This window comes from Podarcis tiliguerta, assembly GCF_965153285.1.
Source record: "Podarcis tiliguerta genome assembly, chromosome: 13".
In the NCBI taxonomy this organism is placed as follows: Eukaryota; Metazoa; Chordata; class Lepidosauria; order Squamata; family Lacertidae; genus Podarcis; species Podarcis tiliguerta.
Window position 1 is genome coordinate 40,409,561 of NC_139546.1, and position 141,594 is coordinate 40,551,154.

The following is a 141,594-nucleotide window of genomic DNA, read 5'->3' on the forward strand; positions in this document are numbered from 1 at the left end:
TTGCTGCAGTAGTTTGCCTGGATTTCCACAGAATTCTTTGTCTTACATAAATCAAACAGTCCCATTGAAGAACAGTTCCCAGGCCACTCTGCTTAATTCACAAGTTTGGTTTTCTTAGGGCTCTCCTGGGGTTAGGGTGAGGGCCTCCAAACTCATACCCAGGGCCGTAGCTAGGGGGTGGTGAGGTGGGCCCTGCCAGGGGCACGAAATTGACTAAAAATATATCCATAAATATCAATTATTGCCTCATAAGAAATGGTTTTAAATAAAGGGTGAATTGAATGGGTGGAGGGGCGGGGGTTGGAGGAGAGGCGGAAAGAAGAGCAAAATTGTCGGCGGCTAAGGGGCGCAATCTGGATGGTTCTGCCAGGGGTGCATTATCACCTGGCTACCGCTCTGCTCATACCCCTAGTCCCTAAAGCATTTCTGTGGCTACTTCAAAACCTCCTTTTAAGAACTGAAGACACGGCAGATGCTGCCACAGCTTTATGAAACATGATTTATTCACGTATTTACAGAGGAATTTAGTTGGAGGGAGTCCATCTAACAAGCCCCTAACAAGCTCCAATAGGGGCTTGTTTTCTGCAGTAGTTCAGCACTGGAATCCAAGGCAACTCTCACAAAATAACTTCAGCCAGCCAGCACAAATTGTTCTGCCTCCTCCCCTGCTGCTACTCGAGGTCTTGTGCCAAAGCCCCCCCCCCAACTCTTCCTGCAGCATCACACCTAGTGACCCCAGCAACCTTCCAAATCCCCTGCCTCTGTCACAGCTCAGGGCAGCAGGGGAAGTACAGTTCTCTTGCCTTCCCAAGGGCCCTGAATAGCCCTGTATTGTTTCTTAATGGTTCAGGCTTGGCCAGGTCATTTTCCATAGGCTAATTCCTCTGCTGCTTGTATTTATCCTGTCCTATCCCAATAAGTCAAAATCCTACCATTTTTAATATCTAGAGCTTAGGGGAGTCCAGTGTGTGTGCTTAAGTGTGCGTAAGTAATTCAGAATGTAATTATATAATTCAAACTCATTTGCTGAAATACATGGTCTGCTTTAGTGGGCACTTTGTTGGTTTAATAAAAGGAACCATAGAATCCTAGAATTGTAGAGTTGGAACTTCATTTATCTTGTATTGTTATTGAAATAAAAACCTTAGAGTGAGGAATAGTTCCTGTGTTCTTGGGTCTCTCCCCCCCCCCCAGTTCCCTCTCACAAATGATGACTGGTGGAACCTTCTCCCACAAGAAGTTAGGCAGACCCTCACCCTACTGACTTTCAGAGGTGTGGTCAAAGCTGTTTTATTTCAGAGAGTCATTGCTTCCTGAATGCTTCTCAGAAGGTTAAAATGGTCACAGCTGGTGATTGTTTTTCCTTTTCTGAGAGAGAGATTTAAAATTGTTGAGGTTTTAAATTTTGGAAGTTTAAGTAATGTTTTAAATTGTGTATATGGTAGATTTTATTGTTACAGACCACTTGAGACTGGTGATATGGAAAGTGCGATATAATTTCTTAAAATAAAAAAATGAAAGCCATAGATAGAAATTGCATCGATTCAAAGAATCAGAAGCAGGGAGAAAAATGTATGTGCCTGGCATTCAAAAGCAAATGACATCACTGGCGGGCAAGCCTAATGAGGGAGAGCTCTACACAACCAGGGGCTACCACTGGCAAGGCCTCTTCTCTTGCTGCCCCCCCCCTTGGCACCTCTGTTGGAGGGGGGGGCACAGAGAAGGGCTTCAAGTGATCACTGCAGAGTTCAGGTAAGTTGATATGGGAAGGGGAGGTCCTTGAGGTACTGAGATTCTGAACCACGTAAGTCAAAACCAGCATTTGAATAGGGGCTAGTAATCAATTGGCAACCAGAGTAATGAGAATGTTCCTTCCTAGCAACCTCTACGACAGGGAGGGGGCGGGGCTAAAAGAGCTATTGCTTTTTAGCTATAAGGGCACATTCACCCTTAGGCAGCCTCCCAGGACCAGCATGCCATTGGTGAGTGACCCAAAGTGGCTGTGGTCACCTCACACTCTCACGCCTGTGAACACAGGACACATGCATAAACCTCTCTGACCAACTGAACACTGTGTCTGATCTTTAGATTGGTTTTGCTGCCGCCGAATTAGTGGGATTGTGGATTTGGTTGGGAAGTGGAAATAAAAATGTGCTTGTGGTGCTGGATCAGGCCCCTGGACCCTTCTCTGAACTAAGCCAACCCTCAAAATTGGTGCCAGCTAAAAACTATGATGTAAATAAGTGAGGGTTTCTGATGGCACACCAGCATGAAATTGTACTCAGAGCTCCCCACTTCCTCAATATACTCTGGAAAAGGAAGAAGGTATTTGTGCCCTCTGGGAAATATATGTTGAAAATCATTTTGTACACAAGTGTGAAAAGCACACGGAACACATTTTTAAACCATTACTCATTTTATTTTATTTGTATAACAACAGTGAGACATTGTTGCACAGTTGAGCAGGTACAAAGCAAAGGAAGGAACAAATTTAGCAAACGGATTCATAGGCACCAGGAAATAGTAACTTATCTAGAAGGCATTCAGTTTGGGTCCACTGCATTGTGCACAAACTAGGATACGCTTTTCTAACTGTGGCCTAGCAGGATGTATATGTCCATATGAGAGTATATAATATGTCTAGTAATCATTAATCTCACTTCGTATTTAGCTAATACATGTTTATATCCTACTCAGCTAACTCCCCCTTATGAGAGCTCTACATTGTCTAAATATTAGCCCATAGTAATCAATTAAATGTTATAATAGAGAGGAAGCCTTTGAAGGTGCCTTTTGGCCTAACAATTTTCTTTTCACTTCTTGGAAGGTGGCAAAGGAATATCTGTAGGTGGAGTAGGATCACTCGTAAATTTCATATCACGGCAGAACAAGACCGTTTCCTTGCCCAAACCCAGCTGGTATTGCCATATGTAAATTTTCTCATTGGGCTGCAGAGGCACATTAAGAGATTCTTCAATCTCGGTGGCTTCATTCCAGTCTTGCTCTTCTGTGTTGACACTGCTCCCACCATACTGAGCAGTGAGAGAGAACTGGTACTTCGCAATAGCCTCAGAGAGTGCGCCTGCCTGATATGTGGCAGTCATGGATATGTTCCAGTTGTGCTCCACGCTGGTCATCTCCTTCTTGTTGTATCCCACTTTCTTAGTGATCTTCTTATTCCATACAAAGGGAGTGTTGGAGTCATTGGAGATGATCTTGATAGCTTCCCACTTACCGTAAGCTGGGCCTCGGCTAATAGCCATTCCTCCAGGGAGCATGTTTACAACATCCCTGTGGAAGGAATATGTAACAGCATCCAAATTTTCGTGGAAGCTGGTGCATCTATAGTACTGGACCCCCCATTCATCATGGGGTTTTACAAAGTAATAGTAATCCTTGATGCCCCAGTAGTAGAGACCATCCTTGCAAGCTGGGTGAAGTGTGTATTCAACTGCATCTGTATCTTCAGTCATATTAGTGATCCGACGGTAAATACCTCTTTTCTGGAAAATGATATAGAAGTATCCAAAGGCTGAGAGGTAATGGTCCCCTCCGCGGCAGTTGGGATGGAGGCTGTATACTACGGAATCCAAGTCTTTATTCATGTTGCTGACACGGCGATAGTTGTCTCCTTTGATGATATAAAATAGGTCATCCTCATGGGCTAAGTAGTGATCTCCTCCCGTGCAGGAACTGTGCAGGCTAAACACTTCGAGGTCTTTGCCCTCATGGAAATTGGTGGACCTCATGTAGCAGCCCAGGTCTGAGCGGACAATGTAGTAATATTCATCTACCCCACAGAAATCAACCCCTGGGGCTTTGTTCTTAGGGACTATCCCTGGCATGGTGCTTGATTCTAGAAAAAGAAAGCACTGTATTCAGTAAGATTTCACAAATTGATCATTCATTTACTCTTTGTAATTACTTTATTATTATATTATTTTTAATAATGAAAGAATTAACAGAATTTGCAGACCTCTTGGAAAACAGTCTCATTGCTTTAACACAATATACCTGCCAGTGCCAAATATGATGCCAAAGGTAAATGATTACTAATTAATTGTGATGTGCTTTGAAAGACGAACCAAACATCTTCTGCTTGTCAAGACATATTTCTCTATTTCTCTCTCCATTTGATAGGAGACCAACCCACCCCTTCCAAGGAATATAAATTGCGTTTAACAGGCTGATCACTTTTAAAAGCAGTTTGCCTTGTGATTTTAGGGAATGGTTGTTTGGGAAACGAAAGATCCAGATTTTGCAGAAAATCAATGCTTGTTTGAAGGCTCAGTGTGGCTAAAACACCTTTATCCATCACTGCTGTGCTTGCTCACAAAGAGAAGCTCTTTGCACCTCTTCCTTGTTCAGAACATATGAGAGAGTGGGCCTTCAATACTGAAGCCCCATTAAATGGAGAGGCTGAGCCAGTTGATTTTGAGGGGATATTTACCGAGACCTTTTGTGGGCACCATACGAGGGCACCCAGGCACTCATGAGTGCCATGCTGGTAACTGCTGTTCTAATTAATTCCTATCTCAGCTGTGATGGGAAGAGACTGCCTAACAGCTCAGAATATCTTGGAAAGAGGAGCAAAATCTCATTGTGTGCATAAACTGACACCATCCTTTCACCCATACAGCACTGGAAGGGGCAGATAAACTTACTTGCCTACCCTCAACCGCAGTACAGGAACTGCAGCAATAGTATTATAGTACCAGACTGTTGAGGTTCAGAGCTAGGAGAGGATGGAAGGACACATCTATGGGGGCTGTGGGGGAAGAGAAGAGATTCCCCAATTCTTTATTCCTCCTCGTATTTTCTTGTGGCATCTGATTTGTTCCTTCTAACACCAACGTGTCCAGGAGGTGCAGATTGTTAAGACTAGATGAGCCTCCCTGCTTGGGATTGCCATGCTGTAAGATCTGCACCCGCTCCATGCAGACTGAAGGTTTAAATACGTGTATAAATCCTATTTCTTAAAGCTACGACAGTCTCTACCATGTCTTCCATTTCCCAGGAGCACTGGGTGAGTCCCTGGAACACCTTGGGATCTTGCTACAGCTCGGCAGAGGAAAGTGTTCTTGAATATGCATGAATGTCATTTTTAAATAGATTGTATTCTGAAAGAGATCTGGAGGTCGGGATAGATGTTCCTAATATAAGATAAACTTGATAAGCTATTTACAAAAGAAATGTTCCAGGGAGCTCTAGCTTCTCTGTTGCTGAATCCTTCCCCTACCCAGAGGCCCCTTCCAGTCCCATCTGCGTTCTCAAAGATACCCATGGGCCCCTTCCAAACCCAAGATGTTGCATATGAGTTCAGAATCTGGTAGGAATGGGGATTCTGCCTCTGGATCACATCATGATCTCATCCTGCAAGGTGTTTCATGACGTTTAGAGGAGACTGAGTAAATGAAGGGAGTTCTGGTTGCTGGAGGGACCAGAGATACCAATCCCTAAAGCCTTAGGGAAGCCAGTGGTGAAGGAAGGAGAACAGGCACCCAGGGCTGGGGACGGGGAAAACAGCCTGCTGGCGCATGTGCGTGTGCTGCTACGTAACATGTGTGCACTGCTACATACCACGCATGCGTTCACATCGTATGTATGGCGGTGGGATCCTCTGCTTGCAGCTGCAGAGTCATCAGAGGGATCCTTTGCTCGCGGCTGCAGTGGTGGTGGAGGAGGGTTAGGGTGTGCCGTATGGCGCTTGAGCGGTGCTGCGCATGCGCCGCTGGTCAGTTTGCCAGTGGCACCGCTCGAGTGCTGAACGGACGGCGGAGAAGGGTGCAGCCACGAGCAGAGGATCGTCCGCACGTGTCAGTGGCAGCACGATGGTGGTGCGCGCCTGGGAGTGGCAGGGTGAGCCCCCCGTAGGGTGCCTTCTTGTCACGCCTCCTCAGAGATGGCACCCGGGGAGGGGGCTCGCCCCCTTCCTCCATCACTGCAGAAGGCTCCATGTCACTTCAATATCACACAGGGAATATCATTGGCTCCCAATAATTATAAAGAAGTAGTTAGACTAGAGGTCTACAAAGAAGCACCTCCTGAAACCCCCTGGGATTTTGCCTAAGTTGTGCAGAGAGAGATTCTGTTTGAATATGCATTAATGTCATTTTTAGATTCAAGGTCTGTTGCTGGAATACATGGTCTGTTTTAGTAGTCTGATTGTTGGATTATTGAAAGAAACTTCATTTAACTTGTACTGTTATTGCTGAAATAAACACCTTAGAGTTTATGATTATATCCTTTATAATTATAAAGAGGTAGTTAGACTACAGGTCCACAAAAGCACTCCCTCCCTTATGCCCCAAATTCTAAAGTAGTTTCTCTCCTCTCCTGCCCAGTAAATCTCCAAGACTTACCAGTATTGGTGGTATTCAGACAGAAAGTTTTGTAGTAGGTGGCAGCTGCTTCTCTTGGTGGAGAATGAAGGAAATGTGTGAACACTTGATGTTTAAATAGGATAGAAGAGGCTACGGATTAAGGAGAAACTACACACTGCTCCACCTACATTGGAACCAAATACATGATTTATTGATTTTTTCAGACAATGTACAGAAATAACAACCACAAGAAAACCCTCCCACTCCCCTGAGTGTAGAGTTTGCCAGGAACAAAAATATTGCATCAGCAGAACTTGGAATATATACAATTTTATAGTGTTGTTGAAAATGAATCATTCCATAATATCCCCCCTTCTCCAGCTCTCATCTCTGGTACATGTGCCAGACTGTTATGTATCTCAAACAACTTTTGGACACACAGAAAGATTGTATGAGCAATTCTTATATAAGCCTCTATGTAAATCACTCCACAGTCCCTAGAGTCCGAATAAGCGCTCGCTGGGTGCTATTTGAGGCCCCCGGCGTGCAGCAAACCCCGATTCTCACTGGGATTTGCAGGATGTGGCCCACCTTCCCGGTGCCGTGGAGCGTTGGGGGTTCCGCCAAACCCCCTGATCAAACACACCTATCCGCAGCGCTGTTGGGGGCGGGGCCAGGTGAGCAGACGGCAGGTGAGCAGGCTTCACTCTGCTCCACTCCAGGGGTTGGAATATGGGGCGGAGCCTGCTCTGAGTGCGCAGTTGGCTCTGGAGCTCCACCCACCTGACCCTCTCTTTGATCACCAGCTTTATTAAAGGTTCGCAGGCGTTGCTACGGTCCTATGATGGTTGCTGTTAAAGGACCGGGAAGGAATTCCCCCCGCATGGCAGGTTTCATCTTCCCCATAGCAATGGCCACAACTTTAGTGGTTTTAGACCTTAGGCGGAATCCTTTAGTCTATCTTTCTTATAGGGGAGCGCGAAATGGTGACTCCTCCCCCCTTGCAACAGCGTTTTCAGGGTTAAAGGAGGTTTGTGAAGGGAGTGACTGGCACAGTGAACGCCCCAAAGGTGCGCGCGCGGGGGGGGGGGGGGGCTTGCTATGTAAACATGCATTTTGCAGTGCCCCCTGTGATCTGATGAACCCCGCTGTGCCTCAGTTCCCCCGGCTGCAGGGCTGAGAGGGATAGACCCCCAATGCCGAAGCCAAGGTTTCCTACATCTGAAATTGATAATAAAAGTTGTGGCCATTTTAAATCCCAGTAGATGTTGTGATGTGTGAGTCCTTGGTCTAATTTTGTCACCAAGAGGGTGAAGCCTTAATTACCAAGGGGATCCAGGGCCTGAGCCCATTAGCACGCACTCCCTACCTCGGAGGAGACAAAGGCACCAGGGACCAGCTTCTTCAGAGAGAAAGGTTTTTATTTTCGTCTGCGCAGAATGGCACCAGTGGAATTGCTTCACAAAGACTGGCGCATTGAAACAAAGGTGCATTCAGCTTTTATCACCCTCAGTTCTCCTCCTGCCCCCCCTTTACACCCAATCATATGCATCCACCTATACTGTTCCCCCCCTTACACCAATCATATGCATCCACCTATACACCCCACCTTCTTGGAGCATGGGGGGAGGAAGGCACCCTTACATTCCTACGCATGCTCAGTTAGTGAATTACTACGTGTCCATTGTATCCATATACGTGTTCATTCTATTCATATACGCTACGTGGTCATTCTTACTAGGGGCCATTCTAACCTAACAAGTTTAACTTGCCTAAGATACTAGGACTTGCCTAAGATACTATCAGAAGATAATAGCATGGCTGGAGCTCTCCAGCCAAACTTGTTTAACCAGATTAAGAGATACACGTACTCTCTCCCTTCAATAAGATACACGTCCCACTCCCTTCAAGGGGAGGAGGTCTTTGCCTGGGCCTACAAAGATTCCCTTTGCTGCAGAAGTTTGCCTGGAGTTTCCACAGAAATCTTCCTCTTAAGTAAATCAAACATCCCTTCCACACTTCCCAGTCCACTCTGGTTAATTCACACATTCAGTCTTCCTAGGGCTCTCCTAGGATTATGGTCGGAGCCTCAAAACTCATACCCCTGTCCCAAAAGAGTTTCTGTGGCCACTTCAAAACAGAAGTTCAGAATTCCTGCTGCTTCCTCTTGGTGGTTCAGCCTACTCCATCTCTTGCCGCATATTCCAAATCCAAATCTTGCCACCGGGCTTTAGCTGGGGGCACTTTATGAACAATTCCTTGACCCACACCCACCCCACCTAGGCGGCCAGAACCCTCCCCCCCCCTTTGCCTTTTGATGGGGCTAAATAAAGGCAAGCAACTTCCCTATCGCCTAAACCCATGGACTCTGGGTGACCTTGGCTGATGGGATCTGCTTGGCCCTCAACCTCATTTTAAGATTTGAAGACAGGGCGGATGCTGCCAAAGCTTTACGAAACATGATTTATTTACGTATTTACATAGGAATTTAGTTGGAGGGAATCCATCTAACAAACCCCTAACAAGCTTCAATAGGGGCTTGTTTTCTACATTAGTTCAGCACTGGAATCCAAGGCAACTCTCACAAAATAACTTCAGCCAGCCAGCACAAATTGTTCTGCCTCCTCCCCTGCTGCTACTCGAGGTCCTGTGCCAAAGCCCCCCCCCCAACTCTTCCTGCAGCATCACACCTAGTGACCCCAGAAACCTTCCAAATCCCCTGCCTCTGTCACAGCTCAGGGCAGCAGGGGAAGTACAGTTCTCTTGCCTTCCCAAGGGTCCTTAATAGCCCTGTATTGCTTCTTAATGGTTCAAGCTTGGCCAGGTCATTTTCCATAGGCTACCGTAATTCCTCTGCTGCTTGTATTTATCCTGTCCTATCCCAATAAGTCAAAATCCTACCATTTTTAATATCTAGAGGTTAGGGGGTCCATGGCCAGCCCAGTGTGTGTGCTTAAGTGTGCATGAGTAATTAAGAATGTAATTATATAATTCAAACTCATTTGGTGAAACACATGGTCTGTTTTAGTAGGCACGTTGTTGGATTAATAAAAGGAACCATAGAATCCTAGAATTGTAGAGTTGGAACTTCATTTATCTTGCATTGTTTTTGTTGAAAGAGAGGGCCTCTGCTTCCTGAATGCTTCTCGGAAGTTTAAAATGGTCACTGCTGGTGGTTGTTTTTCTTTTCTGAGAGAGAGATTTAAAATTCTTGAGGTTTTAAATTTGGGAGTTTAAGTGATGTTTTAAATTCTGTATATGGTACATTTTATTGTTAAAGACAACCTGAGACCTATGATGTGGAAAGTAGGATATAATTTCTTAAAATAAATAAAATAAAAGGAATAGATAGGAATTGCATCGATTCAAAGAATCAGAAGCCAAGAGAAAAATGTATGTGCCTGGCATTCAAAAGTTAATAACATCCGTGGTGGTCAAGCCTAATGAGGGAGAGCTCTACACAACCAGGGGCTACCACTAGCAAGGCCACTTCTCTTGCTGCCCCCCCTCGGCACCTCCGTTGGAGGGGGGGGCACAGAGAAGGGCTTCCAGTGATCACTGCAGAGTTCAGGTAGGTTGATATGTGAAGGGGAGGTCCTTGAGGTACTGAGATTCTGAACCACGTAAGTCGAAACCAGCATTTGAATTGGGGCTAGTAATCAATTGGCAACCAGAGTAAAGAGAATGTTCCTTCCTAGCACCTCTAGGACAGGGAGGGGGCGGGGCTAAAAGGGCTATTGCTTTTTAGCTATAAGGGCACATTCACCCTTAGGCAGCCTCCCAGGACCAGCATGCCATTGGTGAGTGACCCAAAGTGGCTGTGGTCACCTCACACTCTCACGCCTGTGAACACAGGACACATGCATAAACCTCTCTGACCAACTGAACACTGTGTCTGATCTTTAGATTGGTTTTGCTGCCGCCGAATTAGTGGGATTGTGGATTTGGTTGGGAAGTGGAAATAAAAATGTGCTTGTGGTGCTGGATCAGGCCCCTGGACCCATCTCTGAACTAAGCCAACCCTCAAAATTGGTGCCAGCTAAAAACTATGATGTAAATAAGTGAGGGTTTCTGACGGCACACCAGCATGAAATTGTAAACAGAGCTCCCCACTTCCTCAATACACTCTGGAAAAAGGAAGAAGGTATTTGTGTCTTCTGGGAAATATATGTTGAAAATCATTTTGTACACAAGTGTGAAAAGCACACAGAACACATTTTTAAACCATTGATTATTCATTTTATTTGATTTGTAGAACATTGGGACAGATTCCAGAGTTCAGCAGGTACAAATTAAGATGAAGGTACAAATTTGACAAAGTGATTCATAGGCACCAGGGAAATAGTAGCTTATCTAAAAGGCATTCAGCTTGGATCACCTGCATCATGCACAAACTAGGATATGCTTTTCTAACTGTAGCCCAACAGGATGTGTATGTCCATATGAGAGTATATAATAGTAATCATTAATCTCGCTTCGTGTTTAGCTTATGCATGTCTATATACTACTCAGCTAACTCCCCATTACAAGAGCTCTAGATTGTCTAAATATTAGCTCATAGTAATCAATTAAATGTTATAAACGAAAGGAAGCCTTTGAAGATGCCTTTTGGCCTACCACTTTTCTTTTCAATTCTTGGAAGGTGGCAAAGGAATATCTGTAGGTGGAGTAGAATTATTCGTAAATTTCATATCACGGCAGAACAAAACCGTTTCCTTGCCCAAACCCAGCTGGTATTGCCATATGTACATCTTCTCATTGGGCTGCAGGGTCAAATTAATAGCTTCTTCGATCTCAGTGGCTTCATTCCAGTCTTCCTGCTCTGTGTTGACACTCTTTCCACCATACTCAGCAGTGAGAGAGAACTGGTACCTAGCAATCGCTGCAGTGAGTGCGCCTGGCTGATATGAGGCAGTCATGGAAACATTCCAGTTGTGCTCCACGCTGCTCATCTTCTGCTTGGTGTATCCCACTTTCTTGGTGATCTTCTTATTCCATACAATGGGAGTGTTGGAGTCATTGGAGATGGTCTTGATAGCTTCCCACTTACCATAAGCTGGGCCTCGGCTAATAGCCATTCCTCCAGGGAGCATGTTCACAACATCCCTATGGAAGGAGTATGTAACAGCATCCAAATTTTCGTGGAAGTTGGTGCATCTATAGTACTGGACCCCCCATTCATCATGGGGTTTTACAAAGTAATAGTAATCCTTGATGCCCCAGTAATAGAGACCATCCTTGCAAGTTGGGTGAAGTGTGTATTCAACTGCATCTGTATCTTCATGCATATTAGTGACCTTACGGTAAACACCTCTTTTCTGGAAAATGATATAGAAGGATCCAAAGGCTGAGAGGTAATGGTCCCCTCCGCGGCAGTTGGGATGGAGGCTGTATACTACAGAATCCAAGTCTTTATTCATGTTGCTGACACGGCGATAGTTGTCTCCTTTGATGATGTAGAATAGGTCATCCTTATGGGCTAAGTAGTGATCTCCTCCCATGCAGGAACTGTGCAGGCTAAACACTTCAAGGTCTCTGCCCTCATGGAAATTGGTGGACTTCATGTAGCAGCCCAGGTCTGAGCGGACAATGTAGTAATATTTATCTACCCCACAGAAATCAACCCCTGGGGCTTTGTTCTTAGGGATTATCCCTGGCATTGTGCTTGATTCTAGGAAAAGAAAGCAATGTATTCAGTTAGATCAGAAGATTTCACAAATTGATCATTTATTTACTCTTTGTAATTACTTTATTATTAATGTATATTATTTTTGATAATGAAAGAATTAACAGAATTTGCTGACCTCTTGGAAAACAATCTCAGTGCTTTAACAGAATATACCCACCAGTGCCAAATATGATGCCAAAGGTAAATGATTACTAATTAATTGTGAGGTGCTTTGAAAGACAAATCAAACATCTTCTGCTTGTCAAGACATATTTCTCTATCTACCGTATTTTTCGTCCCATAGGACGCTCCGTCCCATAGGATGCACCTTGTTTTTTGGGGGGGAAATAAAGGGGAAAAAAATTCCTTTATTCCCCCCCCCCAAACCAGGTCGGCAGGCTGCTATCCGCAGCGTGGGAAGCCCTGCGGGGAACTCCTGCAGGGCTCGCCACACTGCGGATGTCTGCCCGGCGCGAGGGGCACTCTGATTCAGGGCGCCCCTCGCGCCGGGAAGCAGGCTGCTATCCGCAGCCTAGACAGCCCTGCGGGACCTCCTGCAGGGTTGCCTAGGCTAAGGATGCGTTCCCGAAGCGCTGGGCGCTCTGCTTCCAGCGCGCTCGGCGCTCCGGGAAGCAGGCAGCTATCCGCAGCCTAGACAGCCCTGCGGGACCTCCCGCAGGGCTGCCTAGGCTGTGGATGTATTCCCGAAGCGCCGGGCGCTCTGCTTTCAGCACGCCCAGCGCTCTGGGAAGCAGGCTGCTAGCAGGCCTAGACAGCCCTGCGGGAACTCCCGCAGGGCTGCCTAGGCTGCGGACGTCTTCCTGAAGCCTGGAGAGCGAGAGGGGCACCGACCCCTCTCACTCTCCAAGCTTCAGGGAAAGCCTGCATTCGCCCCATAGGACGCACCCAGATTTCCCCTTCATTTTTGGAGGGGAAGAAGTGCATCCTATAGGGCGAAAAATACGGTATTTCTCTCTCCATTTGATAGGAGACCCACCCATCCCTTCCAAGGAATATAAATTGTATTTGACAGGCTGATAAGTTTTAAAAACAGTTTGCCTTGTGATTTTAGGGAATAGCTGTTTGGGAAATGAAAGATCCAGATTTTGCAGAAAATCTTGTTTGAAGGCTCAATGTGGCTAAAACACCTATATCCATCACTGCTGTGCTTGCTCACAAAGAGAAGCTCCTTGCACCTCTCCCTTGCTCAGAACATATTAAAGAGTGGGCATTCAATGCTGAAGCCCCATTAAATGGAGAGGCTGAGCCAGTGGATTTTGAGGGGATATTTACCGAGACCTTTTGTGGGCACCATACAAGGGCACCCAGGCACTCATGAGTGCCATGCTGGTAACTGCTGTTCGAATTAATTTCCTATCTCAGTTGTGATGGGAAGAGACTGCCTAACAGCTCAGAATATCTTGGAAAGAGGAGCAAAATTCAGGTCTGAAGCTGCTTCTCTCATTGTGTGCATGAACCGACACCATCCTTTCACCCATACAGCACTGGAAGGGGCAGATAAACTTACTTTGCCTACCCTCAACCTCGGTAGTTAATGCTCTACAGGAATAGTACTATAGTGCCAGACTGTTGAGGTTCAGAGCTAGGAGAGGATGGAAGGACACATCTATGGGGGCTGTGGGGGAAGAGAAGAGATTCCCCAATTCTTTATTCCCCCTCGTATTTTCTTGTAGCGTCTGATTTGTTCCTTCTAACACCAACGTGTCCAGGAGGTGCAGATTGTTAAAACTAGATGAGCCTCCCTGCTTGGGATTGCCATGCTGTAAGATCTGCACCCCCTCCATGCAGACTGAAGGTTTAAATATGTCTATAAATCATATTTCTTAAAGCTACGACAGTCTCTGCCATGTATTCTTCTCTCCCATTCTGTTGCCATAACTCTAGAGCTGAAGAGGTCCTATTAAAATAGCCTGACAGCAGAGTCAGCGGATAGGCAAAAGAAGATACTTTTCCACACAATGCAAAACCACTTTATGAATAAATTATCACAAAGCATTGAGATAGACATTGTCTCCTGGTGACTATATGCAGCCGTACACCTTGCTTTTCAAGAAACATTCAGTTTATCTAGGACTGCATTGTGAAAGAGATCCGGAGGTTGGGAGGGATATTCCTAATATAAGTTATACTTTATGAACTATTTACAAAAGAAATGTTCCAGGGAGCTCCAGCTTCTCTGTTGCTGAATCCTTCCCCTACCCAGAGGTCCCTTCCAGTCCCATCTGCGTTCTCAAGGACACCCATGGGCCCCTTCCAAACCCAAGATGTTGCATATGAGTTCAGAGTCTGGTAGGAATGGGGATTCTGCCTCTGGATCACATCATGATCTCATCCTGCAAGGTGTTTCATGACATTTAGAGGAGACTGAGTTCTGGTTGCTGGAGGGACCAGAGATACCAATCCCTAAAGCCTTTGGGAAGCCAGTGGCGAAGGAAGGAGAACAGGCACCCAGGGCTGGGGACGGGGGAAACAGCCTGCTGGCGCATGTGCGTGTGCTGCTACGTACCAAGTGTGGACTGCTACATACCACGCATGCGTTCGCATCGTAAGTATGGCGGTGGGATCCTCTGCTCGCAGCTGCAGAGTCATCAGAGGGAACCTTCGCTCGCGGCTGCAGTGGTGGTGGAGGGTTAGGGTGTGCCGTATGGCGCTTGAGCGGTGCTGCGCATGCGCCACTGGTCGGTTTGCCAGTGGCACCGCTCGAGTGCTGTACGGACGGCGGAGAAGGGTGCAGCCACGAGCAGAGGATCGTCCGCACGTGTCAGTGGCAGCACGATGGCGGTGCGCGCCTGGGAGTGGCAGGGTGAGCCCCCCGTAGGGTGCCTTCTTGTCATGCCTCCTCAGAGATGGCACCCGGGGAGGGGGCTCGCCCCCTTCCTCCATCACTGCAGAAGGCTCCATGTCACTTCAATATCACACAGGGAATATCATTGGCTCCCAATAATTATAAAGAAGTAGTTAGACTACAGGTCCACAAAGAAGCACCTCCTGAAACCCCCTGGGATTTTGCCTAAGTTGTGCAGAGAGAGATTCTGTTTGAATATGCATTAATGTCATTTTTAGATTCAAGGTCTGTTGCTGGAATACATGGTCTGTTTTAGTAGTCTGATTGTTGGATTATTGAAAGAAACTTCATTTAACTTGTACTGTTATTGCTGAAATAAACACCTTAGAGTTTATGATTATATCCTTTATAATTATAAAGAGGTAGTTAGACTACAGGTCCACAAAAGCACCCCCTCCCTTATGCCCCAAATTCTAAAGTAGTTTCTCTCCTCTCCTGCCCAGTAAATCTCCAAGACTTACCGGTATTCGTGGTATTCAGACAGAAAGTTTTGTAGTAGGTGGCAGCTGCTTCTCTTGGTGGAGAATGAAGGAAATATGTGAACACTTGCTGTTTAAATAGGATAGAAGAGGCTACGGATTAAGGAGAAACTACACACTGCTCCACCTACATTGGAACCAAATACATGATTTATTGATTTTTTCAGACAATGTACAGAAATAACAACCACAAGAAAACCCTCCCACTCCCCTGAGTGTAGAGGAACAAAAATATTACATCAGCAGAACTTGGAATATATACAATTTTATAGTGTTGTTGAAAATGAATCATTCCATAATATCCCCCCTTCTCCAGCTCTCATCTCTGGTACATGTGCCAGACTGTTATGTATCTCAAACAACTTTTGGACACACAGAAAGATTGTATAAGCAATTCTTATATAAGCCTCTATGTAAATCACTCCACAGTCCCTAGAGTCCGAATAAGCGCTTGCTGGGTGCTATTTGAGGCCCCTGGCGTGCAGCAAACCCCGATCCTCACTGCGATTTGCAGGATGTGGCTCACCTTCCCGGTGCCGTGGAGCGTTGGGGGTTCCGCCAACCCCCCTGATCAAACACACCTATCCGCAGCGCTGTTGGGGGCGGGGCCAGGTGAGCAGACCGCAGGTGAGCAGGCTTCACTCTGCTCCACTCCAGGGGTTGGAATATGGGGCGGAGCCTGCTCTGAGTGCGCAGTTGGCTCTGGAGCTCCACCCACCTGACCCTCTCTTTGATCACCAGCTTTATTAAAGGTTAACCTTTTCAGGTTCGCAGGGGTTGCTACGATCCTATGATGGTTGCTGTTAAAGGACCGGGAAGGAATTCCCCCTGCATGGCAGGTTTCATCTTCCCCATAGCAATTGTCACAACTTTAGTGGTTTTAGACCTTAGGCGGAATCCTTTAGTCTATCTTTCTTATAGGGGAGCGCGAAATGGTGATTCCTCCCCCCTTGCAACAGCGTTTTCAGGGTTAAAGGAGGTTTGTGAAGGGAGTGACTGGCACAGTGAACGCCCCAAAGGTGCGGGGGGGGGGGGCTTGCTGTGTAAACATGCATTTTGCAGTGCCCCCTCTGATGTGATGAACCCCGCTGTGCCTCAGTTCCCCCGGCTGCAGGGCTGAGAGGGATAGATGCCCAATGCCTAAGCCAAGGTTTCCTACATCTGAAATTGATAATAAAAGTTGTGGCCATTTTAAATCCCAGTAGACGTCGTGATGTGTGAGTCCTTGGTCTCGTTTTGTCACCAAGAGGGGAGGAGGTCTTTGCCTGGGCCTACAAAGATTCCCTTTGCTGCAGAAGTTTGCCTGAAGTTTCCACAGAAATCTTCCCCTTAAGTAAATCAAACATCCCTTCCACAGTTCCCAGTCCACTCTGGTTAATTCACACATTCAGTCTTCCTAGGGCTCTCCTAGGATTATGGTCGGAGCCTCAAAACTCATACCCCTAAGTCCCAAAAGAGTTTCTGTGGCCACTTCAAAACAGAAGTTCAGAATTCCTGCTGCTTCCTCTTGGTGGTCCAGCCTACTCCATTTCTTGCCGCATATTCCAAATCCAAATCTTGCCACCGGGCTTTACCTGGGGGCACTTTATGAACAATTCCTTGACCCACACCCACCCCACCTAGGCGGCCAGAACCCTCCCCCCCCTTTGCCTTCTGATGGGCCTAAATAAAGGCAAGCAACTTCCCTATCGCCTAAACCCATGGACTCTGGGTGACCTTGGCTGATGGGATCTGCTTGGCCCTCAACCTCATTTTAAGATTTGAAGACAGGGCGGATGCTGCCAAAGCTTTACGAAACATGATTTATTCACGTATTTACAGAGGAATTTAGTTGGAGGGAATCCATCTAACAAGCCCCTAACAAGCTCCAATAGGGGCTTGTTTTCTACATTAGTTCAGCACTTGAATCCAAGGCAACTCTCACAAAATAACTTCAGCCAGCCAGCACAAATTGTTGAGCCTCCTTCCCTGCTGCTACTGGAGGTCTTGTGCCAAAGCCCCCCCCCCCCCAACTCTTCCTGCAGCATCACACCTAGTGACCCCAGCAACCTTCCAAATCCCCTGTCTCTGTCACAGCTCAGGGCAGCAGGGGAAGTACAGTTCTCTTGCCTTCCCAAGGGCCCTGAATAGCCCTGTATTGTTTCTTAATGGTTCAAGCTTGGCCAGGTCATTTTCCATAGGCTAATTCCTCTGCTGCTTGTATTTATCCTGTCCTATCCCAATAAGTCAAAATCCTACCATTTTTAATATCTAGAGGTTAGGGGCCAGCCCAGTGTGTGTGCTTAAGTGTGCATGAGTAACTAAGAATGTAATTATATAATTCAAACTCATTTGCTGAAATACATGGTCTGTTTTAGTAGGCACGTTGTTGGAACCATAGAATCCTAGAAACGTAGAGTTGGAATTTCATTTATCTTGTATTGCTATTCTAATAAAAACCTTAGAGTGAGGAATAGTTCCTGTGTTCTTGGGTCTCTTCCCACCCCAATCTAGCTGCTTTATTTCAGAGGGCCTCTGCTTCCTGAATGCTTCTCGGAAGGTTAAAATGGTCACAGCTGGTGATTGTTTTTCTTTTCTGAGAGAGAGATTTAAAATTCTTGAGGTTTTAAATTTTGGAAGTTTAAGTGATGTTTTAAATTGTGTATATGGTACATTTTATTGTTAAGGACAACCTGACACCTATGATGTGGAAAGTAGGATATAATTTCTTAAAATAAATAAAATAAAAGGAATAGATAGGAATTGCATCGATTCAAAGAATCAGAAGCCAAGAGAAAAATTTATGTGCCTGGCATTCAAAGGTTAATAACATCCGTGGTGGTCAAGCCTAATGAGGGAAAGCTCTACACAACCAGGGGCTACCACTAGCAAGGTCTCTTCTCTTGCTGCTCCCCTTGGCACCTCTGTTGGAGGGGGTGCAAAGAGAAGGGCTTCAAGTGATCACTGCAGAGTTCAGGTAGGTTGATATGGGAAGGGGAGGTCCTTGAGGTACTGAGATTCTGAACCCCATGAACTTCCTGACAGTAAGAGCTGTTCGACAGTGGAATTTGCTGCCAAGGAGTGTGGTGGAGTCTCCTTCTTTGGAGGTCTTTAAGCAGAGGCTTGACAACATATGTCAGGAGTGCTCTGATGTTTCCTGCTTGGCAGGGGGTTGGACTCGATGGCCCTTGTGGTCTCTTCCAACTCTATGATTCTATGAGTCAAAACCAGCATTTGAATTGGGGCTAGTAATCAATCGGCAGCCAGAGAAAAGAGAATGTTCCTTCCTAGCACCTCTAGGACAGGGAGGGGGCGGGGTTAAAAGAGCTATTGCTTTTTAGCTATAAGGGCACATTCAACCTTAGGCAGCCTCCCAGGACCAGCATGCCATTGGTGAGTGATCCAAAGTGGCTGTGGTCACCTCACACTCTCACACCTGTGAACACAGGACACATGCATAAATCTCTCTGACCACCTGAACACTGTGTCTGATCTTTAGATTGGTTTTGCTGCTGCCGAATTAGGGGGATTCTGGGATTGGTTGGGAAGGGGACATAAAAATGTGCTTGTGGTGCTGGATCAGGCCCCTTGACCCATCTCTGAACGAAGCCAACCCTCAAAATTGGAGCCAGCTAACAACTATGATGTAAAAAAGTGAGGGTCTCTGATGGGACACCAGCATGAAATTGAAAACAGAGCTCCCCACTTCCGCAATACCCTCTGGAAAAAGCTTCTGCAAAAGGAAGAAGGTATTTGTGTCTTCTGGGAAATATATGTTGAAAATCATTTTGTACACAAGTGTGAAAAGCACACAGAACACATTTTTAAACCACTGATTATTCATTTTATTTGATTTGTAGAACAGTGGGACAGATTCCAGAGTTCAGCAGGTACAAATTAATTTGAAGGCACAAATTTGGCAAAGGGATTCATAGGCACCAGGGAAATAGTAGCTTATCTAAAAGGCATTAAGCTTGGATCACCTGCATCATGCACAAACTAGGATATGCTTTTCTAACTGTAGCCTAGCAGGGTGTGTATGTCCATATGAGAGTATATAATAGTAATCATTAATCTCACTTCGTGTTTAGCTTATGCATGTCTATATCCTACTCAGCTAACGCCCCCTTATGAGAGCTCTAGATTGTCTAAATATTAGCCCATATTAATCAATTAAATGTTATAATAGAGAGGAAGCCTTTGAAGGTGCCTTTTGGCCTAACACTTTTCTTTTCACTTCTTGGAAGGTGGCAAAGGAATATCTGTAGGTGGAATAGAATCACTCGTAAATTTCATATCACGGCAGAACAAAACCGTTTCCTTGCCCAAACCCAGCTGGTATTGCCATATGTACATCTTCTCATTGGGCTGCAGGGTCAAATTAATAGCTTCTTCGATCTCAGTGGCTTCATTCCAGTCTTCCTGCTCTGTGTTGACACTATTTCCACCATACTCAGCAGTGAGAGAGAACTGGTACTTGGCAATGGCCTCAGTGAGTGCACCCGACTGATATGAGGCAGTCATGGAAACCTTCCAGTTGTGCTCCACACTGCTCATCTTCTGCTTGTTGTATCCCACTTTCTTAGTGATCTTCTTATTCCATACAATGGGAGTGTTGGAGTCATTGGAGATGGTCTTGATAGCTTCCCACTTACCATAAGCTGGGCCTTGGGTAATAGCCATTCCTCCAGGGAGCATGTTCACAACATCACTATGGAAGGAGTATGTAACAGCATCCACATTTTCATGGAAGTTGGTGCATTTATAGTACTGGACCCCCCATTCATCATGGGGTTTTACAAAGTAATAGTAATCCTTGGTGCCCCAGTAATAGAGACCATCCTTGCAAGTTGGGTGAAGTGTGTATTCAACTGCATCTGTATCTTCATGCATATTAGTGATCCGACGGTAAACACCTCTTTTCTGGAAAATGATATAGAAGGATCCAAAGGCTGAGAGGTAATGGTCCCCTCCGCGGCAGTTGGGATGGAGGCTGTATACTACAGCATCCAAGTCTCCATTCATGTTGCTGACACGGCGATAGTTGTCTCCTTTGATGATGTAGAATAGGTCATCCTCATGGGCTAAGTAGTGTTCTCCTCCCATGCAGGAACTGTGCAGGCTAAACACTTCAAGGTCTCTGCCCTCATGGAAATTGGTGGACTTCATGTAGCAGCCCAGGTCTGAGCGGACAATGTAGTAATATTCATCTACCCCACAGAAATCAACCCCTGGGGCTTTGTTCTTAGGGACTATCTCTGGCATGGTGCTTGATTCTAGGAAAAGAAAGCAATGTTTTCAGTAAGATTTCACAAATTGATCATTCATTTACTCTTTGTAATTACTTTATTATCATATTATTTTTAATAATGAAAGAATTAACAGAATTTGCTGAACTCTTGGAAAACAGTCTCATTGCTTTAACACAATATACCTGCCAGTGCCAAATATAATGCCAAAGGTAAATGATTACTAATTAACTGTGATGTGCTTTGAAAGGCGAACCAAACATCTTCTGCTTGTCAAGACATATTTCTCTATCTATTTCTCTCTCCATTTGATAGGAGACCCACCCATCCCCTCCAAGGAATATAAGTTGCGTTTAACAGGCTGATCACTTTTAAAAGCAGTTTGCCTTGTGATTTTAGGGAATGGCTGTTTGGGAAACGAAAGATCCAGATTTTGCAGAAAATCATTGCTTGTTTGAAGGCTCAGTGTGGCTAAAACACCTTTATCCATCACTGCTGTGCTTGCTCACAAAGAGAAGCTCTTTGCACCTCTTCCTTGTTCAGAACATATGAGAGAGTGGGCCTTCAATACTGAAGCCCCATTAAATGGAGAGGCTGAGCCAGTTGATTTTGAGGGGATATTTACCGAGACCTTTTGTGGGCACCATACGAGCACTCATGAGTGCCATGCAGGTAACTGCTGTTCTAATTAATTCCTATCTCAGCTGTGATGGGAAGAGACTGCCTAACAGCTCAGAATATCTTGGAAAGAGGAGCAAAATCTCATTGTGTGCATAAACTGACACCATCCTTTCACCCATACAGCACTGGAAGGGGCAGATAAACTTACTTGCCTACCCTCAACCTCAGTACAGGAACTGCAGCAATAGCATTATAGTACCAGACTGTTGAGGTTCAGAGCTAGGAGAGGATGGAAGGACACATCTATGGGCGCTGTGGGGGAAGAGAAGAGATTCCCCATTTCTTTATTGATTCAGGAATCTCTTCCTCACCCTACACAAGAAGGGTTGGTAGTCTGATCAGCCACTAAACACCACCATTTGGGTGTTTTTGATTCAGGAATATAAAAATAGGGGCATAACAGAAGTTTATAAGATTATGCATGACACTAAAGAAGTGGCTATTCCTCTCTCCCTCTTCTGGTGCCATAACTCTAGAGCTCAAGAGGTCCTATTAAAATAACCTGACAGCAGAGTCAGTGATAGGCAAAAGAACATACATTTCCACACAATGCAAAACTCCCTTATGAAATAAATTTTCACAAAGCATTGAGATAGCCATTGTCTCCTGGTGACTCATGAAGCCCTACTCATTGCTATTCAGAAACACTCAGTGGCGAACACTCTTGTCACACTTCCTCAGAGATGGCACCCGGGGGGGGGGGCCGCCCCCCTTCCTCCGCCACTGGGGAAGGCTCCATGTCACTTCAATATCACACAGGGAATATCATTGGCACTCAATAATTATAAAAAAGTAGTTAAACTACAGGTCCACAAAGAAGCACCACCAGGAACACCCTGGGATTTTGCTTCAGCTGTGCAGAGAGAGATTCTGCTTGAATATGCATTAATGTCATTTTTAGATTCAAGGTTTTTTGCTAGAATACATGGTCTGTTTTAGTAGACTGGTTGTTGGATTATTAAAAGGAACTTCATTTAACTTGTACTATTATTGCTGAAATAAAATCCTTAGAGTTTATGATTATATCCTTTATAATTATAAAGAGGTAGTTAGAGTGCAGGTCCACAAAAGCACTCCCTCCCTTATGCCCCAAATTCTAAAGTAGTTTCTTTCCGCTCCTGCCCAGTATCCCTCCAAGACTTACCGGTATTCGTGGTATTCACACAGAAAGTTTTGTAGTAGGTGGCAACTGCTTCTCTTGGTGGAGAATGAGGGACATGTATGAACCAGTTGCTGTTTATATAGGATAGAAGAGGCTATGGGTTAATGAGAAACTACACACCGCTCCACCTACATTGGAACTAAAAGACACATTTATTGATTCTTTTCAGATGATAAACGAAGATAACAGTCACAAGAAAACCCTCCCACTCCCCTTCTCAGAATGCAGAGTCTTCCAGGAACAAAAATATAGCATTATTTGAACTTAGAATATATACCATTTTCTAGGGTTGTGGTCAAACAAATGAATCGTTCCATGATATTCCATGTGATGCTGGTGGACAGAAAGCATGCTCAGTGGATTGTGCATATTCAATAAAATCAAACCATTTCGTAAGAAAAGAAGATTCCTCCCCCCTCAGTACGATACTCTTGTTGTACTGCAGTTAGTTTTTCCATAAGGGTTGAATCCCAGGTCTGTAAAATCCATGCATAATAGAGATCTGAATTAAGAACTTTGCTTCAGGATGATAACAGAAATCGCGCAGTAGTGGCGTGACGGCAGAGGGAAGCCCCATTAGCAGGAAGTGGTGCTTCAGGTTAAGAACAGTTTCAGGTTAAGAACAGACCTACAGAACTAACTAATTTCTTAACCCGAGGTACCACTGTACTTAGTTCTCAACCCCTCATCTCACATAGAGGATATTGGGGGACATAATGAAGTAATCTTGCCATTAATTGTATTAAGTTTGAATGGATGCATGTACCAGTGCTGTAGAACTTTCAGCGAATTTTATTAGATTCAAACTGATGTTGAACAAAAAGGAGGACTTTTTGCAAGGGACAACTGAAATGCTATTTGAATCTGATGATTTGGAAGAGACCTAGGAGGCCATGGAGAAATGGATATGAAATAATATAATACGGGTATGGATAAACAAATTGACTTATTTTGCATCTTCTGTTGCTTGTCCCTGAGAGATTTACTGGATGAGCAATTCAATTGTTTTACGGTGGTCATCATGTAAACCTCATAGCCTTATATTGCCACCTTATTGTTTGGGGGCTTCCAGGCAGCATCTAGCTGACCATTGTGGACACAACTATAAATTGACCTTTGGTCTGGATCCAGCAAGGCTCTTTTTATGTCAACACCCAGAAGGTCAAATTAGAAAATGCTTGCTTAAAGTTGGTTTGTCATAAAACCAGTAAGGAGTTGCTGTAAGAACAATACAAACATTTGGGGTTTGCGAAAGTATTGCTATTTAGATATTGACCAACATGACTTACCTAATCTAATCTTGAGAGGGATTTCCATGGCCAGACCAGTGTGTTTGCTTCAGTGTGCATGAGTAATTAAGAATGTAATTTTAAAATTCAAACTTATTAAAAAGAACCATAGAATCATAGAATCGTAGAGTTGGAACTTTATTTATCTTGTATTGTTACTGTTGAAATAAAAACCTTAGACTAAGGCACAGATCCTTGGGTCTCTCTGTCTCTCTCTCTCCACAATCCCTTCTCACAAATGATGAATGGTGGGCTGATCCGCCACTAAACGACACAGTTATTTGATAATTTTGTATTAATTTTGTATTAATTTGGTTAATATTCTTTTCCTAGAGAGAGAGATTTTAAATTCTTTAGACTTTACATTTTGGAAGTTTAAGCGATGTTTTAAATTGTGTATATTGTACATTTAATTGTTACAGGCCACTTGAGACCTATGATGTAGAAAGTGGGATATAATTTCTTTTTTTAAAAAAGCAATAGATAGAAATTGCACTGATTCAAAGAATCAGAAGCCAGGAGAAAAATGTATGCGCCTGGCATTCAAAAGCTAATAACATCAGTGGCAGGCAAGCCTCATGAGGAAGAGCATGACACAACCAGGGGCTGCTACTAGAAAGGGCTCTACTCTTGTTGCCACTCTCGGCACCTCCTTTGGAGGGGGCGCACAGAGAAGGGCTTCAAGGTGTGGGAGACCCCAAGGGCCCCCAAAATATGCTTTATATTTAACCAATAACCTCTCCCACACCACCTCTAAAAGGTTATCGGATGTCAACCTGCCAAAGGCCTGGTTTAAGAGGAACACTATTGCCTGACTCCTAAGGCTGTATAATGAAGGCTCCAGCTGAACATCCCTGGGGAGAGCATTCCACAAACGGGGAGCCACTACAGAAAAGGCCCATTCCCATCTGCCACCCTCCAGAGCATTCGTGGACATGTTGAGCTTTTTTTTTTTAAAGAGATGGAACGAATTGTTGAGCTTCAATTTGTTGGCTCTCCTTTAGTTCATTAGTTAGGAAAGGCAAGGCTCAGCACATCCATTGCCTCACCTGCAGATATAGAACTGTGATAATGATGACGTATTTCGCATCTTCTATTACTTGACCCTGGCTTAAATTGGTCATCCAGTTAACCTTGTAGCCTTATCATATCAGTTATTGCCACTATGTTGTTTTGGAGCTTCCAGGCAGCATCTAGCTGACCATTGTGGACACAACTATAAATTCGCCTTTGTCTGTCTGGATCCAGCAGGGCTGGATCTTTTTATGTCAACACCCAGAAGGTCAAATTAGAAAATGCTTGCTTAAAGTTGGTTTGTCATAAAATCATTAAGGAGTTGCTGTAAGAACAATACAAACATTTGGGGTTTGTGAAAGTATTGCTATTTAGTATTGCTATTTATTGACCATCATGACTTATCTAATATAATCTCACGAGATTGTTGAATTGTGTGGTCTGAAAAGCTTCTACATGTGGTAACTAGTCCTTGAATGCATCAGAATGCTTTATTTTGAAATGTGCACAAACACTAGAACTGGAACAACATTTTTGTCTTAGACACTAAAAAGAAGCAATGAAGCAACACCACATATAAGACTGACACATAGAACTCATAGTTTGCGTTAGTCCATGCCTAGGCCCTTGCTTCATAAGAAAACAATAATTAAATGAATTCATTTGAAACAACATTTATAAGTAAGTCAATTTTCCAGAGCAGTATGGAGTTGCTGTAAGAACATTACAACCATTTGGGGTATTGCTATTTAGATATTTGAGAACATGACTTATCTAATCTAATCTTGAGACATTATGAACTGTGTGGTTTGAAAATTTTCTAGATGTGGCAACCAGTCCTTGACTGCATCAGGATGCTATATTTTGAAATGTGCACAAACACCAGAACTAGAACAACATTTTGTCTCTGCCCCTTCTTTCCTTGTCCTAAAAAAACCACCCCAACCCAGACTGAAACTCTGAATAAAATAATTTCAAATACTATCTAGCAGGCTCTTATATTATGATCTATGCTGTGTTAAGCTGTTTAGAATTAATGCAGGGTCGAAATTTAACAATAAATACAAATAAAACTGCTTTCTATTATGCACTAAGAATATCATGAAAAGTGCTGTTAAGATTTTTTTTTTTGTCTTTCTGGGAAACTACCGCAGGCACCCACATAGCTATGATTGCAGCTGTGTACAAAAAAAGAAGCAGCAGATTCCAGCCACTAGTTTAACGGTTAACCCTTAGAGTGCTGGTGGAAAGTAATCATTCTTTACAATCTGTATCCTTCTTCTTGGGTTGAATGATGCAGCAAAGCCAAGGAAAGGCCTTATTAGCGCCACCTACTTGCAACAGTAAGATCACGACTCGTTCACAGTCTTTCACTCAAATTGTATTCTTGCGTTAATGTTACAAAAGCGCCCAGTCTCTCGAGAGATGATTGGCTTGCCTTCTCAGCCAATGCCAAGGCGGTCTGCCAGTATTTCCTGGCCCGCCTACCTTCTTCCTCTGCCTTGCGGTTCTTTGGCGCTGGGTAAGCATTTGTCGTTTGTGCTATCGAATCCATTCTTAATCGCAGGTTAGTTCTTGCCATCCGTTCTTGTAATGCCTTTGGAAAGAGTCACGGTGCGGGTGGGGGTTGGGCTGCTAGATTTTTGTTTTCAGATCGTTTGCACCCCACTCTAGCATTAGTGCTCGTGAGTATGCTCTTCACTGATTTCAGTGGGGCTTGCTTCCAAAGCAGCATGGTACTGTCCGATTACTGCACCATTGAAAGCGCTGTCGGTGCCTAGTGTTTCCCCGTGAAAAAGATCCTAGTAGAAATCAAGGCTTTGCTCTTCTGTTCCCTCCCGCAGAGAGCACGTGTTCGTTTCCTTAATTGCGTCGGTGTGATATGAAATGCGGGCTACATGTTGAAGACGAAGCTTTTAGGCTTTGGTCCGGGGGTGGAAACTGGGCACGCTCGCTCCGAGGTAGTTTTCTTCTGGCCCATTGAGTTGGTAATGAGGAGGGGGGAAAACTTCACGGTGGGTCTTTTCAGGGGGGCAAGATAACTAGCAAAGTTTACTACACTAGGAAGCTTAATGCCATGTTTGGGTCCTATTGATGGGTGGTGTGAAAATGGTTTTAGTACAAAAGTAGGATAAAAATAAGTGTGGGTTTGCTTAGGCCTGTTGTGTAGATGCTGCATTATAAACAATTCCCCAGAAATAGCAAAAAGAAGCCCAAAGGTTCTTAAGGCCTGGTAGGAGAAAAGGCAGTTAAATCTCTGGCCTTAGAAGGCAGTATTTCTTAAGCCTTTCTGTAGTCTTGTGTTCTTCCTCCACTTTACATTACTGACTTAATTGGAGCCAAACCTCTCCAAATGAGAGTTGAGGCTTGCTTGTGTGCTCCCTTAATGCTCTCCCCGTCTCTCTTGCTTTCTACAGCCTGCGGAAAAATGGAGGGCTCCTACGTGAAGCATCTGCATCATCAAAGCAGTGCTTCTGGAATGCACTCATCTGGAGTTAATCTTATGGTTATCCTTGCATTTGGGTAAGCCTTTTGTGAAGGGGAGTTCTTGTGCCTCTGGTTTTGCACTGTGAAAGTATGTGTTTAATGCATTTATATATCACTGCATTTTCCAAGGAGCTCAAGGTGACATATGCTGTTCCCCCTGCCCCACTTTATCCTCGCAGCAACCCTATGAGGTTAGGCTGAGAGAGAGTGAGTGACCTTCATGGCAGAGTGGAGATTTGAACGCTTGCAACTCCTTGGTTTGGTAGGACATATGTAGTCCTAGGGATCTTTTATGCAAGTGTATTCTGTAAATATTACTTACTAAATTTGCATATCACCCTTCATTCGTAGATCTCAGGGTGGTTCGCAACATAAAAATACAAGCTAAAAACACAAAAGGCATACATAATAAGGTCAAAGAAAAATCAGCAACTATCTTCAGAGGCAGCCCTGCATATAAATAAGAATGGCGAATTGAACTTGCTTGTAGTACACATTTGTTTCCAGCATTTGCTGTGTACAAATGCCTGCACATATAGCAATGTGGTGAAAGGCTGAGTGGCACATAAAGATGATGTGGATTACTTTCATTTCAAAGTACAGAATGGTAAAATGGAGAGGTTGGTTCAAGGGTGTGTTTTTTTTTTTTTGTATTTTGAATAGAAGTTCTATGATAAAAAAATTGAATGTGTTAGTCTCATACCTAAGGGGGGGGGGGGGAGGAATAAACCCATTAGTTGATGCTAAAAACCTCTAGCCTCATTAGACTTGGCCTGATTGTTAATAGCACATGTTTCTGCTGGAGAAGGGTATTTATTAATTTGCCCATGCTCTGCCTAACAGCTTCCAGTTTTCTGCTTCTCAGTATAGTCATTGAATTGTGTGCACATATTGCTAAGAAAAGGACGACATAATGATACATTGCCCATAACTGCAACTTTTAGGCTGACAAAAGTTATGTTCAGTTCATAATTGTTTTCTTTCATAGAGCATGGGTTTCAAGAAACATCAAATATTTCTTCTGAAGAGTTCTTTGAAGGGAACCATTGCAGTCAGAGATGGGCTGAACAAATTCAGGAAATTCCTAGGATTTCTGGAAGTCATGGAGTTTGGTCCATTTGGTGATAATAAGAAAAAGGTATGATCTTGGTTTCTCTTGAAGTAAGAATTTGAGGTATCTTGGTTGCTAAGTAGGAGATGGCAAGAGACTTGGGGAGCCTGTTATGATGAACTGCATGTTCTGTCCGTGTTTCACCTGATTAACCCTGATTATGCACATGCTCTGAGCGGATCTCTCCTTGGCACAAGTGATATTTCTATTAAAATGCTGATGAGTGTATATCTGCTTAAGGATATTGTTGCCAGACACATGCAAACAGTAATAACAACTAGTGGTTGTATTTCAGAGAGCATGTGTTTGGAGGAAAATGAACACCAAATACGTCTCCTGAAGAGTTGCATAGTGTGAACAGCTGTAATACAAAATGGACTGAACAAACACTGAAAATACTAGGATTTCTGGAAGTCAGAATTGATATTGAGAAAAAGGTATGACCTTGGTTTCTCTTGAAGTAATAAATTGAGGTATCTTGGTTGCTAAGTAGGAGATGGCAAGAGACTTGGGGAGCCTGTTATGATGAACCGCATGTTCTGTCCGTGTTTCACCTGATTAACCCTGATTATGCACATGCTCTGAGCAGATCTCTCCTTGGCACAAGCGATATTTCCATAAAAATGTTGATGAGTGTATGTTTTCTTTTTGTTAAGGCTTGATGTTGTTTAGATAACAGAAACAGCATAGTAACCTATTGCAACAATACTTGAATGACTTGTTTATCTTATAAAATATATGCCATTCTTGTTTTTATAGGGTCAGCTAAATATATTTATCTAGGCATATTTGTGATGAACTCAAGAGTTACTTCCCCCAAAGTTTAGGCATACTTCTCTAAAAATGGTTAAGATGGTCATTTATTTGGACCAATTAGATTAAATCTGATTGCAAGTTTTTAGTTGCTGATTTCTTCCTCAAACTGGAAGTTGTACCAGGTCATGGCCCTTAGCTCTTCTCACTTCCCCAAAACTTCCTAAATTTCTGCTGAACAGAAGCAAGAAGACCAAGGGGTGTAAGGAAAAAAGCATTTACGTTTTGGCTGGTGTTTGGTTTGTAGTGACTTATTTTCCTGCAGGGAGGAGGGGATCCTCATATGGGTTGTCCCTCCCACTCCACCAGACAGGAATGTGCAAAACTGAGTTCTTCCTATCTTGTGATGGGAGGGCGAACCCTCCAGTTTCCTGTGTAGGTCAGGTGACAGTGGTCTTCTCTCACCCTCTTATGAAGAGAGGTTGGGGGGTTTGCTTGACTTTACACTGCTATAGACTTGGGGGGGGACGACGACGACACCCAGTCAATAGAAATTAGACAGTGGAATAAAATTTAAATTGCTTTGTATGGAGACATGACCCATTTCGTGGTAACCAAATTTTCTACAGTAGAGAGGGGAGCAAGAACCAGTCAGATCTAAAGAAGGATGCTTGCTAACTAAATAGCTGCCACTCTTTTCTTTTATAGGGCAGATGATTCTAAAGAGATGAAACAGCAACGGTGCACATTCCCCATCCTGAGCCTCTACAAAATGTAAGGACTGAAGCTTTTTCTCTCGCCACTTAGCAGAAGACATTTGCATCCAAACCACTGATTACTGTCTTGTAAGAAGTTGCTGTTTATATAGTAGAATTTATCTTTCATAGTATGAAATCTAATGGGCAGGATCCAAACAAACTAGATAGTGTCAGTGCCTCTAAAGCACCTTTGGCCCTCCAGATGTTTTCAGACTCCAGCCTGCATGACCAGCTGCTAGGGACTATGGGAGTTACAGTCCAACATCCTCAGGAGGGCAACAGATTCTTTAAAAGGAGTGGATCCTCAAAATAATAGTGGAAATTTGAAGTATAAATAGGGGTGGGTGGAGCAGGGGTTGGTAAGTGTGCTCAAAAGTGTAAATGCATGATGACCGTTCCTCTTGCTGTCGCAAGCCGTAGACAGTGAGATTTTGTGTCATCAAATATTAAAGCTGGCCTTTCTTCACTCAATGTGCCTTTGGATGGGTTGGCTGTCTGTTGGCACTATTGAATTTTGCGGGGCCAGACATTCTGAAAAATGCAAACGTGAAGCTTTAAATCATGAGCCAGCAAGCCAAAAGGAGTGTTTTTTTAATGGAATAACTGAGCTGTGATTGCCTAGCTTTTAACAGGAAGCTTGAATTTACATTTCTAAATGTTTAAATCATTTTCCACAGGTTTGTTGGACACAGGCATGAAAGTGAGAACAGTATTTCTGTTTCAGCATGGAAAAACGTGGTACAGAAGATGAATGAATTTGCTGTAACATGTGAAAACAAGATACTGGCTCCTTACTCTCTTGAGTGTTATATCAACAATAAAAAAATTGTCCTAATAATTAAGTTGTAGCTCATTATCGTCCACATTTACTAAGTGGAGTATATGTTGAACACCTTTTGAAATTGTGTACAATTCATAATTAAGAAATGGTCGAGTTTCAGATTTTCACAAATTCTTTACTAGAGTATAATTACATCAATATGGTTATGGAAAACAGTGTCACATATCTGAAGATGGGTAAACAAGTGTACATGGAAAATAGCTCCCTCTAGCACATGTTGTATCTTACTCTGAGAAAAAGCTGTTTTCCAAAACCAACATTTGGAGATAAAAACGCCATCTTGATGCCATAAACCTGCTTTGTACACCCTCACCCAAAATACATAGTTGTGAACAGGGTGCTTTCTTTTTTACAAATTCACAAGTCATTGCAACTTTGAAAACAAAAGGACTGTTCCAGTGTTAGTTGTACTCAACCAGATCCATTGAAATTATTAGACCTTAATCAGTTACGTTCCTTAATCTCAGTGGGTTTTCTCTTGAATATAACTTAGTGTAGCCAATGACAAAGTTTTCATCTAAGTTGACACTTTAATTTTAGAGCCTTGTCAAAGCATATGACATCTTTTATAGTTGTGACATCTTTTCAATATTCAAATTAACAAAGTCTTTTAGAGATACAACATATCAAGTGGCTAGTTAAAATAGTCTACCCTTTAGTTGAGACACAAACCTTAAAAGCCATGAGAGGGGAGAGGACGGCTATACAGGTTTGTAATAGGATAGGATTCGTCTAAATGGAGTCAGGTTAAATTTTAAGTGTGCTGCTGGAATAATGTTGGAATTGCAGCACACAGCGTATTTACCTAGTGTTGTTGGGTTGGTGAAAATACGAACATGGCTTGTGCTCGGTGAGCTGAAATGCAGTGTAATTTTTCAGTTTTATTTGGATGGGAGCAATGTCACCTGCATATCTAAAATAAGCCTTTTAAAAACTGAAAGGGTCCATGATTTGTTAAAAGTCCAAACCACAGATATTCCACCGCGAAGAGTTGTCAATTTTTATAAGTTTTCAGCCATTTGGTACTGCAATTAGGAGGCTTCACGCATACTGAAACTGACACAAGAATCCAGTCTTCTGAATATTACCAGCCTTGGGCTAAAGCTATAGCAAAAGGGTACATAGCTTTGCCTGGAATAAAAGCATCAAAATTAGGCTGTGTATATACACAATACCTTTACAGCCCATAACACTTTTTTTGTGACTTGCAAATGGTGATTTTCAGTACAGTACTAGAACTGGGAAGTGCAAAGAGATGTTATGGATACAGAGTTCACTTTGAAAAGGGCTGATGTGGGGACAGGAAACTTCAAACTTATTTGTTGGCTGTGGCTTCTATTGTGTTACATAAAAATACATACTAGGCTCGGGAACAATTCTGATGGACATTGAAAACTTGCACTGGTGATTTGTTTTTGTCTGACTCTAATAAAGTTATTTTACTGTCCATTCAATACAATGGTTTTTGCACTTGAAGTTGCCTTAAATGGATTAAGTACTGCATGGGCGCGAGAGAGGCAATGACTTAAAATACTCTCCACTGCCTAATTATTCTTAGTACTGTATGTAAAGCAGAAATGGAGCAACCACACTAAGCTGGGATTCATAGGGCTGGGGAGTGTGTGTGAGGGCTGTGTGTGCGCGGAATCCAACCATTTTTTGGTTGTTTGCAGAACTCCGGCTTGCAACTTTTATAATTCACTGAATGGCACGTGAGGGGCACTTTAACGCATTTTAATTTTTGTGACGGGGACGTGGAGAGGTCCAGCTTAAAAACAAAAAACAACAGTTCCGTGCTTATCTCGCTTTTCTTTCTGCCAGCGATATGCCCCTGGCGCTTCGCATTCCTATCCACTTTTCCCGCCCTTCGCCTTCTTTAGCGCCTCAGGGGAAACGTTGGAGAAAAGAGCGGGAATTAAAAGTAGGTTTGAAGAGCAGCGCGAGCTCCGGCCGTTGGAGACGCGGGCTGGGGGGGACCAATCAAGTGAGGCGGCGCGTGAGCATCTTTCTGTTCTTTTCCCACCTCGGCGTTCTACATATTTTCCCGCCTTTTCTTCGCTGCCTATCCCCGCCCCCCTCATCGCCCATCTTTTAAACTGCCGTTTGTAAATAAATAAATGCCTCACAAGCCTACGTACTCATGTCAGTAAAATACCTCGTTCGAAAGAGTTCAATATATTACGTCACAAAAGCATCAACTTCCTGGCTTAGTTTCTTTTAAAACAACAGGGTTTTGTTTGTTTTTGCACCCCGCCCCCACCCCGCCAAAAATAGCTACTCACTGAACTTCTATTGTTTACTCAAGAGTGCCACTTTTTGTTCACACCGTGACAGCTGTGTGGGAGGCGGAAGTACATCTGGTTAATCTTATCTAGTCGATGGGCTTTCCAAAGGCATTTTCTGGTCGGCTGCTGTGAGAAAAAGGATGCCGGACTAGACGGGGCTGCTTGGTCTGATCCAGCAGGATTTTATGTTCCTTGAAGGGAAATTTAAAGTCCGTTAAATTTCTGGGACTTGCCTCCCACTATAAGAAAAAAGAACAATGGGTAGTGTTTTAGTATTGAACTGATGTGTTGCGAATAAAAAGTGGGCTTAATGTGTGTGGGTTTTTTTTAAAGTATATAAGTATTATAAAAATATCCTCTGTGGATGGGCATGGGGTGTGGAGGGTGAAGAGCATCCTTTCCTTCAAAGAATTCTGGGCACTGTTATTTGTTGGAAAGTGCAACTGTAGGGAAAAGCCCAGTGCCTAGAATTTTTCAAGGAGAAGAACAATAGAATTGCAGAATTGGAAGGGACAGTGTGTTTCAAATATTCTTTAAAAGGTGAACTGGATGATTGATCTCTTGACTGTTTTGGACTCCTTGGGCTGTATCTACTCAGAGTAGGCCCACTGAAATTAATGGAACTTAGTATAGGTTGTATCCAGTGCTTTTCTCCCTAGAAAAATAGGTGCCTGTACTCACCATGAAGTTGTTACATTAAGTACTATGGATTGTTTTTTCGTACAGTATGTGAAAGCTGCAACACAGGACAAAATAAATGTCATGTTACAGATGGGGATCTTACTGAGGCAGAGAAAATGACTTGCCTAGCATCCTCCCTAAAGTCCATGACCGAACTAGTACTATAAAAATGATCTCCTACAACCAAGTCTGGAAGACATACTTCAATACCCAGCACCTAATTTATGGAATTCATTGTCACATGATTTTTATTTATTGATTCAGATGGTCACATGTTTAGATGAGCTTAGAGATTGGACAAATTTATTGACTGCCAAAGGCCATGATAGCTGTGGGCAATATACCACTGAATTCAGGTGGCTGGGGGTGAGCTACTGCATGGATTCAAAATGAAATAATAAAGCCTGAGTCAATAAAAAATGTCTTAATGTGGTGCTGAAAAAGGCACCAGACATCTTTTGAGGAGGCTATTCTGTAGCTGAGGTGTCACCACTGAATAGATCCTGTCCTTGGAATCCATCCAACTCACTACAATTAGGGGATCCAGGAGCAGGGCCTGAGAAGACTATCTTAAGGTTCAGGTAGACATATATTGTAATAGGAGGAGGCAATATTTCAGGTAATCTGAATTGCAGATCTGCTAAATGAACATATAATGATCTTAAGTCCAGTTCTCCGCCAGGCAGCCATAGCCTATAAGCAATTTGAAAATCCTAGCATTAATACTTATTTCATTTTATAGGTGTGGTATGGTGAACGCTACCTTTCCATCGCATAAAAAGTACTTGTAAAACTTTTGCACTGGCTCCATCAAACATGTCAGTCTGTGAGGATATGCTTCTTTGCAATTACCGCAAATGCCGAGTCAAACTTTCAGGCTACGCATGGGTCACAGCCTGCTCACATATTTTCTGTGACCAACATGGCAGTGGGGAATTTAGCCGCTCGCCTGCAGTCTGCCCTGCTTGCACCAGTGCTCTTTCTGGTAAACTGGATATTGTTCGAACAGAACTCAGTCCATCTGAGGAATATAAAGCCATGGTCCTATCTGGACTGCGACCAGAGATTATTCTGGACATCAGTTCCAGGGCTCTGGCTTTCTGGACATACCAGGTAAACACTCCTTGAACAGGTTTCCACCAATGGCATTTTAAGGTTTTGAAAATTTAGCTGTACTCTATCTTTTCACTGTTAAGAGGAGATGCAGATTGGGGTGGATTTGTAACAGAAAAACCAGACATAAAATAGTTAGGAAACTACATTTGACTAATTAAACAATCTATGGCCTTTTAAACCGTGTGTGTTGGGGGTTATTTGTTTTGTTTTGTTTTGTTACTATGTTATGCATGTTTGTGTTTTTATATTGTAAACCACCCTGTGATCCTTAGATGAAGGGAGGTATAGACATTAATTTACTACTGCTACAGTCAAACCTTGGTTCCCGAATGCCTCCGTTTTGGAATGTTTTGGCTCCGGAATGGCAAAAACCCAGAAGTAACTGCTCCAGTTTTCAGAAGCTGAATGTTCTACATGACTTCCATTTTGAGTTTCCTTATTTTATTGAGGCTTCCGCTTCAGTTTTCGGTTGTCAAACGTTTTGGAAGTCGAACCGTCTTCCAAAATGGATTATGTTTGACAACCGAGGTTTGACTGTACTACTACTCCAGCCTCCAATCTGCTCAACTTCTGCTAGAGATTTCAGCTGAAAGAGAAAGGAAGAAAAATAATGAAGAAGAATAAAAGAATTAAGGGAGGGGGGAATACATCAAGCACATATTGCTCGGCTCTGACATCACAGTGGCTCTTATGCTCCTGCTTACTCTATCTTCTATCCTTGCAGGTTCATCAGGAGCGCTTATACCAAGAATATACCTACAGCAAGGCAGAGGGCCACCTGAAGCAGATGGAGAAAGTCTACACCCAGCAACTCCAGAGCAAAGATGTGGAGCTGACTTCCATGAAGAGTGAGGTCTCCTCCCTAAAGAAAGTACTGGAAGAATACAAAAAGAAATTCACTGAGCTCTCAGAGAAACTCATGGAGCGCAATCGGCAGTACCAGAAACTGCAGGGCCTCTATGACAGCCTACGCTTGCGCAACATTGCTGTGGCCAACCAGGAGGCAGGCCAAGAGCCTTCTATGATGCCCCAGCCTGTATTTGGTTTCTCTTTGGGTAAGGACAGGGGCCTTTCAGTTGGGTAGTTAAACTTGTACTATCATACTCAGTGCAATTAACTTTTTTCCCACAAAGAGCAATATGAGAGAAACATAGGCATGATGGGGAAATCCTATGTATATTAGAAAAGTATAGTTTTGCCCCCAGACACATGGAGCCGCTTAGAGTGGCTGGGGCAACCCAGTCAGATGGGCAGCATATAAATAATAAATTATGATGACAATGGTGATGATGTTACCAACTCATTTCTTCTGTCTCTCCTAGCAAAGCAAATGGAACTTTGCCCAAATTTTGTGGTTAATTCTCTTGAGTGCCACACCTCACTGAATATGCCCTAATCATTTCCTTATCTACACTATACATTTAAAGCAGGATCTTGCCACTTTAAACTGCCATAGCCTCCTGCCTCAATTTCTGGGAATGGTAGTTTGTAAAGAGTCAAAAGGAGATTCCTAAATTTCCCTCACAAAGCTACAATTCCCAGAGAGGCTTAACAGTCAATCCATCAGTCTAGTCTACTCTACTCTACTCTACTCTAGTAAAACTGTAGGCATATATTGAGTATTCTCTGTGTTAACATACTACTGTGGCTAATATTGGCTTACTTATAGATTAAATCCCCCCTAATACAATATCTCTTGTTCACATGTTCTAGGTAATGCTGCCAGGTTCTCTGAGAATGCAACACCTATCCAGGGCTGGCGTGGTGATGGGGACTTCCATTTCAAACCCTTCTTTGCTTCCTCTCCACCACTGGGCCAGTCTGGCAACAGCTTCTTTACGTCTCCTGGCAATGGTTTGGAACAGCAAGCAGGAGGCAACAAGGCATATAAAATTAAGAGAATATAAATTGTAACTTATGCTGACAAGTTTACGCCTTTTTGAATATCCAGGTTAGGCATGAAATGCTTGTTGGACTGAAATCCTCGTTGCAGACTTGAAGCTTTTAAAAGAACCCACAGGCCAGATCTCAGTGAAGTCTAATGTGTGTTAAATTTCCTGAAATCTCAGAAGTAGCAAATTTTAAAGGAAGAGAGCCTGCAGTGAGGACTAAAGGAGTAAATGCTCCAGTTAAAACCAATTCTGTCTCTAAGCTCTAAGCTTCTTTCTTTCTCTCAGCAGAGTGTTCCAGTTGTTGCTAATGGTTACTATAGCCACCTGCACCTCTAGATATTGTTGCATATATGCTGTCATTGTTCCATTACTCAGCAACATTAATTCCCACCCTGCAACATACAATTATGACTCGGGCTCTCACACAAATTATGATTCCTTAAAGTGAAATGTGAAAGCTTGCTTCACTATGTCATTTTTTTTCTGGCACCAAGGCTGCAATCTTACATATACTTACCTGGTAATAAGGTCTATTGAACTCTGTGGTGTCTAGGTACAGATGTACAGGATTGCAGCCTAATTGTTTAATTACTATATTGTTCCAACTGTGTTATGTGATCTTTCCTCCTGATGATTGCTTTGAACTGCCACATTTGTGTTGTAATGTAATAGTACTTTTTTCTCCAATTACGTGCATAAACATGTTTGCAAGACTGTGTTTGATTTGTTCACTGCTTATTGAAACAGGTGGGGTTGAGGTTTTTTGTGGGGTGTGGGGCGGGGAGGAAAAATCTAATATGCTTGGTGTGCTTGCCTCTGATTAGTGTGCACAGTTTTTGTTGGTACACACCACTATGAGCAGTTTTTGCTGTTAGAACTTAGGGTTGTAGCCAATGCTAGTCCTACTTAGAGTAGAATAGACATGACTAACAGGTTCATTAATTCAAATGGATGTAATGAGTAGGACTAGCATTGGATACAACCTAAGCTCTAATAGCTTTTTAAAGTTAGTCATTTTAAAACATGCTTCCTCAACCTCAGCCCTCCAGATGTTTTGAGACTACAATTTCCATCATCCCTGACCACTGGTCCTGCCTAGCTAGGGATCATGGGAGTTGTAGGCCAAAAACATCTGGAGGGCTGAGGTTAAGGAAGCCTTTTTAAAAATTGTAGGCATTTACTAGACTTCAGATGAGTTTGTATCACTCTGCAAATCAGATAATTGGATCCTTCCAGCCCCTTTGATTCCATGCATTTTGCTGCATTAATCACCATTTGATTTTGTGTTCACACTTCTGATGTCACCCTCACCATATATTGAATGGAGTGATTAAGATGCATAAAGGGTAACTAGTCTGTATTAGTTACAAACACCCATTTCTTGGGAAAGAAAGCAGAGGAGGAATACAAAATACAGTAAAAATAAAATTTCACTGAGCACTCAGACACAACCTGTTTCATGTTTTTTGCACAAAACCATTGAAGTTAATGGGTTTAAGCATGCCTACCTCTGCAAAGGATTGGATTCTGTCTTGCTAGTGAAAACATTTTAATATGAAATGTAAATACAGTATGTAATTTCATGGCATTTGTATCGCAGAAACCTGCAAGCAATTCACATAAGATACACCTGAAAATACACAAGGAAAAATATGACAAGCTTCCTTTTGAATAGCTGCAGCTTCGTCTTTCAGAAACAGTGTCTCAGAGCACGTACAGAATATTTTCTATTGGGCAGGGAACAAGCTGTTTTTTTTTATTTTAACGAATATAAGGAACGGCTGTTATCTTTCAAAACACCATCGCTATGAAACAGCATAAGAAAAGAAGGTACATCTCTGTCACGCAGGTGTAATGCAAAACATTTATTTAAACACGGCCAGGATGATTCCTACTGCTTCCAGGATGAATGGTCGATTCCTCTCTTTGTGGCTTGCAGTTTGGCCTCCAGTCCTTTAGATGTCTCTGCAGGAGCCTCCGTGGTTGCAAGCAAAGAGAATAACAGGAAACGGAGGAGAGTCTCGAGCGATCATGGCTGAGGAAGAAGAAGAAAACCCCCAAGCTCGGCAAGGTTTGCAGGTAGGGCGAGCAAAACATCTCGCCGTGTCATAAGCCTACCGTTTTTCTTCTTCCTCTGACCTCTGCTAAAGTCAATATATTATCCGAACAGTTTCCTCGCCCCCCCACCCGAGTTGGCAAAACATGGAAGCAGCAGCTAGGAGTTCCATCCTGCTCCGTGCAGGTGTTTTAACTGTGTCAGGATCCACCCGGATCTCATTTTACTGGGAATATGCTGCCGAATATGCTTCTCCAGCAGGAATCCCTCCCCCCCATTACAATACTTCAAGCGATGAGGGAGGAGATGTAGCGAGAGGGGGAGTGGAGGAATGTGGATGTGGAAACCATGCAGAGAAGGGGGTGCAACATGTCCCTTCTTTTGACTGCATAGGATTCTGCCCGTTCTTCTTTGTACTTCGGTTTTGCTCGCCCCTCAAGCCACTGAGGCCCAGGACTCGTAGCACGTTGGCGGGGGGGGCATCTAGTCCAATTCCCTGAGGGTCATTTATTTCAACCCCTTATCACTTTCAGAGCTTAGTTATTGAAATCAAGGGTGTGGAGTGCCCAGCCATGTCTTTAAAAGTTGGGGGTTTTTTTGGCTCGTGCCTGAGCAACTCTAGACTGCTGGAACCTGGAAACGAACGGTATTGAATGGAAAACTAGAGACACCTCATTTTGCACAAATTTCCCATACATGCTTCCTTTGGCATCCGTTAACCACCATCAAATGTCAAGGTAGTGATAGACAAGTGTGTGTTTAGCTTCTGTTTTCGGTGCATTCTGTGTATTGGCAAGACGTTGTTGCTCTGGTTTGATGGTAACGTTCCCTGTTTGGCGATTTCCTGATAGGAACTGGTTGACCAGCTATATCATTTCCGTGACCATTATTTTGAGAGCCACAAGGTGGAAGATGCTGGGAAAAAGCAGCAGGATGTACAGGAAGAGATGGAGAAGACTCTTCAGAAAATGGAAGCATTAGAAGGTAAATCTCAACAGAACCAGCATTCTCCTTTCTCCAACTTGTATACCATTCCTCCTCCTCCTTCCTCATATGCTGTGAGGCTCTGCAGGTGTCCTTTTTATTGTGCATTCCTGATTATTTGTGCTCCTGGTGGCATTAGGGTGGTTATGTATGATCCTGTTTAGGGAAGTTTGTAATGTTTGATATCTTGCTGTGTTTTTAATATTCTACTATGAGCCGTGGGACGCGGGTGGCACTGTGGGTAAAACCTCAGCGCCTAGGACTTGCCGATCGTCAGGTCGGCGGTTCGAATCCCTGCGGCGGGGTGCGCTCCCGCTGCTCGGTCCCAGCGCCTGCCAACCTAGCAGTTCGAAAGCACCCCCAGTTGCAAGTAGATAAATAGGGACCGCTTACTAGCGGGAAGGTAAACGGCGTTTCCGTGGGCTGCGCTGGCTCGCCAGATGCAGCTTGTCACGCTGGCCACGTGACCCGGAAGTGTCTTCGGACAGCGCTGGCCCCTGGCCTCTTAAGTGAGATGGGCGCACAACCCTAGAGTCGGACACGACTGGCCCGTACGGGCAGGGGTACCTTTACCTTTACCTTATGAGCCATCCAGAATGGCTGGGGAAACCCAGCCAGATGGGCGGGGTACAAATAATAAAATTATTATTATTATTATTATTTTGGATGAGCTCGGTGACTGAATTTCTAGCACAGTGTGGATTTCATGGACTTGCAGTTCACTTACGGCATCTCTCTTTCTCCCATCCTCTGCTAGGCCTGTCTAAGGGTCGAGCTCACACACTGATGCTGAAGGGGAAAGCCTTGAATGTGTCCCAAGATTATAATGCCCAGGCTGAAGAGCTGCTCTCCAAAGCTGTCAAGTTGGACCCAGAACTGGTAGAAGCCTGGAATCAGTTAGGGGAAGTTTACTGGAAAAAGGGTGATGTCTCTGCTGCCCACACCTGCTTCTCTGGAGCGCTTAGCCATGTAAGTCCCCCCTCAGTCCTCCCTTGGGCAGGCGGTGATTCTAGTTTGGAGAGCTGCTTGGCACTTCAAGCCAGGACTATTAAGCCAAAGGACATACCTCAAGGAATACTTTGGGGGAGTGAGAGTCATATTTTGCATTTCACTAGGTAGGATTTGAATTCTTGCTAATTGCAGAAGCCTTGTCTTTCTCCTGCCCCTTTTCTCTTCAGTGCAAGAACAAGGCCTCCCTGCAGAATCTCTCTATGGTGCTGAGGCAGCTGCGCACAAACTCTGCTGATGAGCATGCACACAATGTGATGGACAGCGTGCGGCAGGCCAAGCTGGCGGTGCAGATGGATGTGCGCGATGGCCGCTCCTGGTGTGAGTCAGTCATGCGCCCCTTTTCAGGTGGTCCTGAGGTGGGATGGGATAGAGCAAGGAAGGGAACCGGCTGCGCAACTTGCTAATTATGCTCTCTGTATTCCACAGATGTTCTGGGCAATGCCTACCTCTCCTTGTTCTTCAATTCAGGGCAGAACCCCAAGATCTCCCAGCAGGCGCTGAGTGCCTATGCCCAAGCAGTAGGTGCTGGAGGGGACTCTAGAGGAAGCCTGTGGTATGGTGGGGAGGAGGGGGTTGGGGGCCCAGGTTAAGCCTCTTCTACATTGCCAGGAGCTGAGGTGGAAATGGCTAGTTCTAGGCGGCAGATTAGAGGGCTGGTAATGGAAGCAGGGAGACTCAGTTTCAAATCCTTCTTTGCCTGCAAAGCTTACTGGGTTACCTGAGCCAGTTGCACTCTGAAGGGGTGGAACAGGCTAAGTCACTTCTGACTGTATGCAGGGAGATGCATTTTCTAATGTTCTTCTAAGTAAAACCACACAAATAAAATAAATAGCAAACCCTCTCTCCAAGTGAGAAACTTGCACAGCTGGAGCTATAATCTTGGCTATAATCTTTTCATGGAATGCTAGTTATGTAACTGTTGTAATTTATTTTTTAGATTGATACCCACTTTTCTTCCTAGAAGCTCAAGGCAGTATACATGGTTCTCTTTCCCACACCCACCCAACTTCCCATTTTATCCTCACAACAGTCATGCGAAGTAGGTTAGATAGTTTCTGGCCCAAAGTCACCCAGAGAACTTCATGGCTGAGTGGAGATATGAACCTTGGTCTCCTCCGTCCTAGTGCAACACTCTAACCACTACAGCATACTGTCTGTCTACACAGGCAAGGATACTGAAAGGGCACCTCCTGTCTGCAGGTTGAGGTGGCATTTCGGCATTCTGCCACTTCCTTTTGCTGCATATACACGCCTAACCTCAATCTAGTCTACCTAACCAACTTTCTGTAAGGCAAAAATGAGATACACATGTTGTTTTTAAAGGTCCCTCCTGTTTCATAAATTGCTTTGATATTTTTAATGTAAAGCAATTAATGCATTTTGCAAAATAAAATAAAGATGTTGCAGTCTTCACTAGCATACGTTTGCCATGCTCTTGGGAAGTTCTCATACCGAGGATGATGAGGATATTCACCTCCTGTTATTTTTCAGCATCTGACAAAAGACGTTATTTGGAGATAAGAGCCCAAAGGCTGGGTCATACCAAAGGCCTATTGGGTTCAGCATTTTGTTCTCATTGTGGCCAGTTATGCCCACGGAAAGCTCATAAGCAGGGCATGAGCGCAATTGTGCTCGTGAACCCTAGCAACTGGTATTCTGACACCAGCCTCTGAATCTTAATATATAACCATCATGACTAGTACCCCCTGAGATCTGTAATCTCTGTGAATTCTTATAATCCTGTTTTAAAGCTAAATTGGTGCCCGCCACTACATATTATAATAGTGAGTATCAAAGTTTAACTATGCAGTCTGTGAAGAAGTTATTTTGTCTGTCCTGAATCTGCCAATATTCCTCATCACTGGGTGACCCTGGGTTCTAGTACTGTGTGTGTGAGAGAGAAAAACCCCTATCCACATTCAGATCACGGTGCATAATTTTGTGCTCCCCTGCTTAGAATAGAATAGAGGCAGACAGTAGTTGGTGTAGAAGAATGCCTGGTTTTCTAAATTGTGACTTTGTGGCATATCTGTAAAGTGGTTCTTGCTCAGCTCAGCTGCTGTCCCCAGCTGGACCCACCAACATAGTGGAAAAGTGCAAGAGATCAAAATGAAGGCTAAAATTGCCCAATAGGGATAGTTAGGGGCAGCCTAGAAACAAAATTTGGTACTCATGCAATAACTTTCCAGAGTAATCCTGTGAGCATATAAATACCTGGAACAACACATGTCAGGATTGGTTACTGATGTAACTGTTCTGTGGATTTTGTGAGCTGGACCAATGAAGGGGAAAGAAAATGAGGTAGCTAAAGGTGTGATTTGTGATGATTTGCCACTGGGCCATTTATAAATATGCACCTTTAGATGGTGGGTGGATGGGGATTTTGGTCTGCAGCTGGTAAAAGCAAAAATGACTGTGGAGGAAAGTGCTTGGGGAGCAGGGGGAGAGTGTCCTCACAGAAGAAGTGATGGTGGATGCTCATGCCTTTCTCTTGGTCTTCTTTCTGTAGGAGAAGGTAGATCCCACGGCATCTTGTAATCCAGATCTACATCTTAATCGAGCCACGGTGAGCAGAAAGGATGGGAAAAGTCATGGGGCAAGATAGGTTTGGCTGGCTTGTGTTTGACCTATCGCGGAGAACTCTGAAAAGTGTGGGTCTGGTTAGAGGATGGGGGGCTGGCAATTCCAAGTGAAATACATCTTAAGGCTACCATCTAAGCAGTCATCAAGGGGCCGCTTTTCAATCTCTGCCCTTGTTCTGACTTAGTTGACCTGTGCCTGCAGTTTCCTATTTCTATAGTAGTGTAAGTTCCACGTGACCCTAGCTTATCACCTTCTGCTTTGTTGTTTTTGGGGGCAGCTATATAAGTATGAAGAAAACTACATGGAAGCTCTGGAGGGCTTTGCACAGGCAGCAGCCCTTGATCCAGCTTGCCCAGAACCATGCAAACGGGAGCAGCAACTTGTAGATTTCCTGGAGCGGCTAACCAGCCTCCTTGAAAACAAGGTATTATTAACGGCAACAAGACTTGGTGTCCTCTCACTGCCTGACCCATGCAAACGTAGCATCGTCCAACAATGCAAAGGTGACTCACCATGCTGTTTTTCTCCCTTGCAGGGAAAAGTGAAAGGCAAGAAGCTGCAGAGCATGCTGGGAAGCCTGCGTACCTCCCAGCTGGGCCCGTGTGGGGATGGGCGCTACCAAGGGCCCTCGGGTCAGAAGGTGCAACTGGAACAGCGCCCCCTGGGCACCTTGAGGTCTGGCGTTAACTCTGGTGTTGTGGTGCTGGGGAAGGTGCTGTTCAGTCTGACCACAGAGGAAAAGGTGCCCTTGTGAGTTTCTGCCACATCCTGCCTTGGAATCTTTTCCTATGTCCCCCCCCCCCCCCCCGGACTATATCCATCTTTTCCTTCCTGCTTAGCTTTATCCCGCTCTCTTCATAGTTTGTTAGGACTTATATTCTTCCCTAGGAAGATAGGTTTGGGATAGGTTTCAATAATTATTTAAAAGTAGCAAAAAGCTGTGGAAGCTTATCCCACAAACACAGACGCCACCAGACGCTTGCTTAAACAGAAGTAAATACCTTAATCTTGATTCTGAAATGTGTTCAGCTTGATGTGTTGTTGGTTCTTTAGAGCAGGGGTGGAAAACCTTTTGGCTCTATGAGCCAGATCCTTATCAGGATTGGCCTTGCTGGCCAAATTCACTCACCCACCTGCCAACTCAGCTGACATCACAACTGATGTTGGCTTATGAGTGGTAGCCATGTTTTGGGGAAAACGACCACACAAGCTGTGATTGGCTCACTGGCTGGAGGTTGTCCATCCTTGCTGTAGAGGAAGGCAGTTCTAATAAGGAGAAACTACCTTTGATGGGATAACAGGGAACTGTCTGTTGAGCTTGGAGACTATGACACCTACAAGATGCTTAGTCTGTCCTTGAGCTTTATGAACCATGACCAGCTCCTTGGGCTCTGCTGTGTGGGCAAGTATCCATCTTGCTCATCTCTTGATCTTTCCACTTGCCTGTCTATGCATCCAGCAATGACTGACTGATACTTCTTTTTAAACATATTTTGTTCTTTCCTCTCTTTACTCAAACAGCACTTTTGGTCTGACTGACTCCACCGAGGGCCCCTGTTTTGCTGTCACTGTGTACAACATGGCGCAAAGCTGGGGGGTTTTGATTGGGGACTCGGTGGCCATCCCTGAGCCTCACCTTCGGCATCATCACATCCAGCACCAAGGCAAGGTGAGTTCCGCCTGTGCTCTTTCTTTGGCCCTTTCAAATTCTATTATGTACCTGTTTCCATGTTGCTTGTGATGCAACCAGAGCCTCCAAAGAGGTAGTTGGAAGAGACAATACAGAATTACTTGAATGCACAAGTGATGGAAACAGTTTAAAGCAGAGGCAACAATTCGAGGCTTACTGGCATCATCTTGTCTGTCTTGGCACCCCCTTGTTCTTATGTATTTCCCCCCACCCATTCCCAGATCAGTCATTCTGGGAGAAAGATTCCAAGTGGAGAGGAAGCCTCCATGTCTTTTTAAAAATGGCACTTTTAAAACTTTGTTTCAGTTGGAAGTTGTGTAAATCTGTGTGTGTGTGTGTGTGTTTTCAGATAACCTGCTTATTTGAGCATTTGTCCTGATTTGCCTGTAGAGGAGATTAGACAGTGCCAGCTACTTAATGTGTAGTTCATTTTGATTTGTTTGCAGGAAAGCTAGACATTACACCTAAGCAAGTGTTAACACTGTCCCAGTGCATTTTCCTGTCACTTTCCTTATCACAAAATGTCAGGTCTTTTGGAGACATTGGTTTTGTTGTGCAAGGTTCTCTCCATCAGCTGTGATTACGCTGCCTGAATTTGCCAATATGTGAGCAAATCTTGCCTGAAAATAGTCCCTGTAGTCCCTGTTACAGTCAGCAAGGTTTGAAGGGAGGGAGGCCTTACTTAGATTGAATTCTTCCTCCGCACCCTAACCTTTTCTCCATTCCTCTTTTTCAGAGTTTTACTTTTTCTAGCATCCGGGTGGAGACGCCTCTCCTGCTAGTGGTGAATGGCAAAGTGCAAGGATCCCAGAGCCAGGCTGCAGCCACCATTGCGTATCAGGCACAAAGTGAATGAAGTGAGGAGGGGGCAGGAGGAGGAGACGGCAAGTGGGGGGACTGCTCTCCTGCCTGGTGGTGCTTGGCCTTCAGGCAGAACCTGCTACCTCTCAGAGGATCTAGAAAATCAAAGGCCTGGGGCAGGGTTAGCCAAGGCGGTGTCATCCAGCTGTTGCTGAACGACAGCTCCCAGCATTTCTCCTCCTTGGCTATGATAGCCGGGGCTGATGGGAGTTGTTGTCCAACAACATCCTTGGCTATCTAGGGCCCAGCAAGGTTGGATTTGTTTTTATCATACATTCAAAGACACTAGGTTGAAGGAGGGAGAGACAAGAGAGGGAATTGCAGGACTCCAGGGTTAAGCACTAGTTTTGCTCCCTCTAGTTCTACTTCCCTATGCATCAGCCTAGCCTCGATCCTCTGCAGTAATAAGAATTAGCCTTCATGAGTCAGTCTGAAAAATCAGCAGGGCTGCTCAGCTCACTCCCATGTCTTTCCCTAGACTCTTCCCACTGTTCCAACACCAGGCCTGCCCCATCTCTACCCTGTTGCCCGTTTCTCACCTTAACTTCCATTTCACTTGAGTTTGGGCATTTGAGCTTGTTTGGCTCTTCTGTCTTTCATAGATCCCAGTTGGCTGAGCACTAGCCCCCATTGTCTTTTATTGTGTGTGTGTGTATATATATACAGGAGATAATAACATCCGTATTTATTTGGCAATGTTTTGAGTTCGACTTTGTAATTTTTATACATATTCTGCTCTTTCTGTTCCCTACTTTAACCAATAAAAACCTGCATTCTTTGCTTTTTGGGCAATGCCTTGTGTTTGGTTCCCATAACAAAGATTAAAAAAGATTTCGATTAGCAAGGCTCAAAGCAGGGTAAAGCACATGATCCAGTTTTATCCTCATAGCAGCCCTGCATGGTGGTTGTTACTTTACTTTTTGAGTTCCACCCACCTGACTAGGTTGACTCAGCCCACTCTGAGTGGCTTCCAGCAGAATATACAAAAACACAACAGAATATCACACATTAAAAGTGTTTCAATATAGGGCTGCCTTCAGATTTAATTTAACAGAAGGTTGTATACTTGTCTAGAGAAGGTTGTATGCTTGTTTATCTTCTTGACATCTGATGGGAGGGCATTCCACAGGGTGGGCACCACTACCGAGAAGGCCCTTCCTGTTTCCATGTAGCTTCACTTCTCACAATGAGGGAACCGCAAGAAGGACCCCAGAGCTAGACCTCAGTCTCTGGGCTGGATGATGGGGGTGGAGAAGCTCCTTCAGGTTCACAGTCTAGGGTAGACTGAGAGACACCACGGCTGAGCAGTGACGACCTGCCTCATGGGAGTATGGCCAGCTTTCCTTGCTATAGAAGAAGGATGGGTAAAAGTTGCCTTGCTGATCCACCTTTCCTGGAAGGAGTGACATTTAGTCCCTGATGGACCTACCAAATTTTGATTAAGGAATGGTTCAAAGGTTTGCCCAGGTGTCCATTCTGAAGGGAAAGAAGGGTTGTAAGAATTGGGGAGATTGCCACAAGAGATCAGGGCCCTGCTGGATTTGACATCCTTCCGCAGGGCCTGCAAGACGGCGTTCCACCAGGCCTTTGGTCAGGGCTCAGCCTGACTCCCCTTCTCTTTTTGTATAAGAACTAGTATGAAAGAGACCTCCCATCATTCTCACAGGCTCATATAAGAACAGCGTAAACAGTTGGGCCTGGTGAGCATTTACTGTTCCCAACCCTAATCCTGTGGAAAGCCATCTAATTAGATTTTAATTTGATCCTGACTTGTTTTTAGGAGGTAATTTAATTAATGTTCAATTTTATACCAATGTTATATATTGGATGTTAGCTGCCCTGAGCCTGGTTTTGGCTGGGGAGGACAGGATACAAATAAAAGATGATGATGAAATGTTAACATCTTTCTCTTTGACTCATGTAACATAGAAAATCAAGCAGTGTTAACATGTGCCCTGTGCACAGGTACGTATTTACAATGGGCTCCTTATGTAGGAAGCCCTAACATGGCGACAGCTTTATTGTGGTGGGTGATCTCAATGGAGGTAAAATACACTTCAGCCCTTGAACAGCTGTGTGGAGAATTGAGTAGTCCTAGAGTACAGATGTTGACCTTCCTTGTTATAAAAAACAAACGGGTTGGAGAGCATTGCTGAAGGAACACTCTTATAGTCTATCACCTGCACTAATCCCATAATTACCACAGTCCAGCATGTAGACTTCTGAGTTTCACTACAGGCTTACATGATTGGGTGTTGCTTGCAAAATTGAGTACGTCTATGAGACTTAAAAAATACCTGCAGATATTTTGCATGTTACTAATGCTCAAGTTTTCTCCCGTATGCCCCATCCTTGATGTTCTATCGCCCCCTAGTGTCTGCACAAAGTTTTATTTTAAAAATGTGCCTCAATTTAACAGAAATTATATAGGGAGAGCATTTTTAACCCATTACACTAAGGTCCAAACCACACTTTTTAAAGCCTTTAAAAACAGTTGGGGAGAGAAGAAGATTTGAATTGGGCATATGATGGCTGGTGGAGGAGAGGTTTAACTCCCCCCCCCCCGTGCCATTTCACTAGTGAAAATCATCCCACTAAGTACTAGCTTGCCTCCCCATGCAGAACAAAACTGATGCATAGAGGATAAATTTAGCTTCTATCGCCTGTTCTCTGCTGGGAAAAGTGACTGATATTTTCCTCAATTTCAAAGAGTTCCTTTGAGCAGAACTCACCCCACCAATCCCCTCTCTTCAACTGACGATAGAGCAAGGTGACTTTTCTGTGACCTATTGAGTGGGTGAACTGCATCTCGACTCCTCCATTAAAATCATTCTACTTTGGCACCGCTAAATGTTGCAGTTACAGATCATCTTTTAAATTGGCTCCCGCAGGGTAGCCCAACAAAGCTTGCCAGAAAAGTTCATACCCAGGCACCAGTTAATTAGGCCAATATGGTTTTTCTTCCTTGATCTAACTGACAGAAGCTTCTGGAGCTGAATCCTCCTGAGGAAATGGCTGTCTAAACTGGGAATTTGAGTGATGTGTGCAGTTGCTGCTTAGAAGAATGTGAGGAAAAGGGTAGATTCAAGCCAATACGTTTGGTCCTTATCCTTGTTACTTCTGGGATGAGTACAGAGTGTGATGGCCTGAGGGAAAAGATACCTCAGAAAGGAACCACAGAAAGAAGGGGAAGGAAGTCAAGTTTTGAAATGTTAAAACAATTGTAAAATTCTTGAAATGTGTAAAACTGAAAATCAGAAATACAATTTAAAAAAGAATGCATATGTAAACAAAGCCTCTGCATAAGCCATCAGAACGGTATTTTGCAAGTGAGACTGCAAATGGGGCGCCTCCATGATTACATGCCATGCAATTCTATTTAGACCTCCTAATCTACCTTACAATTTACTGAAATTTTATCCAATTCATTCTTCCTGATTTATCCAATTCATTCTTCTTGCCACCAGCATAAAGAGGGCCACATTATGAGTCACAGAGACATTAGTTGCTCAGCAGCTATAGGACCCTCTCTGCTGAGGAGAGACCGCTTTCTTGAACAAATGCAATTTAGAAAGCATCTCCTAGGTTCTGTGTATAGGACAAGCTCCCCTCTCCTCTGGTCTCACAGAACCTGAAGAGGCATGAAGAGGGCGGAGCAGAGGCAGACAATGTGAAGAAGTCTCAGGTTGCCTGGGAAATGTGGGAATGTTAAGAATAGTAGGAAAGGATATATTGAATAAGTGTTATCCTTCGTTCACTCACTCTAGTAAATGATGTAGCGGAGCAGATTCCCCTCAATATAGCTGGAAGCTAGTTTGCAGATTCATTTGAATCTCTTAGTTAAGTTTATTTCCTGGTGTCCCCTTTAATCCCTCTTAAAAGAACTCTTGAGAGTCCTATGGACTGCAAGAAGATCAAACCTATCCATTCTGAAGGAAATCAGCCCTGAGTGCTCACTGGAAGGGCAAATCCTGAAGCTGAGGCTCCAGTACTTTGGCCACCTCATGAGAAGAGAAGACTCCCTGGAAAAGACCCTGATGTTGGGAAAGATGGAGGCCACAAGGAGAAGGGGACGACAGAGGACGAGATGGCTGGACAGTTTTCTCAAAGCTACCAGCATGAGTTTGACCAAACTGTGGGAGGCAGTGGAAGACAGGAGGGCCTGGCGTGCTCTGGTCCATGGGGTCACGAAGAGTCAGACACGACTAAACAACAAACAAACAACAAAAAACAAAGACACAAGAGTGTTTCTGAGTAAAGTAACAAAAAGTTTACTCACATTTCAGTTCACGATATGATCCCTGAAAGGCAGGCTTTGCTTAGCGGTTACATAATAAACGGTGAGTTCATCTCATAGGGAGACTGAACTCATGTGCTGCTGGCTGAGAGCCTGCAGGCAGCAAAATTACATTAAGACAACAAAATGGCTGCAGGAGAGCAGCATGGCAGCAAAAGAACAGCAAGACAAAAGAAAGACAAAAACTAGACTGTGACTGAGAAAATGGCTGCATGACTTGGCTCTTTTATGGAGTCAACCAGAGAACATGCCCATCTCCCAGGTCACATGCAGGGGGAGGATGCTCTAAATCAGTGGAACAGGATGTCCCCCTGTCTGTGACCACTCTAGGAAAATAAGGAATGTTGCATTTGACTGCACCAATGGATTACATCCCACAGGAAGGAACCAGAGAAGGTGGAGACTTAGAGAGCGTGGGAAGGCGGGGACCTTCAGTCCTCACAACTGCCTCATTTGGGCAAGACCTACTGGGAAGAGCTGCTGTGCTCACTGTTTTTGTTTCTTTGAATGAAGACTTAGCTTCACAGACACGTTGTGAGTTATTGCTGACCTGCTCGCCAACTCCCACCTTGACATATGTTCATATATGTTTATATATGCCACCTTGACATATGTTTATATATTACATATTGTTGGAAGCCTCTCTCACCCCTATATTGCAAGCAAATCATGAATCAGCTTATGAAGAAATGATAACTAATACAGTACTGAACATTATTATGTATAGGATACGGCACTGTACAGTGGTGCCCCGCAAGACGAATGCCTCGCAAGACGGAAAACCTGCTAGACGAAAGGGTTTTCCGTTTTGGAGGTGCTTCGCAAAATGAATTTGCTATGGGCTTGCTTCGCAAGACGAAAATGTCTTGCGATTCCTGGGTTTCCCCCCCCTCCCCCCTTTTTCCCAAGCCCCTAAGCCGCTTAACAGCTGATCGCTAAGCCGCTTAACAGCTGATCTAAGCCGCTTATCAGCTGATCTAAGCCGCTAATAGCCTTTTAGCAGCTAATCTGCTAATCCCTTAAGCCTTTAATAGCCGCTAATAGCCTTTTAGCAGCTAATCCGCTAATCCCTTAAGCCTTTAATAGCCGCTAATAGCCGCTAAGCCGCTAATGGGCTTGCTTCGCAAGACGAAAAAACCCGCAAGACGAAGAGACTCGCGGAACGGATTCTTTTCGTCTTGCGAGGCACCACTGTACAGATATCACCACAATATGTAGCAGTTGAGTACACACCACACATTTAAATCGCAATTGACACATGGGAGTTCCAGCAAAGAAACTGTTGTTTGGGAACTGGGAGCTGCTAAGGGTCCTGGCAACTGTAGTTCTTTGAGGAGTAAACTACAGTCGGGGGAAGCAATGTGCTTCAAAGGTGTTTGTATGTAGCCAGTATCTCAAATTCATCACCTGCACCTAGGGATGGATGGTTTCTTCAGCGTCTCATTTATCCAATATTAGGTTCTGATTGTCATGTTTCTTTGTCAGTTTGCAATTGTATTCTATTTTTTTAAGAAAAAATGTCATCATGAAAAATCATTAGCATTTTAGTGTGCATTGCTAGTAATGTACACCTTTGGCCATCTATTTCCCATTTTAAATATTTTATAATAACATTTTGTTAGTTATTTTTACTTAGCATATGCATTCCATCAACACTTTCCCCTAATATATGCACATTTATGGACATGTTTCTGGATGGACAGCTGAACTGCAAAATTCATGTGGATTTCAAAAGCTAGTTGTGTTTGGTTTCACATGATGTTATTTCAGGGAACAGGAATGAGGTATGTTTGCCTTTAAATGCCGACTGGACTGGATTTTGCCCCTCTCTCCTGTTTCCAGCCAGCCAGCCAGCCATGGTAGCTCCTACAGAGGGAAAGGCCCCGATCTCTTGGCCAAGGTCCAAACCAACCACCCGCGAATCAAAGCCCCTAATTTCCCCGGAACAGTGTTCTCCTTAAGGCGTCTTTCATCTCCTTGTTCCTCAGGCTGTAGATAACTGGGTTGAGCAAAGGGGTCAGCACAGAATAGAAGAGGGTCACCACCTTGTTGCTGCCCCCTGAAGCTTCGGGAGCCACGTAGGTGACCATGATGGAGCCGTAGAAAAGGCCCACCACTGCCAAGTGGGAGGTGCAAGTAGAGAAGGCCTTCTGCCTCGAGGTGGCTGAAGGCAGCCGCATGACCGCCTTGAGGACCGCCGCATAGGAGCACACAATGAAGAGGAAGGGTCCAAAGATGGCAATCGAGCTGAGGCTGTAGAAAGCCATCTCTGTGGTGGGGGCTGGCATGCAGGAGGAAGCCAGCAGTGGGCCTGGGTCGCAGATGAAATGATCGAGGGTGTTTGGGCCACAGAAATGGAGCTTGGAAATCAGCACGATGGGCACCAGGAACCACAGGAAACCGGATGCCCAGCAGAAAGCTGATAGGGAGCAGCAAAACCGGGGGGACATGAGCATCGGGTAACGCAGCGGGTGGCAGATGGCCAGGTAGCGATCCAGTGCCATGGCTGCGAGGAGGAAGCTCTCGGTGGTTCCCATAGAGAAGAAAAAGTAGAACTGGAGGAAGCATCCGTTGAAGGAGATGATGCCTGGCAGTGGCGAGGACAGATCCCACAGCATCCGAGGCGCCGTGGTGGTTACGTAGCACATCTCCAAGCTGGAGAAGTTCCCCAGGAGGATGTACATGGGCAAGCGGGTGAGGCGAGAGTCCCGGAGGACGGCCCACACAATGCACAGGTTCCCCACCAAGGTGAAGGCATAGCAAATGGACAGCGAAGAGCAAAGGAGCAGGCGGGAGGCAGGCGAGAGGGACGGGAAGCCCAAGAGGACAAACCCTGCCGTCAAGCTGGTGTCGTTGGCTTGGTCCAAAGGGTGCTGCCCCTGTTGGCACAGAGGGGTGTGTGGAAATGGTTAACTTTTGCTAGGGAAGGTCTTTAGCCTGGCCAAATGATACACACACTGACCTCACAATCCTCTTCTGCTTCCCCCCTCCCTGCCAATTTCGGGATGTGTGCAGGCAAGATTATATGGTTAGGGTTAAAAAAAAAAGCTGGCAACTGTTCAAAGAGAACAAAAACGAAACAGGATTTGTCTAGACGTTGTGAGGATAGGACTGAAAATTGGCGGGATTAGCAATTTGAGGGGCAGGGGGAAGAAAGAGGTGGAGAATATGCATTATATATATTCATTTTCTTATTGTTCACTTCTTTTCTCTCTAATACAGTGGTACCTCACAAGACGAATGCCTCGGAAGACGAAAAACTCGCAAGGCGAAAGAGTTTTTCATTTTCTGAGTTGCTTCGCAAGACGGATTTCCCTATGGGCTTGCTTCGCAAGACGAAATGTCTTGCGCCTTTTTTTTCTTGCGCCAATGCATTCCTATGGGAAACTGTCAATACGCAGTGGTGCTTCGCAAGACGAAAAAACTCGTAGAACGAAAAAACTCGCAGAACGAATTAATTTCGTCTTGCGAGGCACCACTGTATTGTACATTGTCTATTATATATTTGTAGCAATGATATTATTAATATTATTATTATCTGTGTTTTTTTCTGGAAAAAGGTAGGGGAACTCATCACAAAGTTTGTTTGTTTATTGCAGTGGTTAAATGTAAGATGTGATTAATAAACTCAAGCCGTCAATGATCTGGATTAGAAATGGCCACAACTTTATTGATTACAGATATAGGTGGATTTTTGGCTCAGGCATTGGGTGTATATCTGTTCCAGCGCCCCCAGACAAAAAAAAATATTTAATTTAAAAAAGGCAAGGGAACTCAGTTCTCTTGAGTTCCTGCTCACCCCCCCCCCCAATTATTATCATCTTCATCACCATCTTACCATTATAGTTAGTGGATTGCCTCTGATTTTAACATTTATATGTGCTAATTATATATAGACATTATAGTAAAGTGCTTTGATTTTTAAAAAATGATATGGCATATAATACAAAAAATAATTATTTCAAATACGTCGGTACATTAAACTAAATAATAGTAAAAAGCAGATAATGTTCAAACTTCTATGGAAGGTGGGAACTGCCTTAAACATTCTTTTTAAAGTTTTCATTCATAACAACATTTTCTTGCCACATTTTAGCTCTAAAAGGGGCCCTGAAAGTGACTTAAAATGAACCAATTCTGAGAAGAATTAAAGTCTCAGTTGCTATTACACAATTCTGAGATTGCTTCTGTTGCTGTTGCAGTTTAAAACTTGCATGGTGATATTCAGACAGGTCAGTTTGTTTAATTAGTTTACTGAATCACTTCCTACAACAGAATGTCCCAAAGTGATTTTCCAGAATAGATTGCAACAATAAAATACAGCAATATAGTAAAGAACTACATAAACATATTAAAAGGATAATCAGAATAAAAAAAAGTTACTTATGAAATCTGAGGCAAAAGAAACATAGGCAAAGCTGGCATTAGATGTCAGGTGAATGCTGATTTTTTAAAAAATACCTAATTTTCAAGAAAACAGAATTCTCTATTTGTTTGTCTGATTATTATTATTATTAATTGAATTTATGTTTGTCTGTGTTTTTCTCTCTCACACACTCACACACATACACACAGAGCATTTTCAAAGTTTCCAGAAATTTTACTTCTTTCTTTGAGAACATGCTATTTAGTTAATAAAATATTATTATTATTATTATTATTATTATTATTATTATTATTAGGCCCCCATTCCGTTTATTCTCAGAACAACCCTGTGAGGGAGTTTGAGGCAGTGACTGGCCCAGAGTCACTTAGCAGGGTTTGTGACTAAGCAGAGGTTTGAAGCTGGGGTCCATACATTTCAAGCACTCTTATGCCACTTTGAGAATCATGGCTTTCCCCAAAGAATCCTGGGAACTGTAGTTCATTAAAGGTAAAGGTAAAGGTAAAGGTAAAGGTAAAGGGACCCCTGACAGTTAAGTCCAGTCGCAAACGACTCTGGGGTTGCGGTGCTCATCTCGCTTTACAGGCCAAGGGAGACAGTGTTTGTCCACTCTGCAGACAGTTTCTCTGGGTCATGTGGCCAGCATGACTAAGCTGCTTCTGGTGCAATGGAAGACTGACACCAGAGCAGTGCACAGAAATGCTGTTTACCTTCCCACCGGAGTGGTACAGATTAATCTACTTGCACTGTGTGCTGGTTGGCAGGAGCTGGGACCAAGCAACGGGAGCTCACTCTGTTGTGGGGATTCGTACCCCCGACCTTCAGATCGGCAAGCCCAAGACTAAGTGGTTTAGACCACAGCACCACCCACGTAGTTCATTAAAGGTGCCCAAAGCTGCTAGGAGCTGTCACAGAACTACATTTCCCAGCACCCTCAGCAAACTACATGTCCCAGGATTATTTGGGGGAAGTAATGAGTGTTAAAGCAGTAGAAGTACTTTAAATGTATGACATAGATGTGGCCCCAGTCTAACTCCAACAGTCTGACATCCAAGCCACTCCCTGGCTCCACATCCCACTTCCCAAGCCATGATATGCCATCAGAGCTTTTGGGAAAAGATTTTGGGGCCATTCTGTCAAAGGCAACCCCAAACACATTTCCTGCCTCGATCAGAATCTTCAGGGAGGAACCATAGCTGACTGACAGAGAACATGGTTCACTTGCAGAAAGAACCAGCTTCCCTTCCTGATATCTCTAGTTAAAAGGATCTGGTGCAGGTGCTAGGAAGGATCTCTGGCTGGACCCTGCAGAACTGCTGCCAATCAGAATAAGCAATACTTTGCTAAATGGACAATACAGTCTAATCTGGATTAAATCAGCTCCCTATGCCTTTGTACACAGAGGACACAAAAAGGCTATTTCATGTATAATCAAGATTTATCTTGTCATCTTATCTTATTGCAGTATCCTGTTTGACTGCTGTTGCCGGACTACTTTATATTTACAAATAAAACTGAAAAGCAATACTCAGCTGAGGACAAGGAAGAAATATTTAACAAAATTTCTTACCGCATGTTTGGGCAGATTCAAGGACGACATCTGTCATGTTAATTTGTTAAATTCAGATCTAGTGCATGGGAAAATGGGAAGCGGAAGGGGGAAAGGAGCAATCAATTGAATTACACACATACATATTTGCATATGATTATAGCAAGAAACACAGAAATGCATTAATTTGTATTTTACTGTTGTCAAACATGCACTGAGCTTAGGATCTAGGCAAACCTTCTCAAGTTTACAACTTCAGTAAAGACTAGGCTTATAAGGACCAGTGTCTGTAGATACCACCTTGCTAAAGCTAAGCAAGTTTCAGTGTGCCTGGATGGGACCTGAGAAACCAGGGTTCAGATCCCTATTTGGCCATTAAGCTCCTTGGGTGAAGAAGAAGAAGAAGAAGAAGAAGAAGAAGAAGAAGAAGAAGAAGAAGAAGAAGAAGAAGAAGAAGAAGAGTTTGGATTTGATATCCCGCTTTATCACTACCCGAAGGAGTCTCAAAGCGGCTAACAATCTCCTTTCCCTTCCTCCCCCACAACAAACACTCTGTGAGGTGAGTTGGGCTGAGAAACTTCAGAGAAGTGTGACTAGCTCAAGGTCACCCAGCAGCTGCATGTGGAGGAGTGGGGATGCAAACCCAGTTCACCAGATTACGAGTCTACCGCTCTTAACCACTACCACACTGGCTCTCAGTCGGTCACCAGCTCTCAGCCTAAGATACCTCACAGGGTTGTTGTGAGGATAACATGGAGAGAGGGAGAATCATGTGAGCTCCTTGGAGCAAAGGTGACAAATAAATGCAAAAAATGAAATACTACTACTACTACTACCACTAAAAATGATGGAGCCCAAGCTGTGATTCCTCCATAGCAGAGGGTTGGACTAGATGACCCTTTGGGTCACTTCCAGCTCTACAATTCTATGGCTATGTGGAAGAAAAATAGGGCATGAAAATAAACAGGCTTTAGATATGCATCATTGGAGCTTTCTCTCCCTCTCCTTCTCCCCTGTCTTCAGAATTTCAAGCAATGCTCAGATGCAGGCACAGCCAATAATTCTGTTTACAGTTCTGGCAGACGAAAAGTGAAAGATTTTCTAGGTCAGAGAAGTGGAATTCCTCCAGAGTCCATTGTTTTATGTTGCTTCCATGAAGGACAGTAGGGTACAGTGGTTAGAATAGGGAAGACCCCCTTCCCCCTCCACCTTGTTCTGCAGAATAGCTGCCTACTTAGGCTGAGGGCTTTGGACAGAGGGAGAGTACAAACAAGCAAACATACCTTACCTCTCCTGAATACTTCTCTGCTCGCATGATCCCGTCTTTAGTTCCAAAGAACTGGCCGGTGAAAGGAGGCTGTTATGTCAGACCCTCAGGCCAAAGCCTCAAGGGACCCTTATCTCCAGAGGGTGATGGGGAAGCAAAGATCTGGATAGTGACAGTCGCTTTAGCAGAGCTGTGCTAATATTCCGCAGGTGAGCTGAGGAAGAAAGAACATTACCGTATTCTCTGCTCTATAAGACTCACTTTTCCCCTCCTCGAAAGTAAGGGGAAATGTGTGTGCGTCTTATGGGGCGAATGCAGGCTGCGCAGCTATCCCAGAAGCCAGAACAGCAAGAGGGATTGCTGCTTTCACTGCGCAGCGATCCCTCTTGCTGTTCTGGCTTCTGAGATTCAGAATAATTTTTTTCTTGTTTTCCTCCTCCAAAAACTAGGTGCGTTTTGTGGTCTGGTGCGTCTTATAGAGCGAAAAATACGGTATATGCTTGCTGGAGAGAAACCAGGGAGGATTTCTCCAAATTTGGAGCACTTACCAATTGACATTTGGAGTTGCTGCTATAATGGCTTTTTTTGCAGTAGGCATGGCTTATCGCTGACTGTTTAAAAATGTAAAATAAAAGCCAAACAATGGAGTATTATTATTTTCCCCATGAAAGGTGGTTGTGGAGTGTGCTATGTTCCCATGTCTTTTATTGAGGAGCTTACAGTGGCTTTTCTTATCAGTAGTGTTTATATTGGCCACCCAATGACAGGTGGGTGGGACACCTCATCCATCAATCACATGGCACCATCATGATAGCACAAGATTGATATGTGGGCTGTTCTGCCCACCTGTCAAATTTCTTTGCAGTGGTTGTTGGGCACTTGGGAACCAAAGTACAAAGGGTATTACCAGTGATGTGTGTGGTATTTTGGGAAACGTCAAGCCTAGGCCTGGGAAAATGCTTCTTTCTCCTGCCCATCACCTGGTTCTAGACATCTAATGTGCAAAAGAGTTCTTCCTCACACATGCCTGCCAAATCCAGGTTTCTTTCTCCCTCCGCCATCAGCTGATGGGAGACAGAAATAAGTCTGCCTTGTGCTGGCATCCTAAAAAAAATTGCAGCACAAACATTTCACACAATAAGGCAGGGGAGGCCAATTTCTTCGAGTAAATATTGTTGTGCACCACCCCATTCTCTGCGCGGTGCGAGATTCCAATGATTCCAGGCGCTTACCCAGGGTTCGTTTTTCCCTTTGAAAATGAGGTACAGCAGAGACTGTGGTGTCTTTATGATATATGGTTTATTTACACATATAGACCACCTGATCCTGCAATGGAGGGTTCACAGTATTAACAGCCCAAGAAGGCCTTACTTCTTCCAGAGCCACAGCCTTGGATTCCAGCAGAAATCAGACTGTCTTTCCAGCTTGCTGCTTTTCATCTAGCTCACATCACTGCAAGTCTCAACTCCCAGCTCTGACTTTATTCTTCTAACAATCCGCAAGTTGAGGGATGGGCCCCAGCCATTTGCCACCTCACACAGAGTCCTTAATGGCCCCTTAATGGCCCATCACCATTCATGTTCTTCTTAATGGCCCATCACCCAGGCAATCGTCTGACCAAGAAGCTAGCCTGGCTTATATTTTAACATTTGCTGGATCCAGGGGTTAGAAGTCTCTCGGCATACAGTTTACCGCCCCTCCCAAACTCATAACACTACCCATTCCCAAGAACAAGGCATCTGTCCCCAGATGTACAAACAAGCAGCAAACTACAACTTCTTTGTAGAAAAATAATGAATTGACAAAGGCAATTAGAACACACATAATCAAAAACCAATAATGAAACACAATTACACTTTTAACACCATCTTATTCCTTTCAGGTTGTCTTTGAAAGTCCCATGGTTGTCAGGTTGTCTTTGAGAGTCCCATGGACTGCAAGAAGATCAAACGCATCCATTCTTAAGGAAATCAGCCCTGAGTGCTCACTGGAAGGACAGATCGTGAAGCTGAGGCTCCAATACTTTGGCCACCTCATGAGAAGAGAAGACTCACTGGAAAAGACCCTGATGTTGGGAAAGATGGAGGGCACAAGGAGAAGGGGACGACAGAGGATGAGATGGTTAGACAGTGTTCTCGAAGCTACAAACATGAATCTGACCAAACTGCGGGAGGCAGTGGAAGACAGGAGTGCCTGGCGTGCTCTGGTCCATGGGGTCACGAAGAGTTGGACACGACTGAACGACTAAACAACAACAACAAATTCCTTTCAGGTAAGTTTCCAGTCCACCAGGATCTCTTCCAGCCTCCCTCCTTCTCCTTGTGCACACTCTTGTTCACAGCTCTGCACCCCAAAGCAGATTACCCAATCTCCCTCATTTGGCATTCCCAAAAGGTGAGTTTCAACATGTCTAAGCCAGAATACAAGCCTCAGTACCAGAACAGCATTATCCAAAGGCCTCGGTCATTCTTTCCCTTGTGCCACTGCAGCATGAAGCAGCTGTCAGAAACACACACATTTATATGAACAATTCCTAGAAATCATTAAACAGTTCCCATCGCCACAAACGCCTATTTTCTGCATTGTTAGAAGTTTGGGAGGGTCAGTCTGGATGATACCCTTTAATCTTTTCCAGGCCTGTGATCCTGTATCCAGCGAGGGTTAGACTCCAGTAGAAGAGGTTGCTGAACCAGTTGGACAAATTTATTTGTAGAACAGTGGCCTTAGTTGACCACTTAAGTGCCCTCTTCAGTCTTTGAAAGACAAAGGTTTGAAAGACCTGAAGGTTTGAAAGGTTTGAAAGACATCCAGTGTCTGAAAGACAAAGGATGACAAAGGTTACAGTGGAGAACTGGGGTGAAGTGGGTTGGGTAGAACATATAAAGGGCCATAGAACATATAAAAGCAACAATTTATAATCTACACTGACATTCCTTTTCAATGAGAAGCAGAAACACCAGTAAGAAACTGCAGTTAAAAGGGGAATACTAAAAAACCAATGCAGAAAGCTGATTTTTTTAGCAGATTTATAAAATGGGTACCAAGTGATGTACACATGAAATTGGAGCTAAAGCATGACCCATAAAAACATCATTGCCTTAAAAAACAGCAATAAAATGAATCAAATGTTTAAAACAGATATTCAAGCATCCCTTTGGTTAGTTACTGTTGGCAATGAGGTTAGTAATAGCAAGCTAATGGATTTGGGGTGGGGGGAGGAATATTAATTGCCGCAATGGTATAAGAAAGTATGGCAGTTAGCTTTGATAGAAAAAAATGACTAGCAAATTAAACAACAGAGTGGCATACCTTTATCAGGCATACAGCTAAAGAGGACAGGGCAGAACCTCCCTCACACTACAAAATTTACTGGCTAGTATAATTTTAAACTATAATTGTTTATTAACTCAGATAAGTGGCTGGAAACACATTATTTTAGGGGATGCTGGCTGTATGGCCATCTGTAATGTCATCTCCTGGGGAGAGTGGGGTGGGTTTTTTTAAAATAAGAAAATAAAAATAGTGAACTGCATATAGGGTTTGTCTGTTATATTCCAACCATTGGCTTGGATGCTAACCATAGCTGTAACGTTCTTTCCTCCTCAGAATCTCTGTTCCACTTTGTTTATTTGCTGTTGCATTTGCAGTCCAACTTCCAGGAGGCTCAAAAACGGCATTTTACTCTTACTTCAACCCCTGTGCAGTAGGGTACACAGAAGGAGAATCACTTTCTCCCTGAAAACTGCACTTGAGGCCTTCAGCATCCTTGAAGCAATGTTCTCTTCAGTGCCGCTATCATCTCCTTGTTCCGCAAGCTGTAGATGAGAGGGTTGAGCAGAGGGGTTACCACAGAGTAGAAGAGAGTCACCACTTTATTGCTCCCTTCTGAAGATTCTGGGTTGACATAGGTGACCATGACGGAGCCGTAGAACAAGCTGACCACCGCCAGGTGGGAGGTGCAGGTGGAAAACGCTTTGCGCCGGCCTGCGGCGGAAGGGAGCTTCAGAACCTTCTGCAGAACAGTGCCGTAGGAGGCTACAATGAAGAGGAAGGTTGCGAAGATGATGAGGGAGCTGAGGACGTAGCAGGACATCTGCGTGAGGGGTGCTGGGCTGCAGGAGGCAGCTAGAAGTGGGCCTGGGTCGCAGACAAAATGATCCAGGATGTTGGGGCCACAAAAGGGGAGCTGGGAAATGAGGATGATGGGCACCAGAAACCACAGGAAACCAGAGATCCAGCAGCAAGCTGATAAGGTGCTGCAAAACTGGGGAGACATGAGCATTGGGTAGCGCAGTGGATGGCAGATGGCCAGGTACCGGTCTAAGGCCATGCTGGAGAGGCATAAACACTCCGTTGCCCCCATGGAGAAGAAGAAATAGAACTGCAAGAAGCAGTCACGGAAGGAGATGATCCCCGGCGGGAATGCCATGTCGATGAGCATCCGAGGTACCGTGGAGGTGACGTAGCACATTTCCAGTCCAGAGAAGTTGCCCAGCAGGATGTACATGGGCATGCGGGACAAACGGGTGTCTCTGAGCACAGCCCACAGTATGCTGAGGTTCCCCAGTAGGGTGAAAGCGTAGCTGGCGGAAAGGAAGGAGCACAGGAGCAAGCGGAATGCGGGCGAGAGGGAGGGGAAGCCCAGGAGAACGAATTCAGTCACTTTCCGGCCGGTGGCATTGGACAGATCCGTTTGCCGCTCCTATAGATGCATAACATCATTGTGAAGAACAGGTTATAAATTTTATTAAGTTCTTAAGTAAATAAATAAATCTGTGGAGTTGGAGTCTATTCTAACATGGCTGCCTTTCCTTCTTCAGTTCATATGTCTCTCCTCTTTCCCCATGTTTCAACAAACCTAGTTCATCCCGTCTCCAGTGTTCGTGTCCATCTCATGTCTAAGCATATTACACCAAGCTACAAGGAAGCTTAAAAAGAAGAAGAAGAAGAAGAGTTTGGATTTGATATCCCGCCTTTCACTCCCCTTCAGGAGTCTCAAAGCGGCTAACATTCTCCTTTCCCTTCCTCCCCCACAACAAACACTCTGTGAGGTCAGTGGGGCTGAGAGACTTCACAGAAGTGTGACTGGCCCAAGGTCACCCAGCAGCTGCATGTGGAGGAGCGGAGACGCGAACCCGGTTCCCCAGATTAGGAGACTACCGCTCTTAACCACTACACCACACTGGCTTGTAAGGGAATGGGTGGCAGCGGGAAAGGGTCACATTGAGGAAAAGAGCCACAAATATCTAATTTTTTAAAAGGGGGGACTGAGGGAGCAGTTTCCCACTAGGTGGTGGTGTCCCCAACACATGTATCTGTGCACTGATAAAATACTGCAAGAACAATAGTCTCTCATCCACCTGGTCTAGGGAACCACCTGCTAACACTGCCTCACTCTTATCTGGATTGAGTTTCAGTTTGTTGGCTCTCACCCAGTCCATTATTGAGCCAAGACACACCAGTCCAGCACTCAACCACAAATGCCATATAATCCCTTCACTTTTGTGCTGAAATTTTTATTTGGATGGTCCATCTGCAGGTGGGAACATGTTCATTTTTAAAATCTATGCACAACAACACTTAGTATAGTTTTATTAATATCAAGTTTTAATGCCGAGAAAGCTCCTCCTTTCAGACCTGCCACTTTAAGCCTGCCTAGGCACCCATGTCTTCCAAACCATTTGTTGCTCCTTGAAGAAAATGCTGTGGAGCTGCACACCAACTTGGAAAGGGAGACATTTGAAAGAAACACCAACGTGAAATTAAAGGCTCACCTGGTCCACAGCTACTGCCTCCCAGTTCCAGATGCCATCGAGTTCTGGAGATGTCATCTTGAGAAGAAGGCTGATGTCTTGAAATCATAGGATGAAGCCACAGTGGAACGTTATCTCCAGAGTGCAGCACAAAAACAGACCTGTATTTTTTAATTGCCATGTTTACGAGAGCATATTTACCAAGTGATACAGAGGAGAGTTATGAAAATAGGGTCTCCCTGGCAGCAGCATACTGTGGGTTGCTGGTGCCCGGGTTGGGCAAGCCGCTCCCCACTGGAGCCAAGTGGGGGCGTGCTGAGTAGCAAGCCTCCCCATGCTAGAGGGAGCCCAGCAGGCCACAGCAAGCCATGGCAGGTGAATCCCCCCAATGCCCATGCAGAGGAGCGCTGGACCGGTCCATGCTGGGGTTGCCCCTTGCCCGCCTTCCTCCATCCATGCCTGCTCACTGGGTTACCTGGGTTGCTCTGCTGCCTTTGCCAGGGCAAGATGGGGATTTTCACAGAAGCTGGCCCCTGCCTGCCAGAATTGTGCACCTGGGGCCATGACCCCCCTGCCCCCATGCTATGCCACTGCTCCCTGGGCCCCTAGTTCAGGGAATGTTACCAAATGGCAATCCCAGTAATTTCCCCCCTATCCCTAGGGTGAATGTAAACAAGAGAGAGAGAGAGAGAGAGAAGGAAGAAAAGAGAAGCTTCAGTTTCGAGACACACTGAGAAAGAGGCAGTGAGTGAGCTTTCCCAGAAGAATACAAGTGAAACTCAGAAAATTAGAATATCATGGAAAAGTTCATTTATTTCAGTAATTCAACTTAAAAGGTGAAACTAATATATGAGATAGACTCATGACATGCAAAGCGAGATATGTCAAGCCTTTATTTGTTAGAATTGTGATGTTTATGACGTACAGCTGATGAAAACCCCAAATTAACAATCTCAGAAAATTAGAATATTAAATGAAATCAGCAAAAACAAGAAAAGTGTGACCACCACAAAGTGGAAATACATGGTGGAGAAAGCCTTTCTACAATTGCCCTAGCTAGAGGTTTCATCAGAGCGAGAAACACTGACTCCCCTTCCCCGGGACAACGTTTTTCCTGTGTGAAAGGCCCACAGTTACCCTGGCAACTTCCATTTCACAGATCCAAGCATGTTCCTTTGATGGTCCATCAACACCTTTATCATGCTTGAGGACTTCCATCCCGGGTGAAAAAGAAGCTTAGCCTGCATTTTTACACTGCTAAGCTGTCTCTCACCCAGAGGAGGACTCCAAGCATTTAGTAATTTCTAGCAGCCAGTAATTTCTAACATCCACTAACTGCTCAGAACTATAGGTGCTTCTGCACCCCAAAACTCTAGCATCCCAAATCTGTAACACTATGTTAAAATAATATTCTGTTCCATATAGTGTTGTCCTGCAGAAGCTGCTCAAGAGGGAAGGAGGACTTCCACTCGCGCATCGGAAAAATCTCCCTGCATACAGAAAAATAGCTTGATAGTGAGAAAACTTGACCTTGCCTCCTTTCCTGAAATGCTGCTTATCCAAGCAACTGATACTAATCTCCCTTCCCTGCTGGACCTGAAGAAGGCACTGAAATCCAAGCTATTATGGGAACAAACAATGGGTTGACTGCCTTGCTTCCCGTAATTACCCCAGTGGAGATCTTTAAAAACAGACAGATGCAGGGCATTGATCTCCTCCCCACTGGGGGGGGGGCAGCTTGACCCTTATTTTTATTATAGTGCTAAGCTACCTCTTAAAAAAGGTAAAGGGACCCCTGACCATTAGGTCCAGTTGTGGCCGATTCTGGGGTTGCGGTGCTCATCTCGCTTTATTGGCCGAGGGAGCCGGCGTACAGCTTCCGGGTCATGTGGCCAGCATGACTAAGCCGCTTCTGGCAAACCAGAGCAGTGCACGGAAACGCTGTTTACCTTCCCGCCGGAGCGGTACCTATTTATCTACTTGCACTGACGTGCTTTCGAACTGCTAGGTTGGCAGGAGCAGGGACCGAGCAACGGGAGCTCACCCCGTCGCGGGGATTCAAACCGCCGACCTTCTGATCGGCAAGTTCTAGGCTCTGTGGTTTAACTCACAGTGCCACTCGCATCCCAAGCTACCTCTTGGGAACAACTTAATTTGCATCTGATATAGGAGAGAGCCTTGCTGAAGTGTGGATTGCCTTGCGCTGCTGAAGAGGGTCATTTCTTAAAAGCATAGAGCAATCCAAAAAAGCAAGAGACAAATATTTTACCTTTAAGAGGAAGTACATGCTCATTTTTTTGAAGGAAAAAAGCAACTGTTCTTCATGGGATAACACTGTAGAGAAATGGGTGATATCCATTTATCTAGCACATGAACTCTACAGGGCAAACCATATTTACCATGTCTCATTGTGTTATCATATTATTTTATTCCAATAGGTAGCCGTGTTGGTCTGACGCAGTCGAAATATATATAAAAATAAAAAACTTGTCCAGTAGCACCTTGGAGACCAACTAAATTTGTTCTTGGTATAAGCTTTCATGTGCATGCACCCTCCAATTCAGTGTTTATATGAACTTTATATCATCATCAGCATCTAGATCTGAACAATGCCTTCAGGTTGAGTAAAAAGGGTATGTGTGTTTAGTTTGCCATGTTTCTTATTTCAAAATGTAACTAAATTTCATTTTAAAAAGTGAAATTAGGTAATTTCTCATTAAAAATGCAACAAAAATAATTTTTCTCCCCCATTCCTAAGCATAAGACACACACAACACCCCCCCCCAAGTCATGTTGTTATATAAAGGAACTGTTAATCAGTTTAATTTTGTTTATTAAATAATATATACACCAAATAATTCTGAGCCGATAATGTTTGACCCTTGCATTCTAGTTCTCAAAGGAAGAATATTCTTATGGTGTCTTGTGGTTGACAGGCAATGAATACTCCCATCCCTGACCTTCTCCCCAGCTTAGTTTTTAGAACAGAGCTGGTCCAAGACATTTTGCTGCCTGCAGACAGGATGACACACACCCCTGTCTCACAAACTTGACTGTCAATATAATCTTTTTAAAATTACTGGTGACAGGACAGCATCCTCCAGTTGTCCCAGTGACAGTGGAATCATGTAGGGGGTGACACAGCTCTGGGCTCCAACATCTCACCAACACTCCCTGACATCCAGCATCCATTGCCTGAAGCAGCGATCTCACTTTGCCCAATGTTAAGGCTGGTCAATTTTTGAGGAATCTTTTTTTTTTTTTGCAAGTAAATTTTTATTAATATTGCTCATTTATACATAAGAACAAATACAAAATTTATACCATAACTCGCGCGTATCACAACAAGTCAAAAATACACCACAAAATTCTTTTAGGCTCCGCCGAGCCGTAGACTTCCTTCCACACTTTTGGTAAGTATCAGATAAATTTGTATTCACATATTTTATCGTTTTAATCTGTATCATTTACTGTTAGATTTAATTCAGTCCCGCCAGTGTCGTCTGAAAATTAGTTCCAAGATAAGTCAAGTATTTATTCCAATTGTCATGAAATTTCTGTTCGTCTTGGTCCCTTAATCTTCCTGTTATTCTAGCGAGCTCGGTATAATTTATCAACTTAACCTGCCAATCACTTATATTGGGTATAACTTCTGTTTTCCAATTTTGCGCTAGCAAAATTCTTGCGGCTGTAGTGGCATATAAGAATAGTATCTTATCTTCTTTTTTAATTTCTTTACCCATCATTCCTAACAGAAAGGCTTCAGGCTTTTTGGGAAAGGTATATTTGAGAATTTTTTTAAGTTCATTGTAAATCATTTCCCAAAAGCCCTTCACCTTACTGCATGCCCACCACATGTGGTAGAGGTCTCCCTCTGCCTCTCCACATTTCCAACATTTCTTATTTTTCAGCCTATAGATTTTGGCTAACTTCACTGGTGTATGGTACCATCTATATATCATTTTCCATAGATTTTCCTTTAGTACCGTACACGCCGTAAACTTCATATTGGTGTTCCACAATTCCAGCCACTTCTCAAACTCAATATTATACCCAATATCCACTGCCCATTTAGTCATAGCCTCCTTTACCTCCTCGTCTTTTGTATACCACTCCAGTAAAATATCATATATCTTTGCCAATATTTTATTTTTACCTTCTATGATTTCTATACTAAATTTGGATTTTTTATCTTCAAACCCTAGGTTCTTTTTATCTTCTTTCAACAAATCATTTACCTGGTGGTATTGTATCCACCCAGTAAATGAATTTTTTATCTCTTCATATGGTCTGAGTTTGATGCCTTGATCAGTTTTCCGTATAGGTTCTTCATAGGTGGCATTCTTCCCTTCCATATTTGTTTTTTTAACCGTTAGGACCTCTGTTGGCGAGATCCACCAAGGTGTCTTCCTTTCCAGCAAAGTTTTGTTTCTCTCCCATGCTTGAAATATAGGTCCTCTGAAAACATGGTTCAGGAAGCTTCTATGTGCCTTCACCTTTCCGTACCATAAGTACGCGTGCCACCCGAACCTATTGTCGAAGCCCTCCAAGTCCAAGATGTCTCTATTTTCCAATCTTATCCAATCTTTAAGCCACAGTAGGCACGCCGCTTCATAGTATATGCTTAAATCCGGTAGGGAGAAGCCCCCTCTCTCTTTTTTGTCTACCAATATTTTCATTTTTATTCGCGGTCTTTTTCCCTGCCAGATGTATCTCGCTAAGGCTCTTTGCCACTCAATTTTTGAGGAATCTTAACTGAACATTACAATGTGGTTGAGGAGGGATGTTCATTCTTCTGGTCAAAACTAAACACACCCATGATTTCTTCAACAGAGTGATTTGGTATTGCATTCTCTTTCTTCTTCTTCTTCTTCTTCTTCTTCTTCTTCTTCTTCTTCTTCTTCTTCTTCTTCTTCTTCTTCCCACTTTTTCACTCTGTCACAATTCTGCTCCGCCATTTCTCTGTGTTCCTCAACAACCGTCCCAGTGCCTCTTTCACCTGATCATTCCTCAGGCAGTAGATCAGCGGGTTGAGAAAGGGGGTAACAGCGGTGTAGAACAACGTCACGGCTGCATTGAGTTCTGACTGGCTTTCTCCACGTGGAATTAAATTGACGGCTGCTACTGACCCGTAAAAAAGTGTCACCACAATTAGATGGAATGATATTGTGGAGAAAGCCTTCCTACGATTTCCCCGGCTAGAGGCTTTCACCAGAGTAAGAATCACAACACCATAGGAGAGCACAACAAATAAGATATTGACTAAAACCCCAGAAGTCATAGAAAGCTGACAGATGAAAGGAACATTTCCTAGTGGGGGGCAGGCCAGGGACATAATCAGCCCAGGATCGCAAAGCAGATTATCAATGATGTTTGGCCCACAGAAGGACAATTTGGAGATCAAGGTCACTGGGACAACATTCCACAGGAAGCCAAGGACCCAGCAAGCAGCCACCAGGGCATAGCAGGAATCCAGGGACATAATTTGTGGGTAGCGCAGTGGGTGGCAGATGGCCAAGTAGCGGTCCAGGGCCATGACTGAGAGGAAGAAGCATTCGGTGCTTCCAAGAGAAAAGAAGAGGTAGAACTGAGCCAAACAATCGCGAAAGGGGATGATTCCTCCATGAGGGGACGCCAGGTCAAAGAGCATCCGGGGCACAGTTACACTCACATAACACACTTCCAGCCAGGAGAAGTTGCTCAGCAGGACGTACATGGGAAGCCGGGATAAATGGGTGTCCAGGACCACCAGTGTGATAATCATGAGGTTCTCGGCCAAAGTGAGAATGTAGAGGGTGGTGAAAAAGACGAGAAGCAGGAAACGTTTCTGTTGCCCATCTCCAAAGCCCACCAAAATGAATTCCTGGATGGTGGTCCCATTGGCCATCTCCATCTGCAAGGGAATAATAGAACCATCAGCCCATGCCATAAGCAAGCATCAGCTGCCTGTCTCCTTGTCTGGAGGACAAAAGCTATGCAGAAATGCCTATTAGGTGGAGTGAGAGAGGGGACTGTTGTAACCCCCTTCCCATATATTTCAGATCATATTTTGTCACTGTATGCATCTTACAGATATATTTTTAAACCCTGGTAGCTAAGCAAACACTGAGTTAGTTGTGTTTACCATAATGTGTGAGATTATCCATAGGGAACATACACCTGTTTTTGTGCGTGTGTGGGGGGTATTGTAGAGCCATTAAATGTGAATAAAACTGCTTGAGAGAGAAGTCTTTATAAAAACTTAGCTTCCTTCAAGCTATCAAAATATATATTTGCATAATAAAAAGATGTGGTAAGAGAGCATAGAACAATAGAGGTCGTTTTGATAAGCAAAAACATGTCTGAAATGCTTTCTAAAGAATATTTACTTTGCAAAGTCCTACCAGCATGATCTCTCTGGCTTTGTCCAAAAAGAAGAAGAGAAGAAGACAAAATATTATGTAGATTAAGATGTCAAAAGTCGCCTGCAACTTTCTCTCGGCAGACTCATATAATAAAAATGGGCCAGCCTCTACTATTGTTCTGCTTCCCTGTGATTTTCACACACTGATTTTAGCTCTGCTCTTTGGATCAACAGGAAACAAGTCTGCTTCTTCTTTGATCTGATAGCCCTTCAGATATTTGGAGCTGAATAGTAGAGCATCTCCTTTGCATGCAGAAGGTCTCAGGTTTAATCCCCAGCTTCTTCAAGTAGGTCTGGAGAGACCCTTGTTTGAAACCCTGGACAGCAGTTGCCGGTCAGTGTGGACAATGCTGAGTTAGATGGATGGTCTGACTCAGTATATGGCAGTTTCCTATGTTTTTCAAATGGCTGAGTCAACTAAGAGGCTTTGCATGGCAAAATCAACTAGGAGAAGATTAGCTTGGAGTGGGGCAAACAGGAGCAGGACAAAATATTCTGGAAAAGGTAGCGAGAAAATGAAATATTTACATGTCCTGTTTACATAGGATGTTGAGAAGCTGGAAGGTGTGCAGAGGAGGACAACCAAGATAACCAAGGGTCTGGAAACCAAGCCTTATGAGGAACGGTTGAAGGAACTGAGTATGTTTAACCTGGAATAGAGGAGAGGTGATAGCCATCTTCAAATATCTTAAGGGCTGTCACATGGAAGATGGAGCAAGCTTTTTTCCTCCTGCTCAGGAGGGTAGGACTCAAGTTACAAGGAAGGAGATTCCAATTAAAAATCAGGAAAAACTTTCTGCATGACAGTGGAATGGTTGGAATGGTCTCCTTCGGGAGATGGTGGACTCTCCTTCCTTGGAGGTTTTTAAGCAAAGGTTGGATAGCCATCTGTCATGATTCTATGATTCTACATGCTAACAATATCCATTAAATTTAGATTTTGTGCAGGGAAATGGGTGATCAGGATATGAAAACGCCTTACCCAGAGTGATCGTCTACCCAGCTTTCTCTTGAGATGAGGGTTAAGCAGGACCACTAAATGACTTCCTTGAAATGAGGGTCTTTCCAACTGTTGTTCATAAGGAAACTAAACAATCCATTGCAGCTTTATGCAAGACAAAGGTGTTGTTACTGCTGCTTAATAAAAACTTAATTAAGATATCATTTAATTGCCAAGGTGGCTGCTGCAAGTGGTGGACTTTGGGCTCTCAAATTTCAGCAGTGCCTGTGTGCCACTAAAATTTGGGGCCCCCTGCCTCTCGTGCTCCATTCTACAACATTGTTTTGGCAACCCTGCAGTGTGGCACCCAGGGTGATTTCCCAGCAGTCATGCTATCCTAAAACCACCTCTGCTGCGAGCATTTTTCGAAAGAATTTTCCAGGGTCTGAGTTGAGGAAAGCAGGTTTAAATTAGAATCAGGAGTGCAGCTGGGAAATCTTGATTCTATGCTCAGAGGGCCTTCTTGGTAGTAGCGCCCGCCCTGTGGAACACCCTCACATCAAGATGTGAAGGAAATAAACAACTATCTGACTTTTAGAAGACATATGAAGGCAACCCTGCATCGGGAAATTTTTAATGTCTAATGTTTTACAATTTTTAATGTGCTGTAAGCTGCCCTGAGTGGCTGGGGAAACCCAGACAGATGGGTGGGGTATTATTATTATTATTATTATTATTATTATTATTATTATTATTTCCCCTTACTCTTATTTCTCCCTCCCTCCCCATGCAGAACTTTATAATAGCCTGTTTACATTTCCTTGAAAAACCAAAATCTGAGCATAGCAAGTGTTACCCATTCAAAACCATCCCTCGATGCTCTCCTTCTTCCAACCCATCTTCCTTTGGCTTGGTAGCAATCCCATTTCAGTACCTCAGTAGCTTTCAAACTCTCGATCTAGCCAGCTGTGGGGACATCACATGCCTTTTCCTTCTGCAATAACAGGCCATGGGATTGTTTGGATGGTAAGAAAGTGCAGATAAAAGCTAGAATGTCTCTGATAAGTATTTGGTGGCCCTGGGGAATATGGCTCTTAAGAACATTGTCAATATTCACTGAAACACCATCTCTTTAGGGGTTTGCCTCTGCCAGGAAATTCCTACAGGTATTTCTTGTTTACCTGGATTCTGTTTTGCTAAACACCTTTGAGCAATTAAATTGATGGAACGCTTTTTTTAAAATAAAAAATAATATTTATTAGAAGTTTAAAAGTTACAGAAAAAAAGCACCAAAAAAGAAGAGAAGAAGAGAAAGGAAAAAAAGAAAAAGAAAAAAAGAAAAAAACCAGAAAAAAACCACAATACATCAAAACACAAAGAAAAACAAAGACAATTAAAAACACATCCAATATTTATCCTTCTCTTTCATTAACTTATTTCCTCGACCTCCTCACACCTCCCTTTTTTGTATTCCAGTTATTAACTATATCTGCAAATCCTTTCCCTCTTCACTGCTTTCTGTCATTTAATTATCTTAATTTATTTTAACAATATCTTACCATCAAACCCTTAAAATTTATTTATACTTAACTCCTTATAATATTTCTACTAAAGTCATGTAATTTCATTCCAACATTTACTAACATTCATTAATTTTACAATATTTCTCTAAATAGATTTTTAATTTTTTTCCAATCTTCTTCCACCGTCTCTTCTCCCTGGTCTCGGATTCTGTCAGTCCTTTCTATCAGTTCCATATAGTCCATCAACCTGGTGATCTTCTATCCGAGGCTCTTAGCTCTTTTCCATGTCCCTTCTGCAGATCTTCATACACTTTACTTTATCTTCTGCTGAACTTGTTCTTAGTTTCCTTCCTTTGGCACTGAGGAGTAGATCTCGGGGGAACTCCAACTTAACAATTCCTTTATTCCTTCTCGACAGGTCCGCCCATACTCCATAGTCAGAACTAAAGTCCAAAAGATGTTTCAGGGCATGTTACAAAGTCCCTTCGAGGCTAAAGGCCTCCACAACTCCAATCTCCCCCTGACCCAGATCCAAATCACAAAGTCCAGAACATCCCTTCATAAGGGAGTCTATCCAACTTTCCTTCTCCAATCCAAGCAGGACTCCATCTCTCCAAATCTGACTTTCAAAATCAATCACACAAGGCATCGGCTTATATCCATCAAATTGTCTCTGTGAAGACGAGGCCTCCACTTGTATTGCTTGAGGTTCAAGAACAGCTTTTTCCTTCGTCTTCTCCACATCTCCCTCTAGAGGAAACAATTTCTATTTGTATCTGTCCTTTTAAACACAGATCCAGCAACAAAGTTAATTTTCAATTTTCAGTTACTTTTTCTCCTTTTTAAATGCAGAGGAAAACAATGGAAACAGTGTATGTCTCTTATTTAGCTATCTGTCAACATATGTTCTATTCACAGTCAATAAATTTTCCCAAACCGTCAGTCTTACTGGCAGCCCGGTCCCAGGTTCAAAACGGTGGTAATTTATCTCTCTTTACTCTCTCTCTTTCAGGCTTAAACAGTCCAAAAATTTCCCCCTCTTCTCCTGCTTCCAAGGGGGGTTAGTATTTTTAAATGATGAAAATTTAATCCTTTACAAAAGGCTTTCCCCAGACTTTAGCTTGCAACGTCTTTGCTTTGATCTATTTACAAAAAGGAAGGCGGACTTCCTGTTTAGAACTTTCCCGTTTCAGTGCCAAATTACTGTATTTAAAGATCCAATTTTCTGTTCTACTCACGAGTAGTTGTTTAAAGTCCAATTGTCCACAGGAAAAAGTCAGCGCTCTCCGGCAACAGCAATGCGGCTTCACTTCGTGAAAAAAGCAGTCGATTCGAAGCACCGCGCCGCTCACCCCACGTCGCTCAGGATCCCCAAAACCGGGTTTCCCTGCTAGTAGGGGAGGCGCAAAAGGTGCCAGCCAAATCCCAGGTCCACAGGCTTCTCCCGCCTGTGGTTTTTAATGGGTCTCTGCCTCGCCGTGGCGGTCCAGACCCTGATTTTCACGGAGCGGATTCCTCCAGATTAGAGGAAATCCGCCATTGCCGGAGGCGCTAACCCGGAAGTCCGGATGGAACACTTTTCAATGTGTAATGTTATATTATGTTTTTATATCTATTGCAAGCTGCCCAGAGTGGCTGGGGCAACCCAGTCAGATGGGCGGGGTAAAAATATTGTGATTATGATTAATTATAGACAAGGCTCTTCAAGTTTAGTATAACCACAACCACACAGAAAACAACCAAATTTTATTATTTGGTTATGGTGCCATCGTTGTGCAGGGGACTTTACAAAAGAAGCTAACAATGCAGAATTAGTCCCAGTGGAAGCCACAGTGTCAATGCGTACAAAGAGCTCTGCTTTCTCCTCCTCCCAATGGGAGCCATTGGCCCCTAATTTCTACTCTGCTGCTAGCTTCCAGTATGAAAAACCAGCATGAACACCCATGCAATGTGTGTAGTCATGTAGATGGGAAAAAGCTTTGTTCTTTAGTGTGGCTACTGGAGGGAAAGCGAACTTTTTACACAAGATGCAAATCATAGGATTTGGTTGGGGAAGATAAATGAGACAGTGGTTTTGAAAAGGTGTAACACAATGGCAGGAAAGCTCATCTTCCCCTATTTCCTCTCACCTTCTTTTTGAATTTGTAATGATGCCAATTTGGCTTCTCATCGCTCCAGCCTTAAATTCAGTTCTTCACATTTCCATAAGAATTTGTGATTTTCTATCATCTATGTATCATCTATCTATCTATCTATCTATCTATCTATCTATCATCATCATCTATCTATCTATCATCATCTATCTATCTATCTATCTATCTATCTATCTAATCTATCATCTATCTATCATCTATCTATCATCTATCTATCTATCTATCTATCTATCATCTTTCTATCTATCATCTATCTATCTATCATCTATCTATCTATCTATCTATCTATCTATCTATCTATCTATCTATCATCTATCATCTATCTATCATCTATCTATCTATCTATCTATCTATCTATCTATCTATCTATCATCTAAATCCTGTTTAATATTCACCAGCATTTTAGGCAGTATTTCACCTAGTAAACACATTTTGGTATTCTTTTATTTATATACAAAAATATTTATCTGAGGTCTGCTACAGTAAATCTCACATACAGAAATTCAGAATATTATAAAATGTCACAGTAAAATCATGATACACGTCAATGAAGAGCAGGGGGTCAAGGTCTTAAAACAGCTAACATGTTGTTTTTTTTGTTTTTTTACCAAGTCAACTTTCTCTTCACCAGTCCCATCTTCCTCCTCTGCAATCTGCCCACCGCCTCCTTCACCTGATCATTCCTCAGACAATAGATCAAAGGATTCAGAAATGGTGTGATTGTTGTATAGAAGAGCGTTACTACTTTGGTGGCCTGTGATTGGCTTTCTCCACTTGGAGCTACATACATCCCGGCCACTGTGCCATAGAAAAGGGTGACCACCACTAGGTGGAAGGATATGGTGGAGAAGGCTTTCATCCGACTGCCTCGTCTAGAAGATTTCATCAGGGTGAGAATCACAGCACCATAGGATAGCACAACAAAGAACAGGTTGCCTAAAATACCCACAGCATCCATGGAAAACTGGTAGATGATGGGAATGTTTCTGATTGGGGGGCAAGCAAGTAGGAGAATTGTCCCAGCATCACACATAAAGTGGTCTATGATGTTGGGGCCACAGAAGGACAACCTGGAGATCAAAGTAACAGGAACAATGTGCCACAGAAAGCCCAAAACCCAACAAGTGGCCACCAAGGCATAGCAGGAGTCTCGGGACATCATTTGTGGGTAACGCAGTGGGTGGCAGATGGCCATGTACCGATCCAAAGCCATGGCTGACAGGAAGAAGCACTCTGTCTGGCCAAGAGAGAAGAAGATGTAGTATTGGAGGAAGCACTCGTGGAAGGAGATGACGCCACATGGGAATGCCAGGTCAAAGAGCATACGGGGCACAGTGGTGGAGACATAGCATATCTCTAGCCAGGAGAAATTGCTCAACAGGATGTACATAGGTAGCCGGGCCAATTGGACATCTGCATGGACCAGCGTGATTATGGTGATGTTCTCAGCCAAAGTGAGGATGTAGAGCACAGCAAAAATGGCAAGGAGCAAGTGCCGCTTCTGCTGCCCAATTTGAAAGCCCAGCAAAATGAATTCTTCAACTGTGCTCCCATTGGCCAACTCCATCTTGAACGAGAGAAGAGAAGCGCTGTTGCAAACCATTAAGAAGTATTGCCTGCCTGTCTCTCTCTCTGTTTCCATCGAAAGCAAATGATGAGTAGTCATGGCAGGACAGAAGTACAGCCAACCTCTTTCCATTTTCATTTTAACTTACATATGATTATTATCAAGAAGTATCTATTTCTTCTAATTAGGTATCAGATATATCATATAACTAGTGATTAGGTTCCATGCATTTTACCTTTATTGATTTATGTATTCATTTACTTATTGAAAAAAAACTGATAGACTGCTTGCTCAGAAGACCCTTTGTGTACATAATAGCATAGAGAGAAAACTGAAAAACAAATAACTTGCAGCCAGATTGTACTGCTTATGTCCAAAATATGTTATTACGCAATCCTCAGGATTTGATTAATGACGCTGGTCTTGAAGGATTAGGAATATAGGAAGCTGCCTTACAACAAGTCAGACCATTCGTCCATCTTCCTCAGTATTGTCCACACTCATTGGCAGAGACTCTCAAGGCCTTCAGAGAGGGGTCTTTTTCTCCCAGAGCTACCTGGAGATTGAACTTGTGACCTTCTGCATTCAAAGCAGCTGCTCTAGAATTGAGCCATGGCCTTTCCCAAGTTATCTGAAGCTGTCTATGACTGCTAAAACGTATGTAGCAGGAAACTGGAAGAAAAGTCCCCCTATCCTCATTGTTATCTGAGTAATATTTGAGAATACAGAATACTGCAGGTCTTTCTAAATGGGGGGTTTTAGACCTCCAAATTTTGTTGAATGCCATCTCTGAGTAATTCTTATGACAGCCCTGTAAAGGTAAAGGTAAAGGACCCCTGGGCAGTTAAGTCCAGTCAAAGGCGACTATGGGGTTGTGGTGCTCCTTTCAGGCTGAGAGAGCCAATGTTTGTCCACAGACAGCTTTCCGGGTCATGTGGCCAGCATGACTACACCGCTTCTGGCACAACAGAACACTGACAGAAGCCAGATCGCACGGAAACATCATTTATCTTCCCACCACAACAGTACCTATTTATCTGCTTGTACTGGCATGCTTTTGAACTGCTAGGTTGGCAAGAGCTGGGACAGAGCAATGGGAGGTCACCCCATTGTGAGGATTTGAACCGCCGACCTTCTGATCGGCAAGCCCAAGTGGCTTAGTCATTTAGACCACAGAGTCACCTTGTTTCTCTCCCTAAGGAAGGTGCTCCTTCTATTGTTGTTGCTATTAGTCTGTAAACTTCTCTGGGATTACATGTTGGGTAGAAAAGCTACAAATAGATAAGTAAGTAAGTGATGATCCTCTCTCTCAGGTGATGCTTTATAATGGTGAATCAACATTTCTTTGCCCATAATCTTATTTCTGGAGAAGGGAGCCCATTCAAATTAATTCCTCTGTGTTTCTCACCCCAGTCTCCTTTGTCTTGGTAAAGGTTTCAGTTTCTGTATCTCAGCGTGCAAGGAGTTGATCCATCCAGCAGAAGGCTCACTACCATGGCTGTGTCTGAGTTTGGAGAGGGTGTTGTGTGTGAAAGAAATATATGGTTGTTTCCTGTGACTTTTAGCTGTGAACTGAGTGTACTCTGTGGAAACAGATGGAAAGAGATGTCTGTGGACTAATGCTTGAATGCTAATGTTATATTTTCAAGAGCCCTTGGAGATGTGTCTCTAAGGAACATTCTCATTATTCACCAAAACAAATGCTCTTTGGGGACAGGCCATTTTCATTTGCTGCGGTGAAACACAGGAAATTTCCACAGGTAATTGTCCATTATTTTGAGCTGAAAGCACTAAATTGTCCAGGGGACAGTGCCTAGGATCCAGATTTGGGGCAAGAACTCTTTGGTGAGAGAGACCCAGCAGAGATTTAAAATTACAAAACATGTAGGAAAGAGGCTGCTAGACCTTTAAAACAGCACCTTCCAATTTTCTTCGAAAGTTTCCCATTTCCCTTAGCATAGATAAAAACAAACACATTTGGTAAGTTAAAAATGGTTTCCTTACAAGCTCTTCAAAGGTCAGATTCATGTGCTTTTCCATACAGCAGCAAGAAAAGACAAGCAGTTTGACTTAGGTTACAAAAAGTGGTAAAAGTTTCTAAATTGTTTGTATAGAAACACAAAGATTGCTTGCTAAAGCCATGTGGTCTGGGCTTGAAGCAGCCAGCCCAGACATCCTTATGTTTGGCTACATGATGGAAAGATGGAGAAGAAAGAGTTTCGTAAACCTTCCTCTTAAGGTGAGGGTGTGTGACCTAGCTAAGCCCGGCAGGACAGCTTACTCTATGGTCTTAAGCCTTTTCTCATTAATTAGGTAAAGGGACCCCTGACCGTTAGGTCCAGTTGCGGACGACTCTGGGGTTGTGGCCCTCATCTCGCTTTACTCGCCAAGGGAGCCAGCGTTTGTCCGCAGACAGCTTCCAGGTCATGTGGCCAGCATGACTAAGCCGCTTCTGGCGAATCAGAGCAGCGCACGGAAACCCCATTTACCTTCCCGCCGAAGCAGTACCTATTTATCTACTTGCACATTTTGGCATGCTTTTGAACTGCTAGGTTGGCAGGAGCTGGAACCAAGCAACGGGAAGTCACCCCATCACGGGTATTTGAACCGCCAACCTTCTGATCGGCAAGCCCTAGGCTTTGTGGTCTAGACCACAGCGCCACCCACGTCTTGCATTAATTAATTAGAGTTAAGCATATTGGTTATACAAGGCTGGATTTATCCCACTCAACTTGGGCATCTTTAAAACAGGATTAGACACATTAATTGAGGCTAGGTCTATTAATGGCTGCTAGCCACAATGGCTATGCTCTTTCTCCCCTGTCAGAGGTGGTATGCCTTTGAATATCAGGTGCTAGGGAATGGGAAGAGTGCTGTTTCAGGTTTTGCTTCTGAGCTTCCTATAAGCATCTTGGCTGGCCACTGGGATACCAGGTTGGTGGTGCCAGATGCATCAGAGGTGTTTTTAAGTGTCTAATATCATAGTGCCATTATTCTAATTTGTGCCTGGATCACATTTAGATAGTGTGTACAGCCACCACACAGAAAAGAGAATATAGTAGAGTTAGGAAAGCTTTAGAAAAGGGCAGCTGAAGTGATGGAAGGAACTGGAGAGAGACCCCTATGAGGAAGGGTTACAAAATTTAGGGATTTTGATTTTGGAAAAAGTGGTATGTGAGACATGATAAAATATTATAAGATTATGCAAGGTGCAGAGAAAGTAGTTGCTGTGAAGGTAGTTGCTGTGAAGGTTTTCTCCCCTTTTCATAATATTTGTGGCTATCCAAAGAAGCTGAATGTAGGAAGATTCACATGGCATCTAGTTAATCTTTAAAGTTTGCAGCAGCTACATTGATAGTTGCCAACATGGAAGTGTTTAAAAGAGGGTTAGAAGTATTAATGGAGGATAAGGCTACCTATGGTTACTAGCCATGAGGTCTCTGGGACACCTCCACTGCTGGCAGCAGAATGCCTCTGAATATCAGATGTGAAGGCCTGGGGGGAAATGTGGGGAAACACTTTCTGCCACTTTCCCCACCCCCTCCAATTTTTGGGTCAGTGTGCGGAAGCACCTCTCTTTGGGGAAGGGGGCAGCCCAGAGACCTGCGGCTGCCCGGAGGACTCCCAAGGAGAGGGGAGAGGAGGCTGAGAAAACACTTCACAAGGGAGGGTGTTTAAAAAAGGTTCTGCAGGCAATTGGTGTCATAACCGGGCTCCTGAGGCTCACAGGGATGCCACAGAAAGAATGTTGTTGGTCAAGGGAGCTGTGGACTCAGAAATGTTGGAAACCTCTGTCCTATTACATTATTGAATCAAGATCTGGCATTGCAGCAAAATTTGGTTGTTAGAGACTCATCCATTCTGACCAAATGGGATTTATCCCCTGCAGACATATTTTCGACCCTATTCGAAGATTGCTTGATGTTATCTTTACATCACCGTCATTTCGCCTTACTCTCTTTGGACTTTAATAAAGCTTTTGATTGCCTGGAATGGCAGTATTATCTTATCTTTAGATTTGTATCAATTGGGATGTTATTTTATTTCAGAAAACTCAAAATTGTATGCTAATAATATGGCCATGATTCGGACAGATTTACTTTCAATCCCTTTCCTAATGACCCCTAACATGAAATTCCCTTTTCACAACTGCCACATACTGCAGTTTCATGAATCTGCCTATTACAAGACCAAAATCTCTTTCCTGGTCAGTTCCTGCCAATCCAGACCTAATTAGTATGTATGTGAAGTTATGCCTCACTTTACTCTTATTTACCTTTTCTCTCTTAATACACTTTCTTTTGTTTTTATGAGCGACCCCTTGGGAGCTCCTCACAATCCTGTTTCTAACACCCTGAACAATTTGGCATCTTCAGCGCAAAACAACAGACAATTAACTACCTGTGGAAATATCCTATGTTTCACCACAGCAAATTAAGATGGTGTGTCCTCAAAGACAGTTTGTTTTGGTAGATAATGGTAATATTCCTGAGATGCACGTCCCCAAGGGCTGTTGAATATATAACATCAGCATCCAAGCTTTGGTCCACAGGCAGAACAATCATATCTTTCCACCCAACCCACACAGTGTCACAGCTGAAAGACGCCAGAAGCAACTAGGTACTTCTTTCACACACAACACACACTGCCTGTCTCTCAAAAGCTTGCATGCTGTTTTGTGAGATCAGTGTGAAGCTGATCAAAAGGTATGGATTTAATGTGAACTTGGGTTTTTTTGTGTGGGTGAGCATGGATAATGTCTGGGACTGGGTAGAGGAGGAATGGTGGAGACTGCCTCCCTATCCTGACCCCTCCAGAGGCAGATCAGGGGGAAAGTTGGGAAATAATGGAAGAGGAGGAGACAGGATTGTAACGGCAGCTGGCTGACATGGTGTATTTAGAAACCATTCCAGACCCCTCGTCTCCCATAACCTGGTGAGCCTTAAAAGTTGGAGACCAAAGAGCTCAAAGACAGAGGGCACCTAGCAGCACTGCAAACTCATCATTGTGGTAAACCTTCTGCTGGATGGATCGACCCCTTGCATGCTGTTCAGGTAAAGAAATGGAAACCTTTACTAAGGCAAAGTAGATTGGAGTGAGAAACACAGAGGGATGCATCTCTTCACAAGAGATAAGATTATGGATAGGGAATGTTGGTACACCGTTATAAAATATCCCATGTGTGAGAGAAGGAAGAAATAATTACTATTATTTACTTATCTTTCTTTTTGTACCATTTCTACCCCAGAGGGTCCCAGAGAAGCTTACAGATCAAAACCACCACCACAAGAAGGGATCTGCCATAACGGAAGTAACAAGTATTCAGTTTTTCCATAATCTCCCATACCATTCTGATAACAGTGGAGTAACATTTCTTCTAGTTTGCACCTATACATGTTTTAGCAGACGTAGGTGAGTTTAGAATACTTGGCAAGTGCCTTGGCTCAATGACAGAGCAGCTGTTTGACATGCAGCGGGACTCAGGTTCAAGTCATATAATCTTCAGTTAGGACTTGGAAAGAGAGACCCCTGACTGAAAACCTCAAGAGCTGCTTCAAAACAGTGTGGACAATACTGAGGAAGATGAACCAGTGGTCTGTCTTGGTAGAAGGCATCTCTCCATATGATTTTATTCCTAATAATTCAAAATCAGTGCCATTAATCAGATCCTTAAGATTACATAATAACACTATTTTGACAACGGTATTATGTACACCGCTTAGTGAGTGTTTGTGATAGCACTTCTCTCATTCAAGATGGAGTTCACCAATAGCAGCACAGTTGAAGAATTCATTTTGCTGGGCTTTCAAATTGGGCAGCAGAAGCGGCACTTGCTCCTTGCCATTTTTGCTGTGCTCTACATCCTCACTTTGGCTGAGAACATCACCATAATCATGCTGGTCCATGCAGATGTCCAATTGGCCCGGCTACCCATGTACATCCTGTTGAGCAATTTCTCCTGGCTAGAGATATGCTACGTCTCCACCACTGTGCCCCGTATGCTCTTTGACCTGGCATTCCCATGTGGCGTCATCTCCTTCCATGAGTGCTTCCTTCAGTTCTACATCTTCTTCTCTCTTGGGCACACAGAGTGCTTCTTCCTGTCAGCCATGGCTTTGGATCGCTACTTGGCTATCTGCCACCCACTGCGTTACCCACAAATGATGTCCCACAAGTCCTGCTATGTCCTGGTGGCCACTTGTTGGGGTTCTGGCTTTCTATGGCACATTGGTCCAGTTATTTTGATCTCCAAGTTGTCCTTCTGTGGCCCCAACATCATTGACCACTTCGTGTGTGATCCGGGGCCAATTCTCTCACTGGCTTGCCCGCCTGTTGGAAATATTCCCATTATCTGCCAGTTTTCTGTGGATGGTCTCATTGTTCTAGGCAACCTGTTCTTTGTTGTTCTATCCTATGGTGCTGTGATTCTCACGCTGATGAAGTCTTCTAGACGAGGCAGTCGGATGAAAGCCTTCTCCACCATATCCTTCCACCTAGTGGTGGTCACCCTTTTCTATGGCACGGTGGCTGGGATGTATGTAGTTCCAAGTGGAGAAAGCCAATCACATGTTACTAAAGTAGTAACACTGTTCTTTACTGCAATTACACCATTTCTGAATCCTTTGATCTATTGTTTGAGGAATAATCAGGTGAAGGAGGCAGTGGGCAGGTTGCAGAGGAGGAAGAAGATAGGACTGGTGAAGAGAAAGCTGATTGTGTAAAAGCATCCTCAGCCGTTTTAGGACTATGATTAAGGAAAGACTCCATGGCTCCAACATCAGCCAACCTTTCACTCTGCCCACCCCAACCTACTGCTCTTCTGTCTCTCAAAAGCTTGCATGCTGTTTTGTGAGATCAGTGTGAAGCTTAACAAAAGGTATGATGTGAACTTGGTTTTTTTTTTTTGCGGGTGAGCATGGATAATGTCTGGGACTGGGTAGAGGAGGAATGGTGGAGACTGCCTTCCTATCCTGACCCCGCCAGAGGCAGATTAGGGGGAAAGTTGGGAAATAATGGAAGAGAAGGAGACAGGATTGTAACGGCAGCTGGCTGACATGGTGTATTTAGAAACCATTCCATATCCCTCATCTCCCATAACCTGGTGAGCCTTAAAAGTTGGAGACCAAAGAGCTCAAAGACAGAGGGCCCCTAGCAGCACCAGTAGAAGTGACAAATGAGGAAGTGGGAGAGACGGGGGGTGGGGTGGGGGTGGACAATGCCATTGTCCAAGTGGCTGGATTATGTAGCCTCTCTCTGTAATATTTAAATAAAAAAGGACGGCAAGAAACTTTTCCTTGTCTTTATACTTTCTTGGGCAAGCAGCTGGGAGCTGCTGACAGCATCCTGACAGACACATTGACTTTTTGCAAGAAAAAGGAGAGAAGGAATATTGAAAACAAACAACAAACCAAGATATCCAGCCCTGCAATGAGAGAGATAATGACCAGATGTTTACAATTTGGACAAGAATGGTCTATTCCATTCCCTATCTCTATTCCACTGCAACAACTGGTCAACATTTCATGCCTATTGACCACATTCTTTCACTTCTCTCCACTGCCAAACTCTATACTCTTCTCCTATCCTATAACTTTCACTATTCCAAGCACATGTTCACCCCCTCCCAACCTGACACATACTTTAATTCACATATTATACTTTACCTAGATTACTCTAATATTGCTACATATACATATACACAACCACCAAAACCCTACAGAGGGTGCCTTAACATTCTGTTTGTTTTCTAAAGGTTTTATACTTCCTCAGGCTTACCAATACCCCCTGTTATGCATGAGCCCCTATACATTTAAGTCCAGTCAAAGGCGACTATGGGATACGGTACTCATTTTGCTTTTCAGGCTGAGGGAGGTGGCATTTGTCTACACACAGCTTTCTGGGTCATGGGACCAGCATGACTAAACCACTTCTGGTGCAATGGAACACCATGATGGAAGCCAGAGCACACGCAAATGCCACAGTGGTACCTTTTTATCTACTTGCACTGGAGTGCTTTCAAACAGCTAGGTTGGCAGAAGCTGGGACAAAGCAACAGGAGCACACTCCGTCACATGGATTCGAACTGCCAACCTTCTGATCACAAGCCCAAGAGGCTCAGTGGTTTAGACCACAGCGCCACCTGCGTCCCTCCTCTGCATGAGCCATTCCATGTTGCTTGTATAAGCAGCAGAAGCAGCCATGACTGGAAGTAATGTGGGGGGCAGTCACAAAAATGTGACATGTAGATGATGGTGGAAGCCTTCAAAGCTCTCCCTTATCAGTTAGCAAGTATCCCAGAGTGAGTGAGGGGGGATTGGCTTGGCAGGGGTGCAAATCAAGGGGTCGGTAACAGTGAGTGGGTGAGCAGTTATCCCACTTCTTTCCCTTGGGAAAACCTGCTTTTTCCCACTGAATCAGAGAAAACGTCAGTCAGGTTTTCCGCAGATTGACGTTCACTCTGATTCAGTGGGGAGGAGCTGGATTCCCTGGGGTAAGCAGTGAGACAAGTGGGAAAATGCTCGGATCCATACCTAGAAAGCAAAAGACAAGCAGAAAACCTCATGGACCTGAGCTTTCTAGACATGGGCCAATGAAAGTATCGGTGAGTCCATCATCATGTTCATCAATTTCAATGCATTTTCCCGGACTAGGAATAGCATTGGATATAAAGCCCTTCACACTCACTTCTTCCATATCCAGCTCTCCATTTCTCCCTCTTCCAGTTACCGTAACACTTTTCTTTTTTCCTTTTTCTTTCCTCACAGCATCCTGTGGGCACTGGGCATGTTCAGGAATCATGTGGCTATTTTGGGTTACCCCCCTCCCTAATTAGGGTGTATAAGGAGAAATACTCCCAAAATACTGATGGTTACTTTTAACAGGATTTCTTTGTTTCCCTTTTTCTTTAAAAAGGAAAACCACAAAAAGCTTTGGAAATGATAACTGAATTTAAGATTGGAAAAATGACGAACCAAACATGACAAATTTGTCCATCCTTACATGTAGTCCTTTCCAAAGGGAGGAGGGAAGAGTAGAAGAATATTAGCTCTCCCTCCATCAAATTGCCCTTCCTTTTCAAAACCATTGCCTTATTTATCACAACCCCACCTCCCTCCCCCAAAATTCTGGCTCACATCAGTAATAGACCATCTCTTATTATTTGCTGGTTCTGTGTAAAGTTCACTTCTCCCCAATATCCACACTAAAGCACAAAGTGTTTTCCCAAACACACATTAGATGGGTGATGATCATGCTTTTAAACAAACAAACAAACAAACAAACAAACAAACAAACAAACAAACAAATACAGAAGATTCCTGATCCAGTTGGACGGGGATAGCAGGACTGCCATATTCCTGATGCTGCTAGCCTCCAGCTCCCATCAACCCCAACCAGCATGGCCAAAGTCCAGGGATGATGGAGTCCAGGCACAGCTGGAGGCCCACAGTTTAGCCAACCTTGCAGTAAGAGAAGGAAATACAGTGGTACCTTGGATTAAGAACTTAATTTGTTCTGGAGGTCCGTTCTTAACCTGAAACTGTTCTTAACCTGAAGCACCACTTTAGCTACTGGGGCCTCCCGCTGCTGCCGCGCCACCGTTGTGCGATTTCTGTTCTCAACCTGAAGCAAAGTTCTTAACCCGAGGTACTATTTCTGGGTTAGCGGAATCTGTAACCTGAAGCGTCTGTAACCTGAAGCATCTTTAACCTGAGGTACCACTGTAAAAGAAAGTCAACCAAGTGCCTCTATCAGCTTGAGACTCCATAACACACTATATCCATTTGGTTGTTCTAATAAATCCCTTTGCAGAACCCAGGAAAACACCAATTACCCGAGGAGGCTCTCTAGTGCTTCAGAGGGAGGCAATCAGTCTCCAAAGAGCTGTTGTTTTGGTGAATACTAATGACATTGTTCTTGAAGAACTCATTTCCATGAGCCACCATATATATATATATCAGATGCATTCAACCTTTGTTCTGTGCAGGCCCATTCATTCTTCTTGCCAAGTCCCACTGTAAAACACGTGGAACAACATACTCCTCTTGGTTTATGACACAACATATATGAGATGCCTTCAGGGTGGTGGATCAACACATGGAATGCTACTGAGGTGCCAAATAAGTCAAATGGGGGAAGAGGTAAGAATATTAGAAGGATGGGTCTGAATAGGTACAACCATTGGCCAGATTGGGCCAGTAAGGATCTGATTCAGCATAGCAAACCTCTTCACCCACTGCTCCTTTGATCTTCCTCCGATCTTATTTTGCAACTGTTTGTTTTTCATGAGTTTGTTCCAGTATGGGAAACTTGGTAGCTGTTTCTGTATTGTGTTGTGGAGAAACAAAATAAGTCCTACTGTAATAATTTGTGCTTGCTTCCAAGCAAAGGCTGTTCCACACCTGTGTATTTTTGAGACCGTTTGTCCAAGATGCTTAGAAGAATGCAGGGTACAAGGGCAACATGTCATTATCAAGCATAAAAGGATAAGAACACAAGACAAGCCTACTGGATAAGGCCATGGCCTCTCTGGTGCAGCACCATTTTCCCACAGTGGCTGAGAAGACTCCTGTGGGAAGCCTGCAAGCTGGACATGAGTGCAGCAGCACTCTGCCCACCTGCAGTTGCCAAAAACTGGCGTTCACAGTCATAATGCCTTTGACAATGGAAGTAGAATGCAGCTATTGTGGCTGGTAGCTATTGATAGCCTTGTTGTTGTTGTTGTTTAGTCGTGTCCGACTCTTCGTGACCCCATGGACCAGAGCGCGCCAGGCATTCCTGTCTTCCACTGCCTCCCGCAGTTTGGTCAAACTCATGCTGGTAGCTTTGAGAACACTGTCCAACCATCTCGTCCTCTGTCGTCCCCTTCTCCTTGTGCTCTCCATCTTTCCCAACATCAGGGTCTTTTCCAGGGAGTCTTCTCTTCTCATGAGGTGGCCAAAGTATTGGAGCCTCAGCTTCACAATATGTCCTTCCAGTGAGAACTCAGGGCTGATTTCCTTAAGAATGGATAGCCTTGTTGATAGCCTTGTCCTCCACTAATTGGTCTAATTTTCTTTTAAAGGGGTATAGTTTGGTGGCCATCATTGCCTTCTGTAGGAGTGAGCATAGCTGTCAACGTTTCCCTTTTTAAAAGGGAAATTCCCTTATTCCGAATAGGATTCCTCACAAGAAAAGAGAAAAGTTAACAGTTATGGGAGTGAGTTCCACAGTTTAATTACGTTTTATGTAGGGTGTGAATCAGTTGTTACTTGGAAGTGACACAAATCAATACAGCAGGACTTAGTTTTGCAAAAGCATGCATAGTTTTACATTGCACACCAGGCAGCAGCGTCATACTTTGTTAAGAATGACTCTTAAACAGGCAAAGACTCACAGCTGTGATAGGCAGGAAGGCAGATGTTACTTCCTTTTGGAATATGTAAATCTCTCTGTTATATTATGTAAATCTTTCTGTTAGGGTGAGACTGTCTTTCCAGAGTGGTGCTTACTCTGGTTATCTCCCGCTTGGACTACTGCAATGCACTCTACGTGAGGCTATCTTTGAAGGTGACCCAGAAACTACAACTAATCCAGAATGTGGCAGCTAGACTGGTGACTGAGAGTGGCCGCTGAGACCATATAACGCTGGTCCTGAAAGACCTTCATTGACTCCCAGTATGTTTCCGAGCACAATTCAAAGTGTTGCTGCTGAACTTTAAAGCCCTCACAGGCATCAGCCCAGTATATTTGAAGGAACATCTCCACCCCCATCATTTAGCCTGGACACTGAGGTCCAGCTCCAAGGGCCTTCTGGCGGTTCCCTCACTGCAAGAAGTGAGGTTACAGGGAGCCAGGCAGAGGGCCTTCTCAGCAGTGGTGCCCGCCCTGTGGAATGTCCTCCCACCAGATGTTAAGGAGATAAAGAACTATGCAACTTTTAGAAGACATCTGAAGGCAGCCCTGTTTAGGGAAGCTTTGAATGTTTGATGTTTTATTGTGTTTTTAATATTCTTTTGGGAGCTGCCCCACCAGATGGGTGGGGTATAAATAAATTATTATTATTATTGTTATTGTTATTCAATTGAAGATGAAACTGGCCAATGAAACTGAAGTCACAGAATTCATTTTGCTGGGATTTGGAGGTGGACAGGTGAAGCGTTTGCTGCTCCTCCTTTTTTTGACTGTTCTTTATGTGCTCACTTTGGCTGAGAATCTGACCATTATCACACTGGTGGTTCTAGACTCGCACTTGTCACGACTTCCCATGTATCTCCTTCTAAGCACCTTCTCCTGGCTGGAGATGTGCTACATGAGTGCCACTGTACCTCGCATGCTCTTTGATCTGGTGTCCCCTCATGGGACGATCTCTTTCCAGGCTTGCTTCTTCCAGTTCTACATCTTTTTCTCTCTTGGTGCAACAGAATGTTTATTCCTCTCAGCCATGGCATTGGACAGGTACTTGGCCATATGCCACCCACTGCGCTACCCACAAATTATGTCCCAGGACGCCTGCTGTGCTCTGATGGCTGCTTGCTGGATCCTTGGCTTCCTGTGGAACATTGTCCCAGTAACTGTGATCTCCAGTATGTCCTTCTGTGGACCCAACATCATCAACCATTTGTTGTGTGATCCTGGGCCACTCCTGTCTCTTGCCTGCCCCCCACTTGGAAATGCTCCTTTCATCCACCAGGTTTTTGTGAATGTTATGGTTTTAGGCAACTTATTTTGCATTCTGCTGTCCTATGGCACAGTGGTTTTCACACTGATGAAAACCTCCAACCAAGGCAGTCGTAGGAAGGCTTTCTCCACCGTATCGTTCCATCTAGTAGTGGTGAGTATTTTCTATGGTTCTGTGGCAGGAGTATACTTAGCTGCTCCAGGTGGAGAAAGCCACTCAGATGTGACAAAGGCAGCAACACTCTTCTACACTGCTATCACACCTTTCCTCAATCCTCTGATCTATTCTCTGAGGAATGATCAGATGAAAGAGGCTGCGGGGAGGTTGCTGAAGAGATTGGAGAAATGGAGGTGTATTTGAAAACACGGATAGCATGAAAATGTTGCAAAGCAAAAACAGAAATGAGTCTTCCTACTGGTGCAAAACCTGCGTATCAGAGAGAGGGCAAGCCTAGAACCACGATGCATTGGGAGGTTTATCACTTGCATTGCTTTGTTTGTTTTACGTCAGGGAGCATTCATAAATGGTATCCCCTACCTTCATTCTGAAGTGGCATAATCCATCCTGCCACCTGAAATTTTATCACCTCATTTTCCTGCAGGAAGAGACCAGGACTCAAAGTGGGGACAGAGGTAGAGCAGAGTCTGATGTTTACCTGGTAGCTGAGCGGAACTACAAGGACATCTGCTGGCAGCATCTGAATTTCAGACACAAATGTTAACTAGGCAGAAACTCTGAGAGAATGTATTATGCATCTTTCCCTCTAATGCTGAACTTGGGATGGGCCATTCTAATTATTTTGTATCCAAATCACACACACCTCAACAAACAAAAGAGAGGAATCTGCATATTTGGGACATGTGGAAGTAAGTAAAATTCAGTGGGGGTGGCGGGTAGAGGAGAAACTTTTCCTCCGAAAGAGGGCAGGGGTTTCTGGTTTGAGGAATGTCTGACCGAGGTGCTCCCCCGCTAGTTCCCTGCTAGTGAAGAGTGATAAGAAATAGTCAGTCTGTCAGTCTGACTATCTAACCCCCCACCCCCTCAGAATTAGCATGCCCTCAGATGTTCTGAAGAGGCACCTGTCATTTGTCCTGGGTAAAAGAGAATATTTCTGAGGGACGTGAAGGAACCCAGAACAAGGATTGTTTCATCAGCTTGACACTGCATAAACCACTTTTTAATTAAAAAGCTTCAGGTCTGAACCCGCAATTTTTTAATCATTATAGAAATAAGGAAAGAAATATTAATTGGACAAATTATCTGGCAATTAAACAGCACAAATGTCATAATTTATTTTTTGATGGTTGTAAAGTAGATTAATCTTACAGGTTGGAATTCTTCTCAGGAAGAATGAATGATTGTTTACTTAGAAAGATTAAAAAATGACCTATAACTCCTGACAACTTTTTATTTCTTGCTTTTTATTCTGTTACTTTTTTACTCTTCTTTCTTTCTTTTTTAGATTAGATTGGTTTTTATTGTATTTTATGTTGAAAACTTTCAATTAAGATACTTTGGGGAAAAGTGCCATTTGACTTATAAAGCCTTAAATGATTCAGGATAGTAATACCTCAAGGATCGCATCTCTCCATATGAACCAATCTGGACCCTGCTATCATCATCTGAGGCTTTTCCCTTGAGAAAGTGACAGCGCAAGACTGCGATGACTCTCCTTTTGTGAAATGCTCTCCCCAGGGAAGCCTGCCTGGCAACTTCGTTACATATCTTTAGGCACTAGAAAAAGATGTTTCTCTATAACCAGGTTATTGACTGATGTTTATTATATACTCTTTGTTCACATTTTGTGTTTTTCTGTTGTGCATTTTTCTATAATCTTTGGATGAAGGGCGCTATAAAAATTAAATAAAGAGCTGTAATAATAAAATGAAATACTTTAATGGGATCATCCTAAGTGAGTACATGGAAATCAAGGCCCATTCTCTAACAGAAGCTTTCTGTGATCTTGGAGGGTATATCACTCATTACTAATAAAAGACATTTGAATGCAATGGGCTTCAGTTAGGTCAGCTAGACTGATTCTTTGTTGTCCTAATTAACTGCCCCTTGGTATTCAGTTCAGGCCTCAGTAAAATGATATAGCATTTGGGGAAAAAGATGCACCCCAGTAAGCCCAAACTGGAGGCCAAGATGGAGAAGATCTCCACAGCCACCATGTATTTTCCTTTTGTGCTCAGGTAGGTTGGGACAAAGGACAGCCAAACACTGCAAAAGACCAGCATGCTGAATGTAATGAACTTGGCTTCATTAAAGCTGTCAGGCAACCTCCGAGCAAGAAAAGCCACAATAAAGCTGACAGAAGCCAAGAAGCCCATGTAGCCCAACACAAAATAAAACATAAGGACTGACCCCTCATTACAGAGCAGAACCATTTCTTTGATCATTGTATTCATGTCTAAATCAGGGAATGGGGGAGAAGTTGCCAGCCACACAGTACAAATGGTGGCTTGAATAAGAAAGCAGGAAAGGACAATGGTGTTGGACAATGGTTTTCCCACCCATCTCCTCATCTTGGATCCTGGCTTGGTGGCCATGAAAGCCAGAACCACAATGGTGGTTTTGGCCAATATGCAAGAAACTGCCACAGAGAAGATCATACCAAAAGCACTTTGTCGAAGGAGGCATGTCAGTGCTCCAGGCTGGCCAATGAATAGCAAAACACAAAGGAAGGAAAGCAAGAGGGAGATGAGGAGAGTGTAGGTGAGGTTCCGGTTGTTGGCCTTGACTATGGGAGTATCCATGTGCTTCAGGAATATTCCAAGAACCAAAGCAGTGAGGAGAGAAAAGGAGAGAGCCAAAGAGGACAAAATGGTGCCCAAAGGTTCTCCATAAGACAAGAAAGTTATTTGTTTTGGAAGGCATCCATCCTGGAAATGGTTCGGATATTGGTCCCCAGGACATTCAAAGCAAACATCCATGTCTGAAAAAGACAAGACAGAATTAAATACGTGAAAATCCATTCTGCGATGCTTGGCAGAATTTATGTACTGAAGAGCCTTCAATTATGATGCCAAAAAACGGTTGTAAAAGAGATATCCTCATATTTAGAGGTAATATTCAGCTTTGATTGCCAAGCAATCCACATCCTGGGCCAATGTCAAGAGGGTAGCAGTGTACAGGTCTGAGGTTTTATTCCTAACATCCACTATCTGGCTAGCTGGTTTGCCAGCGATTTCCATTCCGAGGGAGTGTTGGCCCTGACCTCTGTTAATGGTAGTACATAGCTGACAACACATGAGACCTTTGTTAGCATGCCAACACTGACTAGTCCTCTATTACCAAGCCAGATTAAAGGTTCCTTTACTAATTTACAGATCCCTCAACTGAGGTCAAGGTTATTAAAGGAACAGCCCGAACCCTTCTATTCTAGCTTGATGATTGAGGTCATCCATAGGAGGATTGCTTATCCTGAGTTATTGGGACCACATCTTTATTGTTATTGGACCCAGTCCTTTGGAATATTCTTTCCATAGTGAATCAGAAGGCATCTTCTATAGTAAACTTTAGACATCTGAAAACTCTTTTTTCCTGTCAAGCTTATGGAGACAATTAAGAAAAATATATTGTGTAGGGATTATATGGAGATTGGCTTTATTTAAAAAACCCTCCTCTGGCGCAATGGGTTAATGCATATGGCTGTTAACTAAAAGGTTGGAGGATTGAGTCAATGTATGTATCCCTCCCATGCTATTCAGATTTATACACCAAATACAAATCTCAGTGGTGATATCAAAAAAGATCCTGATATAGCTTTTGAAGAGTTCACAGTTTATCTCCTACCCTTCTGGTTTGTGATCTTCCCTTCTGGACATTGAAGACAATCATAGCAGCAAGAAGGCTTCCCTTCCTTCTTGGACCGACTGTAACCTAAATGACAATTCTCATTGCACACAGAAGGAGGTGGTGTCTGTACATAAATAAAAGAAGATAATAGTTTCAGGGAGTGCATCTCCCTGGCACAGGAAAGGTGGTGAAATCCACAGTTTAGAAATAGGACAATAATACTGGAAAATTCATTCTATGTAGCTGCAGGCAGAATGAATTATCAGTGGGAACACTGCCTTTACCAATACAGCTCAAAGAAGACACAGAACACAACATTTTGAGAGGAAAGTCATATCTATCAATTATAACAGCCCAGAGGGTCTGCAAATCAAACTGAACTGGTCAATCATAATAGAGTCTGGATAGGAAGTTTTCTAAGACAGGGAGAGGGGAGCTGAAATGAGAGACTGAGCACTCACACTTTACATTGTGGGTGCCCTTTGCGAGATCACACATGGTGCTTCTGTTACCAGGGAACTTACTGGCAACTAGGGACTGGCCTGCCTCTCAGTGTTATTCTTTGGAGGTTCACGCCAAGCCTCAGTAGTCAAGTTACACTGCTGGGAGGTGGGGCCAGTTTTATAAATAGGGGGTGGAGCCGGCTGCAGCCAGGCAGTTGGCTCAAGAGATTTACCTTTCCTACCCTTCCTTTGTTTAATGTTTCTTGTTTGCAGGTTAACCTTTTTTCATCCTGTTTAGTGGGCACTGAGGAGACATCAGATTTAACACTGAGCAAAGGACAGAAGATACTATAAAATGGAATTTACCTGGTTGAAGTTGCTGGGCCATACAATGGCATCATCATGAATTCTGAGCCCCTTTTCTTGAGGAATCTGTGGGTCCATTTTTCCAACTTTGACTCTAAGTAAGGACTCATTTGGGAATGTGACCCAGTTGATAATATCAAAGCCAGCTACTAATGCTCCCTTTTGGTCAAAGGAAATTTCTTCTCCGGCACTATTGTTGAAGGAGACACTTCTCAGAAAGTGTTGGAGCTAAATTGTGGGTGGGGAACCATAATGAAGATCTACAAAAGGATTCCTTATTAGATAATTGAGATTACAGTTGACCTCTGAGACCTTTGGTGTATAATTTATTTAAAATATATCAACTGACCAATTGGGCTAACCTAAATGGCAATTCATTAAACACACAAAGAGATGGTATCTGTACATAAATAAAAGAAGATAATAGTTTCATGCCTATCATTGGTCTTGTCCCAATGAAGTTTCAGTCTGCCAACTCACTTCGAATCCATTGCCATCATCAAATACAGAGATGTTTGTTAACATATGTTCTCTCCAGGCCACGTTACCCTAGGCTACTTCTCCTAAAGCATACCTATGGGCCCAAAACTAATTTCCAGTGTGATGTGCACTGTGGGGCAGGTACTGATGTGTCTTTTGATTTATCTGCTGGTTTGTGATGTTGGATAGTGTTTCAGTTCGGTGAAGAGGTGTTAGGAACGTGCCCCCCCGAGTGTCGGGGATGAGTTAGACTCAATGATTGACCTAAGGACCAACTGTGCAGATGAGAACAGCCTGTCAGAATTGAAATAGGGCAGTTTGACCCCACTTTTTAGAGAAGACTCTATTAGCTATCAAGGAGAGGAAGAGTTGGAAGGCAGCCAAAGCGATGCTAGGCAATCAGCAGATAAGCAGTGGTCTGAGTCTGGGTTCAGTGAGAGTGAGGAGGAGGGGGGAGGTCAACCTCTCAGATCTTGATCCAGGTGTTTGGATAAAATCAGAAGGCAACCGAAGAGCAAAAGGGGAAAGGCAGTAGTCTGGCATCCTTCCTGTTGTGGGAGGGGCGAGATTTCAGACTGACCAGCAAATGTAAATGTGAGGAGGTGAGAAGCCAGGCTCTGGATGTGTCTTTTTGTAAATAAACCCACATAAAACTTCTGGAGAATCATTTACTTCTTATTGGATCTTGCTTGTCTGCTAGAGATCATTACAAGAGGGAAGTGCAGGGAATAGTAGCACCTATCTTAATCTCTTCAGGATTAATCATTTCAAGTTTGATTGGGAAAAGCAAAGTCTGAGAATGTTGCATGGAGAGGGACACCAAGGAAAGGCAGTGGAGAGAAATGAAGGAAGAAGTGACACATACAGGAGGAACTAGAAAACCCTTTAAGTAGATTTGGACAAACCAGAATATACAAAAATTAAAGGAGTCATTCTGGGACATTCATAGTGAGACAAACCTTTAGTTCCTAGCATATATGATGACTGCCCTCAGTAGTAATAAATGTGCTCAGCCTCAGAGGATACAATCTAGGGAATGCAAAACTTTGTTAATTTTAATACTGGGGGTTCAAATTCTGAAATCAACTAGGATCAGTAGCAAAACTTCCAAAAAAGGGGTGTAAGGGTTGCATGTGAAAAATTACCTGCTGAATTCATAACAACCTAATCAGACAAAGTGGCAATGAGAATAGGAATTGCACTTCAGAATAAATACAATATTCCATCCATTAAGTTGGATGCAATTAAATTTTCTCAGCAACAAAAGAACTGCAAAACTAGGGGCCAGTTTTGGCAGAGTGCTAGAATATGACATTTGCATTAATGGGATCAGAATTTTACCGGCCATGGATGTTGCTTCAGATAGTCCAATTTCATTCCATTTGCCATTGCTCTAATTTTGAACGTGGAGCATTGCATGGCATGCAAAGCATGTGCCACAGTATATAGAGCATTGTAGACACTGTAGCTTTGGGCAGTCATGCTCATTTCAAAAACGGAACCAGGAAGGCTGTCAACCTTCTCCTCCCCAGTGCATGATTCCTCATGTTCCTTATCTAAAGAAGCATTGGAGAAAGAACAGATGAATGCTTGTTCCCAAAAAAGCTGGAGAAAGCTGTCATCTCTTTCTAAGGCAGGGTTTCTCATTTGAATAAATTTCTGGAATCCTGCAAGTTGCTTTGAGGAAACTGCCAAGGAGAGAGCACCATGGAGGAAATCAATTTCCCAGCCTCTTTGAAAGGGGAATGAGGTGAATTCCATCTGCGCAGTCATTATCCAGACTTTTGATGTGGCATGCATTGGTATATCATCCGTTTCTGCAACCTTTGGCATCGTTCTCATTATCAAAATGGTATGAATCTCACCATGAACAACCACAACATTGGCAGTGCTTCCCATAATAACACGGATTGTTTCAGAACCATCAGCCACCATTTCACTGAGCTCTCCAGAAAACTTCAGTTTAGGAAATCTTCCTATAAAATCAAAGCAGATGCCCCTCTGGGCAAACAGGGGAAGGACATTTTGTACAAATCGCTCTCCAGCATCATCATTCTGAGAAACCACCCCAATCCACAACCAGCTGAAATGCAGGAGAAGTTGGAGTATCCCATTGTACTGATGAGTCCCATCTGGGAACATCCAGTGGGAGAAAAGAGTTTGTACATTGTTTTCCATCATGGGAGAAGAGCCGTAGATGAGCTAAAAGTAAGGGCAGCGAATGGTGAGATAAAATGGAAAAGAAAAGTGGTAACAAATTGTGCTATGACCTATCACCACTTCAGGCAGTATCAAAAACTGCTCCAGGCAATATCAAAAATCTCCATTTCCTTGAGGCCACAATTGTTTTGTCCTTGAGGTCTATGGCACACCTCCAATTTCTAAGTACACAACTGTTTAAGTACCAACATTCAAGCTGAAAGGATGTCATCAAAGACGAGTGTACACATTCTCATCTCTGCCCATTCTCCATGAACACATCTTACCTGGGGCATCTTGTACGTACAAAGGATGGTGGCCATCTGGAGACATGAATCTGAGTTCGATCCCCCAATGACAGCTATGGGAGTGTCCTCAACATCACACTTGTAATTAGGGATGAATCTTCCTTTCCTGGAGAGAGCTGCTAGTGAGGCTTGATAGATCCATCTGGCAATGAAATGGCTATTATAGATGTGGAAGCCCAGTGTGATATTGGGAAGGATATGTGGGTTTTCATTGATCTCCCTCACAGCAAATGCCAAGGCCAGAATATGCTGGTAGAGTTGTGTCATTGGCCTGTAAGGAGAGGAACATATTGTATAACATGATTAGAGAAATAGATTATATGCCTACAGTCCAAGGAAGTTTTTTCAGATAGGTAGGTAGGTAGGTAGGCAGGTAGGGATGTGACTCCCTGTAGAGTCATCTCTTGGCATGGCTTTGAATGCTGTCAAATTACAACCTTTATGAGCAGAGGCTTGCAAAACACTCACCTTTCCCCTTCCTATTGTTTTCTGAAAAATCTCAGAAAGTAAAAGCGTTTATATTATGTACATGTCAACATTCACACAAAACTTGCATGAATGAATGAATGAATGAGGAGTCAAACTCCATTGAATGAATATGGATTTAATCCATTGAAATATGTAGCATGAGTGAGAGAAATATGTAGCATGCATGAGAGAAATCTCAAACACCGAAGGTTTTTTGTTACTGTTTTATGACTCTATTATGACTATTATACTCTAATCATTTGGAAATGAGAAAACAAATCTATCAGTGCAATGTCATATTGGTCTGTGGACCCTTGGTGGATATACCACAACAGAATATGACCTAGGGCCATATCTCATGTAGGAATGTACTTTTTGTTTGCAGAAAGTAAGCAGCTATAACCATACTGCAACTGATGATAATGATGGTGATAGTACTAGTCTGCTTAAATGAGTTGACAGTGCCTGATCACCCAATCATACAAGTACTGTCCAAAACTTATAAGAAGATCACTTTCAAATATGAGTGATTAACCATTTGTGGCAGGTTTGAGAAAAGCCAAAAATGGATTTTCTATATCCAAAGTATTCCATGGGAAATAGCCTGAAAACCTAAATGCAATGAAAGTGAACAATCCTGTTTATACTCTCTTGTAATCTTATAATGGATAAATGCTAGTTTTAGACCTGCCTTATATATTGAAATTATGAACCTAAGTTTGGCAGATCTTGCACAAAGTATCTGAAGTACAGAGAAGTAGAAGTGGGAATCATCACCATCTTCTTAAATTACCACATATCAAATGCAGACATATACTCATGAAGGATTTAAAAAACATTTAAAATATCTATGTATATATAAAATTTTAAAAATCCACAATTCCTTACAATATGTCATCAAATAATTCAGGAGAGGGAGGTTTGTGGAAGGTTAATATACTTGAAGCTATATAGATTTGAGACATAATGCCACCAATGATGAAGTCCCCAGATTGATAGTATTGGTGAAGAATTGGAAGTGGATCTCTAATAGAACATAGAGCAGTAGGAACCCTGCACATTATCATTGAAATGTTCTTGCTTCAGAAAGTCTCACTGGAATGCGCACAAAAAATGGATCTGCTCTGTGTAAAGAAATCAGTGACCAGTCTGAGAGAGCATTGGATCTAGCATGCGCTCTGAAGGGCACAGGGGCTGTTCATTGTGTCATCCACTTTTAGTTTATCGTGTTTATGTGGCTTCTGAAACACCCCTGGGATGAGGAGAAGCAGCAGCAGTGATTATGATTAATTTGATAATCAGATGGGATGGGAGATAATGATCAGTTCTGAATTGTAGGTTTTCTATCAGATTTCAAAAGAAAATCATGTTTTCCTTATCATAGCCAAAGTCTCAGCTGGTCTTACTTTGTAGGGAGGAAAGGTTACACTGGGAAGAGGAGGGTGGACTAAACATCTACTGTCAACAGTCTTTCAACAGACATAATAAAGTGGTGAAAAATGATAGCCAGGCCAACTTGGTTATCACATTCTGTTTGGGGAAAAAAGAGAGAACAAGGATTCACCTTTGATTCCCTCATAAAGCAGTTTTCCATGAAGGTAGAACAAGGTGTATTGGGGAACCAGATAAGGGTGGGTGACCCGGAGCAGAGGAACCTTCATCACGCCCAAACAGTACATAATAGTACTGGGGGTCAGCCATAGGTAAAACCTCCCTTTCTTTAAATACTTTTGAGACTGTTATAGATTACAAATGAAGTGATTTATTTGCTGGTTGAAATTCAAATCTGGAATGTGAGCTGTCTGCAATATTAAAAGGCTGAAAGCAATAAAAATAAAAATATGTTTTTATTGCAGCTGAGAAAGATTCAAAACATGTAAGGGGTGATGGGACAGTTAGAAATTTTCATTTTATTTTTAACTTTCTGTCCTTTTGAAGCAAGTGCTGACTGCAAAGTGAAGCTATGTTTTATTCTGTGGCATGGGTGGGGGGGGGCGAGGAATGAAGTCTGACATGGTGACAGGAGATTGGAGAATCAAGCTTAAGGTAGAGATTGTAAGATCTTAAGGTGGAGAGTGAGCTGTTAGTAAGACCAAGAACAGTCAGTATTGTAAAAACACTATTGGACACCCCATTGACTGTTGGCATCTTGCATCAATTACTGGATCAGCAACTAAAAGAGATCAGAGCTGAGATGGATAAGATGGTGAATGAAAATGGACCAGAGAATGATGAGGTTAAAGAAGATGCAGAACGTTTGGAGAATTGATAAAGCACTGCCAGAACAGCTGAGTGGAATGGTAAAGCTGGAGGCAGTAAACAATGAAATGGAGAGAATCTTCACACAGGTGACTGGAGGAGTGAAACAGGCATGTGGTGTAGTCATGATGTTGGAGAAGTGGACTGAATCCATGGATAGGGAGCTTAAAAAGCATTCTAGAGCTGAGAGAGAAAGGATTTGGAGTGAAATTTGGAGCGAAATTAGATGCAAAAGCTATTGAGCTTCTGGCAATTTCCCCGGAGAAAGAATGGAAGAAGAAGAAATGGAAGGAACTTCTTTTTTTTCTAAATTAGGATGGAAAATCACAGCAAACAGGAAATGGGATCAGAATATACAGAATTGGGTGTGGATTGATGCATTATTTTTGATGCATTATTTGATGCATTACTTTGATGCATTATTTTCATGCTTTCATGGGATCATCAGAGCTGACTTCATGGAAGTATGGCTCATTCACTTAACAGCAGCTCAAGTGGCTTTTTGTAATCTGTCGTTACATATTTTTACGCACGAGAAAAAGATGTTTCTCTATCACCAGGCTATTGACTGATGTTTATTATACACTTTGTGTTCTCATTTTGTATTTTTCTGTTGTGCATTTTTCTGTAAACTTTGGCTGAAGGGTGGAATAAAAATTAAATAAAGAGCTGAAATAATGAAATGAAATACTTTAATGGGATCATCCTAAGTGACTACATGGAAATCATGGCTCATTCTTGCACAGAGGCTTTCTGTGATCTTGGAGGGTATATCACTCATTACTAATAAAAGATATTTGAATACAATGGGCTTCAGTTAGGTCAGCTAGGCTGATTCTTTGTTGTTCTAATTAACTGTCCCTTAGTATTCAGTTCAGGCCTCAGTAAAATGATATAGCATTTGGGGAAAAAGATGCACCCCAGTAAGCCCAAACTGGAGGCCAAGATGGAGAAGATCTCCACAGCCACCATGTATTTTCCTTTTGTGCTCAGGTAGGTTGGGACAAAGGACAACCAAACACTGCAAAAGACCAGCATGCTGAATGTAATGAACTTGGCTTCATTAAAGCTGTCAGGCAACCTCCGAGCAAGAAAAGCCACAATAAAGCTGACAGAAGCCAAGAAGCCCATGTAGCCCAACACAAAATAAAACATAAGGACTGACCCCTCATTACAGAGCATAATCATTTCTTTAATCATTGTATTCATGTCTAAATCAGGGAATGGGGGAGATGTTGCCAACCACATAGTACAAATGGTGGCTTGAATAAGAAAGCAGGAAAGGACAATGGAGTTGGACAATGGTTTCCCTACCCATCTCCTCAACTTAGAGCCTGGCTTGGTGGCCATGAAAGCCAGAACCACAATGGTGGTTTTAGCCAGTATGCAAGAAACTGCCACAGAGAAGATCATGCCAAAAGCAGTTTGTCGAAGGAGGCATGTCAGTGCTCCAGGCTGGCCAATGAATAGCAAAACACAAAGAAAGGACAGCAAGAGGGAGATGAGGAGAGTGTAGGTGAGGTTCCGGTTGTTGGCCTTGACTATGGGAGTATCCATGTGCTTCAGGAATATTCCAAGAACCAAAGCAGTGAGGAGAGAAAAGGAGAGAGCCAAAGAGGACAAAATTGTGCCCAAAGGTTCTCCATAAGACAAGAAAGTTATTTGTTTTGGAAGGCATCCATCCTGGAAATGGTTTGGATATTGGTCCCCAGGACATTCAAAGCAAACATCCATGTCTGAAAAAGAAAAGAAAGAGTTATCTACATGGAAATCCATTCTGCCATGCTTGGTGGAAATTCTGTATTTTGGAGCCTTGAATTAGGATGCCTAGAACAGTTGTAAAAAACACATCCTTATATTTAGAAGTAATATTCAGCTTTGATTGCAAAGCAATCTACATCTTGGGTCAATCTCAAGAAGGTAGCAGTCTACAGGTCTGAAGATTTATTCCTAACATCCACTATCTGGCTAGCTGGTTTGGCAGCTCCTTCCATCCCTAGGCAGTGTGATAGCTTGAATCCTTTTAATGGTGGTACATAGCTGACAACACATGAGACCTTTGTTAGCATGCCAACACTCTATTACCAAGCCAGATTCAAGGTCCCTGTGCCAATTTACAATCCCTCAACTCAGGTCATTATTGTTAAAGGAACAGCCTTAAGCCTTCTATTCCAGCTTGATGATTGAGATAATCCATAGGAGAATTGCTTAGCTTGAGGTTTTGGGACTATGTCTTTATTGTCATTGGACCCAGTCTTTTGGAACATGCTTTCAACAATGAATCAGAAGGCATCTTCTATAGTAAACTTTAGATATCTGAAAACTTTTCTTTTCTGCCAAGCATATGGAGAAAGTTAAGAAAATATATCCTTTAGGAATTAGTTGGTGATCTGCCCTTTTGTTGCTTTTTAAACCCTCCTCTGGGTTAATGTATTTGGCTGTTAACTAAAAGACTGGAGATTTGTGCCATTGTATATATACTTACTTGTTTTTTTGTGTCTATATGTGTATGTTTGTCTGCCTCTGTGAATTTTTGTTGTTGTTGTAAACTACTTTCAAATTTTTATGAAATTGTACTATGCAAGTGGTTTTAATGAATAAACACATAAATAATATGCCTGGCTCTTATAAAACTCCTACCCAATCACATCTCTCCAATGTTATTCAGATTTGTACACCAAATACAAATCTCAGTGGTGATATCAAGCAAGATCCTGATATAGCTTTTGAAGAGTTCACAGCTTATCTCCTACCCTTCTGGTTTGTGATCTTCCCTTCTGGACATGGAAGACAATCATAGCAGCAAGAAGGCTTCCCTTCCTTCTTGGTCCGACTGTAACCTAAATGACAATTCTCATTGCACACAGAAGGAGGTGGTGTCTGTACATAAATAAAAGAAGACAATAATTTCATGGAGTGCATCTCCCTGGCACAGGAAAGGTGGTGAAATACACAGTTTAGAAATAGGACAATAATATAGGAAAATGCTCCCCCCCCCCAGAGAGCACCTTTTATGGAGAGAGAATTAGAGAGAAACCTCCTTGAATGTAATGTTAATGTCTTCTCAAAAATGTATAAGATGCTATTAGAATGGGAAACAAAAGATGAACAAGTGAAATCTTCAATGCTACATTGGGCAATGGATATTGGTCGTAAAGGACCCCTGGACGGTTAAGTCCAGTCAAAGGCGACTATGGGGTTGTGGCGCTAATCTCATTTTCAGGCCAAGGGAGCCGGCATTTGTCCCCATACAGCTTTCCAGGTCGTGTGGGCAGTATGACTAAACTGGGAGCGATTGTGAATAATGATATAAAGTTTGCAGCTTTTTATAATTAGAGGGGAAATCATATTAAAATGATGTATAGATGGTACTTAACACTCAATTTGTTTGCCAAAATGTACAAATCAGAATTTAGTATCTGATGGAAATGTAAAGAACAAGAAGATACCTTTTTCCATATGTGATGGACTTGTAATAAGGCAAAAGCCTACAGGGAAATGATATACAGTGGTACCTCTGGATATGCACACCTCTGCTTGCGTATTCTGCGGGTTACGCACGTGGCAGACCCGGAAATGTTTTTCTGGGCTTCGCCATGCGTGCATGCGCAGAAGCACTCAACACGCCATGCGCAAAAGCACTCTACGTGCAGCACACATGCGCAGAACAGGCACCTCTGGTTGCAAATTCCTTGGGATCCGACCAGAGCTCCAGCACAGATCCCATGCGCAACCGGAGATGCTACTGTATAATGAGTTTAAAAAAATGTTTAAGTTAACCTTTATTAAGATACCAGAGACATTTCTTTTGGGAATAATGGGATTAAAGTTACCTAATGTATTTATGTATGAGACCACTGCTGCCAGAATGTTGTATGCCCAAAGATGGAAAGAAGGAAATGTCCCAATAAAAGAAGAAGGGTTACGGAAACTAATGGACTATGCAGAAATGGCAAAACTCATGGGAAGAATAAGAAATCGGGAAGATCAAGCTTTTAAGACACAATGAAATTCATTTATAGTATATTTACAAAGTTATTGTAAACAAATTAAGACAGTAGCAGGTTAATGTAAACAATGTGCAATGAAAACAACAACAGCAGCAGCAGTAGCAGCAGCAACAACATATAAATAACACACATGGTAAGTAACAAATTTGTATAATTTGGACATGAAGTAACTAAAATATCCTAGAACATTGTCAGGTGTTGATTGTTCTAATTCTCTGTGTTTCATACAATCTTTTAATATTTCTTGCTTGCAGTGTTAACTCCCCCCCCACCATGGTTATATTTTTCAACATTAATATTTGTTTTGGATGATGATCTTTGCTTGGTCAGGTTCTAAACATATTAGTTTACATGCTACGTTCCTGTGAGCATTATCTTGGAATATCACTACCTTAGAGACCAGAATCATGAAGCAATATTTATTGAACTTTCTCCAGAATGCTGGAGGTCCTCCAGTTATAGGCATCCTCCATGCCTGCTTTTTTAAAAGATTACTTTTTAAAATTATGTTACTAATATAGTAATGATTCAATCATTATTTGGCTTAATTATTTTGATTCAAGTATGCATTTCAGTGCATAAATTCATGCTCCCAGAGGTTTTCAGCTGTTTGTTCATCTCCCAATGTTCCCTGCCATGTTTGCAATAACTGCTTTGGAGGGTTATTTAGGTTGCTGAAATGGCTCCAGATAAGTGCAATGGCAATGGGTCTTCTAACCAAGTCTATATGGATGTTCTACCAAATCTAGACAAGACCTGAGGAGATATCAGTTTTAACATTGAAGAAAGGATGGAAGATACTATAAAACGCCATATACCTGGTTGAAGTTGCTGGGCCATATAATGGCATCATCATGAATTCTGAGCCCCTTTTCTTGGTGAATCTGTGGGTCCATTTTTCCAACTTTGACTCTAAGAAAGGACTCATTTGGGAATGTGACCCAGTTGATAATATCAAAGCCAGCTACTAATGCTCCCCTTTGGTCAAAGGAAATTTCTTCTCCGGCACTATTGTTGAAGGAGACACTTCTCAGAAAGTGTTGGAGCTAAATTTGGGATAGGGAATTATAGTGAAGATCTACAAAAGGATTCCTTATTGAGATCATAGTTCACCTCTGAGACCTTTGATTCATAATTTATTTAAACTACATCAGCTGACCAAGTGGTCTAACGTAAATACCTATGTGCCAAAACCTGATGTCCAATGTGATGTGCACTGTGGGACGGGTACTGATGTGTCGTTTGATTTATCTTCTGGTTTGTGGTGTTGGATATTGTTTCAGCTAGGTGAAGAGGGAAGTGCAGGCACCTACCTTAATCTCCTCCTTAAGGAATGTGTCTCGGGAAAGCTGAGAGGGGGATACACGGTTTGGGTCTGGAAGACATTGTAGGGATGCACAGAACTCACATGAAAAGTTTGTGTTGCTATGTAGGGATGAGATCAGCTTGGATTCCTAAAGCATGGGCTTGGAAGTTAGCAGACGACAAATAGCCATTTCAGGATTGTTTGTAATAAGTAAAGTCTGAGAATGTTGCATGGAGAGGGAGACCGAGGAAAGGCAGTGGAGAGAAATGAAGGAACAAGTGACTCATACTGGAGGTACTGGGGACAATCAGTAGAATTCCCTTTAAGGAAAACTGGACATGGCACCCAGTGTCAAACCAGAAAGTGCAAAAATTAAGAGTCGTTCTGGAACACTTATAGTGAGACAAACCTTTCGTTCCTTGCATATACAATGACTGCCCTCAGTAGTAATAAATGTGCTCAGCCTCAGAGGATACAATTTAAGGAATTCAAATCTTTGTCAATTTTAATACTGGGAGGTCAAATTATGGAATCAGCTAGGGTCAGTAGCAAAACTTCAAAAAAAGGGGTGTAAGGATTGCATGTGAAAAATTACTTTCAGAATTCATAACAACCTAATCAGACAAAGTGGCAATGAGGATAGGAATCACACTTCAGAATAAAAACAATATTCCATCCATTAAGTTGTATGGAATTATATTTTCTCATCCACAAAAGATCTGCAAAACTAGAGGCCACCTTCAGCTTAGTGCTAGAATATGATATATAACATTTGCATTAATAGGATCAAAATTTTACCTGCCATGGATGTTGCTTCAGATAGTCCAATGTTATTCCATTTGTCATTGCTCTAATTTTGAACGTGGAGCATTGCATGGCATGCAAAGCATGTGCCACAGTATATAGAGCATTGTAGACACTGTAGCTTTGGGCAGTCATGCTCATTTCAAAAACGGAACCAGGAAGGCTATCAACCTTCTCCTCTCCAGTGCATGATGCCTTAAATTCCTTATCTAAAGAAGCATTGGAGAAAGAACAGATGAATACCTGTTCCCAAAAAACCCGGAGAAAGCTATCTTCTCTTTCAGAGGCAGGGTTTCTCATCTGAACAAATTTCTGGAATCCTGCAAGTTCCTTTGAGGAAACTGCCAAGGAGAGAGCACCATGGATAAAATCAATTTCCCAGCCTCTTTGAAAGGGGATGGATGTGAATTCCATCTGCGCAGTCATTATCCAGACTTTTGATGCGGCATGCATTGGTATATCATGTATTTCTGCAGCCATCGGCATCATTCTCAATACCATAATGCTGTCAATCTCACCATTAACAACCACAGCATTAGCAGTGCTTTCCATAATAACACGGATTGTTTCAGAACCATCAGCCACCATTTCATTGAACTCTCCAGAAAACTTCAGTTTAGGAAATCTTCCTATAAAATCAAAGCAGATACCCTTCTGGGCAAACATGGGAAGAATATTTTCTACAAATTGCTCTCCAGTATCATCATTCTGAGAAACCACCCCAATCCACAACCAGCTGAAATGCAGGAGAAGTTGGAGTATCCCATTGTACTGATGAGTCCCATCTGGGAACATCCAGTGGGAGAAAAGAGTTTGTACATTGTTTTCCATCATGGGAGAAGAGCCATAGATGAGCTAAAAGTAAGGACAAATGGGAAAAGAAAAGTGGTAGCGAATTGTGTTATGACCTATCACCACTTCTTAAAAAACTGCTTCAGGCAGTATCACAAATCTCTATGTTCTTGAGGCCATAATTCTTTTGTCCTTGAGGTCTATGATGCACCTCCGATTTTTAAAGATGGCTAAGTCCTCAACTGATCAAGTAACAACGTTCAAGCTGAACACATATCATCAAATCCAAGTGTACATGTTTTCATCTCTGCCCATGCTCCATGCACACATCTTACCTGGGGCATCTTGTACATATGAAGGATGGTGGCCATCTGGAGACATGAATCTGAGTTTGATCCCCCAATGACAGCTATGGGAGTGTCCTCAACATCACACTTGTAATTAGGAACAATTCCTTTCCTGGAGAGAGCTGCTAGTGAGGCTTGATAGATCCATCTGGCAATGAAATGGCTATTATAGATGTGGAAGCCCAGTGTGTCATTGGGTAGGATATGTGGGTTTTCATTGATCTCCCTCACAGCAAATGCCAAGGCCAGAATATGCTGATAGAGTTGTGTCATTGGCCTGTAAGGAGAGTAACATATTGTATAACATGTTTATAGAAATAGATTATATGCCGACAGTCCAAGGAAATTTTTTCAGGTAGGTAGAGTTGTGTCATTGGCCTGTGAGGAGAGTTACATATTGTATAACAGTGTATGTTTAGAAAAATCGATGGCATGCCCACAGTTCAAGAAAATTTTTCTAGATAGGTAGGCAGGTAGGTAGGGACATGATGCCCTCTAACAGCTTTGAATGCTGTCAAATTACAACCTTTATGAGCAGAGGCTTGCAAAACACTCACCTTTCCCCTTGCTATTGTTTTCTGAAAATCTCAGAAAGTAAAAGTGTTCACATTATGTGCATGTCACCATTCACACAAAACTTGTATGAATGAATGAATGTGGATTCAAACTCCACTGAATGAATATGGATTTAATCTATTGAAATATGTAGCATGCATGAGAGAAATCTCAAACACCTAAGGTTTTTTGATACTGTTTTATGACTCTATTATGACTCTGATACTCTAATCGTTTGGAAATGAGAAAACAAGTCTACCAGTGCAATGTCATATTGGTATGTGGACCTTTGGTGGATATACGACAACAGAATGTGACCTAGGGCCATATTTCAAATAGGAATGTACTTTTGTTTGCAGAAAGTAAGCTGGTATTCGTGCCAACCATACTGCAACTGATGATGATGATGGTGGTGGTGGTGATAATAGTAGTCTGCTTAGATGAGTTGACAGTGCCTGATCACCCAATCATACAAGTACTGTCCAAAACGTATAAGAAGATCACTTCCAAATATGAGTGATTAACCATTTGTGGCAGGTTTGAGAAAAGCCAAAAATGGATTTTCTATATCCAAAGTATTCCATGGGAAATAGCCTGAAAACCTAAATGCAATGAAAGTGAACAATCCTGTTTATACTCTCTTGTAATCTTATAATGGATAAATGCTAGTTTTAGACCTGCCTTTTATATTGAAATTATGAACCTAAGGTTGGCAGATCTTGCACAAAGCATTTTGAGAACTCCCCCAGCCCATCATAAACATCTGAAGTACAGAGAAGGAGAAGTCGGAATCATCACCATCTTCTTAAATTACCACCCATCAAATGCAGACATATACTCATGAAGGATTTAAAAAAAATTTAAAATATATATGTATATGTAAATTTTAAAAAACCCACAATTCCTTACAACATGTCATCAAATAATTCAGGAGAGGGAGGTTTGTGGAAGGTTAATATACTTGAAGCTATATAGATTTGAGACATAATGCCACCAATGATGAAGTCCCCAGATTGATAGTATTGGTGAAGAATTGGAAGTGGATCTCTAATAGAACATAAAGCAATAGGAACCCTGCACATTATCATTCAAATGATTTTGGTTCAAAAGCTCTCACTGGAATGCCCCTCCCCAAAAATTGATCTTCTCAGGGTAAGGAAATCTGCAACCAGTCTGAGAGAGCCTTGGATCTAGCATGTGCTCTGAAGGGCACAGGGGCTGTTCATTGTGTCCTTCACTTTTACTTCATAGTGTTTATGTGGCTTTTGAAACACACCTGGGATGAGGAGAGGCAGCAGCAGTGATTATGATTAATTTGATAATCAGATGGCAGATAATGATCAGTTCTGAATTGTAGGTTTTCTATTAGATTTCAAAAGAAAATCATTTTTACCTTATCATAGCCAAAGTCTCAGCTGGTCTTACTCAGTAGGGAGGAAAGGTTATACTGGGTCTTAGCAGGATTTGCAAGGAAGAAGAGGGTGGACTAAGCATCTCCTGTCAATAGTCTGTCAACAGAGATAATGATGTGGTAGCCAAGCCGTCTTGGTTATCACATTCTCTCTGGGGGAAAAAGAGAATGGGGCTATCCATTGTGTCTTCCAGTCTTAGTTCATAGTGTGCATGTGGCTTCTGAAACTCCCCTGGGATGAGGAGAAGCTGCTGAAGGGACTATTAATAAGATGAGATATAATTATAATTATCAGTTCTGAGTTGCAGATTCATACCAGATTGCAATGGAAAATCATGTTTACCTTATCATAGCCAAAGTCTCAGCTGGTCTTACTTACTAGGGAGGAAAAGTTATACTGGGTCTTAGCAGGATTTCCAAGGAAGAAGAGGGTGGACTAAACATCTCCTGCCAACAGTTTGTCAACAGAGATAATGATGAGCCAAAGTCTCAGCTGGTTCTGCTTAGTAGGGAGAGGTATAATGGGTCTTAGCAAAGGCAGGGGAAAGTAGAAAAATGAAGTCAGTCTAAAATCTGAGTTCATAAAAAGAAAATATATCACTATATATTTTGTAAATATTTTGTCGGCAATTGTTCTTATATGTGGAATAATCTTTGCACAACTTAAATTCGGATATAGCTTTATTTAAGATAGGAATCCATTTTGGGGGATTAATCAAAGTTTTCCAATATTCATTTTCAGGTACAGATGTCTACAGTAAGGCCTTCAAAAAAGGAAACTCTCCAACATGAACAGAAGTGTCATTGTGGACCTCTGGAAAGTTTCAGCCTCTTGGATGTTTGGAGATTGTATGACACATTTTGTCTATTTGGCTGACAAATGTACACAACATTGACACAAAATAAAACCTCCAGTTCACCACCATAATTTATAGAGCTTTTATCTAATTTATCTCTTCTTTCTTTCTTTCTTTCTTTCTTTCTTTCTTTCTTTCTTTCCAGCCATCTTTCATGTTACAAAGCTATTGTTGTCACTCTAAATAAAGAAACGAGACCACTTCTGCTGGGGTATACCTGCTTGCTTGAGTGAACAAAGGTTTCAGAAAGTGCAATCTTTGTTCTCTATATAAGAGATAGGCTAACAGATAATGAGTGATGTCTTCCCCCAAAGGTTAACCACAAATACAAAGTCTGTCTGCAAATGAGACCTTGTTATAGTGGCCTCCCAAGATTGCAGTGGGCACCACATGAAAAGCAGCTCAATAAAGGCATTTATATAAGGAAGCTCAGAAGAGTTTGGTCAGAGAACTAGTTGCGTGATCAGACCTTTAAACCTCCCCCCTTAAATAAATTCACACAAGACTCAAATTTTGGTTTGGTTTTTGGCAGAATTTAGGTCACAACTTTATTGATTACAGGAAGTGAGTAGTTGCATAGGCTCTGGTTCGACTAGCTCCCTGCACCGTTGCAGGTAGCGCTGACCCAGGGCACCAGCATAGGTCAGCCTAGGGTAAACACCTGGATAGTTGGAAAGCCGGGAACAGACTATGTCCACCACCCAGATGTCCCCCTGGACTCTGGCACAGGCACAATCCCCTCACACGGTTGACCAAACCACTGAGTCCCTGGATTCCTTAAACGGAATACCCCTCACATAGGGATGGTGAGAGCGCTCCCCCATCCCTATCACCTGCACCAGAGCCTATCCGCTACACGAGCACCACACTCGCCAGCAACCACTCACACCTGTAACCAATCCCTTAGCCCCGCTGACACGGAGGTCAGTCATAAATCATTCCCAATCACAGACAGATAAACTCCATCAAGCCACGGAAGATAATGCTCGGGTGACGGCTCACCGTCCCTGCCCAAGGCCAGAACCTTTTTGGCCACCGCGCTCTGGATGCTCATCTGGGCCCTCTCGGTGGCAGCTGGGCATTGGCTACCTCACCACACACGTCACTGCCATCAGTGACCCAATTTTGAGTCCAGGAAGAGCTGCCTTCAACTCTTCATAGTCCTCTTGCATGCGGGACCACAATCTCAGCCGGGGCCTTCCGGCAATTTCGCCCAGCTGCACCACCACCACCTTGGGCGTGCCTCTGCAGACATCTTCGCCCACATCGCTTGGGAGAAGCCCCTCCAAAGGCATTCCTCGTCTGGATATCCAGGATATACGCATGTGGTCAATGACATTATGTTTAAAGACTGATCACTCACATAATCACACACACCCCAACATGAAATGGACACTTTAGCTGAAGCTCAGAATTTTTGGTGAAAATAAGACAAATACTGGGGTTGGGTGAAATCAATCCAACTCTATTGACTACTGTGAAAGGTGGGGTTGGCATGGTACTGGGCCTAGGATCAAGCACCTCATTCCACTAGCCCATGCTGACGGAATGACACTCTTGGGGAATCGCTGCAAATACTTTCTGAGATTTTATTATTTAAAACATCCTGGAATTTTTTCAAGCACAGGTGACCTTCTGATTGACCATTCATTGCTCAGTGTTTTGTGTGATAGATAGCGTGGAGGATTCCAGCAGCAACAGGGACCTCATCTATGAACTAATGGAATAACAGGCTCCCAAATAAGAAATTGACCCTTTTGGTCATTCTCAGAATAATCTGGAAGTAACCATAGCATAAGACGACTAAACACATCTTGGCAACCACCAGACCAGAACTCTTATGATACTGTTTCCCTTAATCAGAGTACTTTTTGGGCAGACCAGCTATATGGGCTGCTGTATTGGCTTTGGGGAACAGTTTTATTGGGTTCAGGCATTCTGAGAAGAAGCAAAATGAATACAAGGAGATGTAGTCCAGTTATGATTTGCTACATCAAATAGACTTGTTCATGCTTTAATTCTTTCTTATGATAAGCTGTCCCCTGCTGTTTAATTCTGGCCTCAGCAAAATGATATAACATTTGGGGAAGAAGATGCAGCCCAATAACCCAAAACTAGAGGCCAAAATAGAAAAGTTCTCGACAGCCACCATGTACTTTCCTTTGGTACTTAAGTAGGTAGGAACAAAGGACAGCCACACACTACAAAAGACCAACATGCTGAAGGTGATGAACTTGGCTTCATTAAAACTGTCTGGTAACTTCCTAGCTAGGAAAGCCACAGTGAAACTGACCATGGCCAGCATTCCCATGAAGCCTAGGACACAGTAGAACATGGTGACTGATCCTTCATTACATTCCAGTACAATTTCTTTAGTCACTGAGTGCTTGTCTAAATCAGGGAATGGGGGAGCAACTATCAGCCAGGCACTACACATCATCATTTGAATGAGGAAACTGAAAATAACAATGGAGATGGCCAGATTTCCCCTCACCCATCTCCTCATTCTGGACCCTGGCTTGGTAGCCATGAAAGCTAGAACCACTATAGTTGTTTTTGTTAAGATGCAAGACACTGCTACTGAGAAGATGACTCCAAAAGCAGTTTGTCGAAGGAGACAGGTTATTTTTGTGGGCTTGCCAATGAATAGCAAAGGACAAAGGAAGGAGAGAACGAGGGCTAGGAGGAGAACATAGGTGAGGGTCCGATTGTTGGCTTTGACTATGGGAGTGTCTTTGTGCTTGATGAAGATCCTAAGCACCAAAGCTGTAATGAAAGTCAATAAAAGAGCAAGTGTGACGAAACTGATCCCCAGAGGCTCATTGTAAGACAGGAAGCTTATATCTTTTGGAAGACATATATCCTGGCCAATGTTTGGGTACTGATCTTCGGGACATTGAACACAGTCATCCATGTCTGGAAAAAGAAATAAAGAAAACATATTAATTGCACACTTTTAAGAGTTAGTGGTGGTAGGAGGGAAGGTTTCCACAGTCCTTTTGCTTTATATTCTACTTTTCTATTTGACTCATCAAAGTGTCTGTTGGCCCACACAGACTAGGCCCCACTGCCCCCCCTACCCCCCCACCTGACCATTCCTGACTCAATGTCTTATCTGTGGAAATAATGGAAATAACTGTGTACTTTGTAGACTATTTCACTAGTTGGAATCAAATTAAATCTCAGCAGACTAGAATTAGTGGTTCCACACTTTCTGAAGCTGCAGCTGTTACTCAGCTCATTTTAACAGTGAATCTATGTGCATGGTAAAGGTGATCAGCTGTGGAGTGGAATAGAAGAAAGATTTTGACAAGAAAGTTCTGGCTCATGGTATAAGCAGACCGAAACATTTGTTTTAATGATAGAAAGGCTCTGTTTCCTGGGCCTGGTGCTTGGTGCTTTAGCTGAGATGAGATCATGTACAGATAAAAGAATTCAAGACTCATTAGCAGCTCTGAGTGACTTTCTTGTATCTCCCTATACCCTAGGAGACTTGGGATCACATTAACCCCCAAAACAATGGAAAACATTTTCTACAGGTGCTTAACCCATAATTTATTACTACAGAACTAATGTTGTTGACTTCTTTTTGTTATTAAAATGTCCACACTTTAATAAGCTGAAATATATTCATCGTTCTGCTGATGTTTTAAAATACACTTTCCCAAACACATTTTAATCTCACCGCCCCTGTTTGGTCACTACCATCTCACCCATACAGGCAAATTAAGAAACTCATTTTCAACAGCCTCACCATGTAGCTAATAACGGTAGTTTCTCAAAAAACCTAGGCCTTGTGCCATTTTCTGTGAGTAAAGATAGCCACATTGTGAAGTTGTCTTTTCTTCCTAGATATTACACAATGTCACTTAACATTATTTCCCTTCTCTCCACTGAGGCTGTAGTATTTGTTTCAGTCAATTGCCAATGGATCAGATTTAGATTTAGTCAAGCTTAGTGAAGATCCATTGAAATCAGTGGTACTTGTTTACGTGAATTCCTATGTATTCAAATGGATCTCTGGAAACATAACTAAATAGTGATACAGCAGTGTATAAAAAGCAGGTTTGTAGTTAAATTATAATGTATTTCTAATCAATTACCAGTGAATTGGGGCAATGTTTTGAACATCAAGGAAATCAACGTAAAAAAACAGATGCATTGATATACATAACCAGATCAAAATCAACTATGAAGTAGGTGGCATACATACATCAATATATCACATGTTTTAACCTTTCTTACCTTTCTGGTTGGAAATCTTTCCTTCTGGACATGGGAAGCAATCATAGCAACAAAATGGCTTCCCTTCCTTCTTTGTCCGACTATAACCTGAACGGCAATGATCATTACATATAGAAATGGGCTGGGTCTGTTCATAAATGGCAGAATATAATGTTTTAGGTAAGATCGTGAACACTAGAGAGTATTGCAAATGCAGTGGGCTTTTAGATCCTCCACCATAACACACACACACACACACACACACACACATCAATTATTGAACCAGATGGTGGTAATGGTTGATGTGGAGAGGCAATGGTACTTACTTGTCCTACCATCACTGGCATTGCTGAGTAGGTTTCACAAATGAAAAATGGGTTTTAGCAAACCAACCAACCAACAAACCAACCAACCCCCAAATAACAGTGAAAGAAGATGCCTACCACTCTGAATGAATGATTCCTTTAAAGTGCAGAATGAACATTATGTGGCACATTAATATGTAACTACAACATGAATGTTCAGATTGAAAGCTGTAGTTTGAATAGGGCTCACTATATTTACAGAATATTGAGAAACAGCCACATAGGGAACTATCTTCTTCCTGATCATTGGTCAAGTGATTGAATGAACCCTGAATAGTGCAGAGAACCCACCTGGTTAAATTGGTTGGGCCATACAATGGCATCCTCATGAATGTTGAATAATTTCTCCTGGGTACCCAGGGAGTCTATCTTCCCAATTTTTACTCTAAGAAAGGACTGATTTGGAAACGTGAGCCAGTTTATAATGTCAAAGCCAGCAATTAATTCACCATTTGGGTCAAAATGCACCTTTTCTCCTGCAGTGTTGTTAAATGAAATACTTCTGAGAATGTGATGGAGCTAAATAATGAAAATAAGAAGGAAGATACATATAAAAGTTCAAACTATGCTATCATAAAATGTGGTAAAAATACATGCAACAGGAAGGCTTGGGATTACGATCTCTTGAAAGCTTTGTGCAAACTAATGTTAGAAACAGGAAAAGGTCACATAAAATCCTACATCATGGAATATTGGCCACAACTGCACCACTACTTTAACTTCCACTGTTTTGGCTTACACGAAAGAGCCTTGCACATTGTAGGCTTATCAAGAGAGCTTTAGGTCTTTCTATCAAAATACCTCTACTACCTTTAGACTGCAGTGCCCATGATTTAAGTCTGTGGTATGGATGTAACTATTATGGGGTGAGATATCATGGCTGGCAATGCTACTGATGGCAGTCCTGTTGCTGTTTCTAGTATGGGCAAAAATGAGGAGTTATACCCTCGTCTGCTTTTTCCAGTAAGGCACCTGGAGAAGGGCTTTGGTTTAGCAGTAGAGTACATGCTTGAATGGGACTTGGGTGGCGCTGTGGGTCAAACCACATAGCCTAGGACTTGATGATCGGAAGGTCAGCAGTTCGAATCTCTGCGATGGGGTGAGCTCCCGTTGCTCGGTCCCTGCTCCTGCCAACCTAGCAGTTTGAAAGCACATCAAAGTGCAAGTAGATAAGGTAAGGTAAACGGTGTTTCCATGCTCTGCTCTGGTTTGCCAGAAGCGGCTTAGTCATGCAGGGCACATGACCCGGAAGCTGTACGCCGGCTCCCTTGGCCAAAAAAGCGAGATGAGCGCCGCAACCCCAGAGTCGGTCACAACTGGACCTAATGGTCAGGGGTCCCTTTACCTTTACCTTTACATGCTTGAATGCAGAAGGTTCCAGGTTCAATCCCAGGCATCTCCAAGTAGGCCCAGGAATGGTTTTTGCCTGAAATCCTGGGGAGTTTCTGTCAGTCAGTGTAGACAATACTGATCTACATGGACCAGTGGTCTGTATTTGATATAAGACAGGTTTCTATGCAATGACAGAAATGCTTAAGAAATTTTTGATATCCTAACCCCAATGTGGTTGTTTTTTAAAAAACAAAATCTTTTTATAAAAAAACTCACTCTACGCTAATAAATCCCGGAGTGAATTGCAATACACAATCAGACCTAAATTATATAGCTGAATAAAACAATAAAAGTCCAACAACTTGTTAATCCCATAGAAGGTTGAGAGAGCTTGCCCATTTCCCCACCCCCAAATATATGGAAGTATCTTCAGGACATTACCTGCCACGGTTGTTGATTTGCAAGCTCCCATCTTACTCCCTTTGCCATTCCCCTGAGCTTGAATTGGGATGAATGTCTGATGTGCAAAGCATGTGCCACCGCATAGACTGCATTGTAGATGTTGTAGCTATGGGCAGTCATTCTCATTTCAAAAACAGACACAGGAAGTGCCTCCAGCTTCTCCTCCCCAGTGCAAATTTGCCTACCTATATTATCTGTAACAGAACTGGAGAATGAACAGTTAAATGACTCTTCCCAGAAGTCCTTGATAAAACCATCTTCTTTTTCTGTGCTTGGGTTCTTGATCTGAAGGAACTTCTGGAAAGCTAACAGATCCACTGAGTGAATGGCAAGGGACAGAGAACCATGAAGGAAACTTATGTCCCAATTTCTTTGGAATGGAAATGATGTGATATCCATCTGGGCTGTGAGGAACCAGACTTTACCCTTGGTTCTTATTGGTATATGCTCAAAGTTTACAATCTGGGGCACCATTTTCATTACCATCATCGTCTGAATTTCTGCATGTACAACCACAACATTCGTAGTGCTTCCCATAATAACATTGACACAGTGAAAGCCCTCCCCCACCATGTCCGTGACACCACTGGAAGATGTTATCTTTGGGAAAGTTTCAATGAAGTCAAAGCAGATGCCACTCTGGGAAAACAGTGGAAGTACATTCTCTATAAAACCTTCTGTATTTTCATCAGCATCAGAAACCACTCCAATCCATGTCCACTGGAAATGCAGCAGTAACTTGATGATTCCTCTATATTGATGGTCCCCATTTGGAAACATCTGGTGGAAGAAAACTCCTTGAGATTGTTTATTCATGACTGGTGAAGAACCATATATGACCTAAAGGTTTTAAAAAAGAAGTGAGAGAGGAAAAGTTTTTATCAATATAAAACATTTGCTCGTGTGTATTTGTGTTCTCTGTGAATTTTTAGTGAGAGGCTTGCCATATTGTGATGATTATACTCAAACATCATTAGAAACCCAATCCATCCTTCAATGTTTATATTAGGAGGCATTAATGTGAATGAAGGCCAATCGCTTCTATCAGTGGGAGGCAATATAACATAAACATATGGCCGAACCACTACCATAATACTGCAGAGATGAGTAGATTCAGTCCTGTAGGATACATTTTTGCCAGTACATTCCCTGGAGGGAACATATTTTATTTGAGTTGTGATTTCTAAGTAATATTTACACTTGCTTTCCAAACAACAAAACTGACCTCAAAACAGCTCACAATAATGACAGCATTAATTTTTTTAAAAAAATATTGCAATCACTATTTCAGTGCAAACTCAAGTGATTCAAAATCTCAGAACTAGTTGTTTAGCAGACCCCTGAACTCTGCAGGAGTGAATTCTCCAGTGATGAGTAGATGATACCATGATATCATCATGCTAATCTCCCTATTCTGTTCATTTCTGACAGGGACCATGCTGGTTAAGTAGACCCTACAGACTGCAGGATTACATTTCTCCTAAAATACAAAACCTGGATGCAAATTTTACCTAACATGCACATTTCTGCAAAGCAATTTCATGAATACAATGCATTTGAAGGATATTTTTACAAATGTGAATTTTTTTATGCACACTTTACCTTAATCTGTGCTTTTTTGGACACATTATTTGACTGGAGAACTGCTTTGCAAAATCAAGAGAAGTGGGAATTTCAAAGAATAGCTGCATTTCATGTATTGCTTCTGAAAGAGTGAATTCAGTGAAATTGAGGTGTGAATGTATTTAGATCTTACTTGCGGTATCTTGTAGGTAGACAGGATGGGTGTCATGTGAAGACAGACATTAGAGTTAGGTCCCCCAATGACTGCTATTGGAGTGCTCTCAGCATCACATTTATAGTTAGGGATGGCCTTGGCCCTTCTTGAGAGAAGCTCCATTGAGGCTTCATAGGTCCAGCTTGCACTGAAATGGCTGTTATAAATGTGGAAGCCCAGGGTGACGTTGGGCAAGATCTGGGGATTTTCATTGATCTCCTTTACAGCAAATGCCAAGGCCAGGATGTGCTGGTAGAGGTGAGTCAGCACCCTGTATTGAGAGTTACAGGTTCATCTGCTTCAGATCGTAACATTGATTACTTTTCAGTTCAGTATCCAGTTCAGATATTGTACAAAAACAGGTTGTAATCTAACATTTCACAGGCGTGTAAAAGTAAACTGGCTCATGAATCTATGATGTCTCTTAAAACCATCTCAACTTCCAGGACTTCTTAGAGAGTCTCTTAGTATATCTATAGAAGACATAATTCAATAAGGTGTTTTTATTTATTCTGGCCTCTAGGGAATCTGGATGAGGTGTTTTGTTTGTTTAATATCTGCTGGTCAAAAGTTACTTGTAGTCTTAGAATCATAGAATCATAGAGTTGGAAGAGACCACAAGGGCCATCGAGTCCAACCCCCTGCCAAGCAGGAAACACCATCAGAGTACTCCTGACATATGGTTGTCAAGCCTCTGCTTAAAGACCTCCAAAGAAGGAGACTCCACCACACTCCTTGGCAGCAAATTCCACTGTCGAACAGCTCTTACTGTCAGGAAGTTCTTCCTAATGTTTAGGTGGAATCTTCTTTCTTGTAGTTTGGATCCATTGCTCCGTGTCCGCTTCTCTGGAGCAGCAGAAAACAACCTTTCTCCCTCCTCTATGTGACATCCTTTTATGTATTTGAACATGGCTATCATATCACCCCTTAACCTCCTCTTCTAGTCTGCATGTTCTTCATTCACACAGAATACACAGCCTAATAAGCAAATACCAATGTAGCATTTTTGTTTGGGTTTTTCTAAGAATGGGTTAAAAATTACGTAGGCTCACAGCAGCCACTATGGAGAAATTATCTTCATGCTCTAGTTTTAAGTATATCCTGTGGGTGTGTTTACTTTCTAATGTAAAATATGTTTCAAGCCTGTTTTGATGCCATGTGGACGTCTGCGCGCAAGACTCGACATCTGTATAAGCATTTGTTCTGGAAGCCAATATTTATCCTTGGTAAATGTTTTAAAAAATTAAATAAAGCTTGTAATAGAAAAATGAGTATTTGAAATGGGTAAATCAAAATATGAATTTAAATTCTTCGACTGACCTGTATACACTAATGTGTGACCAAGCCAGCATTGCTATGAGTAGGAAAATCACTCCCTGTCTATTCTTCAAATGATTATTATCCCCAGCAGTGAACGTGCTTTCTTAATCAACTGCTTAGGCTTTAGTAAAGGGGGAAGGCTAAAAAATAATAATGGTTGAACTTGGCCAATGGTTTAGCAGTTTTGACTGCTGTGTTCTGTGAAATACAGTAAATCTTGCAAGATAAAATCTGATTTATTCCTTCACAAATTTGAGTAAGCAATGCCAATTAGTCAGGGTATACCTTCATTTCACAGCAAATAAATGTATTTTGCAATGTTTCTCACTGCATTCACAACAAAGATATAGGACATGAAAATTAAATAAATACTAACTTCTATATGTGGATATGAAGAGTGTCATGAAATCCAATGACCTTTTTAGAATAGGTAAAGGTAAAGGTACCCCTGCCCGTACGGGCCAGTCTTGGCAGACTCTAGGATTGTGTGCTCATCTCACTCTAGAGGCCGGGAGCCAGCGCTGTCTGCAGACACTTCCGGGTCACGTGGCCAGCGTGACAAGCTGCATCTGGCGAGCCAGCGCAGCACACGGAACACCGTTTACCTTCCCGCTAGTAAGCAGTCCCTATTTATCTACTTGCACCCGGGGGTGCTTTCGAACTGCTAGGTTGGCAGGCGCTGGGACCGAGCGACAGGAGCGCACCCCGCTGCAGGGATTCGAACCGCCGACCTTTCGTTCAGCAAGTCCTAGGCGCTGAGGCTTTTACCCACAGCACCACCCGCGTCCCATCAATAGTCCTATTTAAATCAGTTCCAGGAGTTCTGTCAAATCTCCCAAAGTGAAATGGAGAGAGAACACAAATATTATCTTGCTCAATACACTGTTTATTGCCATTTTGTGTTTACATAACCTCCAGAGAATGGGTTTAGATATCAGATTCCTGCCTGTAAGATCAAATGTGGTGGATGTTAAGAAATGAGGTCCAACTATTTCTCATTCCATTGGAGGCAAATCCAGGTGAAGGCAAATCCCAACAGGCAGGCTGGGTTGGCTGTAAATTTATTTATGATATACTATGTCCCTGCCTCCCTCCAAATCCAGCTACTTACATATGGTCATCTGAAAATTCCTGAGATGGGTGTTTTTCAAAGGTTAAGGTGTCTGAAAATATGTAGATCTGAGAAATAATGCCGGCAATGATGAGATCTCCTGACTGATAATATTTGTGAAGAATAGGGACAGGTTCTCTGATGGAACATTGAGAAATATGCAGAAACGTGCACATCCCCTGCAGTGACAGTAAGAGCACCAGCAACCGAAACACTACCATCTTGAAAGGGGTTCTTCATTTACGCACAAGTTCACATTTTCTGCTACTGCCATTCCTGATATCCTGAGCAGCAAAGGCTAACTCGAATGGTCACTCACACAGATGATTCAAAGTCAGACTGATCAATCTCCGTATGTCTATAGACCCAACTCTGTATAGTTGATAGTTATTAATAAGACCTTCCAGTCCTAGTTTCATTGTTTTTCATGTGGGCAGAGGAGGTCCCTAGGGAAGGGGAGAAGATGTAATTCTGAATAATTACAGGAGAGGTAATCACTTGCTTTGAATTACAGATTCTGTGTAATATTTTAAGGCAAACATGTTTATCTCAGCCAAAGCCTTTTCTAAGTCCCTTCTTCTTTTCTTGTCTTTCATGTACCACTGGATTTTAGAAAGAAAATAGGAAACAGAAGGACTTTAAATCAATAAAAATGATTAATTATACTCACATGTTTCTGAAACGGTGATGTCTAATCCAAGTCATAACCAGAGAAGGCCCATTAAAATCAAGGGAGTTATGGATTTTCAAATGGGGTGAATGATGTAGTGCGTGGAACCTCCATTGTGCCCAAACGCCATGTAATAGCCCCAAAGATTAACAGAGCATTGGTCAGCTAAATTTGCATTCTTTAAATTTCTTTTGAGACTGTGACAAATTAAAACTGATGTGATTTGTCTGCTAATTGGAAATTAGATTGTTAAGAATTTTCATTTTATATTACTTTTAACTCTTTGTCCCTTTTGTGGAAGTGCTGGCTGCAAAATGAAACCAAAATCTGTGGGAAACTGTGGGAAACAACCACAACTTATTTATACCCCACCTATCCTTTCCCACAATGCCCCTGAGATAGTGCTTGATTTTGACATATGCCCTTCCAAGTAAAGGCAAAGGTAAAGGACACCTGGATGGTTAAGTAAAACTTGACTATGTGGCTCATCTTGCTTCAGGCCGAGGGAGCCGGTGTTTGTCCACAGACAACTTTTTGGGTCGTGGCCAGCATGACTGAAGTGCTTCTGGCACAACTGGATGCTGGGATGAGTGATAGGGCTCATGTAAATGCTGTTCTACTTGCGCTGGTATGCTTTTGAACTGCTAGGTTGGCAGGAGCTGGGACTGAGGAACAGGAGCTCACCCATTACACGGATTCAAACTGCTGTCCTTACAATTGGCAAACCCAAGAGAACCGGTGGTTTAGATGACAGCCCCACTCGCTCCCTTGTTCCAAGTACAGCACAGTGGAGATAATGTGACATCTATGAAAATGTGCTTTTGCCTCTGTATTTCCAGTAATTTCTGCCCTAGAAAAAAATTGAAGACTCCACCTACCCACTTACCCCATAATCACTGAAATAAAAGGGGGTTCACTAAAATGAGGAGAGGAAGCTTTGAGTTTGTCCTGGTTTTTAGGCTTGAAGAGATAGTTTAAACACATCCACCCACAGCACAACCACTATTCTAGGTTAATGTGGATGGCTTCTTCAAACATCAAGGCCCAGTGCCTAGTCAGAAGCTGCCCATTTCCTTTCTCTCTCTTCTCTTTCCCTTTCCCATTCCACCCCTTAATTCCTTACGCAAAACTCAAAATAATTCAAAATACTCCACCCATCTGACTGGGTTGCACCAGCCACTTTCGGCGGCTTCCAGCAAAATACAATAATTCATCAAATATTAAAAGCTTCCCTAAACAGGGCTGCCTTCAGGTGTCTTCTAAAAGTCAGATAGTTGTTTATTTCTTTGACATCTGATGGTAGAGCATTCCACAGGGCGAATGTGCTCCTCCCTAAGAAGAGAGACACAAGTGTTCAAGGCAGAGACTGTTAGGGTGGCAAAAATGTTGTTGAACACTCCATTGAGTGTTGGTATCATGCAGCAATTACTGGATGAGCAACAGAAAGAGCTCAGATGTAATGATCTCAGGCAGGCAACAAGCTCCAATAAAAAGTAATTAGACTCTGCAGATTTATGGTATGTTTATTTACAATTAATATTCAGAGAGCGGCAAAAGCCTGTCATTTCTTGGCTACGAGGTGCTCAATCTGAGTCCCCACCTCACAAGCAACACGGAGCCCGACAATATCCGGTCCTTCCCCACCTGTCCTTCTGATGACTCTTAACCCTTTCCTCTTGTCTGCTTCAAAGAGAAATAGGACAGACTTCATCTGCACTATCTAACGAAGTATACGCTGTTCGCTGCCTTCCCTCTGGTTGCCTAGCAACACACTCAAGGTAATCTCCTCCTTCATTCCCAGATTGCTCGTTTCCTGTGTCTGTTGCTTTAACAGTGCAACGGGGGGGGGGGGTGTTCTAAATTCACCCACTCTGGCTGTGCCTGTGTTCTCTCATTCTCGTAGCCAGACCCTACTCCCCATTCGTCTGCCGACATCAGTGCTGAGATGTATAAAATGGTGAATAAAAATTGATTAAATCTCCCTTCTCCACCTTAAGATTTTCACAGCGTTAACTCTTAACAAAATTAAACACATCTATTTCACACAGTGGAATCATGAAGTGAAAAAGTTACTTTCAATTTATTGGCAACACTTTCACAGAAGAAGAAGAAGAAGAAGAAGAAGAAGAAGAAGGAGGAGGAGGAGGAGGAGGAGGAGGAGGAGGAGGAGGAGGAGGAGGAGAAATATTCTACTGTACACACAAAGAAAAGCACAAATTAAAGCAAAGGACAGGTTTCTTATTTCTTTAATTTTTCTTCCTTATTAGCTGTTCCCTATTGTTCAGCTCAGGCCTCAGAATGATTATGTAACATTTTGGGGAAAAGATGCAAACCAGCAACCCAATACTGGAGGCTAAGATGGAGAAGATCTCCACAGCTACCATATATTTTCCCTTGGTGCTCAGGTAGGAAGGAATAAATGAGAGCCAAACACTGCAGAAGACCAACATGCTGAAAGTGATAAACTTGGCTTCATTGAAACTGTCTGGTAACTTCCTGGCGAGGAAAGCCACAGCAAAACTGACAGTTGCCAGGCAGCTCATGTAGATGAGGACACAGTAAAACATTGTTACAGACCCTTCATTACATTCTAGTATAATTTCTTCAGTCATTGAGTACATGTCCACATCTGGGTATGGCGGAGAGGTTGCCAGCCACACAGTACATATCCCTGCTTGAACAATGGAGCAGGAAAGGAGAATGGAGTGGCCTAGTCCTTTGCCCACCCATTTCCTCATCCTGGACTCTGGTTTTGTAGCCATGAAGGCCAAAACCACAGTGAAGGTTTTTGCCAGGACACAAGAAACAGCAGTTGAGAAGATGATGCCAAAAGCTGTTTGTCGGAGGAGGCACGTGACCTTCTCAGGTTGGCCAATGAATAGCAAAGCACAAAGGAAACAGAGCAGGAGAGAGATGAGGAGAGTGTAGCTGAGGTTTCGGTTGTTTGCAATGACAATGGGTGTGTCGTGGTGTTTTATAAATGTACCTAGTACCAGAGCTGTGATCAGGGAAAGGAAAAGAGAGAAACAGGCTAAACTGATGCCCAAAGGTTCTTCATAAGACAAGAAGCTGATATCCTTGGGTAGACAGGCATCACGGTTCCTGCTTGGATAGTCTTGGTCTGGGCATTTATTACAGTCATTCATATCTGGGGGGAAATAAAGAAATTAGCTCATATCATATCAGCTTGCTGAAATGTTTACTTTCTGTCTGAGAAGAAACGAAGCTCTGTTTAAATCAAAACACATGTTGAATTCTGTCTGTAATGTGGTATTGTTGAATTCAATCAGTTCAGAGCTATGTGGTATGTAAATGGCACAGCCAGGGCTATCGCTCCTCATGAAATTGGAATGCATCATTCCAGTAGCCTTGGTGCAGTGACAAGCCCCCTCTTGATATGAGTTGAGCCACATACTACCCAACTACTCTCAATGCATAGGCATTCTCATTTGATTAGCATATTTAGACTATCTGAAGGGCAGTGATCACAAAAAGGCAGAATCAGACACACAGTAGATCAACACCTCTTTTGAACCTTCAACTCAGCCATCATTACAACACCTTTCAATCTGAAGTACTGAGTCTGGATCTATTGAAACTATTTATTTCTCTTACCATCCTGGTTTGCAATCTTCCCCTCTGGACATGGGATGCAATCATAGCAGCAAGGTGGCTGTCCCTCCTTCACTTTCTTGCTGGATCCTGGAAGACATCTCTCAGTACAGACAGAAAGAGGCTGAGTCTATTCCATAAATGAAACAGTAGAATGTTCATCAAGAGACTAATGAGTTTGGAATCCTTTATGTCCTCTGTTCTTTCTCTATGTTACTAAACTGACACAGCATATCAGCAATATGTAATGGCTATATAGAGAGCCATTTCTCCTTTTCTTATTATTCTTATTATTCTTATTATTATTACTAGCAATGTTTGAAATTATGTGATATTCCATCTATATTGCTCTGGGATGTGCAGTGCCCCATCTGTTCTGCAAATATTGCTTTATCCATTATGGTACAGTTTGAAGTTACTCTAGTTTTGTTAGAATTGTTAATGTTGAGTATGCTCTCCACTAGGTAGACAGCTCTAGAACTGATTTTGGTGCCGGTGGCTATACCTATACTTGAACCCATCAGATGCTGCCTGGGGAAGAGTTCCGAATAAGACATCCAGAGCGGCTGGGAAAACCCATCCAGATTGGTGGGTATTATTATTTTGAGAAATGCGGTATTTGTGAATTCCAATACAAAAATATTCTGGACAAATACATGAATTGGAAATTAGCTATCTAGTGCCCATGACACTCCTTGGAATGCTGCAACACAATTCTCAGCATGGTAAGAACAATATATACCTTTGAAAACATGTTTTGAGATCACTCTTTTTAAAAGATTGATGCATCCATTCCTAATGCTCTGTCTCTTGCTCTTCACACCTTTCTTCTTCTTTCCCTCCTTCACTCACTCAATCTTCACCACTTCTCCTGCTTCCACCTCTTCCAGTGCCCCCCTTAGAAGAAGTCTGCTGCATCTGCTGCTGTCCTCGCTTTCTTTCTCTGGTATTATTATCCCTCCTTTCCCCAACCACTTCATTTCCTCACCTTTCTTGCAAGAAAGACAAAATCCTGGGGGTTATAAATTTGTACATAATATTTCACTCAGTTAAAAACCAGTATTTAATAAGTTTAAAGAAATCTCAATTTCTTTGCTTTATTTTACAATAGTTTTCTTTTTCTACTTAGGATTCTGGTTGAAGTCTTCCACTGGAAAATAATAATCCATTTAATCAGTCCGTTACCACTTTTCTGCAAAGTTTGATGTAAGGTTGCTTCAAGAGCATAATGGTCTTGCAGAAATCCACTTCATAGCTTCATGGTCTTTCAGCACACAAACCCTTTAGCACTGGGGAAATGTACTCAGAGACTCTATTTGACTGAAATAAAACCTTCCCTCCTGTATCCAGGCCTTTTCATATGAAAACTAATATACCCACATTCAGATGAAGATGTATCTTGTAATGGGGTATCTGAATGGCTGGGATATTGTTTTGTAATCCCCTTAATAAAAGATTTGCCTTTAATCCATGTGTGACTTTTTCCAGTAAGCTTTTGGTTCATAATCTAGTACCTGGATGCTTTGGCCATACACCACTCATCAACTTGCAGCTCAAAAGACAGTGAGTAGACCCATAGGTGGATAATGATTGCTTATTCAATACTTAATCTCTTTTGAATTAGCAAACAATGCAACCCTACCTGGTTAAACCAACTGTGCCATGTGATGGCATCTTCATCAAGGAGTAATGATTGGTTTGGAGGAGCCTGTGGATCTATCCTCCCAACTCTCACTCTGTGCAAACTTTGGTTGGCGAATATAATCCAATTGACAATATCCAAGCTAGGTGTTGCCTCTCCATTCTGGTTGATGAAGACCACATCTCCTGCCGTATTGTTAAATGAGATGCTTCTCAGAAAGCGATGGAGCTAGATTGAAAGCAGAATAGACAATTGTTTGGAAAAGTTAAATATGTGTGAGTAGCGAGGTTTCTCTCTCTCCTCCTCCTCTTCCTCGTCGCTGAACATCTCGGAAGACATGGCAGTGGTGTGCGACCACCTGCTCTAAGGAAGAATTTGGTTGGGATGGGATAGAGGGAATGCTGATCATCTCTCTTAACCGTTGCCACAGCTTCCTATATATGAATGCAGTGGCACCTCACTGGGCTGTAAGGCTTCCCTCATACAAATGCTTTCTCTTCAAACACAGGACAGGACAGTCAAACCTTGGAATTCGAATGTAATCCATTCTGGAAGGACTTTCAACTTCCAAAACATTTGATTTCCAAGGCGTTGCTTCATATTGGCTCTCTCAATTCGGGTTTGAAAACCGGAACACTTACTTCCCGGTTTTCGATGTTTCAGAGCTGAAACGTTCGGCAATGGAGATGATCTGAAACCGATCTTTGAATGGAATGGGATATCATTGGTCTGCAAAGCTTCCCTCATACAAATGCTTTCTGCTCAAATATGGGGCAGTACCTCAAATATGGGGACGCGGGTGGCACTGTGGGTAAAACCTCAGTGCCTAGGACTTGCTGATCGTATGGTCGGCGGTTCGAATTCCCGCGGTGGGGTGAGCTCCTGTCCTTCGGTCCCAGCTCCTGCCCACCTAGCAGTTTGAAAGCACCTCTAAGTGCTAGTAAATAAATAGGTACCGCTTTATAGCGGGAAGGTAAACGGTGTTTCCGTGTGCTGTGCTGGTGCTGGCTCGCCAGAGCAGCTTCGTCATGCTGGCCACGTGACCCGGAAGTGTCTCCGGACAGCGCTGGCCCCCGGCCTCTTAAGTGAGATGGGCGCACAACCCTAGAGTCGGACACGACTGGCCCGTACGGGCAGGGGTACCTTTACCTACCTGCTCAAGGAAGGACACGGCCATCATTTCCCTTTCCTATAGGGCCTACTGTCATTTGCAAGCAGCAGAATATGTGGGGAATCATCTAGGATACTATCATATCAGTGCCACCTCCTACTCTGTTTGCAGAATTATAAATTCAGTTCTGGGTTTTCTTCCTAATAAACCTGCGCAAATGTTTGAACCCATACAGTGTCAGAAAGTAACAGGGCTTTGCCAGTTGAGGATGTTCAGCCATTACCTGCCAAAACTGTTGATTCAGATTCTTCCCTCTCCCTCTGTACGCCATTCTTCTATGTCTGAGTCTGGATGTGGACATGGCATGTAAAGCATGGGCCATGGCGTAGACAGCACTGTGGATGCTGTAGCTGTGGCCTGTCATGCTCATTTCAAAAAGTGATCCAGGAAGGCTCTCCAGCTTCTCTTCTCCGGTGCAAATATTCCCCTCCACCTTGCCTGCAACGATATCTGGGAATACACATTCAAAGGCCTGTTGCCAGAAGTCCCTGATAAAACCGTCCCCATCTGTGCTGGAAGGGTTTCTGTACACAACATACTGATGAAATCCTGGTGGGTTTCTGAAGTGAATTTCAAAGGATATAGCACCACTGAACACTCCTGAATTCCAGTTCCTTTGAAAGACAAATGAAGCGAACTCAACCTGTGCTGTTATTATCCATACTTTACTTTCTACATTCTTTGTCATGTCATCATGATCTGAAAAGTATGAAAGCAATCTTAAAGATGCCATGGAAAAAGATTCTCCAGAGGCAATCACTACGTTAGCTTTGCTGCTAAAAATTTCCTCGTTTATCATTGCCCCCTGACGTAGCATGTCAGGAACTTCAGAAATAAAACTAAAATTGGGGATTCTTTCTAGGAATGCAAAGCAGATGCCGCTCTTGGTAAACATTGGGAAAATGGTTTGCACAAATCTTTCTCCATTGTCATTGTCCGTTGCAATGACTCCAATCCATGTCCACCTGAAATGCAGAAGCAAAGAGAGAATTCCCTCATACTGAAGGGCTTCTGGGGCTGCCATCTGGTAGAAGGGAAGCCCTGGGCTTTTATCGTTCATCACTGGAGCAGAGCCATAAATGAGCTAAAGACGAAATGGAGGAAGAGAAGAGGCAAAGTTATATTTGCATAGTTCTTTCAAACTATTCATATACATTATGTGGCGAATCCTGTTAGTCAGATATGCCCTTTGCCTCCCACCAGGGGTTGCACGCCCTCTCTCATTCATACAAAAATACACACACAGATGGCCTGAAAATTGGGGACATCTCCCATTTCTGTTTGTTAAACATTTCTTTTCTTTTTCTTTTTCTTTTTTTAAAACTTATGCATACTTGCAAAATTTGGCAGCATCTTGTATGATGGACAAAAATGATTGGAGGGACGCACCATGCCCTAAACAGAGGATTGCCTAACACTGCATTAGACATTATTTACTGTAGCCATGTCAGAATTGCAACTTGGGTCGCATACACATTCCTTCTCTGGATCTTCTTTCGTATTCATGATGCACATACCCCAAGATACAGCAGAACTGCCATTTCTCCCTCTTCTTTTTCAAGACCTCAGACATCATTTATGAACATTTATTTCACTTTGGAACCAGCTGCTCAGTACTATTACTGTTTTCCTGCATAACTGGATTATATCTGCAATTTGTCATAACTTCAGAGTGTGTTTAATTTGAAAGTGCTTTCCCCCTAAACATACACATATTGTGTGTGGAGTCATGGCTGGTGAGGAACAAGCCCACTCTCCCACCAGTGGCCTCTGGGATGTCCTTGATGTGTGTGTAAGAGATTGGGGGTACCACATTTTTTTTCTGGTATTGCAGCCTTTCTTTCCCCTTATTCAGGTAATTTTATTTTATTTTAATTCTGTACCACCTTTACTTTCCAAAGAACTGATTCTGCTCCAATTTCATCCTCGCCCTGAACTGGTAATATACCCTGAGCAGGTGCTGTGAAATCAGCCTCTTTATCTATGCAAGCTAATTTAGGTATTGTACATAGGTGGCCTACCTGTGGAATCTTATAGATATCCAAAACAGTTGCCACATAAAAGGAGATTTCAGAATCAAGTCCCCCAATGACCCCTGCCAGATTGTTTTCAATATCACATATATAGTTAGGAACAAATTTCTCCACCCTGGATAAAAGCAGCAGTGTGGCGAGATATGTGCTCCTTGCATTGTTATAGCTGTCATATAAGTGGAAGCCCAAGGTGATATTGGGTAAGATGTGAGGGTCTTCATTGATCTCCTTGACTGCAAATGCCAAGGCGACGATGTGCTGGTAAAGCTTAGGCACCACCCTAGAATGAGAGTTGCAAATGGCAATAGAAGGAACAGATATATCTTTTTACATATCAACACTGTAGTTATTCATATCGAATTCAGTGGAGTTAACTCCCTGTCCATTCCACTGCTGAACAGTTCTCACTGTATAATCAGCCAGTTCTTCCTGATGTTTAGACAGAATCTCCTCTCTTGCAACTTGAATCCATTGGTTTGGGTCCTTCCCTCTGGAGCAAGAGAAAACAGGCTTGCACCATCTTCCTGGTGACAGCCCTTGAGATAATTGAAAATAGCTATCCTACATCCCACCAGTCTTCTATTTTCATAGCTAAACATACCCAACCCCCTCATAATTTTGTCTTCCAGACCCTTGACCATATGTGTCATCCTTCTCTGCACATGTTGCAGCTTGTCAATTTCCTTCTTAAATAGTGCTGGACATAACTGAACACAGTACACCAGGTGTGGTCTGAGCATGGCAGAATAGAGCTGCTCTATTTTGATTGGGGCACTATACTTCTGTTGATGCAGACTCCTTTTCACATGTGCTACTGGCATGCCGGGTGTTCCCTGTCTTAGATTTGTGCAGCTGGTAATTCTTGCCTAAGTGCAGAACCTGACATTTGTCCCTGCTGAAACTCATTTATGATTCACAGAATTCTATGCTTCATAATATATACCATCATTTTGAAACAAATATTAGCCTAAGATCAGAAAATGAAACAATATGAGCATTCAGGTTCAGAACAGGTTTTTTTTAAAAAAATTCATTCTCACTAACACTCCTGTTCAGATAAAGTCTATCAAAAATGGCTTTTCAAAAGGGCTACCTCAGAATTACAAATATATACACATTTCAATACATTTATATTCATTTCCCTATCAAGAAATGGGAGATTCTACAGTATTCTCTTAATTCACAAGAGATTCCTATGGATTTTTACATCAGCATATGTCCCCGGGTAAATGGGGATAGGTTTGTAGCCACAGCCATTATTCTGAGGCTGCATCTCTAGGTTTGATCATTCCTGTGCTGTAATAAATGAGTGGCTTAGTTCTTACACAAGCTCTTCAGGCAGCGCTGGTGGGGGTTCCTCAGTGAATGTTGCTGGAGATGAGATGAAACCACCATGGGAAACAATGCCACCAATGAGGAAATCTCCTGGCTGATGATATGTGTGAAGTGGATGCTGTGGACCTTGGAGCCTGCATTTTGCTATGTGAGCCTGACATACATTGTAAGAAAGCAGTTCCAGCAACAATAAGACCACCATTCTCAGTATGACGGCAACTGTTTGTTCTATGCAGAAACCATGTTTTCTCTTCTCCAAGATAAAAAATGTCTCATTTAAATGGTAGTTTATTTTCCCAGAATGACGCAATCTGGGAGTATACAAAATCAGACTTGTGGATCACAAGTCTGATTAATTCTGATCAGTTTTAGTATACTATGCATTAAGTTTCCCAGTGGCCACTGGAAGTCCACAAGTTGCTGTTTTTTAAAGTTTTTTAGTAGCAGCAGCTCAAATTATACCCTGTTAGCCATCAAGCAGCAATGTAGTTATTCATCCAATGCTAAGGATCCCCTCTGGAATTGCTGAAGAAAATGTGTTTGTCACATATTCAGATCTGTTATTTTTATTACCCTTTCATTAGATAATAAAAGACCAGTGGTGTATTGATGAAGTTAGAAGTTAGAAGCACATTACAGAAGACCTTGTAACCAACTGAATTTTCAAAATATGTAATCATCATCTTGGAATTAGGGTCCCTTCCAGCTCTATGAGTCTAGGTTACATGAGCCACTGCTTCCCTTAATAATGGTACAGTGTAAGAGGAATGTCCAGGGAGAACAGCTACATGGTCTGCTCTATGGGATTTTGGGGAGAGTTTTGTTGGGTTGAGGCAAAATGAATACAAGGGGTTTCAGTCCAGCTATTATATGCTACATCAAATACACTTGTTCATGCTTTATTTCTTTCTTATTGTAAGCTGTCCCCTGCTGTTTAACTCTGGCCTCACCAAAATAATATAACATTTGGGGAAGAAGATACAGCCTAGTAACCCAAAACTAGAGGCCATAATAGAAAAGATCTCAACAGCCACCATGTACTTTCCCTTGGTACTCAGGTAGGTAGGAACAAAGGACAGCCACACACTGCAAAAGACCAACATGCTGAAGGTGATGAACTTGGCTTCATTAAAACTGTCTGGTAACTTCCTTGCTAGGAAAGCCACAGTGAAACTGACCATGGCCAGCATTCCCATGAAGCCTAGGACACAGTAGAACATGGTGACTGATCCTTCATTACATTCCAGTACAATTACTTTAGTCACTGAGTGGTTGTCTAAATCAGGGAGTGGGGGAGCAACCATCAGCCAGGCACTACAAATCATCACTTGAACGAGGAAGCTGAAAACAACAATGGAGATGGCCACATGTTTCCCCACCCATCTCCTCATTCTGGACCCTGGCTTGGTAGCCATGAAAGCTAGAAGCACTATAGTTGTTTTTGCTAAGATGCAAGACACTGCTACTGAGAAGATCACTGCAAAAGCAGTTTGTCGAAGGAGACAGGTTATTCTTATGGGCTGGCCAATGAATAGTAAAGGACAAAGGAAGGAGAGAACGAGGGCTATGAGGAGAACATAGCTGAGGGTCCGATTGTTGGCTTTGACTATGGGAGTTTCTTTGTGCTTGATGAAGATCCTAAGCACCAAAGTTGTAGTGAAGGTCAATAAAAGAGCAAGTGTGACGAAACTGATCCCCAGAGGCTCATTGTAAGTCAGGAAGCTTATTTCTTTTGGAAGACATATATCTTGGCCAATGTTTGGATACTGATCTTCTGAACATTGAAAACAATCATCCATGTCTGAAATCAAATATGAAAAATAAACATAAAAGGCTATCTAAATATGGCTTTCTGTTCCTGAATGAGGGTAGTGAGCTTGAAATATCAAAAGCTGATTTTGCAGTAAGAATAATAGGAAGTTCTACCTCCTGCATAATCTGAGTTCAGTGGCATTAGCGGCCTGCTTTCTCATGTGTTCCAAGCAAATCCAGAAATATAAACAATTCTCAGCCATCCTGCTAGCGGCTGAAGATATCAGAGGCCTCTGTGTCTATTGATTTGTGTGTTTGGGGCTGGGGCTTACACAGTCTTTTTGTTTTAGCTATTCCAACCCACTAATATTCTTATGCCCTATGAATTTTTCCTATACAGTGGTCCCTCGTAATGTGAACGGGATCCGTTCCGGAGCCCCATTCGCATCCCAATGGGGATGCGATGGCGCATCTGTGTGTGCATGGGTCGCGTTTTGCCGCTTCCGTGCATGCACGTGACGTAAGTTTGAGCGTCTGCGCATGCGCGAGCAGCGAAACCCGGAAGTAACACGATCCATTACCTCCGGGTTGCAGTGGAGCGCAACTAGAATGTGCTCAACCTGAAGCACATTCAACTCAAGGTATGACTGTATTTTGTTCAGCCACCCAAGTTACCTCATGTGAAATATGTGGAAGACAGCCCTGGAACGTTTGACCCTTTTATTATTTCTATTTTCCCTCCTATAGTAACTACACAAGACACTCTCTGTTTAAAGTTTAAAGAACAAATAACTTTGACTGTAACAGTTTGATCTATGTAAAATAAGATAATAAGAAAATTGTCCAGTAGCAGCTTAGAAACCAAATAAGTTAATTCAGGGTATAAGCTTTTGTGTGCATACACACTTCTTCAGATAACTCTTAGGCAGACAGCAGCAGCACACAACAAACCTCCTGTTCTAACTGTTAAGACTGTTCAACTAACTGCCATAACTGCCACAGAGTGTATGACATCACAGAGTTCAACAGTTCTTGCCATTAACTCTTTACATTTCACAATTTCGAATGTTAGAGCAATTAGTTTAAGCATTTAAAAGGCTGATGGGAGCAAGCTGGATTGTAGCCGATCTATTTATAAAATAAATGGTACACATCTGTTAAATAGATGGCAACTGTTAAACAGAACACATCTACATACGACATTCCTTACCTTTCTGGTTTGAAATCTTCCCTTCTGGACATGGAAAGCAATCATAGCAGCAAAATGCCTTCCCTTCTTTTTTAGCTCTTCTATAACCTGAACTGCAGTGATCATTGCATATGGAAATGGGACACATCTGTTAGTAAATGATAAAATAGTTTTTTAAAAAATCCAAAAATAAGTTTTGGGGCTTTTATTTCATTATTATTTCTCTGCGGTGAAGGAATGGGTTGATACTGTCATAAGGAAATATAATGAATTCTTGAGTGTGCATCATATTTATGTGGTGAACGTCCCTATAACTGGAGTCCTTTACCCACATCAAGAAAACATGAGACAAAATACACATTATGACAGTGTTGTTTGAACTCCATACATTTGTCTTTAGCATTCTAACATCCACTTCAAAATCTGGAGGCAATGTGACTTTTTAAACATTGAGGAAATTATTCAATAGAACCCAAAATGTGCACAGTCACTACCTGTTTAAACTGGTTGGGCCATACGATGACATCCTCATTAATGATGAAGACATTGTCCTGGTAAACCATTGGGTCAATCTTTCCAACTTTGACCCTGAGGAAGGAGTGGTTTGGAAATGTGATCCAGTTTATAATATCAAATCCAGCAATTATTTCCCCATGTTGATCAAAGGAAATTGTTTCCTCCACACTGTTGTTAAAAGAAATACTTCTGAGAACATGATGGAGCTAATTTATGAGGGGGGGGAATAGAAGGCTGTACTTAAAAGTTGCAAAGGATGCAAATGCACATCAAGGTTATAATCTATCAGACATGAAGATTTTGGATTATGTTTCCTTGAAAGGAATCCTAGTAGAAATGATAGTAAATGACCTAAAATGTCAGGAGATGTGTTTCCCCCACCACAATGCCCCTGAGATAGTGCTTGACATATACCCTTCTAAGTAAAGGTAAAGGTAAAGGTAAAGGTAAAGGTAAAGGACACCTGGATGGTCAAGTAAAACTTGACTATGTGGTGCGGCGCTCATCTCGCTTCAGGCCGAGGGAGCCGGTCTTTGTCCACAAACAGCTTTTTGGGTCGTGGCCAGCATGATTAAAGTGCTTCTGGCACAACAGGACACGTTGATGAGTGATAGGACACATGGAAACACTGTTTACCTTCCTGCCACAGCAGTACCTATTTATTTACTTGCGCTGGTATGCTTTTGAACTGCTAGGTTGGCAGGAGCTGGGACTGAGGAACAGGAGCTCACCCGTTACATGGATTCAAACTGCTGTCCTTACAATTGGCAGCCCCACCTGCTCCCTTGTCCCAAATACAGCACAGTGGAGAAACTTTGGCATCTATGAAAATGTGCTTTCGCCTTTGTGTTTCCAGTAATTCCTCCTCTAGAAAAAAATGGAAGAATCCACACCTACCCACTTACCCCATAATCACTGAAATAAAAGGGGGCTGACTAAAATGAGGAGAGGAAGCTTTGAATTTGTCCTGGCTTTTAGGCTTGAAGAGACAGTTTAAACACATCCACCCCCAGCACAACCACCATTCTAGGCTAATCTGGAATGGCTTCTTCAAACTCCAAGGCCCAGTGCCTAGTCAGAAGCTGCCCATTTCCTTTCTCTCTCCTCTCTTTCCCTTTCCCATTCCACCACTTGATTCCTTATGCCACATTTCAAGAGGTAAAAATCTGGACGAAAGAGTTGTTGAACTTTTTTAGGGCAATTGCCTGATAGACCCTACACCGTCCGATAGCCAACCACTCCAGAGCCAGAGCCAGAGCCAGAGCTCAAGCTTAAGCTTAGGTCGCCCTAAACCAGAGCTGCCCCCCCCCCCCACATTATTTTTTTAAAAAATAAAACCCAAAATGAACTGGAGAAAGGAAATGATACTTTTTCCTAGCTCTCACATCAGGTCTTTCCTCCCTTTTTCTACCATAGAGTAGAAATTGCCATAAAATCAGTGAATAGTTGCTAAAAGTCTTGGATGGAGATGCATGCAATGGGAAATTTTTGCACCTACAAATATGGGAGTATACCTCAATCTTTGAAATCATGAGCAGGACATTACCTGCCATGGTTGTTGGTCCAATCTTACTCCATCTGCCATTGCTCTGTGTTTGACTTGGGATGAATGCCTTGTACTGAATGCATGTGCCACTGCATAGACTGCATTGTAGATGCTGTAGCTATTTCCTGTCATAGACATTTCAAAAATAGATGAGGGAAGGGTCTCTAGCTTCTCCTCCCCAGTGCAGACTTTCTTGTTCATCTTGTCTACAAAAGAATTGGGGTATGTACAGCTGAATGATTCTTCCCAGAAGTCCTTTATGAAACCATCATTGTTTTCTGAGTAAGGGTTCCTATGCTGAATAAATTTATGGAATCCTGACACCTCCTTTGAGTGAATTGCAAGAGATACAGCACCATGGAGGAAATTTATGTCTGAACTTCTTTGGAACGGAAATGATGTGAAATCCATCTGAGCTGTCATAATCCAGACTTTTGTCTGGATGTTCATTGATATATTTGCAAATTGTAAAAGCTGGTGCATTGATCTCATTGCCATTATACTCTGAATTTCTCCATATACAATCACAACTTTGGCAGTGCTTTCCATAACAACTTTGATAGATTTCAAGCCCTCTTCTACCATGTCACCAAAATCACTAGAAGAAGTTTGTTTGGGGAATTTCTCTATGAAGTCAAAGCAGATACCCCTTTTGGAAAACAATGGGAACATGTCCTCTTTAAACTTCTCTATAGTGACATCATTCTGAGAAAGCATCCCAATCCATGTCCATGCAAAATGCAACAGTAAGTGGAGAATCCCTTTATATAGGTGGTTCACATTTGGGAACATTTGGTAGAAGAAAATCCCTTCAGTTTTTTTATTAATGACTGGAGCAGAGCCATATATGAGCTAAATAATATTTCAAAAATGTTAAAGGATATGAGAGAGAGTGATTTGGGTTAGATTTGAAAAACTGTGATTACATCTGAACATCAATTTATATCCACTCCTAATTTGAGTTTGCAAATGTGATACAGGCTTAGAAAATATGTCTTATAAGCACGATAACAAGGTGCAGCCAGCTGTGGTTGTTTACTCAAAACACACCTCAGTCATAGCAGTCTTCCTACCACTCTTTCCTCCCCACTTTTGTTCTTTTGCATCTTCAAGACAAATAGAATTAGTGGTATCAACCTTACTACAAGGAGAAGCACAGACTTACAAAGAGCATCACATACCTGTCTACATGTAGAGGGGCTGGGAGGCCAGCTGGCAAGCCCAGCTTGGTGGTCTCCTTCCATCAGCCCGTGCTCTGACATAAATCAGTGGCCCGGACTTCAGAAGCCAGGGCATACAATTAGCAGAGTTTACTGCACACACAGAAGTAGGCGGGAGGCGTATGATGTCAAGAAAAGAGCTGAGTGCTTCTATTCTGGCCCTGCTTTCTACTGATGTTCTGGTGCTTATTCATTGTGACAAAATCAAGAATGGTATGGAATTCTGCATATGTGCCTTGTGCCATCCTCTCATCATCAGGAATCTGGCCTATGACATATGTGCCTCAAAGTTTACCCAGTGAGATTAAGTTCATGTCACTGTGCAAATATATGTAGAATCAGCTGTGGATCTCCAACCTTTCCTTGAAATAATATTGTTAAAAAATGCGACAGTATTTCTATAAGTGAAGTTATGCATTTTTCTTTGTATTCTACCCAGGATACATGAATGCTGCTTTACATTAGTTGAACAGCTTGTATAGAATGCATTGAATGCACATCTACTTATTCTTACCTCGCCAAGCTAAAAGTACACACATTTTATGTGAGGGGAATTTCCTATGTTGGGAATTCTCTTTAGATTCAAATGAGCTTGGTACATATCTTGGAATGGAGTATAGCTATGAGTTTCAATACATTAAATTGTGTTAAACTCTCACTTTGCATACTACAGATCTGTAGTGGGAAACCTCTGTTCTACCAGGCCTTGGAGATTGGCCCAACATGCCATCTTGGACAAGCCATAAGCATATTTCCAAGGTTTCACGTTATAGACTATATCAGGGATGGGAAAGTTCAAGAAACTGCTTGAAACCACAAGGTAAGTATCAGATGACTGACATATGGGCACCTCTGTCCCTATGAAGGTGGTGTATGGAATGGGGTAACTCAAGGTGTAACCCACCAGCTAGATCCTCTTCCCTATCCCCACTATGTATTTCTGATGCATACACAAAATTGTAAAAGTATCATTAACACACATGTGAACCTATTGAAGTTACTGTAGATTGCATGGACAATCAGTTTGTCAGAGAGAATGCTAGAGTGATTGTACGAAGAGCACTTTACTATGTTCAAAATGTTGGGAAAGAGACACATCCAAACACCTTCTTGTAAAACAGATATTGGCTGGGAGAAGGATGAATCTGTAAAACTGTCCATGGAATTGAAAGTACTTTTCTGGTGTCCTGATAGTACATAGATCAGCTCTACAATCTTGTCTCTTCAGCTTTACGTATTAAACAGGAATATTAGAAGACAAAATGTAGCACAATAGCATAATGTCTGAAATGCAAGAGAAGTTCAAATGGTTTCTTAAACATGCGTATTTATGTTCCACATATAAATCTTACTTGTGGTATCTTGTAGGTAGACAGGATGGGTGCCATATGAAGACATACATTTGAGTTAGGTCCCCCAATGACTGCTATTGGAGTGCTTTCAGCATCACATTTATAGTTAGGGATAACCTTGACGCTTCTTGAGAGAAGCTCTATTGAAGCTTGAAAGGTCCACTTTTCACTAAAATGGCTGTTATACATGTGGAATCCGAGAGTAGCATTGGGCAAGACCCAGGGATTTCCATTGATCTCCTTTACAGCAAATGCCAAGGCCAGGATGTGTTGATAGAGCTGAGTCATCATCCTGTATTGAGAGTTGAAGGGTACACCATAATATATTGTCATAGGAGTAGACTTGGGGTGCATAATAATAATAATAGTAATAATAATTTTTATTTATACTCCGCGCATCTGGCTAGGCTGTCACAGCCACTCTGAGTGGCTTCCAACACATGAAAACATAATAAAACATCAAACATTAATAGTAACAATCTGATCCAATATTAAATTCACAATAACTTTAAAATAAACAATTTACATCAAGCAAAGCAACAATCCGTCGTCATCTAATAGTAAACAGTAAAATTAAACACCAGCGAATAATAATTAAACAGTTCACACATCAATCTATAATAATATAATTAACAGCAAATCACAATGCATAAAATACCACAAAACATACAAAACCATGAAAAAGGATCAAATTGAGAAACAAAGACACACAACTTATGAAACTACTTTTTAAAAATATCCCTGAACTCCTCTCTTCCCAGCTACTGCTCCTGTTCTCAAAATCATATTCTATGATAGGGTTTGTTGGGCAAGACACCTGACACCTTGACTCTGACTGTCCCAGAGGCTTCCTAGAGGCCAGACCCAACCTGGGGCAGTCTAGGGCTGCTTCCACCTAACTCAGTCAAAGTCCAGGTCCACCCAAATTTGCCTGATTCATTTCAAGATTCAAGCATTGTCTGAATCTGCTGCACAGACCTAGCAACTCCTTCATGGTTGCTCTTTGTGTGTATTTGTGTGTTAGAGATGAAGCAATCTGTCATTTCTTTTTTCCTAATTTAATTTTCTGCATGATCACATCATGTTGCATTTATATTAAAAAAACCATCATGAAAATTCAGCAGTGATATACATATCTTTAGAAAAGCTATCTTGTCAGGCAGTATACTAGGGTGAAACTGTCCTGTAGAATAATCCTGTAGACTAGAGGGGGAATAATCCTGTAGACTAGAGAATAATCATGTAGACTAGAGGCGGATGAACAAGGAACATCCTTATGGCTTCATGTACTGAATGTATGCATTGCCCTTAGCATTGAAATCACAGATTTCTTGAATACATATACATATTTTGTTCTGAATTCTTATTCCTTTGTTTAGAGGTTTAATCAATATAGGAATATTATTATTTTTCAAAACCCCAAGTGAATCTGACATTCAAAATGTGACTCTATATCGCAGTCCAACCACTTTAAATCTGCCAGCCTCATCGAAAATGGAAGAGAAATAAAAATAGCTTGTTTAACTCCCATGCTGCATGTATTTATAATTTACTCATGCTATCCCATAGGGGCATAGGATGGCCATGTGAAGACAATCGTTAGAACAAGATCAAATGGGGGATAGACTTAATGAATTGGTAGAACAACTGAAGCTCCTATAATTTGCTAGCCCACTGGCTATATCCAATGGAAGTCCAACACCAAGGACTAGGTTAGCTGTGAATAACATCATTTTATAATATGGGTTTTAAAAATTCCAACTTACATATGGTCATCTGAAAATTCCTGAGATGGGTGTTTTTCAAAGGATAGGGTATCTGAAAATATGTAGATCTGAGAAATAATGCCAGCAATGATGAGATCTCCTGACTGATAATATTTGTGAAGAATACGGACAGGCTCTCTGACAGAACACAGAGGAAGAGGAAGAAACTTGCACAAGCTCTGTATCGGCAGTAATATCACCTGCAATAAAAACCCTACCATCTTGCAAGGGATTATTTATTTTTGGCACAAATTTAACTATTTTGCCATTGCCATTCAAATGATCCTGAATAGCAAAGCCTAACTTGAATGGTCATTACTTTAGATGATGCAAAGCCAGAATAGTACAATATATAAAAAAGGGTCACCACAATGATGGTTATCTGTGTTTCTATATAACCAGCTCTGAATAGTTCATAGTTATTAACAAGACCTTCCTTATTAATAGTCTTAATTTTAGCATTTTGCATGTGGCCAGAATAAGTCCTGAGGGTGTGGGAAGGATGTTATTAGGAATAATGGGATAATTACAGGTGAGGTAATCACTTGATATGGGTTGTCGAGTCTCTGCAATATGACTAAAGAAAACATGTTTATCACTTTTCAGCCAAAGTCTTCTCGGAGTCATCCTGAACGGGAGACCAAGAGAGTGAAGGCTTCTGGGAGAAAAGATGGTTCACTTGTCATCTACTGCTGACACTCCATTAACAGATACAATTATGTGTTGGTTAATGATATGGTGCTCTAAAAAAAAGCTGCTTCACAAAGGGAAGACCAATAAATTTTCAGATGGGGTGAGTGATGTGGAAAAAGGCCCAAACACCACATAATAGCCCCAAAGATAAACAAACAGAGCATCAGGTCAGCTAAATATCCATTATTTAAATTACTTTTGAAACTCTGATAATTTACAAGTGGTGTTATCTGTCTGCTAATGGAAAATTTCACTTGGAATGTGAGCTGACAGCTGGCATAAGAAGACACAATTTTTAGCAAAACAAAACAAAAAGCCTTTTTTATTGTTTCCAGGTAAGAAAGATTATAAACAGGGAAGGGTGTTTTGATTGTTAAGAATTTTCATTTTATATTACTTTTAACTCTTGGTCCTTTTTGTGGAAGTGCTGGCTGCAAAGTGAAACCGAAATCTGTGGGAAACTGTGGACTTTCATGTGGTTTTGGGGCAAGATGCTGATTCTTCTTCTGATAAGTCTCTTAACTTTGCCAGGATTCCTAGGAACTGACAGCATCTTGGTTCCCCAACACATAAAAAATGGCTTTTTCAGAACAACAGAGGTTAATCACCTATTCACTCTTTTCTCCAGAGTGAATTCAATAGTCAATATTTATGACTAACTATCATGAATCACCAGGTCTAGAAAAAATTATATAAGGCAGCTGCTGAACACGTCTTTGCAAATATTCTATTGTACACACAGAGAAAAGTACAAAAATGCAGAAAGGACAGGTTTCTTAAGTCTTTAATTTTTCTTCCTTATAAGCTGTTCCCTGTTGTTCAGCTCAGGCCTCAGAATGATTATGTAACATTTGGGGGAAAAGATGCAGCCCAGCAGCCCAATACCAGAGGCTAAGATAGAAAAGATCTCCACTGCCACCATATATTTTCCCTTGGTGCTCAGGTAGGAGGGAATAAAGGACAGCCAAACACTGCAGAAGACCAACATGCTGAAAGTGATAAACTTGGCTTCATTGAAACTGTCTGGTAACTTCCTGGCGAGGAAAGCCACAGCAAAACTTACAATTGCCAGGCAGCTCATGTAGATGAGGACACAGTAAAACATGGTCACAGACCCTTCATTACATTCTAGTATAATTTCTTCTGTCATTGAGTGCATGTCCACATCTGGGTATGGCGGAGAGGTTGCCAGCCACACAGTGCATATGCCTGCTTGAACAATGGAGCAGGAAAGGAGAATGGAGTGGCCTAGTCCTTTCCCCACCCATTTCCTCATCCTGGATTCTGGTTTCGTAGCCATGAAGGCCAAAACCACTGTGAAAGTTTTTGCCAGGACACAAGAAACAGCAGTTGAGAAGATGATGCCAAAAGCTGTTTGGCGGAGGAGGCACGTCACCTTCTCAGGTCGGCCAATGAAGAGCAATGCACACAGGAAGCAGAGCAGGAGAGAGATGAGGAGAGTGTAGGTGAGGTTTCGGTTGTTTGCAATGACAATGGGTGTGTCATGGTGTTTCATAAATGTACCTAGCACCAGAACTGTGATCATGGAAAGGAAAAGAGAGAAGCAGGCTAAACTGATGCCCAAAGGTTCTTCATAAGACAAGAAGCTGATATCCTTGGGTAGACATGCATCCTGGTTCTTGCTTGGATAGTCTTTGTCTGGGCATTTATCACAGTCATTCATATCTGGAAAAAATAAGGAAATGACCTTTAGCTCATATCACCTTGTTGGGTCCAGTTGACTTTCTGTCTGAGAAGAAAAGAGCTCTGCTCAAATTAAATCACAT

General features: G+C 42.7%; 13 protein-coding genes and 1 long non-coding RNA gene across 37 annotated transcripts in view; 5 read left to right on the forward strand and 9 right to left on the reverse strand.

Annotated features, from left to right (window-relative positions):
* Positions 1-2,397: 2,397 nt before the first annotated feature.
* LOC310663056 (uncharacterized protein) lies at positions 2,398-15,468 on the reverse strand. Of its 2 annotated transcripts, none has more exons than XM_083410623.1 (2): positions 15,319-15,468; positions 2,398-3,856 (listed from the first exon to the last, which is right to left on the reverse strand). In XM_083410623.1, exon 2 carries the CDS (start codon positions 3,843-3,845, stop codon positions 2,814-2,816), a length of 1,032 nt encoding a protein of 343 aa, XP_083266749.1. In that variant the 5' UTR covers positions 3,846-3,856; positions 15,319-15,468; the 3' UTR covers positions 2,398-2,813. The 2 variants fall into 2 exon arrangements, with proteins under 2 accessions (XP_083266749.1, XP_083266750.1); XM_083410624.1 differs by lacking the exon at positions 2,398-3,856 and adding an exon at positions 10,781-11,994 and having other exon boundaries at positions 15,319-15,448.
* Positions 15,469-19,136: 3,668 nt separating this feature from the next.
* On the reverse strand, positions 19,137-22,546 carry LOC310663055 (uncharacterized protein). Its single transcript, XM_083410622.1, has 2 exons — positions 22,390-22,546; positions 19,137-20,591 (listed from the first exon to the last, which is right to left on the reverse strand). Exon 2 carries the CDS (start codon positions 20,578-20,580, stop codon positions 19,549-19,551), a length of 1,032 nt encoding a protein of 343 aa, XP_083266748.1. The 5' UTR covers positions 20,581-20,591; positions 22,390-22,546; the 3' UTR covers positions 19,137-19,548.
* A 2,884-nt stretch (positions 22,547-25,430) lies between these two features.
* LOC310663217 lies at positions 25,431-30,631 on the forward strand. Of its 4 annotated transcripts, none has more exons than XR_014504389.1 (6): positions 25,431-25,449; positions 27,128-27,233; positions 28,186-28,335; positions 28,604-28,745; positions 29,770-29,835; positions 30,497-30,631. It is a non-coding gene; the product is annotated as an uncharacterized lncRNA (long non-coding RNA). The 4 variants fall into 4 exon arrangements; XR_014504390.1 differs by lacking the exon at positions 25,431-25,449 and adding an exon at positions 25,482-26,232; XR_014504391.1 differs by lacking the exon at positions 25,431-25,449 and adding an exon at positions 25,483-26,277.
* A 2,060-nt stretch (positions 30,632-32,691) lies between these two features.
* Positions 32,692-37,350, forward strand: CCNB1IP1 (cyclin B1 interacting protein 1). The gene is made up of 4 exons (XM_083410826.1): positions 32,692-33,154; positions 34,369-34,739; positions 35,467-35,797; positions 36,456-37,350. Exons 2-4 carry the CDS (start codon positions 34,443-34,445, stop codon positions 36,647-36,649), a joined length of 822 nt encoding a protein of 273 aa, XP_083266952.1. The 5' UTR covers positions 32,692-33,154; positions 34,369-34,442; the 3' UTR covers positions 36,650-37,350.
* A 787-nt stretch (positions 37,351-38,137) lies between these two features.
* On the forward strand, positions 38,138-46,599 carry TTC5 (tetratricopeptide repeat domain 5). The gene is made up of 10 exons (XM_083410521.1): positions 38,138-38,713; positions 39,542-39,674; positions 40,432-40,643; positions 40,853-41,003; positions 41,112-41,203; positions 43,195-43,251; positions 43,546-43,692; positions 43,804-44,018; positions 44,790-44,937; positions 45,695-46,599. The coding sequence occupies exons 1-10, from the start codon at positions 38,594-38,596 to the stop codon at positions 45,812-45,814; spliced, it is 1,395 nt and encodes a 464-aa protein (XP_083266647.1). The 5' UTR covers positions 38,138-38,593; the 3' UTR covers positions 45,815-46,599.
* A 5,344-nt stretch (positions 46,600-51,943) lies between these two features.
* Positions 51,944-52,908, reverse strand: LOC310661371 (olfactory receptor 11G2-like). Its single transcript, XM_083407216.1, has one exon. It carries the CDS (start codon positions 52,798-52,800, stop codon positions 52,048-52,050), a length of 753 nt encoding a protein of 250 aa, XP_083263342.1. The 5' UTR covers positions 52,801-52,908; the 3' UTR covers positions 51,944-52,047.
* Positions 52,909-61,073: 8,165 nt separating this feature from the next.
* LOC310662231 (olfactory receptor 11G2-like) lies at positions 61,074-75,478 on the reverse strand (the record flags this gene model as incomplete). The annotated part of the gene is made up of 2 exons (XM_083409004.1): positions 61,074-61,580; positions 75,221-75,478. 2 exons carry the CDS (start codon positions 75,476-75,478, stop codon positions 61,074-61,076), a joined length of 765 nt encoding a protein of 254 aa, XP_083265130.1.
* Positions 68,000-68,962, reverse strand: LOC310662594 (olfactory receptor 11G2-like; the record flags this gene model as incomplete). The annotated part of the gene is made up of 1 exon (XM_083409533.1): positions 68,000-68,962. The coding sequence occupies one exon, from the start codon at positions 68,960-68,962 to the stop codon at positions 68,000-68,002; it is 963 nt and encodes a 320-aa protein (XP_083265659.1).
* A 5,933-nt stretch (positions 75,479-81,411) lies between the features above and the next one.
* Positions 81,412-82,377, forward strand: LOC310662232 (olfactory receptor 11H6-like; the record flags this gene model as incomplete). Its single annotated transcript, XM_083409005.1, has 1 exon — positions 81,412-82,377. One exon carries the CDS (start codon positions 81,412-81,414, stop codon positions 82,375-82,377), a length of 966 nt encoding a protein of 321 aa, XP_083265131.1.
* A 5,345-nt stretch (positions 82,378-87,722) lies between these two features.
* LOC310662233 (olfactory receptor 11H6-like) lies at positions 87,723-88,673 on the forward strand (the record flags this gene model as incomplete). Its single annotated transcript, XM_083409006.1, has 1 exon — positions 87,723-88,673. The coding sequence occupies one exon, from the start codon at positions 87,723-87,725 to the stop codon at positions 88,671-88,673; it is 951 nt and encodes a 316-aa protein (XP_083265132.1).
* Positions 88,674-90,337: 1,664 nt separating this feature from the next.
* LOC310662234 (vomeronasal type-2 receptor 26-like) lies at positions 90,338-97,191 on the reverse strand (the record flags this gene model as incomplete). Its single annotated transcript, XM_083409007.1, has 6 exons — positions 90,338-91,251; positions 92,112-92,238; positions 92,924-93,151; positions 94,745-95,605; positions 95,890-96,181; positions 97,172-97,191. 6 exons carry the CDS (start codon positions 97,189-97,191, stop codon positions 90,338-90,340), a joined length of 2,442 nt encoding a protein of 813 aa, XP_083265133.1.
* A 2,268-nt stretch (positions 97,192-99,459) lies between these two features.
* On the reverse strand, positions 99,460-110,014 carry LOC310662235 (vomeronasal type-2 receptor 26-like; the record flags this gene model as incomplete). The annotated part of the gene is made up of 7 exons (XM_083409008.1): positions 99,460-100,373; positions 101,391-101,517; positions 103,466-103,693; positions 103,961-103,996; positions 105,256-105,612; positions 105,885-106,173; positions 109,809-110,014. The coding sequence occupies 7 exons, from the start codon at positions 110,012-110,014 to the stop codon at positions 99,460-99,462; spliced, it is 2,157 nt and encodes a 718-aa protein (XP_083265134.1).
* Positions 110,015-110,152: 138 nt separating this feature from the next.
* On the reverse strand, positions 110,153-134,899 carry LOC310662878 (vomeronasal type-2 receptor 26-like). 19 transcript variants are annotated; one of them, XM_083410151.1, is made up of 8 exons: positions 134,777-134,899; positions 133,209-133,302; positions 132,736-132,862; positions 128,847-128,928; positions 126,629-127,370; positions 125,235-125,462; positions 123,596-123,722; positions 122,034-123,128 (listed from the first exon to the last, which is right to left on the reverse strand). In XM_083410151.1, the coding sequence occupies exons 2-8, from the start codon at positions 133,275-133,277 to the stop codon at positions 122,227-122,229; spliced, it is 2,277 nt and encodes a 758-aa protein (XP_083266277.1). In that variant the 5' UTR covers positions 133,278-133,302; positions 134,777-134,899; the 3' UTR covers positions 122,034-122,226. The 19 variants fall into 19 exon arrangements, with proteins under 19 accessions (XP_083266282.1, XP_083266277.1, XP_083266276.1 ...); XM_083410150.1 differs by lacking the exon at positions 134,777-134,899 and adding an exon at positions 134,128-134,720; XM_083410148.1 differs by lacking the exon at positions 134,777-134,899 and adding an exon at positions 134,008-134,720.
* A 2,492-nt stretch (positions 134,900-137,391) lies between these two features.
* LOC310662920 (vomeronasal type-2 receptor 26-like) overlaps positions 137,392-141,594 on the reverse strand; it is an 8,619-nt gene continuing 4,416 nt past the window's right edge. The window contains exons 4-5 of one of the 2 annotated variants that reach the window (XR_014504343.1): positions 139,115-141,493; positions 137,392-137,640 (exon numbers count right to left, since the gene is read on the reverse strand). Coding sequence is in view for 1 of the 2 variants with exons in the window: in XM_083410298.1 (XP_083266424.1) it covers positions 140,592-141,493 (902 nt within the window). In the remaining variant the exon portion in view is untranslated. Of the gene's footprint in view, positions 137,641-137,743; positions 141,494-141,594 lie in introns of those variants that run through there. The other variant, XM_083410298.1, reaches the window with a different exon arrangement.

Bases quoted from the DNA above. Each gene is read 5' to 3' on its own strand.
- LOC310663056 (XM_083410623.1), bottom strand. From the start codon at position 3,845: ATGCCAGGGATAGTCCCTAAGAACAAAGCCCCAGGGGTTGATTTCTGT.
- LOC310663055 (XM_083410622.1), bottom strand. From the start codon at position 20,580: ATGCCAGAGATAGTCCCTAAGAACAAAGCCCCAGGGGTTGATTTCTGT.
- CCNB1IP1 (XM_083410826.1), top strand. From the start codon at position 34,443: ATGTCAGTCTGTGAGGATATGCTTCTTTGCAATTACCGCAAATGCCGA. The intron at 34,740-35,466 runs GTAAACACTCCT...CTATCCTTGCAG, and splicing joins TGGCTTTCTGGACATACCAG to GTTCATCAGGAGCGCTTATA. The intron at 35,798-36,455 runs GTAAGGACAGGG...CACATGTTCTAG, and splicing joins TGTATTTGGTTTCTCTTTGG to GTAATGCTGCCAGGTTCTCT.
- TTC5 (XM_083410521.1), top strand. From the start codon at position 38,594: ATGTCTCTGCAGGAGCCTCCGTGGTTGCAAGCAAAGAGAATAACAGGA. The intron at 40,644-40,852 runs GTAAGTCCCCCC...TTTTCTCTTCAG, and splicing joins TCTCTGGAGCGCTTAGCCAT to TGCAAGAACAAGGCCTCCCT. The intron at 41,204-43,194 runs GTAGGTGCTGGA...TTCTTTCTGTAG, and splicing joins TGAGTGCCTATGCCCAAGCA to GAGAAGGTAGATCCCACGGC.
- LOC310661371 (XM_083407216.1), bottom strand. From the start codon at position 52,800: ATGTACATCCTCCTGGGGAACTTCTCCAGCTTGGAGATGTGCTACGTA.
- LOC310662878 (XM_083410158.1), bottom strand. From the start codon at position 129,975: ATGGTGGTCTTATTGTTGCTGGAACTGCTTTCTTACAATGTATGTCAG. The intron at 127,490-128,846 runs GTGAGAACTGTT...TTTCGTCTTTAG, and splicing joins AAGAACTGGCTGATTATACA to CTCATTTATGGCTCTGCTCC. The intron at 123,129-123,595 runs GTAAGAGAAATA...ATTTCCCCCCAG, and splicing joins GAAGATTGCAAACCAGGATG to ATATGAATGACTGTAATAAA.